General features: G+C 55.1%; 6 protein-coding genes across 18 annotated transcripts; 3 read left to right on the top strand and 3 right to left on the bottom strand.

The window, feature by feature from the left end:
- Positions 1-18,048: 18,048 nt before the first annotated feature.
- On the bottom strand, positions 18,049-23,013 carry HES4 (hes family bHLH transcription factor 4). Of its 3 annotated transcripts, none has more exons than XM_061160657.1 (4): positions 20,922-23,013; positions 20,308-20,403; positions 20,134-20,221; positions 18,049-20,051 (listed from the first exon to the last, which is right to left on the bottom strand). In XM_061160657.1, exons 1-4 carry the CDS (start codon positions 21,183-21,185, stop codon positions 19,675-19,677), a joined length of 825 nt encoding a protein of 274 aa, XP_061016640.1. In that variant the 5' UTR covers positions 21,186-23,013; the 3' UTR covers positions 18,049-19,674. The 3 variants fall into 3 exon arrangements, with proteins under 3 accessions (XP_061016640.1, XP_061016642.1, XP_061016641.1); XM_061160659.1 differs by lacking the exon at positions 20,922-23,013 and adding an exon at positions 20,503-20,858; XM_061160658.1 differs by lacking the exon at positions 20,922-23,013 and having other exon boundaries at positions 20,308-20,853.
- Positions 23,014-32,059: 9,046 nt separating this feature from the next.
- ISG15 (ISG15 ubiquitin like modifier) lies at positions 32,060-33,162 on the top strand. The gene is made up of 2 exons (XM_061160660.1): positions 32,060-32,187; positions 32,623-33,162. Exons 1-2 carry the CDS (start codon positions 32,179-32,181, stop codon positions 33,091-33,093), a joined length of 480 nt encoding a protein of 159 aa, XP_061016643.1. The 5' UTR covers positions 32,060-32,178; the 3' UTR covers positions 33,094-33,162.
- A 2,214-nt stretch (positions 33,163-35,376) lies between these two features.
- AGRN (agrin) lies at positions 35,377-71,633 on the top strand. The gene is made up of 36 exons (XM_061160656.1): positions 35,377-35,646; positions 37,824-38,085; positions 53,395-53,442; positions 56,943-57,158; positions 57,405-57,629; positions 57,718-57,942; positions 58,128-58,334; positions 59,398-59,616; positions 59,691-59,885; positions 59,976-60,176; positions 60,259-60,407; positions 60,494-60,599; positions 61,294-61,410; positions 61,493-61,657; positions 61,813-61,956; positions 62,063-62,187; positions 62,263-62,368; positions 62,461-62,793; positions 62,873-63,010; positions 63,467-63,594; positions 63,732-63,846; positions 63,925-64,044; positions 64,236-64,583; positions 64,701-64,893; positions 65,002-65,217; positions 65,680-65,909; positions 65,998-66,132; positions 66,230-66,326; positions 66,428-66,592; positions 66,718-66,829; positions 67,280-67,396; positions 67,559-67,751; positions 67,831-67,918; positions 69,080-69,304; positions 69,770-69,873; positions 70,218-71,633. The coding sequence occupies exons 1-36, from the start codon at positions 35,440-35,442 to the stop codon at positions 70,373-70,375; spliced, it is 6,132 nt and encodes a 2,043-aa protein (XP_061016639.1). The 5' UTR covers positions 35,377-35,439; the 3' UTR covers positions 70,376-71,633.
- Positions 71,634-73,276: 1,643 nt separating this feature from the next.
- On the top strand, positions 73,277-85,487 carry LOC133069642 (tyrosine-protein phosphatase non-receptor type 11-like). Its single transcript, XM_061161248.1, has 14 exons — positions 73,277-73,305; positions 79,130-79,252; positions 80,263-80,460; positions 81,144-81,330; positions 81,406-81,525; positions 81,727-81,840; positions 81,993-82,089; positions 82,303-82,382; positions 82,715-82,870; positions 83,080-83,211; positions 83,900-84,054; positions 84,153-84,220; positions 84,352-84,670; positions 84,838-85,487. The coding sequence occupies exons 1-14, from the start codon at positions 73,292-73,294 to the stop codon at positions 84,890-84,892; spliced, it is 1,818 nt and encodes a 605-aa protein (XP_061017231.1). The 5' UTR covers positions 73,277-73,291; the 3' UTR covers positions 84,893-85,487.
- Positions 85,488-86,515: 1,028 nt separating this feature from the next.
- RNF223 (ring finger protein 223) lies at positions 86,516-93,320 on the bottom strand. Of its 3 annotated transcripts, XM_061160654.1 has the most exons (3): positions 93,304-93,320; positions 89,258-89,612; positions 86,516-87,854 (listed from the first exon to the last, which is right to left on the bottom strand). In XM_061160654.1, the coding sequence occupies exon 3, from the start codon at positions 87,843-87,845 to the stop codon at positions 87,087-87,089; it is 759 nt and encodes a 252-aa protein (XP_061016637.1). In that variant the 5' UTR covers positions 87,846-87,854; positions 89,258-89,612; positions 93,304-93,320; the 3' UTR covers positions 86,516-87,086. The 3 variants fall into 3 exon arrangements, with proteins under 3 accessions (XP_061016637.1, XP_061016636.1, XP_061016638.1); XM_061160653.1 differs by lacking the exon at positions 93,304-93,320 and having other exon boundaries at positions 89,258-89,763; XM_061160655.1 differs by lacking the exons at positions 89,258-89,612; positions 93,304-93,320 and adding an exon at positions 88,148-88,691.
- Positions 93,321-93,459: 139 nt separating this feature from the next.
- Positions 93,460-118,731, bottom strand: C14H1orf159 (chromosome 14 C1orf159 homolog). Of its 9 annotated transcripts, none has more exons than XM_061160647.1 (12): positions 118,618-118,731; positions 104,020-104,657; positions 102,391-102,497; positions 102,210-102,298; positions 100,644-100,719; positions 98,431-98,517; positions 98,056-98,121; positions 96,468-96,602; positions 95,889-95,914; positions 95,744-95,774; positions 95,168-95,276; positions 93,460-94,651 (listed from the first exon to the last, which is right to left on the bottom strand). In XM_061160647.1, the coding sequence occupies exons 4-12, from the start codon at positions 102,279-102,281 to the stop codon at positions 94,624-94,626; spliced, it is 630 nt and encodes a 209-aa protein (XP_061016630.1). In that variant the 5' UTR covers positions 102,282-102,298; positions 102,391-102,497; positions 104,020-104,657; positions 118,618-118,731; the 3' UTR covers positions 93,460-94,623. The 9 variants fall into 9 exon arrangements, with proteins under 9 accessions (XP_061016630.1, XP_061016633.1, XP_061016631.1 ...); XM_061160650.1 differs by lacking the exon at positions 118,618-118,731 and adding an exon at positions 117,943-118,402; XM_061160648.1 differs by lacking the exon at positions 118,618-118,731 and adding an exon at positions 117,497-117,911.
- Positions 118,732-119,126: the final 395 nt, after the last annotated feature.

Below are 119,126 nucleotides of genomic sequence, written 5' to 3'. Positions count from 1 at the left end.
GCTGAGGCAGCCTCCAGCTTTCCTGCAGAGCTGCTAGTACCAAGGCCAACTCGACGCAGCAAAGCCCATTTCAAGGACCACCACTAGGGTTCAGTTCACCTGAGTGATAGTCCTGGACTGTCCCAACATGCCCCAGGTGGAAACTGGCCACGGGAGGAAGGGCCGTGGTGTCCAGCAGGTGACCAGTCTTTAGGGATGACCTTCTACCAGCCTTGGCTGGGACAGGCTGCCGGGCTTCTTCTGAGCCTACCAAGGTCACACCAGTGCTGCCAGACCCTACTCAGGGGTCATCAGGGAGAGCTGGCTCTGCCCCTGCCTGAGCAGGAGGTCCCAGACCAGAATGAGCCTCCTGGTTCCCACCAGCCCCCTAGGGCCACTGTCAGAGTCTGTGCCCCTGACCCAGACCTGCCCAGCTGTCAAAGCCCTCCTCCCTGAGTCTCACTGAACCAAGGCAACCCTTTTGGTTGGGAGCCCCTAACCTCTCAGCCCCCGATGAGGGGCTGCCCTTTGGCCCTTGGTCAGGTACCGCTGGACCCAGGGCATGGGAGGCCACTGGCCAGACCAGTCCTGCGATGGAGGTGCCTTGAGACCAGGGCACCGTGGCTTCCTGACCCGTTGCCCCTTGTCCTTTCTCTGGTCCTAGGGAAGCCCCCTGTAGGGGCTGTCCCCTTTGGGACCCCTTAGGGTGGGGATGAGGGGCTGACAGTACTGTACCTGGGACCCCACAGCCAGCCGGGGCAGCGGAGCTGGGCGTCCGAGCTGCCTGTCCCAGAGCGGCATGGTGCAGGGCTCGCTGCTCAGGCCCCACCCCCATTGCCAAAAATACCACAGCCCCATGGTCACATGTCTCCTGCCAGGCAGCAGGGTCCAGGCCACAAATAGATGGCATTTGAGGGGCTTCCAGCTACGTGAGGGATGCCTTCCTGGTCAGGTCAAATGCCGGTCAGAGAATGCTGACCAACAGTCTGGCCCGCCGGGGCCTCCCTTTCCTAAACTGAAGGCCACTCTGTAGTCCATCTTGGCTGAAGGCTGCTCTCTCCTCCTAAAGTGGCCCCACCCACTGTGAAGACTCAGACCCCTGCTCCTCCTGCCTCCTCACCTGCTGGCAGCCCCCCAAGACCAATCCGAAAGCTTCTGGGTCTTAGGGCTTTACCCTGACGCCTTTGGGGAACAGAGGGAGTGAGACAGTGATGAACCCAGAAGTGAGGGTCCCGGAATGTTCCTAGAGGTCATTTGGACGTGGCCACCGCTGACCTGGGTCAGGGCTGGCACCTCCCTGATCCGGCCCGTCCCCTGGCAGTGTCGTGAACCTGCCCGGGTGGGCTCTCAGTAGAATACCCACATGGAAGTGGTTGCGAACGGTCAGGGGGAGCCAGTCACTCCTGCCAGCATCTCTCTTGACCTAGGCTCCTGCAGGCAGAGCCCAGGATGGGGGTGGCAAGCAGGCTGTCTCTCCAAGAACGGGGGTCTAGTGCTGCCACCCACAGGTCACCAGGAGGAGCTGGGCAGGAGACATGGCTTCTGGGAACAACAGCCCCTTGCAGTCACCACCCTGCTCAGCCCTCTGAGCACTTTTCCAAAATGTGTCTGTCCTGAGAGGGGTGCCAGGAGGACCCTCTTTCACTGTTGAGCTTGGTAAGATACAGAGAGGGTGAGTGACTGGTCCGTAACCACACAGCTAGTTAAGTGGTGAACCTGGGGTCATGTATGGATGTTGGACTATAAAGTTGGACTATATAGAGTTGGACTATAAAGAGAGCTGAGAACCAAATAATTGATGCTTTTGAACTGTGGTGTTGGAGAAGACTCTTGGGAGTCCCTTGGACTGCAAGGAGATCCAACCAGTCCATCCTAAAGGAGATCAGTCCTGGGTGTTCACTGGTAGGACTGATGTTGAAGCTGAAACTCCAATACTTTGGCCACCTGATGCGAAGAGCTGATTCATTTGAAAAGACCAGTGCTGGGAAAGATTGAAGGCAGGAGAAGGGGACGACAGAGGATGAGATGGTTGGATGGCATCACTGACTCAATGGACGTGGGTTTGGGTGGACTCTGGGAGTTTGTGATGGACAGGGAGGCCTGGCGTGCTGCGGTTCATGGGGTTGCAGAGTCGGACACGACTGAGCGACTGAACTGAACAGATCCATCCTGCCCTCAAGGCTAGTGTTGCCTATCCCCAGGCAGGCACAGTGACACACACCCCTCCTGCTGGGGGACAGAGGAGGGAGTAAGGGGGTCGGAGAGTAAACATCTGGATGGGTAAATGGGGTCATTTCTGACAGTAACACATCATAAGAAGGATCTAGAGTGGAGAGGAGGGGGCCCTCTGAGGAGGGTCTGCAGGTTGGGGGTGGGGGGGAAGATGGGGTGTGGGGAACATGAGGACTGAGTCTTTGAGTGAAGGAGACCAAGACACCCAGGAAAAGCAAGGTCAGGTGGCATTCTTGGCTGCCCCGACCACCCCTGGTGGGCAAGCCTGGCCCGGGGCATTTCCTCATCACTGAGTGTGGAGAAAACCCAGGTTACCCTTCTGTGTCTCTCCTGCCAGACTGCTCACACAAAACACTGCTCTGTGCCGTGTCCCAAGGACGAAAGAACAGATAAAAAAAACCCAAGGAGGGTCTTGGAATGCGGGAGCGGACAGGCCCTTATCATCCTTCCCTCCCCCATGTAGTAACTATTAACAAATTCAGGTCCTCCTGAGGACCTAAGGACTCCATTTGCCTCATCCAATCAGCAAATGACCCACAAGACCCCTATCCCGCTCCTGAACCCTGGCTATAAAAATGGGCTAAGGAGCCCTGTTCAGCATCAGCTCTCCCTTGAGCCAGCCTGCTGATCTAACAGCATCTCCCACTCTAATAAACTTTATTCTCCTCTCATTCTGCCTCATGTCTGGAAATTCTTTTCCAATCCACACACAGACCACAACACTCTGGTCACCAAAATTGGTGGGGGAGGTTCCTATGCCAGGCAATTTGGTGACACCAGCTGGGTGTCCCACAGGTTAATTCTGATAGTATCTGGAGATTCTTGGGTAGGGGGCTCAGTCCCATAGACTGCCCTCAACTTCAGGTGCCAATGGCAAAGAGTGGTCCCCAAATCACCCACCACTTCTGTCTAACTTGGGTGCTCTAACATCAGAGGCTCCCATGACCCCCTGCCCCTTGCATTCAATTAATTTGCTAGAGGAGCTCACAGAATTCAGGGAAACCATCACTAACACTCACCAGTTCATTATAAAATTTGATGATTTGCTGAAGAATAATCCCATGGACAGAGGAGTCTGGCGGGCTACAGTCCATGGGGTCACAAAGAGTCGGACACAACTGAGGACACACACATCTGCACGATGAAGGATATGGATGAGGTCCAAATGGGGGATGGGCAGGGCTGGGTGGCAGGGGGCAAGGACGCCTCCATGCGTCAGTGTGGGATTTTGCCGAGGCTTCCTCATAAAGGCATAATCTCTTATTAGCCCCATTTTCAGCTCCTCTCCCTTCTCAAGAGAATGGGGGTGGGGCTGAAAAGTCGAAGCTTCTAATCAGGCTTGGTCTTTCTGGTGACCAGCCCTTACAGGAGCCTCATTAGAACAAAAGATGGCCCTGTGCTCTCAGAAGAAATTCTCAGGCTTTCAGGAGCTCTGTGCTGGAGCGGGGCAGACAGCGGGACCCCTGTTGTCTGTGTTCCTTCCATCCCACCATCCACTCCCTGCTCCTCACCAGGCCCTGCACTGGGGCCCTGTTGGTCACTTAGCTGCGGAGGGAGGTCCCACTGCATCACTTCCTGTGGAAGGACATGTGGGTCGTTTGCAGTTTGCAGCTGTTACAAAGAGTGATGCTATGAACATTCTGGAACCTTTCTCATGGCAGTCTTGGAGTGTTTGTCCAGCTCTAGAGGACACTGCCCAACAGTTTCATGGGGTGGCTGTGCCTTTGCTCCAACATGTCTGCGCCCACATGGCCTGGTGAAGCATTTTCCTTAATAATAAAGTTATTGGCCTTTGGCATCATCTTTAGTGAGGACGTGTATCTCTTCAGTGCTTCTGTCTTTTCCTATTGATCAGCAAATTTGGAAAACTCAGCAGTGGCCATGGGACTGGAAAAGGTCAGTTTTCATTCCGATCCCAAAGAAAGGCAATAACAAAGAATGTTCAAACTACCACACAAATTGCACTCATTTCATATGCAAGCAAAGTAATGCTCAAAATTCTCCAAATTAGGCTTCAACAATAGGTGAACTGAATTCCCAGACGTTCAAGCTGGATCTAGAAAAGGCAGAGAAACCAGAGATCAAATTGCCAACATCCATTGGATCAAAGAAAAAGCAAGAAAATTCCAGAAAAACATCTACTGTTTCATTGACTACTTTAAAGCCTTTGACTGTGTGGATCACAACAAACTGGAAAATTCTTAGAGATGGGAATACCAGACCACCTTATCTGCCTCCTGCAAAACTTGTGTGCAGGTAAAGACGCAACAATTAGAACTGGACATGGAACAACGGACTGGTTCCAAATTGGGAAAGTAGTACATTAAAGTTGTATATTGTCACCCTGCTTATTTTACTTAAATGCAGAGTACATAATGCAAAATGCCGGGCTGGATAAAGCACAAGCTGTAATCAAAATTCCTGGGAGAAATATCAATAACTTCCGATATGCAGATGACTTCACCCTTACAGCAAAAGGCAAAGAAGAACTAAAGAGCCTCTTGATGAAGGTGAAAGAAGAGAGTGAAAAAACTGGCTTAAAACTCAACATTCTAAAAACAAAGATCATGATATCCATTTCCATCACTTAATGGCAAATAGATGGGGAGACAATGGAAACAGTGAGAGACTTTATTTTCTTGGGCTCCAAAATCACTGGAGATGGTGACTGCAGCCATGAAATTAAAAGATGCTTGCTCCTTGGAACCAACCTAGACAGCATATGACAAAGCAGAGACATCACTTTGCTGACAAAGATCTGTCTAGTCAAAGCTATGGTTTTTCCAGTAGTCGCGTATGGATGTGAGAGTTGGACCATAAAGAAGCTGAGTGCCAAAGAATTGATGCTTTTGAACTGTGGTGTTGGAAAAGACTCTTGAGAGTCCCTTGGACCGCAAGGAGATCCAACCAGTCCATCCTAAAGGAAATCAGTCCTGAATATTCATTGGAAGGACTGATGCTGAAGCTGAAGCTCCAACACTTTGGCCACCTGATGAGAAGCGTCGACTCATTGGAAAAGACCCTGATACAGGGAAGGATTGAAGGCAGGAGAAGGGGACGACAGAGGATGAGATGGTTGGATGGCATCACTGATTGGATGAACATGAGTTTGAGCAAGATCCGGGAGATGGTGAAAGACAGGGAGGCCTGGTGTGCTTAGTCCATGGAATCGCAAACAGTCAGACACGACTGAGCAACTGAACAACAGTTTTAAATTTTAAAATAGTCCAAGTTAACAACAGTTTCCTTTATGCTTATCACTGTTTCTGTCTTTTTACAGAACTCTTTGCCTACCCCCCCCCAAATCATGAAGATTTCACAACGTCCTTGCACGTTTTTAAAGCTCCATCATTTCACCTCACTCACTGGGAATACAGCCCACGTGGTCTCATATCAGTGGGCAGTGGGAACTGATTTCAGTGGGCAGTGGGTGATGGAAGTTCTGTCACAATTTTGTTTCCAGATGGGCACCAGTTGGCCCAGCATCACATCAGGACTCCACGGCCCAGGTGTGTGTGTGTGTGTGTGTGTGTGTGTGTGTGTGTGTGTGCGCGCGTGTCTACAGAAGCACAGCAGTGGAGCGCCCCCCGCCCCCCCTCACCCATGGGATCCACACAGTAAGAAGGTTTGGAGGCTGGAGTTGGGCAGGAGTTTTTCAATGGTTGTCATGACTGCCCTGGGAGAAAGTAAGGTTCTGCAGGGAGGCAGAGGTGCCTGGTTCCTGCGGCTGGAATTACCCGAAGTGTTCCCTTCCACTCCCCCTCCTCAATCATGGGCCTCTTTGTGGGAAGGGCTCTGGAGAACTTGGGCAAGTACGCACTTCTGAAGCAGGGGGCCTTAGGTCTCCAGGGATACCAACAAGGAGTACGGAGAATGGGGCCATCTGGTACGCGGCCAGCGGTACCGCCAGGTGCCACCAGAGGGCGCGCGGGCTCCACCGGAAGTCGACCTAGTGCGCCGTTCCGGGCCGTGGTGGGTAAGGGAACATTTCGGGGGCGCTAGACTTCACCTTCCGGAGAAGGCAATGGCACCTCACCCCAGTACTTTTGCCTGGAAAATCCCATGGACGGAGGATCCTGGTAGGCTGCAGTCCATGGGGTCGCGAAGAGTCGGACACGACTGAGCGACTTCACTTTCACTTTTCACTTTCACGCATTGGAGAAGGAAATGGCAACCCACTCCAGAGTTTTTGCCTGGAGAATCCCAGAGACGGCGGAGCCTGGTGGGCCGCTGTCTATGGGGTCGCACAGAGTCGGACACGACTGAAGCGACTTAGCAGCAGCAGCAGCAGCAGACTTCCCATCACTTCATGAGATATAGACGGGGAAACAGTGGAAACAGTGTCAGACTTTATTTTTTGGGCTCCAAAATCACTGCAGATGGTGATTGCAGCCATGAAATTAAAAGACGCTTACTCCTTGTAAGGAAAGTTATGACCAACCTAGATAGCATATTAAAAAGCAGAGACATTACTTTGCCAACAAAGGTTCGTCTAGTCAAGGGTATGATTTTTCCAACGGTCATGTATGGATGGGAGAATGGGACTGTGAAGAAAGCTGAGCGCCGAAAAATTTATGCTTTTGACCTGTGGTGTTGGAGAAGACTCTTGAGAGTCCCTTGGACTGCAAGGAGATCCAACCAGTCCATCCTAAAGGAGATCAGTCCTGGGTGTTCATTGGAAGGACTGATGCTGAAGCTGAAACTCCAAAACTTTGGCCACCTCATGGGAAGAGTTGACTCATTGCAAAAGACCCTGATGCTGGGAGGGATTGGGGGCAGGAGGAGAAGGGGACGACAGAAGATGAGATGGCTGGATGGCATCACCGACTTGATGGACGTGAGTTTGAGTAAACTCCGGGAGTTGGTGATGGACAGGGAGGCCTGGTGTGCTGGGATTCATGGGGTCACAAAGAGTCGGAAACGACTGAGTGATTGAACTGAACTGAGACCTAATGGAAGCAGAAGATATTAAGAAGAGGTGGCAAGAATACACAGAAGAACTACACAAAAAGATGTTAATGACGCAAACAACCTCGATGATGTGATACTCACCTAGAGCCTGACATCCTAGAGTAGGAAGTCAAGTGGGCCTTAGGAAGCATTGCTACAAGGAAAGTGAGCGGAAGTGATGGAATTCCAGCTGAGCTATTTCAAATTCAAAAGATGATGCTGTTAAAGTGATGCACTCAATATGCCAGCAAATTTGGAAAACTCAGCAATGGCCACAGGAATGGAAAAGGTCAGTTTTCATTCCAACCCCAAAGAAAGGCAATAACAAAGAATGTTCAAACTACCACACAAATTGCACTCATTTCACATGCAAGCAAAGTAATGCTCAAAATTCTCCAAGCTAGGCTTCAACATGAATTGAGAACCCCCAGATGTTCAAGCTGGATCTAGAAAAGGCAGAGAAACCAGAGATCAAAATGCCAACATCCATTGGATCAAAGGAAAAGCAAGAGAGTTCCAGAAAAACATCTACTTCTGCTTCATTGACTACGCTAAAGCCTTTGACTGTGTGGATCACAACAAACTGGAGAATTCTTAAAGAGATGGGAATACCAGACCACCTGACCTGCCTCCTGAGAAAACTGTATGCAGGTAAAGAAACAACAGTTAGAATCAGACATGGAACAACGGACTGGTTCCACATTGGTAAAGTAGTACGTCAAAGTTGTATATTGTTACCTTGCTTATTTAATTAATTAATTTATTTTTTTGTCCTTCCCCACCCGCCCCCTCTGCTTATTTAATTTATATGCAGAGTATTTCATGTGAAATGCCAGGCTGGATGAAGCACAAGCTGGAATCAAATTGCTGGTAGAATTGCTGGAAGAATAACCTCAGATATGCAGATGACACCACCCTTACAGCAAAAAGCAAAGAGAAACTAAAGAACCTCTTGATGAAGGTGAAAGAAGAATGAAAAAACTGGCTTAAAACTCAACATTCAAAAAACAAAGATCATGATATCCATTTCCATCACTTAATGGCAAATAGATGGGGAGACAATGGAAACAGTGAGAGACTTTATTTTCTTGGGCTCCAAAATCACTGGAGATGGTGACTGCAGCCATGAAATTAAAAGATGCTTGCTCCTTGGAGGAAAAGCTATGACCAGCCTAGACAGCATATGAAGAAGCAGAGACATTACTTTGCTGACAAAGATTTGTCTAGTCAAAGCTATGGTTTTCTAGTAGTCATTTATGGATGTGAGAGTTGGACCATAAAGAAGCTGAGTGCCAAAGAATTGATGCTTTTGAACTGTGGTGTTGGAAAAGATTCTTGAGAGTCCCTTGGACCGCAAGGAGATCCAACCAGTCCATCCTAAAGGAAATCAGTCCTGAATATTCATTGGAAGGACTGATGCTGAAGCTGAAGCTCCAATACTTTGGCCACCTGATGCGAACAACTGACTCATCGGGAAAGACCCTGATGCTGGGAAAGATTGAAGGCGGGAGGAGAAGGGGACGACAGAGGATGAGATGTTTGGATAGCATCACCGACTCAATGGACATGAGTTTGAGTAAGCTCCAGGAGTTGGTGATGGACAGGGAAGCTTGGAGTGCTGCAGTCCATAGGGCTGCAAAGGGTCGGACACAACTGAGCGACTGAACTGAACTGAAAGTCAAAGAAACAGATCCAATATGGAGTCTAAATTTGCTCTTCCCTGTAGCAGTTGCGTCTTGTAGGGTTGGTTACCTGGTGGCATGTGGAATCTTCCTGGACCAGGCATTGAACCCATGTCCTCTGAATTGACAGGCAGATTGTTAACCACTGGACCACCAGAGAAGTCTCTGGATCTTTTTATAATTAATAAGTGTTCCATTGTTGGACATGCCAAGATTTGTTTATCCTTTCACATGTTTGGGACTATTATATGTAAAGCTGCTAGAATATTCGTGTTTAAGTCTTTTTGGGAACTTACAAAAATAATATATAAAGAACTCTTGGGCTTCCATGGTGGCTCAGCAGTAAAGAATCTGCCTGCAATGTAGGAGACCCAGGTTCAATCCAATACCCACGCCAGTATTCTTGCCTGGGAAATCCCATGGACAGAGGGTAGCAAAGAGTTGGAAATGATTTAGCGACTAAACAACAACAAAGAACTCTTAAGACTCACCAACAAGAAAACAAATAGTACTTCCCTGGTGGTCCAGTGGTGAAGAATCCACCTGCCAATGCAGGGGATACAAGTTTGATCCCTGGTCTAGGAAGATTCCATATGCCATGTGGCAACAAATCCCATACACCACAACTACTGGAGCCCACACTTTAGAGCCTGTGCTCCACAATAAGAGAAGCCACAGGAGTGAGAAGCCCATGCACCATAATGAAGAGTAGCCCTTGCTCTCTGCAACTAGAGAAAGCACACATGCAGCAATGAAGACCCATCACAGCCAAAATTTCTTTAAAAAGAAAGAAAACAAATTACCCAGTGAAGAAAATGGGCAAAAGATTTGACCAGTTATTTTGTGGAAGAAGATATATAGATGCATTTAAACATAAAAAGATGCTCGACATCGTTAGTCATTGAGGAAATGCAAATCAAAACCAAAATGAAACACTACTAACCATCTACTGGAACAGTAAAGTTTAAAAGTCTGACCAGACGTAGAGCTGGTGAGGATGTGGAGCACAACTGGAACTCTTATGCACTCCAGATGGAGATGAAAATTGATAACCACACTGGAAAACTACTGCTTCATTGACTATGCTAAAGCCTTTGACTGTGTGAATCACAACAAACTGTGGAAAATTCTTAGAGAGATGGAGTTATCAGACCACCTTACCTGTCTGCTGAGAAACTTGTAAGGGAGTCAAGCAACAGTTAGAACCAGACATGGAACACCTGAGTGGTTTGAAATTGGGAAAGGAGTAGGACAAGCTGTGTATTGTCACCCTGCTTATTTAACTTATATGCAGAATACATTATATGAAATACCAAGCTGGATGAATCACAAGCTGGAATCAAGATTGCCTGGAGAAATAGTAACAACCTCAGATATGCAGATGATACCACTCAAATGGCGAAAAGTGAAGAAAAATGAAAGCTTTTTGATGAGGGTGAAAGAGGAGAGTGAAAAAGCTGGCTTAAAACTCAGCATTAAAAACACTAAGATCATGGCATCTGGTCCCACCACTTCATGGCAAATAGGAGAAAAGTGGAAACAGTGACAGATTTTATTGGGCTCCAAAATCACTGTGGACATTGACAGCAGACATGAAATTAAAAGACACTTGCTCCTTGGAAGAAAAGCTATGATAAACCTAGATAGCATATTAAAAAGCAGAGACATCATTTTGCCAACAAAAAGGCCGTATCATCAATGCTAGGTGTTTTTTACAGTGGTCATGTATGCATGCAAGAGTTGAACCATAAAGAAGGCTGAGTGCTGAAGAATTGATGCTTTCAAATTGTGGTGATGGAGAAAACTCTTGAAAATCCCCAAGGAGATCCAACCAATCAATCCTAAAGGAAATCAATCCTGAATATTCATTGGAAGGACTGATGCTGAAGCTCCAGTACTTTGGCCACCTGATGCAAAGAGCCAACTCATTAGAAAAGACTCTGATGCTGGGACAGATGATGAGATGGTTGGATGGCATTATTGACTCAATGGACATGAGTTTGAGCAAGCTCAGGGAGATGGTGAAGGACAAGGAAGCCTTGAGTGCTGCAGTCCATGGGGTTGGAAAGAGTTAGGCATGACTAAGTGACTGAACAACAACAACAACAAATTCAGATACCCTAGCACAATTTGTTGAAAGACTATTCTTTCCTCTACTGGATTGTTTTGACATCCTTGTTGAAGAGCAAGTGACTAAAAGTGAAGGTTTGTTTCTGAACTGTCAATTCTTTTTATTTTTTTCTGGCCACTTTATTATTTTTTTAATTGAAGGATATTTGCTTTACAAAATTTTGTGGTTTTCTGTCATACATCAAGAATCAACCGTAGGTACACCCATGTCCCCTCCCTCCCAAACCTCCCTTCCATCTCCCTCCCCATTCCACCCTTACATTGTCACAGAACTCTCAATTCTATTCCATCAACTCAATATGTTCAACCTCGTGCTAGTACCAGATTGTCTTGGTTATCATAGCTGTGTAGTAACCTTTGAAATCAGCAAGTTTGAGCCCTACAACTTTGTTCTTTTTCAAGATTGTTCTGGATATTCTGGGTCCCTTGGATTTCCATATAAATTTTAGGAGCACCTTGTCAATTTCTATGTTAACTGGAACTTTGAAGAGGTTGTATTGAATCTATAGCTCAATTTAGGAAGTACTGTCACCTTAACAATGTTAAACATTCCAATCCATGAATGTGGAATATCTTTTTGTTTATTTAGGTCTTTTTAAATTTTTTTCTAAATGAATTTAGAATTTCTAAATAATTAATTTCTGTCAACAATGTTGTGTAGTTTTCAAAATATGTTTTGTTCTTCTTTTATTAAATTTATTCATAAGATTTCTATTCTTTTTGATGTTATAGATTGAATAGATTTCTTATTTCATTTTCAGATTGTTAATAGTGCATGGAAATATAATTGATTTTAAAATATTGATCTTGTACCCAGGAAACTTGCTTAACTCATTTATTAATTTTGATGGTTTTTCTTAGTGCATTCCATGGAATTTTCTACATATAAGATCATATCATTTGAAAATAAAGAGTTTTACTTCTGTTCTTCAATATAGATGCATTTTATTTCATTTTCTTGCCTAATTGGCCTGGCTAGAACTTCCCACACCTTTTGGAGTGTTTTGTCTGTTTCATTTTTGTTTTGGCAGTTCTCTAACTTTACTGGACAATCACCAGTTAGTGCTTATCCACATTAACTGTCTGTAGATTTTTTAAAGTGGTGACATGTACATAGGTAACCAATGTATAGAGCTTGTTTGGTGAATCTTCATCTTCACTATGCTTACATCTTTGACTAGAACTGGTGAGAGCAGAAATCAGTTTTATTGCTGGGTTTCAGCTATTTGATTATGATGTTTTTAAACGTAGTTTTCTTCAAACTTCTTGTGCTTGGATCTGTGGGCTTATCATTTATGTCAAGATTTTAACGCTTCCAGTCATTATTTCTTCAAATGTTTCTCACCTCCCCCCACCCCAGAAGCCAATGACACGTATGTCAGGCCCTTGATGTTGACCACAGCTCACTAATGTTCTTTTCTCCACTCAAGTTTAAAACTGTTTTATTTTCAATAGTTTTTATTATTATGTTTGCAGTTTAGACATAGAAGAGGAAATTATTAGTAATCTCTAATTTCAATTACTCCCACTCTATGTGAAACTTACCTCAGACATCATCATTTTCTTTTAATTTTTATTTATTTGGCTATGCTGAGTCAGTTGCAGCATGCTGGATCTTCAGCTACAGCATGTGAACTCTTAGTTACAGCATTTGGGATCCAGTTCCCTGACCAGGGATAAAATCCAGAACCCCTGCATTGGGAGTATGGAGTCTTAGCCACTGGACTACCAAGGATGTCCCCCATCAAAATTTTCTAAAAGCTCATTTGGGGTTTTTTATAGCTTCAGTGTCTCCAACACATTCAGTCTTTCCTCTAGCTTCTCAAACTTGGGAAGTGCCGCTGTAACTACTGTTCCAGTGTCCTTGTCTATCATCTGTGATATTTCTAGGGTGCTTTCAACTGACTGAACTTTCTCCTTATCATGGGTCAGATTTTCCTGATTCCCTGCGTGCCCAGTAATTTTTTATTACTGAATGCCAGACATTAATTTCAATGTGTTTGGTTCTAGATATTAATTTTTTTCTGCTATGAACAATCTTGAGCTGTTCTGTGTGCAGCGTTACTTGGAAACAGCTTGAGCCTTTCAGATCTTGATGGTAAACTTGGTTGGGTAGGCCTGAAACAGTGCTTCACCTGTGCTGAGTGTTCCTCATTGCTGGACAAGACCCTGTTGGTCACTCTGCCACCTGCCCTGTAGTTGCAGGGTTTCTGTTCTGGAAGGTGAAGACTAGAACTCTGTGAATTCAGGGGTTGCTGTCTAACCCTCTGGGGGTCCTTTCCCTGGCCTGGGAGAGTTTCCACACAAGGGTGTTCTAAACAGGTCTGAGGGTCCCCTGCAGCTTTCTGGAGTTCTGTCCTGGCACCTCTCTTCTCTTGGACCCCTGTGCTATGAACTCTGTCCCTCAGGACTATCAGCTCCATCTCCTCGACTCAGGGAGTCTGCCTGGCTTCGGGCCCTGCACCGGGGCCTGAAAACCGTCTCCAAGTCGTCAGCTGGGGCCGTGTAGGGCTCACTCCACTTCTTTTCCACTTCCCAAGGACCAGTCTTTCATTTTCAATCTATGATTTGGGAATTTCATGGTTGTTCAGTGGTTAGGACTGAGTGTGCACCGGCATCACACAGGAACCAGAGCTCCTCAGAAAGGTACCTGATCTGCAGAGAAGATCAATTTGTTTTCTTCAGATGTCAGCAATGAAACTTCTTAAAGAAGAGTTCTTCCCCAGCTCTGTAGGGGTCCTGGTGACTTGCTGCTCTTATGTGAGTGCTTATCTGGATGGACTATGTATCCTTGGTGACCGTTATGTAAAATATCAGTATGTCATCTTAATATAAGATGCTTTGTCTCAAAAACGTCTATGAAGAGAGTTCCCTGGTGGCCTAGTGGTTAGTATTCTGGGTGTTCACTGCTGTGGCCCAGGTTCAAGTCCTAATCAGGGAATTAATATTCCACGAGCTGTGCAGTGTGGCCAAAAAAAAAGTGTAAGACTGTATCTTTGATGTCATTGGAAAAGACCCCGATGCTGGGAAAGATTGAGGGCAGGAGGAGAAAGGGGCAACAGAGGATGAGATAGTTGGATAGCATCATCGACTCAACGGGCATGAGTTTGAGCAAACTCTGGGAAATGATAAAGGACACGGGAGCCAGGCATGCTGTAGTCCACGGTGCCGCAAAGACTCGGACACAACTGAGCAACTGAACACCACCAAAAGTGAAACAGTCCTCAGAACTCTCTGAGAATCTGCTTCTCAGGTTATAATCCTCAGTTTGGCTCAAATAAAATTCCCTTTTTTTTCTTTTTGCGAGTTAAATGAAATTTCATTGACACATTACAGGCTTTATTTCATTTGCTCCACACAACACTCCCCAGCTCCAGGCTGGGGCGGCTCCAACTTTCCCCAGGACCCTGGGGTTCAGGCTGGAACTCCTCCCGACCCAGAAAGACGTCGATTTCTGGGTTTGCACAGGAGTCAAATCTGTGTGGCAGGGAAGGACCTGGGCACAAGGAGCACCAACCCAAATACCCAGAATTCCTGTTCCTGTCCCGAGAGGGGCAATCAACAGCCACCTCCAAGCTCCTGTCTGTGTAGTAACATCAAGCCCGGGCATCCTGGTCAGCTGAGCTGCCCTAACAGCACAAATCAATAATAGGAACCCAGAGGCAAATGCCAGCATGAGTGTGTCTTCCATGAGGACCTCTTCCTGGCGAAAGCCTGCCTTCCAGTCATGTGCTCACAGGGCAGAGTGAGCATGAGCTCTCCCTTCTCGTCTCTCTGGAAAAGGAAGGGCACTAATCCCATCCATGACCGAATTCCCTTCCAAGGGCCCCGCTTTCTAAAGCCACCACCTTGGGGGTAGTATTCAACATATGAATTAGCAGGGCAAGGGGCAGTTTGCAGACAAATATTCAGTCCATGGGACCTGGGTTCAACTCTGGAAAAGTCTGACCAAAGAGTTCAGGCTCCAAGTGGGCAGACTGGTCAGCTCAGTCCTGGGACGTTACTCTCACCTCTTAATTCAACAAAACAAACTTCAGGGAACACAGAGAGAAGAAAATCCCATGTATACTCAGCCAGATGATGCCCTGTCTCACCTGGGGTTTGGTCCAGAACCAGCCTCCTGATCCAGGTAGAGGAAGCAGTTCGGCCAGGTCTTCCCTAACACTTTACTGACCCTGGACTGGCAGAGAAAGTCCAAGCCCAGGGCCCCAGAGGCCTGGGCTTTGAAAGGCCATGTGAAGGGAGGGTCAGGAGCAGAGGGGCCCTGACTGGAGCCCGGCCCCTGGATGTCATGTATGGCCCAGGTCATGGTCAGCTCATATGTCAGGGAATGGACATGGCGGCCAGGAGAAGACTGCAGTGCCTCCCCACACCTGGAGCTGCTGAGCCCTATCCCATGTGCTAGACAGAGTAAGGAGTGCTGCGGGATCCTAGCAAAGGGAAGTCCTTCTCTTCACCAGCCTCTGACCCACTTGTGGGTAAAGATGGGAAGGCAGGAATTGGCCCCTATGTCCCCACACAGACAGGCAGACTTTTTGTTTGAAGCAGGAGCCCAGGAGGTGAGCCCAAAGTCGCCGGGTGGGTGTCAGGGTCAGGCAGGACACCTCTGAAGCAGCAGCAGCCAGTTGCCTCTTGGTCACCACGGACACTAGGCTGCAAACTGGGTTGATGTGCCCACTGGGGACAGGTCAGTGTGGCCCTGGGGCAGGTTGCAGGGTTTGTGCTGGGGAACGGCAGGGCTGATGGGAACAGGCCTCCCTGGGCAGGCCAGTCAGCTCTGTGGTTCCCAGCATGGAGCATCACCCCCGCCTGTTTTTGTTTGAAATCTGGGGCCCCGGAACCCCCAACACCATGTTCCGATGCATGTTCTGTGCCCCCTCAGTTACTGAAACAGCAATGGCCCCTGCCCTGCCCACAAGCCACAGGGATGGGCCTGGGCTGTGGCTGGTCAGCCCAGGATGGGAGTGGAAGGGACAGGGGGCTGGCCTGTCCCTGCACCCCCAGCTGGCACTTAGAGGGGAACTGCTTCTCAATGGACATGAGTCCAGTCTGCTCTGCTCATCACCACCACTGCAAGGGCTGTTTCTGGGCCTCGCTCCACCCAACCTCTTCCACAACCCCATCATCAAGTGGGCACGTGGTGCTGGCGGCCCAGGGTGACCGTGGGCACATTAGTTGTATGTTGCTATTGTTACTTACAATTACTTTAATTTTACGTAAAACATTATTGTTAATTATAGCTGTACAACAAATTAACCTATAAGTTACCAGTTTAAAACAACAAACACTTATTATCTCACACAACTTCTGAGGGATAGGAGTCCAGGAACTGCTCAGCTGGGTGGTCCTGGCTCTCAGTCTCTTCGGATTGCTGTTGAGATGTCGGCAGCAGCTGGGGTCCCATCTGAAGGCTGGAGACCAGCTTATAAACCCCACACTCTGTTGGCCTCTCCATAGCAAAAGACCGTTGGCCTCCCCCACAGTGGAGGATGTTAGAGACAGAGAGAGACATGCCAGGATGCCCCTGCGACCTCATCTTCTACATGACCTTACTGCTGATGCAGTTCAACCTCAGTACATTCAGAGGTAGAGTACCAGGTCGGGGATCTTGGGGGGCCTCTTGGAAAGCTGTCAACCCCAGGGCCTGTTTCCTTGCCCAATGTTGCCTCCCAGGATAGGTATGGCCCCTAGAGCTTCAAGGGGCAGAGAGCAGCCAGGCACAGCTCCAGAACCCTCTGGGCTCAGCTTCTTTCTCGGGGGAACGGGGAGCAGGTCCTGGAGCCTAGAGGAGGCTGTTGGGGCCTGGAGATAATCAGGCGATCACAGGGCTCTGGCGGGGAAGCTGAGGCCTCACATTTCTAAAGTCAAGGCTCCCAGGAGCCCCAGGTCCTACCCCACTTCAAATTCCCAAGTGCCTGCAGTTTTATGGGCCTGGTAAGGCTGACTGCTGTCACCATTAGGACCAACTCTTTCTCCAGATTTCAAACACCTATGATTTGCTGTCATCGTCTGGTCCCCAAGCCCTGACCTCACAGGCAAAAAAGAGGGACCCAGAGCCACAGGGTTCCACAGGGCTTAGACACCCACAGAGGCAGGCAGAGCACCTGACTGCACACAGGAATTCAGCAAACATTCATTGACCCTTGGTCTCCGCCAGGAACTGGGCTGGACGGAGGCCACAGAGGAACGCAGCTCCACCTGCCAGTGGAGGGGGAAAGGGGGCCACACCCTCCCCCCAGAAGGAGGAAGTTCTGGTTCCTTCCCCACCCCCTCCGCACGCTTGCCCAGAGAAGGTGCTTCCTCTATTATTCATCAAGAAAGTCTGCAAGACAAAAGCCAAGACACAAATAGCTGGGGAGGGGGGCGGTGCAGAGGAATTCCCCAGAGCCCCTCTGAGGCAGGGGAGGGACAGGCAATGGGTGGAAGAGTGGGGAGGGTGGGAGGAAGAAGAGTCCACCCCAGCTCTCCAAAGACCAGGCAGGGGTCCAGGCTGAGTGTGCAAAGGGCCATGGCTCCGCCCCCAGCAGACGGCAGGATACTGCCCTCAGCTGCCCAGGGGTAGCCTGGGGAGGGGGCCCAGCTTCAGCTGTGCTTCCTCAGACTCCCCTAATCTAATCCAGGATGACGTTCCTTTCACCAGAGCTAATTAATGAGGTCTGTGTGGCCTGAGTGTCTTTCTGTTCCAAGCAGGTGCTGGGGATAGCAATGAGTGACACAGACAGGGCCCTGGCCTCCAGAGCCCTTGGCGCCTGGGGTGGCCGCCTCAGGTGGGAAAGTGGGGCGAGAACCTCGGAGGGCAGGGCTGAGTAGGGAAGGGACAGAGGCGGCAGGGAAGGGACAGACACATGAGGAACTTGCCTGTCTGAGAAACAGTGTGGTTCCCTCAGAGCCGGAGAGGTCCCTGGAGGGCTGACAGGGGCCTCAGCACAAACATCTCTTCGGCGACAGCGTCTTGAGGACAGATGACCAGGAATAGGAAGCAAACAAGTAAAGGGGAGCACAGCCCAGGAACAGGGGGATCTGGTTTGACACTGTGATTGCCCCCTCCCTGAGGAGTGATGACCCGAGCTCCAGGTTACCTTCCTGGGCAGCCCTCCTCCCTGTGGCCACCAGGTGGGGAGCTCCCTTTTATTCCTTCAGGCCATGTGGAACCCAGCTCTGAGGAAGCCCTGTCCACCCCTCTACCCACCCAACCACCTGGCTTCACATCTCAACGTCCCTTGCCTTCCCCTCCTGCACTAAGCCTCCGCCCCAAACAACTCCCCTTCCCCAAACAAGCTGAACTTCTGGCTCCTGAAATGGACCCTCTGCAACTCTTCTGCTGGGAGGGCCTCCCGGGTCAGCAGTAACTCCCTCATAGTCCTGCTGGTGACCCAGCTCTCTGAGCCTCCCCAGAGCCTGGACCAGTGTGTGTGTGCCGGTCCCAGGGTGCGGCTCCTGGCCCACATGGCTGCCACTGCCCCAAATCACTGGCCCAGACCCTGGACACCCAGGGAGATGGGCCAGGCAGCCAGAGGGCAGGAGGGGACTGGCTTGGTGGGACTTGGAGGGCCCTGCTTGGTGTGCATGGCTGAGTCCGGAGGGCAGATGAACCTTGCTCACGACCATGACATGGAACAGGAACTGTTGGAGCCATTGGAAGAGGAGATAAGCCTCTAGCAGTGACTCACCCTCCTCCTCCCTGATGCTCCCTGGCCAGGCAAGTGGCTGGCAACCATCTGATGAAATTGGCTGGGATGGGAAATCCATATTGCCTTGACCTCAGAGGGCTCAGGATGAGACACTGCAGTGTCAGCCACATGACTCAACCACCTCCTCACTGCCCCTGGAGCACAGCCCCCAGCAGCAGCCTGAGGAGACCTGGGACCACAGGACAGTGGCTCCCCGGCCGATGCCCCTCGCCGGCTAGGATCACTGTATTGTGGGGTCAGCACACAGCCAGTGCTCAAGACAGGTGCATAGGCCTACCAATGAACCTCCAATTCCTTCCTACTGTCAGGGGACTCCCCTCTCAGGGCAGGACTGGACTCTGGTGGGAGGTGAGCCCCAATACAAACTGCCCTTTGTCAGGCCGGTCGGGGGCCCTGCCTCTAGGACTCAGACGCCCTCTCCTGCTGGCCCCCATCTGCTAGGCAGACACTGGCTTGGGGCAGGCTTGACCCACAGGTATGCAAGAATAGTTTTGGGCTCCCCCGGGAGAAGGGAGGCGGTGCACCAGGCCAGAACCCAAGCTTCAGCCCAGCTCAGCCCCAGAGACAACAGTGTGCACACACATCTCTGCCTTCCAGGGGCCTCAGAAGGGGTTGTGGAGAGAGAACTGGGCCCCAGGATGATGCACGACCTCTTCTCAGCACTGGGAGACGCTCTAGCAAAGTGGTGACTGTTCAGTCCTGCCTGAGCCCCCCAGGGACATCTCACAAATACCCTGCCCACTCAAGGCGGGTAGCGGCTTCAGCGCAAAGGGACACAGCCAAACTCAAGGGCGGGCGAACCCCCACGCAGCGCCACACCAGCCCAGGTGGGAGCTGAATCCATCCCCACGGCCCGGCCCTGCCCACCCCGCCCGTTCATGAGAAGACATCAGTCGCTGGGCCTCGGACGAACTGGACCCTTCACCAAGACGACAAAACAAAACTCCCTACCCGGTCTCTGGAAATAACCATTTTCTGGCACAGTCTCAGTCGCTTCTAGGGCCGCGGCCTCACCGCAGCCATGGCCTCCAGGGCGCGCCCTGGCCCTGAGCCCCGGCCCAGGGGGCGGCGAGGGCCAACCCCGGCAGGAAGATGGGTGCCAAGGCCGCCCCGGGGCGCGGCAAGGGGCAAGGGCCGTCAAAGACTGGCGGCGGCGGGCGGCCAGCGTAGATCTCCGGCTCCAGGGCTTCGGTGGCTGGAGCCAGTGGAAGCGGGCGGCGCGCGGGCCCCAGCCGGGCCAGGCAGGCCGCCAGATGGCCGAGCAGACGAGACCGCACGTCCGCAGGGACGCCCTCGCAGCCAGCCAGGAAGCGATTCACTTCGGCCAGACACTCATGGAAGCCAGCGCGATACTTGCCCAGGATGGCGGGGTCCGAGCGGAGGGCGGCTGCGGGGGTGGCAGGGACAGGCGGTCGGCGCCTGCGGCCGCAGCCCCGGCCCCTGAGCCCTCGCCGCCGCCCTCGGCTCACCTGTCACTTGCACGCGCCGCAGGCTCTGCAGGTGCCTCACGGTCAGCTCCAGGATGTCCGCCTTCTCCAGCTTCGAGCGGCGGGAGCTCTGCGGGCGGGGCCGGTGAGGGCGGCGGACAGCCCAGGAAGGCCGGAATTCCAGGCTCCCTGATCTCGCCCCCACCCCCAACTCACCTCTTTCCTGAGGGCGTCCAGGAGGAGGCTCTGCAGCTGAGCCAGACTCTCGTTGATGCGCGCTCGGCGCCGCTTCTCCATGACCGGCTTGGATGACTGCGGAGCCGGCAGCCGCTGAGTCCTGCGGGCGTCAGCTCCCCTCTCCCCTTCGCGGCGCCCCCGCTCCTGCCAACCCACGCCCGGCCAGGTCCCCACCTTCCGGTGCTCGGCCACGCTCCGGGGCTGGTTTGGGGTCCGGCTGGCGCCTGCCGACGCTCCCGCCCGCGGCGAGGCCCTCGGCTTTCCCGGGGTGTCCGCAGGCATGATGCGCCCCCGCGCCAGCCCCAGCCGAGAGCAGGCTGGGCGCGCGGTTTCCCAGGCCCCTCTCCCGCGGGTCCCAGGTTCCGCTACCAAGCGCGTGTCTGCAGCAGCCCGGCTATTTAAGGCAGCGCGGCTGCGGGGCGTGGGAATCCCTCTCCGCGTTCTTTCCCACACTCGCGCCAGCCAATGAGCCGCTGGCGCCGGGCAGCCCGCCCCCGGCCGCAGCCCCCGCCCGCTGTCAGTCACGAGTCAGCTCCAGGCCCACAGACCCCGCTGGCCACAAAGGCGAGCCGGGGCACCCCTCCCGCGCCTACCTCGGACCACGCAGGCCAGGCGGGAAAATCGCCGCACCCCGGTCCCCGGTTCGAGCGGTGCGCCGGGAGGGGGCCTCTCCGGGAGGGCAGAGGCGCGAGGCTCACCTTCAGGCCGAGCGGGGACCGCGGGAAGTCTGAAAGGAAAATTTGCGAGGGGCACTCATGCGCTAACGAAGAACCGGCGAGCCTCCGCCTTCCGCGGATCCCGCCGGGGCCTTGGACCTCCGCGCGGCCTGCGAATCTGACCCTCGCCGCCTGCAGCATCTGCACGATGCCGGGGACACAGTGGACGTGGAACACCAGCCCCTGGACAGGAGAGAGGCTGGCTGGCCAAGGTCGTGAGGGAGGCAGGGTGGCATCACAGGGCCAATGAAAGATGCCTCAGAGCAGATAGTGACGTCATCACAGGCAGGATGATGTCATGGTACGGAATGTAAGGATGTAGCTGGTCAGGCTGGTGATGTCTCAGGGTTAAGGTAGATGATGACACAAGCCAGATGTAATGATGTATGGTCACTGGTGATGTCACTCTCTTCTGGATTACCCAACAGTGATGAACCAAGCAGCAGCCAAGAAAGTAGAACTCATGAAAAATGAAGGATAATTGTTACATTTCTGTTTGTTATTTCAAAGAAGCACGTGGAGGAAAGAGGGCTAAGCTTATTTTCGTGTTTGATGTTGTTTTCACTTTGAATTCCCTTGTGGGGCACAATCATCTTTTGAGTTCTGGGGATGCCAGCCCATGGTGGCCTGGGCAGCCTTGTTTGCGTCCCACAGACCTCTCTGGAGGCCCACTGTGGGCCTGACTGCCCTTGGGGCTGGGGAAGCATCTCCTGGACTCTGAACTGATGCGGGAGGAAAAGGCAAATGAGCAAAATCAATAATGACATGGTTTCCATAGACAGAAAGAAATGTGTAGTTTGTTGGGGGAGCAGGAAGCCTTCTTGCCACTGAGTGGTCTGGATAGTAGTTTTGCAGTGAGCTCTGCTGGAGAAGGCAATGGCAACCCACTCCAGTGTTCTCGCCTAGAGAATCCCAGGGACAGGAGAGCCTGGTGGGCTGCCGTCTATGGGGTCGCACAGAGTTGGACACGACTGAAGCGACTTAGCAGCAGCTGCTGCAAGTCCAGAGGAGGAAGTGGCATTCCCAGAATGGAAAGGAACCGAAGGGCCAAGGGAGGAGGGGCAGGGACAGGCAGGAGCAGGGCTCTAGGGGCTTCAGGGCCTCAGAGTGGTCTAGGAGAGTCACGCTTGGCTTTTCTGAGCAGCAGAGTAGGCCAACTGTTAGCTCGGAAGGGCCCGCCTCCCACACTACATTCTACGTAGTGGGTGGCGATGCTGGCTGGCCCCCACCTCAATACCTTTTCCCAGGGGTCCAGTCTGGGGCCCAGGGCAGATGCCTGTGATGCAGGTTTGATCACTGGGTGGGGGAAGACCCCCACCCCCACCCCCTGGAGGAGGAAATGGCAACCCACTGCAGTAGTATTCTTGCCTGGGAAATCTTATGGACAGCCTGGCAGGCCATGGCCAAAAGGGTCACAAAGAGTTGGACCCAACTGAGCAACTGAAGGAAGGACCCTCCTGTACCTGTTTCCTCATCTGTAAAATGGGCTACCTTTTCGTTTAGCCCTGGGCTATTGTCCATGGGGTCGCAAAGAGTCGAACATGACTGAGCAACTAACACTTTCATACTTTCACTGAGAAGACAAATGAGATCTGATTTTGAAAGCACCCAGCACATGCAAGCAGGATGGAGTCACCTGGATTCACCTCTGCCACATGCCCCACTGTACCCTCTACCCTCTGAGACACCCCCTCCCTACCTGGGGTCTTCAGAAGCCTGTTTCAGAAGCCCCTCCAAGCCCAACAAGCAGCCTTCTGTCGCCCAGAGCAGAGTGAGTTCCCAGGGGTGTCATCTACATCCCTGTGTCCTTCCCACTGGGCTGCACCCCCACTCTCTCTCTGGGCCCTCGTACCTCTGGCTGTCCCCTCCCTGCTTTTTACATCTGGATTTGGTAGGACCTGGGACTCCTGGGGGCTGTAGGGGCTCCCTTGCTCTGAGTAGGGAGGGCGAGTCCTGGGCTGCAGTGGGGAAACTGTGTTGAGAAATACTGATGTGGAACACTGCGTTTTCCAAAGATGGCTACAATACATCCACCCCAAATACTCTACCTGTGTGTCTTTGGTGAGATTTTGTGATGACATTAACCAGCAAAGACAGGGGCAGTGGTGAGCTATGAATTCTGAGGTTTGACTTTAGAAACGTTCACCTTGCTGTCCTGGGAAACTCACTCCTGGAAACCACTGACTCCTCTGTGAGGAAGCTCAAACTGGCCTCGTGGAAAGGCCCCATGGAGAGGCCTTGTATAAGTATTGAGCCAGGAGCCTAGAAATCTCAGCTGCCAGACAGGTGATCCCAACCTGCTGCTTCAGAGCCCCCACTCACACTTTCCCAGCTGCCCCTGTGTGCTCTGTTCCATTCTTGATTCACATGACTAGTGTTACTGTGACCCTCTGGGGTCATTTGTTATGAAACAATAGTAACTGGAATAGCTAAAATGGCCCAAGCCCTGGACACCACCCCCTTCCCAGCCCCCTCCCGCAATCCCTATTCCTTCCTTTCTCTGGCATTCACAGAGTTGCAGGAGCTTCCAGCACTGGCTGTCCATCTGATGAGGTGACTTTTGCAGCTATCCAAGGCCAACTATCTGTCCTCCTAGATCCAGACTTGAGTTGGCCAAATCCCAGTAGGCTGATGGTCCCAGGGGCATCTCTAGGGACCACTGATGGCCACCAGGCAGGAAAGTAGTGGGGGAGTCTGTGTGGGAAGATAAGTGTATTTTCTAGTCCAGACACTGGGCTGCAGCCTTGGGGGGGTTGGGGGTTCACCCCAAGGTGAATGTGGGGGGATGGTCTTTCTCACATCTGGTTCCCATGACAGCATTCCACAATATTCAGACAGTCCCTCGGGGGCCTGCCAGTGCTGTCTGTGCATAGACCCCTCCCAACCTCTGATGTAGGGGTGGCACCTGCACCCACAACCTGCCCCTCAGCATTCCACAGGCACATGGGTCCCAGGATATCAGAGACACCATAGACCATGACCGGCAACCCCATCCTCCTGTTCCCTCCTCTCCTGCCAAGGGGCAGCAGCCTGTGGACTCAGGCAGCCAGAACCAGATCTGCCATGTGACCAGGCTGGAGTCATTGCAGGGTCTCTCCTGGAGCATGGAAGTTGGGTGCTGGGATGATTAAGTAGCAGAGGCTAGGGCTGGAGGAACCCAGGACTCAGTATAAAGAAGAAGGAAGCAGATGACCAGGACCCTAATCCTAACCCTGAAGGGGCATCTTTCACTTTTACAGGCCAGGGGACCAAAACACCTTCCCTTGGCCCTTGATCCTGGGCAGTTGGAGCATCCCCCCAACACCTGATGCATGACAGCACCTCCCCCGAGGTCTGGGCATTGTCAACATCTTTCTCCATTATTGAATGTTAACACCTCTCCACACTGGGGAAGCCATGTCCCACCAGTTCTGTGTGGTGACAGAGCTTCCCACCCTGTCTGCCTGTGATGCCACCTCCCTGTGGGCTTCCATGGGTGCTTCTCTCTTCCGTCTCCTTAGACCACCACTCTCTGGAGAGGTAGGCTTCGCTCTCCTTCTGCTGGTCACATCCAGACTAGTTTCTTCTTCACCAAAAAAAGTCCCAGCTTTGAATCTCATCTTATTAACAGACCACACCTTGTGAAGTCCACTGCAACCCTGGGGGGCCTCCCCATACTTTCTGAAGGTTCACTCCTGATTCCCTATCACTTTCTCCAGCGGCTCCTGTCACAGTCCTTGTTAACTTCAAAATTCACACGGTTGATCTTCTGTACGTCCTGGCCTCCATGGGGCATACTGGTGTAGAGTTGGCAACTAAGCTCCCAAATCCTAGGTGCTGGGTGTTGACCGTAGCCCTCAGATTCCCACCCACCCTGGAGGACATGCCCACCAGGAAGCCCCACCCACAGGGCACAGGTCACAGTCTGTAGTAAGAGATCCCTGCTGCTTTTTCAGGGTGACCTGGGGTCCTGCCTCCTCCCTCCACGCTCTCAGCCTCTTGTCTCAGGTTCTGCCTCCCGCTTCTCCTTGTGCCTTTCAGTCCTCTGGTACTTGGGGAACAAGTCTTCACCCTAACCTTTCTATCCACACAGCTGGAGCACTCTCTGCCCAGTGGTGGAGCCTGACTGGGGCACCAACCTCCTTTGAACGTTCTCAGTTCTCAGACCAGCATTCTGCCATCATCCTTGACCCTCGGAATTCACTCCCAGTGCTGCTCAGGCAGGTCCTACAGTGGCTCTATCTCCCTGATGTATACAAACACCCACTTCTGACCTATTGCTTTTCCACCACTGGCTGCAAGCCACCACCACCTTTGGCCTGGAATTTTGTAGAAGTCCTTTGCTATGGTAAGGCAGCCAGTCTTGGAGCCAAGTGCTCAGTGGGGGCAGGTGGACAGGAAAGGAGATTTGAGGGCCAGCAGAGTGGTCAGAAGAACAAGCCTAAGCTCCTCTCTTCTCTCAGAAGATTATGGGAAGCCATGGGAGAGAAGGTTCTATGTAGATCACTCTGGCTCTTGGCTCCACCACAGATTATGGGGTCAGGATAGAAGCACAGCCACTTGGCTGTATCCACAGCAGCCTCAGTGGACAAGGGCGCATAGATATTAGTGAGGTCATGGATGTTCTTGGGAGAGTTTTTTGTTGTTGCTACTGCTGTTAGATGGTTGAAGGGCTTAAAAATAAAAGCAAGTGTATTAAACGATACACGATTAAACTGTTTTAAAGGTCTTAGGAAGTTTAAGTTAGTTTGTAGGATAGTTTTAACCAAAGACCCCTTTATAAGTGGCCACTGTAACTTCATAAATAGGATATTCACGTTTTTGTCTAGAACATATATATTTTGTGGTCATGTTGTTAGGTGAATACAAATTAAAAATAATTTCATTTTACCATTGAGCTCAACCTTTTATTGTTATGCAACCTTCTATATCTAATAATGCTTTGACTATAAGATTTCTTTGTTACTCTGTTAGTAAAATTGTTAATATGGTCACATCTGCTTTCTTTTAGTTAACATTTACAGGGTAGGTTTCTTTTCATCCTTTTACTTTCAGTTTCCTGTACCTTTATATTTCATATGATTTATGTCTTCTGTAAGCTGTGTAAAATCAGATTTTTTTCCCACTTATTTTTATTAGTTGCAGGCTAATTACTTTATAATATTGTAGTGGTTTTGCCATACATTGACATGAATCAGCCATGGATTTACATGTATTCCCCATCCTGATCCCCCCTCCCACCTCCCTCTCCACCGGATCCCTCTGGGTCTTCCCAGTGCACCAGCCCTGAGCACTTGTCTCATGCATCCAACCTGGGCTGGTGATCTGTTTCACCCTTGATAATATACATATTTCGATGCTGTTCTCTCTAAACATCCCACCCTCGCCTTCTCCCACAGAGTCCAAAAGTCTGTTCTGTATATCTGTGTCTTTTTTTCTGTTTTGCGTATAGGGTTATCGTTACCATCCTTCTAAATTCCATATATATGTGTTAGTATACTGTATTGGTCTTTATCTTTCTGGCTTACTTCACTCTGTATAATGGGCTCAAGTTTCATCCATCTCATTAGAACTGATTCAAATGAATTCTTTTTAATGGCTGAGTAATATTCCATGGTGTATATGTACCACAGCTTCCTTATCCATTCGTCTGCTGATGGACATCTAGGTTGCTTCCATGTCCTGGCTATTATAAACAGTGCTGCGATGAACATTGGGGTGCATGTGTCTCTTTCAGATCTGGTTTCCTCAGTGTGTATGCCCAGAAGTGGGATTGCTGGGTCATATGGCAGTTCTATTTCCAGTTTTTTAAGGAATCTCCACACTGTTCTCCATAGTGGCTGTACTAGTTTGCATTCCCACCAACAGTGTAAGAGGGTTCCCTTTTCTCCACACCCTCTCCAGCATTTATTGCGTGTAGACTTCTGGATAGCAGCCATCCTGACTGGCGTGTAATGGTATCTCATTGTGGTTTTGATTTGCATTTCTCTGATAATGAGTGATGTTGAGCATCTTTTCATGTGTTTGTTAGCCATCTGTATGTCTTCTTTGGAGAAATGTCTGTTTAGTTCTTTGGCCCATTTTTTGCTTGGGTCATTTATTTTTCTGGAATTGAGCTGCAGGAGTTGCTTGTATGTTTTTGAGATTAATCCTTTGTCTGTTGCTTCGTTTGCTATTATTTTCTCCCAATCTGAGGGCTGTCTTTTCACCTTGCTTATAGTTTCCTTTGTTGTGCAAAAACTTTTAAGTTTCACTAGGTCCCATTTGCTTATTTTTGCTTTTATTTCCAATATTCTGGGAGGTGGGTCATAGAGGATCCTGCTGTGATTTATGTCAGAGAGTGTTTTGCCTATGTTCTCCTCTAGGAGTTTTATAGTTTCTGGTCTTACATTTAGATCTTTAATCCATTTTGAGTTTATTTTTGTGTATGGTGTTAGAAAGTGTTCTAGTTTCATTCTTTTACAAGTGGTTGACCAGTTTTCCCAGCACCACTTGTTAAAGAGGTTGTCTTTTTCCATTGTATATTCTTGCCTCCTTTGTCGAAGATAAGGTGTCCATAGGTTCGTGGATTTATCTCTGGGCTTTTTATTCTGTTCCATTGATCAATATTTTTGTCTTTGTGCCAGTACCATACTGTCTTGATGACTGTGGCTTTGTAGTAGAGTCTGAAGTCAGGCAGGTTGACTCCTCCAGCTCCATTCTTCTTTCTCAAGATTACTTTGGCTATTCGAGGTTTTTTGTATTTCCATACAAAGTGTGAAATTATTTGTTCTAGTTCTGTGAAAAATACCACTGGTAACTTGATAGGGATTGCATTGAATCTATAGATTGCTTTGGGTAGTATAGTCATTTTGACAATATTGATTGTTCCAACCCATGAGCACAGTATATTTCTCCATCTGTTTGTGTCCTCTTTGATTTCTTTCATCAGTGTTTTATAGTTTTCTATGTATAGGTCTTTTGTTTCTTTAGGTAGATATACTCCTAAGTATTTTATTCTTTTTGTTGCAATGGTGAATGGTATTGTTTCCTTAATTTCTCTTTCTGCTTTCTCATTGTTGGTGTATAGGAATGCAAGGGATTTCTGTGTGTTAATTTTATATCCTGCAACTTTACTGTATTCGTTGATTAGCTCTAGTAATTTTCTGGTAGAGTCTTTAGGGTTTTCTATGTAGAGGATCATGTCATCTGCAAACAGAGAGAGTTTCACTTCTTCTTTTTCTATCTGGATTCCTTTTATTTCTTTTTCTGCTCTGATTGCTGTGGCCAAAACTTCCAAAACTATGTTGAATAGTAGTGGTGAGAGTGGGAACCCTTGTCTTGTTCCTGAAAAAATCAGATTATTTTTAATCAAGCTGACAATCCTGATCATTTAGTCCCCCTGGATTTCAGACCTCTGCTCTTTAGAACTGTGAGGAAATATATTTCTGTTGTTTTAAGCCACCCAGTTTGTGGTGGCTTAAAAGCCTCCAAGACACGGAGACATGCTTCCAGGGCTATCATTTTGGCTGCCTAAAGCCTTTGCATTTAGTTCCTCTTGTCCAAAGCAGGTAACATTCAATGAAGTAACTAAAAGAAAATAAAGTTTCTAATACTGTATATGCCATATTTTTGTTATCTTTTTAAATTTTTTTATTACTTAAAATTTTTTTGAATTGTTGTTGCATTCCTTTATCTTTGTGCCATATTTAATAATGGTCATCTGGGGACTTTCCTGGTGGTCCAGTGGTTAAGACTTAGTGCTCCCAATCCAAGGGGCATGGGTTCGATCCCTAATCAGGGAACTAAGATCCTGCTGGCTGCATGCCATGGCCAGAAAAAAAAAAAACGAAAAACACAGAAAACAGAATCAAAATAATGGTTTTTTGAAGGAAACAGGGATTTTCAGATTCTGTAATCTTTGTCATGTTTGTTGCTTTCTTTTTATAATACTAATATTATTTATGCAAGGAATGAGTCAAGTTAGAAATTTAGAATAATATAAAAAACATTTAAACTGTTTTATGCATGTTAACAACTTTGGCGCCCTGTAAGATTATTTTGGGGGAACTAATGGAATGATTAATTCATATGAAAACAATTTGGTTTTCCCCATTCCTTTTATTTATTTACTTTAAAATTTATTTTTAAAATATTTAATTATTTTTAGGTATTTATTTTTATTTTATTTATTTATTTTGGCTGCAGCTTGTGGGATCTTAGTTTCCCAACCAGGGATGGAACCTATGCTCCTGAAGTGAAATTATGAAGTCCTAACCACTGGACTGCCAGGGAATTCCCTAAGTATTTATTTTTGTTTTTAGCTAATGTATGTCTGTGGAGAAGGCGATGTCAACCCACTCCAGTACTCTTGCCTGGAAAATCCCATGGACAGAGGATCCTGATAGGCTGCAGTCCATGGGGTCGCTATGAGTCAGACAGAACAGAGTGACTTCACTTTCACTTTTCACTTTCACGCATTGGAGAAGGAAATGGCAACCCACTCCAGTGTTCTTGCCTGGAGAATCCCAGGGATGGGGGAGCCTGGTAGGCTGCCGTCTATGGGGTCGCACAGAGTTGGACATGACTGAAGTGACTTAGCAGCAGCAGCAGCAACGTATGCCTGAGATGTGCTGTTTGTAATAATAAAAATGTGGAAACAACCAATATTTATTCAACAATATGAGACTGGTTAACTAAATTACACTTTATTCTATAATGGACTTATTATGCTATGGGCAACAAATGCACATATGCAGCCATTAAAACAACTTGCCTAAAAGTCTGAGGCCTTACAAATAGCTGAGAAAAGAAGAGAAGCTAAAGGCAAAGGAGAAAAGGAAAGATATACCTATCTAGATGCAGAGTTCCAAAGAATATCATGGAGAGATAAGAAAGCCTTCCTCAGGGATCAATGCAAAGAAGTAGAGGAAAACAATAGAATGTGCAAGACTAGAGATCTCTTCAAGAAAATTAGAGATATCAAGGGGACATGTCATGCAAAGATGGGCACAATAAAGGGCAGAAATGGTATGAATCTAACAGAAGCAGCAAAAGAGGTGGCAAGAATACACAGAACTATACAAAAAAGTTCTTCATGACCCAGATAACCATGATGATGTGATCATTCACTTAGAGCCAGAGATCCTGGAATGCAAAGTCAAGTGGGCCTTAGGAAGCATCACTATGAACAAAGCTAGTGGAGGTGATAGAATTCCAGTTGAGCTATTTCAAATCCTAAGAGATGATGCCGTGAAAGTTCTACACTCAATATGCCAGCAAATTTGGAAAACTCAGTAGTGGCCACAGGACTGGAAAAGGTCAGTTTTCATTCCAATCCCAGAGAAAGGCAATGACAAAGAATGTTCAAACTACCACACATTTGCACTCATTTTCTCACACAGTAGCAAAGGAATGTTCAAAATTCTCCAAGCCTGGCATCAACAGTACAGGAACCGAGAACTTCGAGATGTTTCAGGAGTTGGTGATGGACAGGGAGGCCTGGCGTGCTGCAGTCTTTGAGTCATGGGGTCTCAAAGAGTCAAACATGACTGAGCAACTGAACTGAACTGTGAATGAAGCAGGTTACAAAATGTTGAGAGTAGCAGGAGGACTTTTTTTTCAATTTTCTTTTTTATTGAAGTGAAGCTCATGTAATATAAACTTAGCCATTTTATAGTATATAATTTAGTGGCATTTAGTATATTTAGGACAAACATCACCTCTGTCTAGTTCAGAAACATTTTTATCATTCCCAAAGGAGGCCTTATCTCCATGAAGTGGTCTTTCCTCATGCCTCCTCCCCGCAGTTCTTGGCAATTACTAATCTATTTTCAGTCTCTATGGACTTGCCTATTGTGGACATTTCATATCAGTCAAATCACACAGTTTGTGACCTGTGTCTGTTATTTTTCACTGAGCACCATTCACACTGTAGCCTGTGTCAGTGCTCCATCCTTTGTTATGGCTGAGGAATATTCTACTATAAGGAGGCACCACACACTTTGTGCTTCCACCTGCTGATGGGTTTGGTTCCTCCCGCCCATTTCAACCATTCTATGACTAGAGCTGCTGTTAATATTTGTGTGCAAGCATTTGTTTGAACACCTGTTTTCAGTTCTCTGGGCATACCCTAGGAGTGGAATTGCTGGGTCATATGAAAATTCTATTTAACCTTTTGAGGAATGACTAGACTGTTTTCCCGCAGTGGCTACATCATTTCACAATCCCATCAGCAATGTATGAAGATTCCATTTGTTCGACATCTTCACCAACACTTATTATTCTCTTTTAAATTATTATTATATTCATGCTAGTGGGTGTGACATAGTACATCTGGTTTTGATTTGCATTTCCCTGGTTCCCATCATTTCCAATGATGCTGAACATCTTTTCATGTTCAAGTGGCTATTGGCCATTTATGTATTTTCTATTTAAAAATGTCTATTTAAGTCATTTGCCCAACTTTTAATTGAGTTGCTTATCTTTTAGTTGTTGAGTTGTAAAAGTTCCTTATATGTTGCAGATACTAGACTCTTATCTGACACATGGATTGCAAATATTTTCTTCCATTTTGTGTAGTTTCTTCACTTTCTCAAGAGAGTCCATGAGTTCATTTTTATAGAAGAGATACATTCTCTTTCATTAAAACAATCTGAACATATATTGTCATAAACACACAGTGATTATCTCTGAGTAGTTTAGATTGTCAATATTTTGTTATTTTGGAATTAACCCTGGCAATATTTCTCAAGGTTACTAATTTGCAAATTGGTAAATGGAAAGTGAAAGTGTCTGATTGTTAGCTCATGTTATTATGATGTGTGTGCATCTTGGAAAGGAACCGAGGTGTGGAACATGCAGGGATTTCTGAACACACAACCCTAGTGGTGGGGATGCTATCACAGTCCCAGACCCAACTGGTCAGGTGGAAAGCTCCCCCCAGCCCAGCCCACCTCAGTTCCTGTGTGTCTACGGCCTTCTGTTTTGTTTCTGTTTCTCCCTCTGGGGCTGTCCTGGGAAAAGGAAACTGAAACTGAAGCTTAATCAGCCTGTGTAACTCTGACGTAGTTTGCTCAGGCTTTTAAAAGGCTGAGCTGCCAGGGCTGGAGAGAGCTGAGAGCAGAGAGGCAGCTGCAGCCAACCAGTGTCTGCAGAGAACCTGGCACCAGAACCCATGGCCATGGTGAGTGGTGAGGCGGGTTTGACAGGTGGGGCAGGTGGGCTCTGTACTCCTCTGCCTGGTGGCATCTGCCAGGGGAAGAATGCCTACATATGCACAGGCAGGTAGAGCTGCTCAAAGCATCCAGTTCCCTAAGTGTGAGGGGAGAGACAGGGCTCTTTCTGAAATCAGGGTCTGGGTCCTGAGAGGTGGCTTCTGCCCAGCGGCCAACCCTGAGATCCTTTGGGATCAGTGCAGGGCAGGGGGGTATTTTATCGGGGAGATGACCATGATGGTTGTGGATGGTGGCTCTTCTGCTCCCTTGCACTCTCCAGTATCTGGGGTCCCCCTCCCGGTGGGTGGGAAGGGAGCTGCATCCCTGGGGTCTGACACTCTCCCCACTGCCAGTGCTACCCGTGCAGTAGTCCCAGGACTTCTGAATCTGTGTGATGCCCACAGGGCGGGAACCTGAAGGTGAAGATGCTAGGAGGCGAGGAGATCCTGGTGCCTCTGAGGGACTCCATGACGGTATCCGAGCTGAAGCAGTTCATCACCCAGAAGATCAATGTGCCTGCTTTCCAGCAGCGCCTGGCCCACCTTGAAAGCAGGGAGATACTGCAGGACAGGGTGTCCCTTGCCGACCAGGGCCTGAGAGCTGGCAGCACCGTACTGCTGGTGGTGGAGAACTGCAGTGCCCCCTTGAACATAGTGGTGAGGAACGACAAGGGTCGCAGCAGCTCCTATGAGGTCCTGCTGACGCAGACTGTGGCCAAGCTCAAGCAGCAGGTGTGCCAAAGGGAGCATGTGCAAGCGGACCAGTTCTGGCTGTCTTTTGAAGGGAAGCCCATGGATGATGAGCAACCGCTGGGGGAGTATGGCCTCACGACTGGGTGCACCGTGTTCATGAATCTACGTCTGCGGGGTGGGTAGGAAGGGCCAGGAGGGCCTTAGGGAGGGCGCCCCATGCAGCGCGGTGAATAAAGTTGTAGCAAAGCCGAATGTATCGAAGTGTTCATTCCACCCTGGCCAGCACCCCCCACCCCCGCCACGTCCTGGTCATCAGCCCTCCATTCTGCACCCTTCTAGTGAGATTGGGGGAAGGGTGGAGGAGGGAGTGGGTGAGGGGACCCAGGGTCACTGGGTAGTCACCAGGCTAGGGTGGCCAAGTTAAAGGACAAACCTTGTGGCATCAAAATGGTGACACACCCCTCCCAGCCTCTGGAGAAACTGAAGCTGTGTCCCCCCCTCTTTGGGAAATTAACTTCTAGAGAAATAAAAAGAGGCAGGTCTGTTGAAGCCCATCCCTGTCTTCTGGTTGAGCCTCAGTCAGCCCTGCACAACTGGTCCCCACCCTCACAGCTGGATCAGCAGATAGCGCAGGGAGGGGAAAGGCCTGGCTGGGTCGGGAAGGCCACATGGTGAGTGTCCCTGGAAGTGGTGAGGGGGTGAGTCCCTAGGGCCTGCCTTGGCCAGTTCTAAGGGAGGCTTTCCCACACCAGCGGGGGGCTGAGGGCCTCCAGGACCCATCAGAATACACTGTCCAGCCTGCATTGGTCTGGAGGGAATCGGGGACTGGGCCTTGGGCACACCCATCCCCATTAGGGTGAGCTGCTCCTTCAGAGTTCACTTCATGCAAGGGCCACAGTCAGCAGGTGAGGGGGCACCCAGGATGGGGTTCCTGTTGTTCACATGGATGGCAGGGGAACAAACTACACCTGCTTCCACACTAGATGCTTCTTTCTGTGCCAGTTTCCCAAATGAGTCAGCCTTGGACAGAATTCGGGGGGCAGGGAAGGGGTACACAGAACCTATACCTTTTGGGCAAAAGTCCATGACTCTGGGGACACTCAGACCTCAGCTTTCGGACTCTTTAGGGGCATTTGGCTGGAGACCCAGATCCCTTTCTGATCTGTGGGAGTCTGCATCTGAGCTGGGGGACCCCCAGTTCTGGCTTGCCTGTGACAGTTATGTGTAGACACAATGGTGTGTGTGTGTGTGTGTGTGTGTGTGTGTGTAGGGGGACTCCTGGCTCTAGCCTCATTTCCTGGGTCCCCACCCTCACCTCTTTGACATACTGTAACTTAACAAGCATGAGCACACCCTCTCGGTGACACCCTCCTTTCTTGAATCCCCTCACCAGGGTCTGGGCGAGGTAGGGTCTTTCTCCAAGGTGCCTCTGTGCTGCTCTCCCTTCATGGCCTCTGGCTCAGAGATCTGTGGTTGGCTTGGGTGAGGGGGTGTGCAGCAGACTCAGCCCTGGAGGAACAGAAGGGATCTCCTCTCCTTCTCCCACCCCCACCATCTTCAGCTAGGTCGGGTACTAATTTGCACCCTCTGGATCTCAGTTTATCCCCCTGGACCCAGCGGGAATGGTTGGGAAGTGCCTTGGGGGAGCTGGAAAGGGGGCGTGGCTGGCCGTCCATCGCTGCTGCTATTCCCACCTCAGACGACAGGGGGAGCCCGCCGCCCTGCAGAGGGCCGGGAGCAGACCCGGGATCGCGAGGTGGGCGGGTCTGCGCTTCGCAGCGACCAATCGCCGCAGCTCGCAGCCTGCATTGGTCCCCTCTGGCCGGTGGTCCCGGGCGGCCGAGCTTCCGTCCCCAGTTCCTGTGAGGGGCTAGGGTCCCCCGTCAGGTTCCTCTCGCCGGGGGAGGGGCGCAGCCCTTTAGGGCGCGAGGGGCGGCAGGGCCTCGGATCTGGAAGCCCCTCCCTGCGGCCCGGGAGCCCCCGCCGTCCCAGCCCTGGCGCAGCCTGGAGCCCCTTGGAAGTCCCGTCACGTCGTCTCCAGATTATGCATTAACCCGATTTCAGCCGCATTTCCTGGCGGGGGGGCGGGGGGGGCGGAACGTCCGCGCAGACGGGGGAGGGGCGTCCGTGGGAGTGCGCTGCAGCTGGGAGAGCACCCTCGAGCCCGGCCCAACCCCGCCCTCGGCCTGGCCAGGCCCACCACCCACCTTGGCCAAACCTAGACCGGCCCCCTCCCTCCCCCAGCCAGGCCTCCGCCCGGCGCCGCTATCCCGGCGCTTTGTTCGCGGCTGCCGCGGGTCGCGGGGCGCCGGGAGAGCCGGGGTGGGGGCGGGCGGGCGGCCCGCGGGGGGTGGGGTGGGGGCGGGAAGGGGGTGGTGCTGTCCCAGGTCCCGCCCCCGGCCCGCCCCCGCGCCGCCCGCGCTCCCGCCGCCTCCCCCGAGCTGCGTCCCGTCCTGTCCAGTCCCGTCCCCGGCGCGGCCCGGCCCGTGCGCTTGCTCCGGCCGCCTTCCGCCGTCCTCTGCCCGCGCCATGGCCAGCCTGAGGCCGTTCAGCCGGGCCCTGCTGCAGCCTTTGCTGCTGCTCCTGGTGGTGGCCGTGCGCGCCCTGCCCAGCGCCGACGGGACGTGCCCTGAACGCGCGCTGGAGCGGCGCGAGGAGGAGGCGAACGTGGTGCTCACCGGCACCGTGGAGGAGATCCTCAACGTGGACCCGGTGCAGCACACATACTCGTGCAAGGTGGGCCCCCTGGGGATCCCCGGGACCCTGAGCCCCTTCGGACCCTTCTAGAAGCCCGGGCTGGGGGCCTTTCCCCGGCGATCCCGGACCCCTAGCCCGGAGGTCTTCCCGTCGCGATGCCGGCCGCCTGCTGAGACCCCCGCCCCGGGCCGTGGGAACGAGCCCCAGACGTTCCGCAGCGCCAGCTCCTGCTCCCGCTCCCTTGGCGACCGCCGACCCCCGAAGGTGGGGGCGGGTGCGGGTCTGAGAAAACTCGCGAGCGCCGGAGGGAAAGTTCCTGCGGTGCCGCTGCAGTCCCACTCGCGGTGCCCAGGCCCTGGAGACCCGAAGGTGTCTGCTCCTTCACCCCAAACCCACTCCCTTACAGAAAACAAGTGCGCCCCGCCCCCCCGGAGAATGTTCGGCTACTGCGCCCCCTCCCCACCGGCCAAAGGAAAGGGGACGAGGGGAGGTGACGCTTTCTGCTTGGGGTGGAGGTGGGGATTTGGCCTGTGGTCAGTACTGTCGCCCCCTCCGCAGAGGTGAGAAGGAGTGGTCCGGAGAGAGAGGAGGGGTGCACACCTAATCTCCCAACCGCGGGGGTCCTGGTGGGGTTTGCTGCAGTGATGGGTGTGGGGCCAGAGCAAAGAAGTGGGCGGGGCCGTCGCTGAGCCTCAAGTGCGGGGGGTGCAGGGCAGGTGCCCCATCCTGCTCCTGGGAGAGCTGTATCTCCCCTGGCCTTAGGGAGAGGGGCCTTGCCTAGCCTCTCCTTCAGTTGGATCTGGGAGCTCCCGGGGTAGGTCTGTTGGTTTTTTTCCCCACAATCTGTTCCTAGGGAGGGCTGAAGGGACCCAGGCCCCTGCCCCACTCTGGCCCCTAAAAGCACCTCCCCGACCAGAAATCGGATCATTCCTCTTCCTTGGAGATGGGGAGGAGTGGCAGCTCCTTTCAGACTGGGCTGTGCGGACTACAGCTGGGATCCCCCGCCAGGCCCCCTCCCCTCCACCACCGCCAGGGCACTTTGCCAAGTCCCTGCAGGATTTTCCCGACTTCCTCCCCGCTGCTCCTGGGTGTGGCTGGGGTGGGGGGAGGCGATGAAAGCCGCCCAGCCCTCCCCTGCGGGTTATTGGCCTTCCAGAGCCTACTCTGTATGAAGGCACGGGGGCGGGGTGGAGTTGGCACCCCCGCCATCTCTGGGCCACTGGAGGGTGGAGGGAGTCCCTGTAGATTTTGCAGACCCAAGGCTCCCAGCAGGGGCGGCCAGGTGGACAGGCCACTGTTGTCTTTCACTCCCCTTTCCAGAAGTCTTGGCCCCCAGAGATCCTGAAGAAAGGGGTGTCTTTCTCAGGGACAGCATTCACGGGCAGTCCCCATGGGCCTGTTCCTTTAGGGCAGCTCATTCTGCCTGCAGTGCCTGCGGCCCTCGCGCCCCTACTGCTAGTAGTCTGTGGGTACCCCAGGACTTGATTTGTCTGAGCGGGTGCCCTCAGGGCCCTAAGAGCCGAGTGTGGAGGGTGGGGCTGCCCTGTGCTGCCCAAACTTGATTTTGTGGTTCACAGGCTGCCTTGGCTGCACTCACTGTAGGAGCCTTGCAGGAGGAGGGGTCTTTCACCTCCTGGCTGGACCGTGTCTTAGCCAGCCACAGGGCTGCACGGAGCCAAGCTGGACAGGAGCCTTGAGCTCAGAGCCCATCACCTTGAAACTTCATCATCCATGTTAGTTGCTCCTGGCTCTTCCCAGCGGTGGGCCCAAGTACTGGGTGGGTTGACAGGGAGAGTAGGGTGTGGAAGGCAGGCACCCCAAGCTGGATGGGTCGCCTTCCCATACCTGAAGTGAGGTGGACATTCAGAATTGGGGTGGCTGGGGTCACCTAAACCTGAGGGTTGGGGAGCTGCTTCTTGAGGGAAGGGTTGTGTTCTCAGGCCAGGTATCCTGGAGTATGACAAGGGCAGTGGCATCTGTCATGTGTGTGTGCTTCCCTGCGGCTTCCTCCTGGGGGGGGGGTGCGCTGACTCCACATATCTGCCCAGGGTTTGGGTGTACTCTGGACGTCTGGCCTGAGCAAGTGAGGTGGGAAAAGAAGGAAAAGTCCAGGCACCAGTCTGGTGTTTGCCTCCGGCCTCTGTGGCCACCTCCCCCTCTCCACCCAGTGAGAAGAGAACCACTGACACCTGAACACCCCCTCATGTCCACCCTAGGTTCGGGTCTGGCGGTACCTGAAGGGCAAAGATGTGGTGGCCCAGGAAAGCCTGCTGGACGGAGGCAACAAAGTGGTGATTGGCGGCTTTGGAGACCCCCTCATCTGTGACAACCAGGTGTCCACCGGAGACACCAGGATCTTCTTTGTGAACCCTGCCCCGCCATACCTGTGGCCAGCCCACAAGAATGAGCTGATGCTAAACTCCAGCCTCATGCGCATCACCCTGCGGAACCTGGAGGAGGTTGAGCACTGTGTGGAAGGTGTGTGTGGGGCCGAGCGGAGCAGGTGCCTTGGGGGCAGAAGAGAGCTTGTCCTAGGCTAGGGCACATGGCATCTTGTGGTCTGACCTCCTTTTCTGGGTCCTGACTCCCTGGTTTCCTGGCCACCTCAGCTCCAGACTCTTAACATAAGCAGCACTCTCCACCCTGTCCCTAGCGATGCCACTGCCTTTCATCTTAGAGTCTCAGCCCTGCAAAGAGATAGGCCTCCCATTCTCCCCCCTGCCTCCCCAGCTTTGCACGCCCCTTCCTGGAGTTCGCTGTTCTAGGAGAGAGGCTGGGACCAGGTGAACCAACACCAGTTGTTTGTGTTCTGCAGAAGCCCGAACACATGTCTAGACGGGGCCCAGATGTTGAGCCATTGGGGTGGGGCTTAAAGATTGTGCTGGAGGGGAGGCTACCCTGTTATGTGTTCCCAGAGGCCTGCCATTTCCGGGAAGGGACAGTTATGTGGAGTGAGCTGCTTCTAGGAGTTTGAGGGGGTGTGGGACCCCCTAACAGAGGTGAAGTATCTTTCCTTGTCTGCTGTCCCCATGTGTCTACTCTGAATGGCTCAGGAGCAACCCTCCCTCATCCTAACCTCTGAGAGATGAGCAGGAATCACATGACCAGAGCTCACCCATCCCCTTCACCCCAGGAGAATCCCAGTTGGAGGCTGAGATCCTTGGCTGAGGAATGTAGCAGGGAGAAGTAGGAACTGCCTGTCCCCCTCACATCCTGTCTGTCCCCTCATGGCTGCCTGGGGAGCGATGTATGGGAGGAGGTGGAGAGATCGCTTCCTCCCAGGGCAGCAGGAAGGGTCCCTGACTTCCTGTCTTGGGAAGGCGACCCTGTCCCTGTGACTTGCTCTGTTAGCCAGTAGGGAAGTTCCATCTTCTACCCAACTTACTGCTGTGGTGCTAGCTTGCTTTTGTGGGATCCTGGATGGTGGACTCATCTGGCCTGGTACGGACTGTGTGTGTGGGCGGGGGTGGGGGGGTGGGGAGTGGAACCTGAAGTGGAAAGCCCTGTAGCATCCTGCTCTGTCTGCAGTCATTTGCTCCTGGGGTTGCATCTATGGTCCTGATGCAACATCAGAGACACCAGCAGGGCTGTGTCCCTGGCCCCTTCCCAGCACTAGCTTAGCTGAGGGGTCCCAGCGTGGCCCTCCCACCAGGTGAGGACTGGAGACCCTGACTGTGCTTTGGAAGCTTATACTCTAGGGGAAAGATGGGAGAGTGGCATGAAGAGGAGGCAGGTTGTGGGGTGTGATCCCCAGTTTTGGAGGATGAGTTGGAGGCTAAGGAGAGGTGGGAAGAGGGATCAGGCTGCAGAAAGTCTGTTTCTGCAAGATCAAGAAGACAAGTCATTAACTCCATAGCTGGAAGGATCTAGTTCGAGGGTCTGTGGGATCAGAGGGCATATGGCAGGGGGACCACCCCAGGCAGAAGAGGGTCTGCCATCTTGCCAGGTCCTACTCTACCCAGGCCTGGCCCTGGCTCTGGATATGTCAGGCTGGGCACAGGATCCCTGGAAAGGAGGGTCCGCAGGGAGAGCCCCCAGCGAGACTTCATCTGCTATCTGCTGGCTACCCAGGATAGGGACCAGTCTAGGCCTCCAGCTCCAGTTGGGCCAATGCAGGAACCCCCAGGGAGGGAGAAGCTTGGGGTCCACTGTAAGGCTCTCGGGAGCCCTGGAAGTTTTGAGCCGGTGACACAGATCCCTTCTTTGGAAAGAAAGCAGTGCCATGAGGGGCAGGGGGCCAAGGAGAGGGTAGATTAGATGGGGGTGCCTCCCTCTAAGGATCCCCAAGGCCTGAGGGCCAAGGCCCCCCGGAGCTGGGGCCAGGCTTAAAGAAGGCACAGCCCTCTTCCCACCTCCCACAGCAGGGAGCAGGCAGGAGAAGGGCCTGCCTCCCATTCTGTAGGAGATACCTCCCATTCTGCAAGAGATAAAGAGCTCTGACCCCACCCCAGGCTCTCCAGGGAGCCAAGCCTCACCCTAGCATGGGGGTTAGGGTTAGGGATGAACAGAGCTTGAGCTACGATGACCTCTCATCTGACCCTGACCCTTTGCTGCTCCTTGGGGCCCCATAGCTGCCCCCATCCCTCGGGGCCCAGAGTGAAGGCTGGGAAGCTACTGATTGTGGAGGTCACCCCAAGACCTGTGTCTCTATCACGCCTGTCCCCTGCCCCTAAAAGGCCCACAGGAGCCAAGGTCAGGGGACACATCCTGCCAGGCCCCCCTCCCTGGATGCCCCCACCTCATCCCCACCTGGACCCTGCTCCCTGCAGGGGCACCTGCTGCTGGGAGGCATACCTGGTCCCCAGCTCCACTGGGATCACTTTCCTCAGTTTCTCCCTTAGGGCCTGCAGGGTCTTCCTGACTCTGGGCCCCTTCCCCAGCCTCCAGCCCCCAGGAAGCTCCTCCTCCCCAATCCTCTGCCTGGGGAGCCACATTCCAAGCATAACTGAGACAGGTATGTGTCCCTCCCTCTGCACCACTTGTGGGTGAAGGAGACTGTGGGTTTGCTCCAGGAAGGAGGAAGGAGACCCTCACGCCCTGCTTTGTCAGGGAAGTGGCCTGGCCTCTTCCAGTGCCAGCTGCCCACGCACCGTGAGCTGCCCAGGCTGGCAGCTGAGCAGGCATCTCCTCCAGCCTTCGGCCACTATACCCTGGTCTGGACACCACCCGTTCACTCCCACCACCCTCCTCTCCCCCACCTAATGAAGACTGGTCCTTGGGCCCTCCTGAATCCCCTAGGAGGGATGCAGGCTTGGGGCCCTTCCCCAGGCCTTTCCCTCCCCAACTCTGAGCCAGGAGCAGAGAAAGGAAGTGTTGTCTGCCCTCTCCGGGCCTGGCACAGGAACAGGGTCGGAGAGTCTGGCCTTAGCCCAGCCCAGCCCTGCCCAGTCCTGAAGCCGGGGGTCCTGGCGGCCACAGCCTAGCCTGGCCTGCCTGATTCCAGCGAGCACCCTCCCTTCCTCCCTGCCATGCCAGCCTTTGTGCCTTTGGGCCAGTCTTGGGCCTTTGGGGAAGATAGTCCTATGCTATAGCTCAGGCCAGAGAGATGCTGGGTCCTGGGCCGCCAGCCTTGGCCTTGGTGGAGGCCCTGCGGCCTGGGAGCTGGACGTGGATGCAGACACCCCCAGACAGGGACTGGCTCCGCAGAGCAAAGCGGGGCAGGTAGGAGCCCAGGGCAGGTTCCAGGGCTGGCTCCCTCTGCTGTCTGGCATTTAGCTTCTGTACCCCCAAGTCCTGAGCCCGCCCTACTCCCCCAACATTCCTCCCTGCCGAGGTGGGAGGTGGCTTCTTCCTGTCCCTGTTTCCCTTTTCCAGACGTAAGTTCTCACCCCACCCCCTCCAGACCCGCCCCAGTGCCGTCCGCGGCCCCTCCCCCAGGCAGGTCCTTGGAGCAGGGGCAGGCCCAGGCTGGAGGCTGCGCGCCCGGGATTTCTCCTTCCTTCCAGCCACTGGGGGTGGGGCCTCTGCTCAGGTGGAGCGTGACCTCCTCCTGCTCTCTCTCACCTAGGGTCCCCAGTAGGAAGTCTGCGAGAGCATGGGCTTGTGGGACCAGGGCGGGCTGGCTGATACCCTCACTGGGGCGGCCCCAGGGACTTGGGGCGCGGTGGGGGGTGGGGAGGGGGTTGCTGCTGAAACCAAAGAGCTTTGGATCCATCATTTCAAGGCAGTGCGCTTCTTTCCCGCAGGCCTGAGCTGGTGGAAACAGCTCTTGACTTTTTCCAGACCCCGCCCCATCACCCTGCTCCCCACCCAGAGAAGAGCCCCAGCATCCATACTCCCCAGCAGATGGAAATGGAAAAAAAAAGTTGTTTTGAAACTGTCCTCCCCTCCCTTGCTGTCTATACCTGCCTTCCCCAGGGCTCTGGACAGAGTGGATTCTAGTGGGGCCTGCCTATGGAAGGAGGGCAGAGCCATGGGGTGCTCACAGCCTCTCTGGGGTTCTGGGAGGAACTGGATCACCTGGTAAGGGCTAGGTGATCTGGGTCTGGGGCTCCAGCCCCCTGCCCCGCCAATCCTTTCAGACTGAGGTAGGGAGAGTGCAGAGGGTGGGAATGGGGCTGCCCTAGGTAAGGTTAGCAGGGGAGTGAGCCCAGAATTCAGGGTTGTAGATCTAGCCAACCATTGCTTGCCCTGCACAGCCTCCTCCAGCCTGTTTTGCTTCCTTCCTAAAGGGTTAATCCCCCAATCCCCTGAGAATCAAAGCCTGCCCCCACTCCATCACCACATGGGGGTGGAAAACAGCTGCTGAAACTGACCTCTCTCCTGCCCCCCAAATCCTTTGCCTTCACCTGAAGGCCTAGGCCAGCTGCCCTCCCTCCTGACCCAGAGGCCTGAACTGCTCTGCTGGCCCCAGCAACACCCTCACCATTGGGATAGGGGAACTGTGGCTCCCCACACAGGCCCAGCCCAGCAAGCTGGGGGCTGCGGGCACAATCCCTGAAGTAGCCCTGTTGTAGCCATGCGTTCTGGGAAACAAACTCACTCAGAAGGACAATGCAGATAGTGGAGTGCAGTTTATTACACCAGCGGGCCCAAGGCAGAGTCTTCTCTTAGCCAAGGATCCTGACCAGTTTTTCTGAAAACCTTATATACCCTAAGTGTACCTGCCCAAACCCACCTCCCCAAATTCCCTGAAACTAGTCTGAACAAAGGAAAAGAAAGATAGAATCAAAGTTAACCCTTGATTCATATGCCTTAAGCCTAGGTAGTCAGCAGTGGACAATTATCAATAGGCCTGTGATCATACCCCAATAAGCATGATAGAATGTATGATTCTATTCGGTTACACAGATAATTAGGGTATTCTTTTAGGCAACAGAGAGTCTAGGTAGGAGCCCTGGGGCTCTTCCTTCCGGGGGCCTGGTTTTCCAGTTGGTATGTCATTTCCATAGATACTGGGCATATAGCTCAAAGCCCACAGTCTGGCCCAAGATGGAGTCCTGCTTTCAAGATGGAGCCTGTTCTGTCTGTTTCCTCCTTCATTCCCCCAACTTGATGCTCTTAACTCATAGTATGAGCATCATTCATAGGGATATATTGCACTGACTCTCCTACCTCCAATTTGGGAGAATGACATCAACCTTTGGGTTACAAAGTTCATAATACATTGTAAAATAAAGGGTCCACAAAGCAGATCAAGGCAACTATAACAATGGTAAATATAGTTTTCTACCAATCACCCTTCACTCAAAATAGGACCGAAGTCCAAAAAGGAAGATTATCATCAGACATAACTTTTATCTGACCTTTCATGTCATCTAGGGTGGCTGATATATAGCCAGATAAATCAGGAATATATACACAACATTCAACTTTAATTATAGCACAGGTCCCTGTTTATACTGAAACTATGGTTAGTCTCAAGATGATACCAGCAAGCCCTTTAGCAGCAGTTGATTGTAGAGCTTCATCTCTTTTTCTTCTTTGAGATGATCTTGGTTTCACGGGGATCAGTGGGGTCCTTTTGTGTAGTCCACTCGGTGTCCTCGGGGTCTGCGTGGTATGCTCTCTTCACCCTCCTGTGGTGGATCCAGGGGGTGATACCTGCAGCTTTAACTGCAGTTGGGCTGGTTAGAACAACAGTATATGGACCCTTCCAGTGTGGGGCCGAGGAGTTGTGTTTCCAGTCCTTGACCATACCTGATCCCCGGGCACAAATTCATGAATCTGTTCCCCAAGGGGAAATGGCACCCTTTCTTGTACAAACTTAGTTACCTGATTTATTACCTCACCCGGTTGTTCCATCTGCTGTGAAATCTCATCTCCCCTTACCTGAGGCAAATTTGTTGACACCTGTTTTATTATGGGAGGGGTCCTCCCATACACAATTTTGTATGGAGAAGAGCCATGGGACCGTGGGGTCATCCTGAGTCATCCTGACTCATCCTGAGTCGGAAACACGTCCACCCAGGAGCAGTCAGTCTCTAAGATCCACTTGGAAAGTCACTTTAAGTGTCCAGTTGGTTCCTTCCACCATCCCAGAACTCTGGGGCCTATATGCTGTATGTAATTTCCACTTGATGTTTAAAGTTTTGCTTACTTGTTATACTAAATCAGCTACGAAAGCCGGGCCATTGTCAGATCCAATGCTGGTAGGAAATCCAAATCTGGGAACTATCTCCCTAAGCAGGCACCAGGCTACTTCTGATGCTCTTTCAGCCTGAGTAGGAAAAGCTTCTACCCATCCCGAGAACGTACATACTATGACCAGCAGGTAATGGTAGTGTCGGCGAGGTTTCATTTCAGTGAAGTCCACTTCCAGATGTTCAAAGGGCAGCGTGCCTTTTACCTGAATCCCTGGAAGTTTCTGTCTGTGCCGAGAGGCAGCATTGACCTGTGAGCAGGCAGTGCAGTTCTGAGATTCTGTCCTGCATAGGGAAGAGAGGCGGGGAACCAAGAAATATTTTCAAATTAGCTCTTCCAGTTTATCATGGCCTAGATGGGTCGCTTGGTGTGTTTGGCTTACCAGAGTGGGTGCCAGCTCCTCTGGTACCAATAATTTGCCTCTTGGCAATTCCCACCATCCCTTTTCAGTTTTGATGGCTCCTTCTGCTTTGGCTAGTTGGTTTTGGGCTTCAGTGTATTTTGGAGAGTCTAGCGTTAGCTCAGGTAGCTCCACCAATATTAGAGCTTTAATAGGGGCTTCACTTGTCACCCCCAAGCCCTCAGCTGCTTGTTTAGTGGTCTTATCTGCCAGTCTGTTCCCTGAGCCCAGGGGGTATCCTCTTTTTGACGTCCTCAGCAGTGTATGACTGCAACCCTTTCTGGTTCCCAGGCAGCATCTAATAGGGTCTTAATTTCTTCCTTATTTTTAATATCTTTTTCACTAGCTGTCAAAGGCCTCTCTCCTGATACAGAGCCCTGTAGTGTGGCAAAAGCATACCTGGAGTCTGTGTAAATGTTTGTCTTCTTACCTTTTGAGAGCTGGAGGGCCTGGATTAGAACATATAGTTCGACCTGTTGAGCGGACCAGTGTGAGGGCAGAGAGCTAGCCTCAATGATGGTTTCTTCCATGACCACTGCGTATCCTGACAGTCGTTGTCCTTGTTTCACCCAGCTTGTGCCATTGGTATACAGGACCCAGTTTGGGTCCGGGATTGGCTGGTCTCTCAAGTCAGTCTGCTGGCATATTTCCTTGCAATCATGTGAGGGCCCACCTTCTCCCACAAGAAAGAGAGTGGCCAGATTCAGGGCCTGACAAGGCTCAGTAGTAACGTGGGGGTTCTCAGTACCCTATGTACTTCTGATATTTCCACTCAATGACACTTAAATTGCCATTCTGCATCCTTCCTCATTGGGGTGAGAAGAGCCTTACCTGCCAGATCCCAGAGGGAGAAGGGGGATTGGCATGTCTTCACCTGCCGGTCAGCACAGTTGAACCAGAACACCACATGATCCAAGACTGTTTCTCCTTTAACTTAAAGTCCATCCTGACTTGGTGGGCTTGAAAAGGTGCGAATGAAAATACAGATGGGTTAAATATCCTACGCCCCAGGCCGTCTCCGGAAAAGCCAATTCGTACTCACTTATGTATCCCCCTCCTTCTAGCCTGACAATTCCGAGGGGGTCAAGAATTTCATAGCAGATGGGACACCTCCTTGGGGAGGGCAGAATACGAGCACACAAAAACCATGCTTCTTCTAAAAATCTCCTGGCAATTGCTTGGTAATAATTTTCCCCAAGACGGCGTGGACACCACCTCCTAAATGACCTTTACAAATTTCCTTCCTAAGCCCTAACACGCTCGCCAACCTGTGTACCAAGCAATCGTTGCCACCTGCCTATTCCAGGCTCCTGTGGTCTGTGCCCCTTCTAATCCCTCCCAGGGGGGTGATCAGGCCCCCTCTTCCACCCTTCCCGGTGGGTTCCTCCTCACCTGAGCGCTCATTTCCCCTGCTGCCGTCCACTACCTGCTAACATGAAAGGTCCGGACATTGAGAAGCAAAATCCTTCCAGAAGAGCAAGGCGCCTTCCCCCCTCTAAAAGATTCGAGCCACAAGTCCTCGGAGTAGTCCCAAATGGGACTTGTCTCCTCAAAGTGAGGAGTTTCCCGGCCCATGCACCAAATGTTGTAGCCACGCGTTCCGGGAAACAAACTCACTCAGAAGGACAATGCAGATAGTGGAGTACAGTTTATTACACTGGCGGGCCCAAGGCAGAGTCTCCTCTTAGCCAAGGACCCTGACCAGTTTTTCTGAAAACCTTATATACCCTAAGTGTACCTGCCCAAACCCACCTCCCCAAATTCCCTGAAACTAGTCTGAACGAAGGAAAAGAAAGATACAATCAAAATTAACCCGTGATTCATATGCCTTAAGCCCAGGTAGTTAACAGTGGACAATTATCAATAGGCCTGTGATCATACCCCAATAAGCATAATAGAATGTATGATTCTATTCAGTTACACAGATAATTAGGGTATTCTTTTAGGCAACAGAGAGTCTAGGTAGGAGCCCTGGGGCTCTTCCTTCCGGGGGGCCTGGTTTTCCAGTTGGTATGTCGTTTCCATAGATACTGGGCATAGAGCTCAGAGTCCACAGTCCGGCCCAAGATGGAGTCCTGCTTTCAAGATGGATCCTGTTCTGTCTGAAACAGGACTGGGGGCTGCTCCTTCAGCCCCAATAGCACTTGACACCCCAGAGTCCCAGGAAGTGCCCACCTCTCAAGAAAAAGGGATCTCAGAAATGAGACAGTTGGTGACAGCTACCCTGATGAGAGTGACCCAGCTCATCAGTTCTGTGTCCCCATGGGCTACACGGGGACTCAGGAGGGATCTGGGCCCTGTCCTAGGCTGTGACTGGGAGCTGGGGAGGTGACCTAGGCCTCTGGTGGAGCTTCCAGTGGGGAGGGAAGCTCCCCTCAAAGGGGCCTCTCCCCCCAGAGCAGATCCTGAGAACTTCCTCTGAGGAAGGCCCCCTGCTAGGGGCTGCTTACAGCTGGACCTGGGAAGGGGAAGATGGTCCCTCCCACCACCCCTCCCACCGAGGCATGGGAGGAGCAAGCTCTCTGTCCTCACAGGCAGCCAGCTGTTTCCAGCTGTGTGGCCTGCACATATGTGTGTGTGTGTGTGTACATTTGTATGCACGTGTGCCTGCAACCTCAGGTGTACCAACCAGCACACAACAATTCTGGTCGAAACTCCAGCTGGTGGCCTGTGGTTCCTGCCACCCTTGTATCCCAGGACTCAGCCTGGGGAGGGGACCCTGCAGATGCTCTGCCAATGGGATGATAACCGGCAACCTTGGCTTGTGTCCCAGAATTCTGGAAACAGGGCTGTAGACCTCTGCTTTTGTGTGGGTCCCACCTCCTGCCTGCTGCCCCAGTGTCCAGCTATGCTCCCCTCCTACCACCCCATCCCCAGCAGAGAGCTGGGCCCCTCCTCCTGTGGGCTCTGCCTCTAGGTCTCTCAATGCCAGAGATAGAAGGGCTGCATTGGACAGGAAGAGTCCCTGGGGTCACTTGGGTTCCCTGTCCCCTCACACACCTGCGGGACCCTGTGTCTGGCTCAGTTAGGGAGCAGGGCAGGTCAGGAGAGGTGGGTCTGCCTTTGGTGTGAGGTGGGCCTGAAGCTCCATGCCTCTGCCCTTAGCAGCTGCCTCTGCGCTGCCCCCTCTGTGCACCAGGCCCAGAAGCAGGCAGCCTGCTGTGGCTCCCTGAGGCACCTTTCCTTCTGGCAACAGGTACATGATTTCTATGTACATTGGGGAGAAATAAAAGCACATCTGGTCCAGATTATGGACTGTCCTGACCCACAAGTGGGGTAAGGATGTGTGTCCACCTCTGTTCCTGGAGAGGGGGCAGTGAGGCTTGCTAGAGTCCACATGTGAATCCATCCATCAGTTCCTTCCTCACCCACCTGTCCGCTCAGGGCCTAGCAGCAGACCCTCACAGGACCACTGGAAAGGGCTTCTGCAGCTCCCCATGGAGCTCTCTTCTGTCTAGTCAGTCTTTCTGCCCCTTTGTTCCCAGCTTCTCTTAGTTCCAATAGGTGTCTGTCTGCCACTCCTCTTCATCTTGACATCCTCAATACCTCCAAGAAGCACCACCCCCCAACTCAGACCTTTGTGCTGGACTGTGCATCTCTCTTGGCCTGCCCGTGGCCCTCAGCAGGAACACAGGGTCTCCTGACTCACCAGCACTGACCACACCTGGGTGCCACCCTGGCTCCTCCAGCTTTCTGTTTCCTCCTAGACATGGGCAGGACCTGGCTGAAAGAGGTGGATTTGGGGCTGTCCTAGAGGGGAGGGACAGAAGGCATGGATCAGCTAGCTCCACCCCATCCCCTACCTCAGGGATCCCCAACCCCGGGGCCATGGACCGCTACTGGTCGGTAGTCTGTTAGGATCCAGACCACACAGCAGGAGGTGAGGGGCTGGAGGGCTGGTGAACAAGTAAAACTTCATCTATGTTTATAGCTGCTCCCCACTTTGGCATTACCAGCTGATTTCTGCCTCCTGTGAGATCAGTGGTGGCATAATAAATGTAATGCGTTTGATTCATCCCCAAACCTCTCCCCAGCCAACTCCCAGTTCGTGGAAAAACTGTCTTCCACGAAACTGGTCCCTGGTACCAAAAAGGTCGGGGACAGCTGCCCACCTTTTCTCCAGGTGTCTGCTGCCCCCTCCTCTGTTCGGCTGGCGCCCCCTGGTGGCTGAAGCCTGTCTTGGCAGGCGTCCCGGCCCTGGGCTCCTCAGGCCCGCTGGTCTGGCCTTGGCCCTTGTTTCCCTGAGGCCTCACCAGGCTGGCTTCTCCTGGTCTCGTGCAGTCTCCTGAGCTTGTTTTTTTTACTGGGCCTCTGTAGTTGGCTGTGTCTGGATGTGCAGACCCCTCGACCCCATCCTTCGGGTCTCTGTACAGATATCCCCCACGTAGATGCTGCGATCTAGGGCAATCTCTGCTACACGGTAACCTCCCAGGGGCAGAGAGCTGACCCGACTCGGCACCTGCCTCCTGCACTGAGCCCCACTCCCGGAGCTTGGCCGGGCCCGGGCAGGATGAATGCTGAGTGATGAAGGAGGAGGGGTGCCTGGGTCAGCGGCCACTGCCCTGCGAGCCAGCCCCACCTCTTCCATAAGCTCTCACTTAATACCACCTCCCGACCGGCAGTGTGGGCCCTGCCTGGGGGCTCGTGGGTGGGCACACAGCCCGCGGAATCAAACGTGGGCGCCTCCCTGCCCTAGCCTCACCTGAGGGGGCGATCGGGGCCCGGGCTGGACGGCTGGACGCCGCCTCCTTCCCAGCGGCTGGCCCCAGTCCAGCAGCGACGTCCCGCTGTGAAACGCCCATTGTCTGCTGAGGCCGAGGGGGAGGGGATGGCCCTGAGACCCGATACTAGGAGCCTGGGGAAGGGGGCCGCCCTGCCCCGTCCTCTTCCCCTCCCCCGCCAGGGCGGCCAGACACCTGAGGCTGGAGGCCGCCTGGCACTCGACTGTTCGATACACTTTAAACACTAGCGGGGTACCCTCAAGGGTTACCCCCCCCACACACACACACCAGCAAAGGTGTGTGCGCATGCGTGGAGTGTGCCTGCCGCCGGGAAGGTGGTGTCGCCCCACCCCCACCCCATCCTTTTGGAGCGCGCCGGCCCCTCCCCTACGGAGTGAAAGGGATCAGAGGGAGGCCAGTAGGTAGGACTTTCTATTCTCTCTGGACTTCGTTCCCCATCTTCCTCCCAGGGCCAGGGAAGCGTCTGGAGGGGCCCAACTACACGCGTGTATGTGGGGGCACACCCGAGGTGTGCTGTGTGGATGAGGGGCAATTTTTGCATTGCATGAAGGTGTGCAGTGTGTATGCACGCAGGTGTGTGTGTGTGACTGCACAGTGCCTGTGCAGACTTGAGTGAGTGGTTGTACATATGTCCGCAAAGGGGAGACTTGGAACATGGAGTGTGTGTGTACACGTGTGAGCAGTAGCATGTTGCTGTGTTTAAGCCTAGAGGGGATCTGTTTCTTGGCTTGGTTCATCCTCTCTTCCTGGGACCTGAGCCTGCGTGGGCTGGTCAAGGCTGAATGACTTTTGAGTCTGGAGATCCCAAAATAGCCGGAGTAGCCTGAGCCCTCCTCCCCCTCAACTGGATCTGAGGCCTCAATGGCCCTTTGTCTCTCTGAAGGCATCCAACCCCTGTGGGGGCTCAGACTGGAGCTGAAAGGGACCAGGCTGCATGTGGTTGCCTTTACCCCAGGCCAGGCCGAACAAGGCACCCAGCACCACCACCATGGGAGCATCTAAGGCCAGCCTGTTTGCAGGCAGATTCCAGGATCTCTGCCTGGGGGAGGCCTCCCCCTGATCCCAGGCCTTACCCCTCCCACACTCTGGTTCCCTCCCATGGCCCACCCATGATGCTCCACAGCTGCAGTGGCAGCAGCAAACAGGGCTCGTGTGTCCAGTGGGCAAGTCCGTGGTTTAACTCCTAGCACTGCCTGTAGACCCCTCCCCAAACCAAGGGATCAGATGCAGTCCTAGAGGGGCTGCAGTGAAAAGTAAACGGGAAATGTGTCACTGCCTGGACTCACCACACCATGTTCTGGGCTCTGGGCCAAGCCCTGCCTGGAGAAGATAAAAAGTCAGACCCTGCCCTGGGTGCTCCCAGTCTGGGGCACCGCCAGTATCAGTGTGGTGTGGGCAGTGCCAGGGTGAGGTGAGAGGGTGGGAGGCTCCCCTGAGGAGAGAGTGAGGACAGCCAGGGGCAGGGTCTCCAAGTAGCCTGACTGATTGCTGCTCTGGGTCCATTGTCGCACTTTGTGTATTGGCTTTTCCTGCAAGTTTCAGTAGAACCCTAGGTTCCAGGGCTTCTCTGCCGTGGGTAATGGGGGACCCGGACAGGGTGGGCTGATTCTGCTGGGATTTGGCAGCAGTGTGCCGGGCCGTGGGACGGAAAGGAGTCCAAGGAGATAAACCTGACAACTGAGAGCTGGCTGGCCTGTGGTTGTCCCAGCCGAGGAAGGTTGGGAGGTGTGAAGAGCCCACCTGACGAGGAGGGAGTGAGCGGAGTGTGTGTGGAAGAACTCCCGGGACGTGTTCGTGAGGCAGCTGGACACGTGGTGGGGAGGACGCGAGTGCCAGGGAGCTGCGCGCCCTGGCCCGCTGTGACGTCACTGTCCCGACTTTCCCGGACGGCCTCTGGGGGGCGCTCCGGGCCCGCGGACCCGGCTTGGAGCCCCGAGAGTATTTGCATAACGCTTATTTACATGGGGCTCATTTGCATAATCCTCTCCCGGTGCGGACCCGAGTTGGGAGTGCGGAGATAATTTGAGGTGCTGATGTCAGTTCCTAGGGAGGGGTGGCCCACCCTCTGAATTGAACCCAGCCCACTTCCCACCTGTGTATATGTACTTGGAGATGTTACCCCCACAGTACCAGGGTGGGGGTCAGCAAGAGCAAAGACATTGATAAGCACACGCCGTGACACGCACCCTGCAGCCCAGAACCGGGTCCTTGGTGCAGGCCCAGCCCCGCTAGGGACTCAGACAGACACTCCGCCGCGCCGTCGCTCACACGCACAAGACAGCCCAACCGGTTGGGAGCGGGAGGGAACCCGTCCCTGTCCCGCCCCGCTCTCGCCCACCTACTCTCCCTCTCTCTGCAGCCCCCCACCCCACCCCCACACCTGCGTCTCCAGCTCCAGCCTCCGCTCCCCTTCATCTCCCACCCCGACCCCGGCCCCCCGGCCCGACCCTGCACCTTCCCCAGCCTCAGCGCCCCACCTCTGCGCCCTCCCCGGACCCTGCTCCCTTCCAGCCCTGGTCCCCACAGCCGCCCCCCAGCACCCCCAGCCCATGCGTTCCCTTTTGTGCCGCCGCCTTCCAGTCCTCATCCGCCCCATCCTTCTTGCGGCGCAAGCCGTGACTCCCCGCGGACGCTGGGGTCCCCGGAGGCGTCTTCCTTTGTCTCTGCTCCCCGCCCTCGCTCAGCGGCGCCCCTCGCCCCTCACTCACCACCTCAGCCCCGGCCTGGGCGCGGGGAGCGGGCGCGGCCCTCGGCAGCCGGCTCTTTCTTCTCTCCGGACGCGCGCTCGCTCCTCCCGCTCGCTGCCGTCGCCGCTCCCGCCTCTGCCGGGGACTGAGCAGCTGGGACCCGCCGCCCCGCGCCCAGCTGAGTCCTGGGCGAAGGGCCGCTCGCCGCCAGTCCCCCTCGGACCAGCCTCTCCCAGGCTGCCGGGCGGGCAGGATCCGGGGCTGTGGGACTACCAACGCTGGCTCCGGGAAGGCTGAGCACAGCTGGAGCCCAGCCGAGAGCTGCCGGAGCCTCTGGCCCAGGCCCTGACCGGTGTGGACAGCAGGGGTGGCTCTGGCCCTTGGTTGTTCCTCCGTCTCCCGCCGAGTCCAATTTTGGGATTTCTGCTCCAGGAGAATTCTGCACACCCATTATGAGCCTCAAGGGCTGTGGAGGGGGCCTGGTGCTTCCCACTGCCTGGCTGTGACAGGAGCTGAGCTTTGAGAATAGAGCGGCTGTCAACTGCCCCAGGGGTCCAAGAATGGAGAGTGTGGCACGGAAGAGGCCCAAGGGCGCCCCGTGAGAACCCCCACACCACAAGAGTGGGGGCTGAGGAGCCTGGGTCATGCCTCCACTGCTGCTGGAGCGGGACCGCCGGCAGCGGCGCGGGGTCTCCGTCCTGGTGCGGTATTTCATGATCCCCTGTAACGTCTGCTTGATCCTCCTGGCCACGGCCACGCTTGGCTTCGCGGTGCTACTCTTCCTCAACAACTGTATGTGTCTGCGGGTGTCACTGCCTCTTGGACCCAAGTGACCCTGCCTCTGGTGGCAGAGGTCCCCTGCCTCAGCCAAAAAATTAGGGGACAGGCAGGGTTACAGAGAGGCCATCAGCTGCATCTTCTTGGAACACCACGGGTTGTTCTCTGAATGCCTGAGTCCCCAAAAGCCTGTCCATGGGCTGGGGGGACGGGTGGGAGGATGGTGGCCAGCTCTCATCCTGAGCTGCATTGACAACTTTCTTGGGGATCTGGGGAGTTGGGGCAGCTGGTTGCATTGGGAATAGGGGCTTTGGAAGGGCTTGGGGCTCATCTAAGGAATAGGTGGTGCCTACACCCCTGCCACTGGGCCTTCCTGACAGGTGTCAGGTCAGGATGGTATACAGCTGGAGGGGCAGAGAAGAGCCAAGGCCTCTGTCTTTGTCTACTGCTAGGCCTTGGCCAGTCTTCATGGCTCTGAGTAGAGCCAGCAGAGGGATGTGTGCAGGCAAAGGTGACAGCCTCCAGGTTGGACAATGGAACAGGCTATGGAAGGACCGGCTCAGGGGGAGCTAACTTGAGATTTGTTTTTTTTTTCCAGACAAACCTGGGACCCACTTCACACCAGTGCCCCCAACACCTCCAGATGGTGAGTAAGGGTTCATCTAGTGACAGACTGAGCTTGGAACTCTGTGTCTGGATGGGCAGTAGCACTCTTGGGGGGGAGGAGGTCAGGAGCCATTCTTGGGGTGTGCACATCAGATGTGTTAGGAGTATCTGGAGCAGGAGGAGCCTGGAGGAGAAACCTGAGGAGTCCATAGTAGTGGACAACAAAAGGAACATGGAGTCTGGAATCCCTGGGCCTGGCTGCATCTTGGCCTCAAAGTTGGGACTGGAGCCCCCAGGTTGTGAGACAAGATATGTGCAGAGGGGTTGGGGGCTGCGGACTCAGGGGCTCAGGGGGAGGGTCTCAGTAGGACCAGTGACAGCTGTCCGAGGAGAGTTTGGGGGGGGGGGGGGGGGCGGAGTCTGTCCCTGGACTGAGCAGGCTGGGTCTAGCCTTTGTGCCCTGCTTTGTGGGCTGGGTCCCAGCCCCCTGGGTGCCTCCTGCTGTGCAGGCTGCTGTAATTAAGCTAATGTGAGAGCAGGGGAGGGGACCCTGTCAGTGCTGCAGGAGGGCAGGAGTGGATGGGGTCCTCTTGGGAGACAGGGGCGTTCCCAAGTTTGCTTTCAGTGCCTGGGAACCCTGCTGGACAGGCACCTGCCCCGGTCCACCGAAGTACACACACAGAGGGCCATCCATAATGGGATGAGCCATGGGAGGGGGCAGGGCTGTACTGGACAGGGAGTTTGGGCCCAGGACTGTCTCCCATAGTCTGTGGGCAAGAGGCCTGGAGCTGGTTGGATTTAAATACCCTCTGTCCCAGTATCCTCAGTCTCCTCTCCTCAAGCCCCAAGACCTGCCATGTCTCACCTGCCATGTCTCTTTGCTTTCACACATGCACTGCCCCTCCCCACAGCCTTCTACGTGGGCCCCACACCTACATTCTGAACTCATTCTGAACTCATCACACATTTGGGGACAGCTACCCTCCCCCCACCCCCATGACCATCGTCATTCCTCCTAGGCACACACACGGCACATTCTTGGCCACAGGCAGGGCTCAGGGCATCAGCTCCATCCTCCAACCTACCCAAGTGTGGGGAGAGAGTTAAATATACCCGATCTAACCAGAGGCTATAAAAAGCCACTGCCGCCTCCAGCATTGCATGTTGTGAGGGGGGCCTTGGGCAAGCAAGGAGTGAGGCTCCTGCAGGAGGCCAAGCCCCAGAGGTGACCCTTAAGGGCCACGCTGCCTGCAGGTCTCTGAGCACTCCACCTGCCCTAAGAAGGGGCAGTTTACATGTTGAGGATGAAAGTGTTGGAGGATAAGGAACCTAGTGGTCATACAGAAGCAAATGTCCTTGACCCAGAGGTTGGGACCTTGAGTGATGTCTGGCTGAACCAGGGTGACCAGAGGGAGAGTGAGGCTTGAGCCCAAGGGCACAGACAGAGCAGTTGAGAAGGGAGCCTGTGGTACAGTGAGGTGACCAGGTCCTCAGCCATGGGGGCAGGACCCTGGGAAGGTCTAGTTGAAGCCAAATAAAGCAGCCAGCCAGCCAGAGGAAGTGCCCATGGATTTGGCCTGGGGATCCCCAGGGCCTTGGGCAAGAGAGGGCTGAAGGTAAAAGGAAGTGCTAAGGGGAGAGGAGATGGTTGAGATGGAAAGTGAAAAGAGGGGTCAGAGTGGACACAGTATTGAGCCTGGACAGAGGAGTGGCCGACGTGCTGGCAGCTCTTACAGCTGTGGTCCTCGATGGGTTGACCCCTACACAGTGGCATCCTGGGCCTCTGCAAGCCTTTGCAGGTATTGGCCTATTTAGCCTCACAACAACCTGGGGAGGGGGTAGGTTCTATTGTCTCCAACCCTGGGAGGAGATCCTGAGGTTTGGCCAGGTGATAACTTACTCGCAGTCACATGGCTGGTGAATCTTGGTTCCAGGATCCAATGAAGGATCTGGGTGGTTGCCCATAAGAGGTAGGATTAGGACAGGGGTGTTGCAGGGACTTCAGGCTGGGATATCCACGCTGACCCCACCCTTGCCTCCAGCCCCTGTTCACTCAGCCTGTGTAGGGTGGGGGCAGGGACTCCCAGACAGATACACAGGAGCCCAGGTGGGCTGTTGCTGTGGTGACAGCTCCAGTTCCCTATGTGGCTCCACCCTCCTCGGAATTGAGGGTACTTCCTCTTGCCCCACTTCCTGAGCCCCCTGGGAGGTGACGAGGGGATGCACCCCTGCTCTCCATAACTTATTAATGATAACTGGACCCAATTAAACATTTATTAGATCCAGACAGCTGCAACCGGTAATGGGCCTACCCTGCCCGCAGGGTGTCATCCTCGGCAGGGGTCCTGAGGATTTCACCTGCCCCTGCCCTGACACTATGCTCTGGAGGGATTGTCCTGACAGCTTTGCAGCTCAGTGAGAGGATGTACATTGGCAACACTACAAAGTCAGGAATTAAAATGTTTAAAGAGGGGTTTCCAGGTGGTCCAGTAGTTAAGACTCTGAACTCCCAAAGCAGGTGGCATGGGTTTGATACCTGGTTAGGGAACTAAGATCCTGCATTCTGCACAGCCAAAAAAAAAGTGATAAAATGTTTACAGGAGAGAACAGGTCTGCAAAGCCCTGTGTAGGCTTGGGTCCCTGAGGAGGTCATGCTGAGTGTGATACGGGGTGGCAGGACCTGAGGTGGGGGCTCAGGAGGACAGGTGGGGAAGGATGAGGTGGGTGGGTATGAGGGGCCCCAGGGAAAGATTGCAGCTAGGAGGCCTAGGAGAGTGGGCGGGCCAGGAGCCACAGCAGAGCATGCCCCTGGGGAATGCTGGCTGGGGGGCATGGAAGATGGGGAAGTGGGCAGAGAAGGGCTCAAGTGGGGACAGGCCTGAGGAGAGGGGGAGGCCTCCCAAGAAGCAGGAGGAGGAAGGAGTGAGAAGAGTTGAGGAGCCCTGGAGCAGGCAGGGCACTGGGTCCTGGGCCAGGGTGGAGCATGCCACTGACCTCATATACCCCCACCGCCTGTCCTACAGCTGTGTGACCTCAGGCCTGACTCTGAAAGGCAGGGAAGGTAGTCCCTGGGGGAAGTGACAGGGGCCAGGTGTGGGGGTGGTCACTGGAGTAGCTCCTAGGGATGGGGTGGGGAGAGCTAGGCTCTGAGGAGTAGGTCAGTCAGATGAGGGGCTTCAATTCTGATGAGAAGGTGCTGATTCCCTGTAACAGAGTTGGCCTGGGGGCTGTCTGCTCTCTGTGTGGGGACTGGGTCAGGAGCAGATGTGATGCCCTTCCACAGCTGAGCAGAGAAGGCTCTGGTGGGGGAGCTCTGCGGGGCGGGGGAGGGGCGATTGTTGAGAAGGGGAGGCTTGAGGCCCTGGCCACCATGGGCACACCGGGGTTCCTGTGAGCACCAGCACGAACATGGGTGGGCACGCATATGCAAGGTCTGGGCAGGTATGCAGACATTGGTCCGTGTGCGTGATGACCAGAGGCCTGGAGGTGGCAAAGGCTGGGCCCTGACCCACCCCATTGCATCTTCCACCCCACACGCAGCGTGCCGAGGAATGCTGTGTGGCTTCGGCGCCGTCTGCGAACCCAGCGCAGACGAGCCGGGCCGAGCCTCCTGCGTGTGCAAGAAGAGCGCCTGCCCCAGCGTGGTGGCACCCGTGTGCGGCTCGGATGCCTCCACCTACAGCAACGAGTGCGAGCTGCAGCGGGCGCAGTGCAGCCAGCAGAGGCGCATCCGCCTGCTGCGCCGCGGGCCCTGCGGTGAGTGGGCGGGGCCCTGCAGTGAGGGAATGTGGGGGCGGGTCCCGCGGTGAGGGGCATGCGGGGGGCGGGGCCTGTGGGGATGGGGTTGCGAAGGGCTGGGCGGGGGCGGGGCCTGTGGGGTGGGGGTGGGGCCTACGGTGAAGGGGGTTGGGAAGGGCTGGGCGGGGCCTGTGATGAGCGGGTATGCGGAGGGCCGCTGGCCAATGTAAGGAGTGCCACTCGTCCACCTTGTTCTGCCCACAGGGACCCGGGACCCCTGCTCCAATATCACCTGCAGCTTTGGCAGCACCTGTGTGCCCTCTGCGGATGGACTGACAGCCACGTGCCTGTGCCCTGCCACGTGCCTGGGGGCCCCGAAAGGCCCTGTGTGCGGCAGTGACGGCAGTGACTACCCCAGCGAGTGCCAGCTCTTGCGCCAAGCCTGTGCCCACCAAGAGAACGTCTTCAAGAAGTTCGACGGTCCTTGCGGTGAGCACTGCCCTGCGCGTGTAGCCCGACCTCCCTCAGGGTATACACACAACCGGCAGTGCCCTGACCTCCGTCTTCCTGCCCCCAGACCCCTGCCAGGGCTCCCTCAGTGACCTGAGCCGTACCTGCCGTGTGAACCCGCGCACGCGGCAGCCGGAGATGCTCCTGCGACCAGAGAGCTGCCCTCCGCGTAGGACACCTGTGTGTGGGGACGATGGGGTTACCTACGATAATGACTGCGTCATGGGCCGAACAGGGGCTGCTCGAGGCCTCCTCCTCCAGAAAGTGCGCTCTGGCCAGTGCCAACCTCGAGGTGGGCGGCTCCTGGGGGAGGGCCCCTTCCTGGGACTCTGCATGACCCAGGGCCCTGCTCGTCCCCACCTTCCCCTCAGGTCCCCTGGGTCCCCAGTCTTCACCCCGTGTGCCCATGGAGCCCCTACCCATCCCAGGGAGGTCTGGTATGGTTCTCTTACTCTTCTGATCTCCCTGCTCCCCCAGACCAGTGCCTGGAGCCGTGCAGATTCAATGCTGTCTGCCTATCCCGCCGAGGCCGCCCCCGCTGTTCCTGCGACCGCGTCGTCTGTGACGGAGCCTACAGACCCGTATGTGCCCATGATGGGCACACGTATGACAATGACTGCTGGCGCCAGCAGGCCGAGTGTCAGCAGCAGCGTAGCATCCCTGCGAAGCACCAGGGCCTGTGTGGTGAGCATGAGGGCAGGCTCCATGCCGGGAGCAGGCTGGTCCGTTGGTCCACGCTGCCTGTCATCACATGCCATGTCCATGCTGAATCATGCTCCTCCTGGGCTTGTGGGAGAGGGCTGGTCACTCTGAGGAGGGCTGGCAGGGTTTTTGTCTGTTGGCGGACTCTGGGGGGTGGGATTTGTCAGGAAGTTGGCTGCAGCACCTGGGGGGATGTTGGGTCCAAGGCTGGTGTCTGTGGGCGGGCTCCTTGGCACCTGCCTGGCAGCTCTCAGGTCTTCTGGGTCCCACGCTCTTGGGACACACAGCCACCTTAGAGGCAGAGTCTCAGCGGAGCTTCAGTGGGCCAGGAATGGGCAGAGGCAGCGTGTCCTGCGTGCACTGGGGCTCTGCCCACCTCTCACTCCGTCCCCGTCAGTTGGTCTGTCCATCTTTCTGGTCTCTCTCTCTGCGTCTGTATCCTCTCCTCTGCACTCCCTTCCCTCTTGGCTCCACCTCTTGTGTCTTCCAGCCTGACCTGCTGGCAGGATGAGGTACCGCGCCTGCCGCCAGGAGCCCACAGCCCGAGGTCTGCCCCCCGCGCGGCAGGGGGGGGGTGGCTCGCTGCTGCCTGGCCTTGTGGTCCTCAGAGCAAGTGGACAGACACCTCCTCCCCCGTGTGGCCCTGGGTGTGGCTCTGGGTTGCAGACTCCTCCACCCACAGAGAGACTCCCCCCTGCACATGCATGAGTCCCAGGGCTGTGTCAAGGGTCAGTGGCCTAAGCAGGCTGGTAAACCTGACCCTCCAATACCCCACTGAGGTCAGTCAAGAAATTCCTGTGCTAGAGGGCAGCCCCATCCCACACTCATACAGGGGCCCAGGGCCGTTTTGGTCTGTGTCCCTGTCCATGTCTCTCCTGTGTCTGTCCCTTTCTCTGCTGTGTCCTGTGCATCTGGTCCTTCTCCTGGTCCACTCTTCCTCCACCATCCCCACCCTGGGTGGGGGTCTGCTGCGTGGGGCTAGGGGCTTTGTGCATTGCCTAGGAGAGCAGGTGGAGACCTTGCTGAATGTCCATGTTCTCCCCAGACCAGCCCCCATCCCCATGCCGCGGGGTGCAGTGTCCATTTGGGGCGACATGTGCTGTGAAGAATGGGGAAGCTGAGTGTGCGTGTCGGCAGGCGTGTTCAGGCATCTATGACCCTGTGTGTGGCAGTGATGGCATCACATATGGCAGTGCGTGTGAACTGGAAGCTACAGCCTGTGCCCTTGGGCGGGAGATCCGAGTGGCTCGCCGAGGACCCTGTGGTCAGTGGTGGATAAGTGGGCCTGGTTGTGGGGAGGCCGTCCCTGTCACCATTGTGATGAAGTCTTCTCCCCAGACCGCTGTGGGCAGTGCCGCTTTGGAGCCCTGTGTGAAGCTGAGACCGGGCGCTGTGTGTGCCCCTCTGAATGCGTGGCCTCGGCCCAGCCTGTGTGTGGCTCTGATGGGCACACGTATGCCAGTGAATGTGAACTACACGTCCATGCCTGCACACACCAGATCAGTCTGCATGTGGCCTCGGCTGGTCCCTGCCGTGAGTGGAGCTGGGTACACCTGGTGGGTATGGTCCCGTGCCTCTTTCACCCGGTATCCACTGACCCCCTTCTGGCTCCACCCTCTCTAGAGACCTGTGGAGACACAGTGTGCGCCTTTGGGGCTGTGTGCTCGGCGGGGCAGTGTGTATGTCCCCGGTGTGAGCGCCCTCCGCCTGGCCCCGTGTGTGGCAGCGATGGCGTGACCTACGGCAGTTCATGCGAGCTCCGGGAGGCTGCCTGTCAGCAGCAGACACAGATCGAGGAGGCCCGGGCTGGGCCGTGTGAGCAGGGTATGCTGGTGGGCAGCTGGGGTGGGCTACTAGGCACCAGCCTCGGCTGGGACCCCAAGGTGATGTGACCTCCTCCCTGTAGCCGAGTGCGGCTCCGGAGGCTCAGGCTCAGGAGAGGACGGTGAGTGTGAGCCTGAGCTGTGCCGGCAGCGAGGTGGCATCTGGGATGAGGACTCGGAGGATGGGCCGTGCGTCTGTGGCTTCAGCTGCCAGGGCATGCTGAGGAGCCCGGTGAGCATCCCCCCCAACCTGGCTCTGATTGGGCAGCGAGGCAGGGGCTGTGGCCGCCCACACCTGCCCTGATGCCATTCCCCCAGGTGTGCGGCTCGGATGGAGTCACCTATCACACGGAGTGTGAGCTGAGGAAGGCCAGGTGTGAATCGCGGCCAGAGCTGCATGTCGTGGCCCAGGGAGCCTGCCGTGGTGAGTGAGCGTGTGGGCGTGTTCGGCTGCATGCGGGCGCACATGCGCATGCTTAAAGGTACATGTGCCCATGGGTGTGAGGAAAGTGGGAGTCTTTGTCTTGTTCGAAGCTGTGTGTGTGCTATGGTGGGTGTGTGTGAACATGTGTGTTGTGTTTGAAGTGTGCAGTTTTGGTGCATATCTGTATTCATGCAGCTGTAGTGTGTGGACTGCTGGTCAGCAAGTGTTCACTGAGCACCTACTGTGTGTGAGGGCAGCAGTGAACCAGTGAAGCGCATCCATTAGGCACTTTCTCTTGTGGGAGGAGACCGATGGTGACCAGCGGTCGTATTTGTGTGCATACACAAGTGCTCCTGTGTGTGTCTGCATGCGGGGGATGTGCTGAGTGTGTGTCCTGCCACCTTGCAGAGGCTCACTAATCTGAGTGTGGCTCTGGTTGTACATGTGTACACAGGGCTTCACATCCAGGATCTGTGGTATCTCATGTATTGTAGGTCCTTTGCATATAGACATTCTCCTTCTTGTATGTTGTATGAGGTTCTTACCTGTGACCCGAGCTGCAGTCCAGAGGCCTCAGTGGGAAGTGGCATCAGGAGGGCTGAGTGGTGATGGCTGGGGAGCTTGAGGCGGAGTGGTCACACCCAGGTTGGGCATCTAGTCCTGCCTGGCACCTAAACCCCTTCCCTCCCTGCAGGCCTCATTTTGGCCCCGTTGCCACCTGCGATTCCCCTGCACTGTGCTCAGACCCCCTACGGTTGCTGCCAGGACAACATCACTGTTGCCCGGGGTGTGGGCCTGGCTGGCTGCCCCAGTGAGTACCTGAGCTCAGCCCTGACCTGCAGTCGCGCAGAGCCATGTGACTACAGTGACCCTGTTTTGCGCTGGCCTTGCAGGCTCATGCCAGTGTAACCCCCACGGCTCCTACGGCGGCACCTGTGACCCAGTCACAGGCCAGTGTTCCTGCCGCCCGGGCGTGGGGGGCCTCAAGTGTGACCGCTGTGAACCTGGCTTCTGGAACTTCCGTGGTATCGTCACTGATGGCCGGAGCGGCTGTACCCGTGAGTGCCAGGGCCCATGGGCAGTCCCTAGCTGAATGCTCCTGCCTGTCCACCCTGTCCCTGTGTCCCTTGTCCCACCTGGCAGGGGCTAGGTCAGGCTCCAGAGCCCATGGAGAAGCCAGCACAGACCTCAGCCTCCTCCCCTTGCCTTCCAGCCTGCAGCTGTGACCCCCAGGGCGCTGTGCGGGATGACTGTGAGCAGATGACTGGGCTCTGTTCCTGTAAGCCTGGGGTGGCCGGGCCTAAATGTGGGCAGTGTCCAGATGGCCGTGCCCTGGGCCCTGCTGGCTGTGAAACAGGTGAGGACCAGATCTGGCACTGCCCCAGGCCCCTCTGCTGGGGGGTAGATCTGTCATAGGGATGGGGCCTCCTGAGCCAGCGGACTCTCCCGTGTCTGTGCTTCAGACTCATCGCCACCCACGACGTGTGCTGAGATGCTTTGTGAGTTTGGGGCATCCTGTGTGGAGGAGGCTGGCTCTGCCCACTGCGTGTGCCCAACACCCACCTGTCCAGGGGCTGATGCTACCAAGGTGAGGGATGGGGAATGTGGAGGGTAGCAGGAGTGGGGTGGGCCCTACGCTCTGCATCTTTGCCCTGTGCCTCAGGTCTGTGGGTCAGATGGAGTCACTTATGGTAATGAGTGCCAGCTGAGGACCATCGCCTGCCGCCAGGGCTTGGAGATCTCTATCCAGAGCTTTGGCCCCTGCCAGGGTGAGGCCTTACCCACTGCCCCAGACTCACCTGGAAGGCTTGACTGTGCTCTGACCCTGGGCCCTGACACCTGGGTTCTCCTCTCCTCGCAGAAGGCATCACTTCTGGTCCCCGTCTGACATCCGCATCTGTGGCCCCCTCAGCACTTGACCTGAACAAGGCACCATTGCCGCCCCCCAGCGCCTTGCCCCTGGCTCCTAGCAGTACCCGCCACAGCCAGCCCCCTTCTCGAGCCTCATCACAACCTTGGACCATGGCCAGCATCCCCAGGACCACTGCAAGGCCAGTGCTGACCATGCCTCCCATGGCCCCCTCCCCGGCAGCCAGCCTCGTCACCTCTGCCTTTGGCGAATCTGGCAGCGCTGATGGGAGCGGTGACGAGGAGCTGAGCGGTGACTTGGAGGCCAGTGGGGCTGGCTCAGGAGGTGAGCATGGGCTCAGGGACCTGAGGGCAGGGCCCAGGAGGGCTGCACCTGCAGCTGGGCTCAGACAGTACTTCCCCAGGACTTGAGTCCCCGGAAAGAGACAGTGCTGGGACCCCTGGGCCACCCATGGAAAGGGCTTCCTGCTACAACTCGCCTATGGGCTGCTGCTCAGATGGCAAGACACCCTCCCTGGATGCAGAGGGCTCTAACTGTCCTGGTAAGTAGGGGGCCGGGGGCCAGGGTGGAGTGTGAGGCGTGGCCTAGCCACGGCTAGAGACGCCACCTCTCCTCCCAGGCCACAGGCCTGCCCAGCAGGTGGGCACCTAGGGTTTGTGGTCTTCTGGTTTTATTAATAGCACACATGTGCCAGTGGTCCTGGGGATCCAGCACAAGCACGTATATGTGTGTTCTCGGGCCCTGCACACTCGTGGGTGCCTAGGACCCCATGGCTAACGTGTTTTTCCTATTGCAAGCCAGCCTGGGGCACTGCTCCAAGGAGTCTGCCTGGTAACTGAAGCCAGCCCTGCCCTGGGGTCCCCACTAACCTCATGACCATCCGACTAACCGCCACCTGCCCTGCACCCTGTGTGGCTTGCTGCTGGGGCCTATGCCCATGGCTGGTTCAGAAGCCAGGCAGGTGCCAGGCAGGACCTCACTGGCCCCTCCTCTGCAGCCACCAAGGCGTTCCAGGGTGTGCTGGAGCTTGAGGGGGTCGAGGGGCAAGAACTGTTCTACACGCCGGAGATGGCGGACCCCAAGTCTGAGCTGTTTGGGGAGACTGCCAGGAGTATTGAGAGCGCAGTAAGTGTGGGGCTGGGGCCCCAGTCCTGCCAAGCCACCAGCCTTTCTCCAGGACAGACCAAGAGAAGCGCTGGGGGGTGGGCCCCCAGCTCCAGCCCAGGCAGCCTCCCAGAGCCTAACTCACTCCCCACCAATAGCTGGATGACCTCTTCCGGAACTCGGACGTTAAGAAGGACTTCCGAAGTGTCCGCCTACGGGACTTGGGGCCAGGCAGCTCGGTCCGGGCCATTGTGGAAGTACACTTTGACCCCAGTGAGCCCCCGCCCTGGTCCCCCTTGGGGGTGGAGGGGCACCCTCGGCTCCACCATGCTCAGGGTTGCTCCTCCCCAGCCACAGCCTTCAGGGCGTCCGACGTGGGCCGGGCCCTGCTCCGGCAGCTCCAGGTGTCCAGGCGCAGGTCCCTGGGCGTGAGGCGGCCTCTGCAGGAACACGTGCGGTTCATGGACTTCGGTGAGTGCCTGGTCCAGCACTGCCATGGCTTGTTCCCACCCCCTGCCCCCCCTGCCCTTGGGGCCCCTGCTCCTTGTGGGTCTTAATGGTGTCCTCACCCCTCAGATTGTCCCCACCTTCCTGTCCCCCCCACCCCTGCACTGCCCTGGGGACCTTTCTCTTTCTGCGTCCTGATGACATCCCCTTCCCAGACTGGTTTCCTGCATTCTTCACGGGAGCCACCCCGGCTGCAGCCACAGCCAGAGCCACCACGGTGGCCCGCCTGCCACCTTCAGCTGCAACCCCTCGGGCCCACTATCCCAGTCACACAAGTCGGCCCGTCAGCAGGACCACACCTCCCCCGACCACGCGCCAGCCCCCCCCCACTGCCCCTAGTCGTGTGCCTGGACGCCGTCCCCTGCCCCCAGGCACCCAGCAGCCCCGAAGGCCCTGTGACTCCCAGCCCTGCCTCCATGGGGGGACCTGCCAGGACCAGGGCTCGGGTGCAGACTTCACTTGCAGCTGCCCAGCAGGCACGGGGGGTGCCGTCTGTGAGAAGGGTAAGGTCTTCCATGCCAGAGAGGGGCAGGGAGGCAGAGGGGGCCAGGGTGGGGTGAGGGGCGGGTTGGACTTTGTGGCCCCCATGCCCTCCACTGGCTCCTCCCTGTCTCCTGCAGCCCTGCACCCCTCCGTGCCAGCCTTTGGGGGCCACTCCTTCCTGGCCTTCCCCACCCTCCGTGCCTACCACACCCTGCGCCTGGCACTCGAGTTCCGGGCACTGGAGCCCCAGGGGCTGCTGCTCTACAACGGCAATGCCCGGGGCAAGGACTTCCTGGGACTGGCGCTGCTGGGAGGCCGTGTGCAGTTCAGGTGGGTGGTGGGTGGTGGGGGTCAGGGATGGGTGTGAGGGGCAGGGAACAAGGCCAGGCAGTGGTCCTGGCTCTGTTTGGCTGTCCTGAATGCCTGCTCCTGCCCCAGGTTCGACACAGGCTCAGGGCCCGCGGTGCTGACCAGCTCCGTGCCCGTGCAGCCCGGCCGGTGGCATCGCCTGGAGCTGTCTCGGCACTGGCGCCAAGGCACTCTCTCTGTGGACGGTGAGACTCCTGTTCTGGGCCAGAGCCCCAGTGGCACTGACGGTCTCAACCTGGACACTGACCTTTTCGTGGGTGGCGTCCCTGAGGATCAGGCTTCCACGTGAGCATGGAGGAGGGTGGGGTGGCCCCAACCACAGACCCCCCCAACCTTGGCTCTGATACCCAACTCTTGAGGGTGGCATCCAGTAGGTCCAAGCTCCCTGTGGGATAACACAGGGGTGGAAGGATGGGCGTGGACAATCGCTGTGACCTGGCCTCAGCCCCAACCCTTGACAGTGACCCTGATTCTGTCCTGATCCTGAGGACCCAGCTGCAGTGTGACCACCAAGGAGGGGCTGGGCTGGCCTTGACCTTCAGTCCCATCACTTGACTCTCAGCTCAGCCCCCTCCTGATTCTATCCTGTTTGTGGGACTACCCATCTTGTGAGCACCAGGGTAGGGGGTGAGGATGGGGAGCAGCCCAGACTCGCGGTCCCGACTGCGTGAGGAACGCCAGTGTCACAGTTGGCCGTGAGAGAGGATGCCTCTGGTCTCTGACCCCTGCCCCTCATCTTGGTGGCAGGGTGCTAGAGCGGACCTCTGTCAGCGTCGGTCTTAGGGGCTGTATCCGCTTGCTGGACGTCAACAATCAGCGGCTGGAGCTGAGCAGCTGGCCGGAGTCTGCGACTCGAAGCTCCAGAGTGGGCGAGTGCGGAGACCACCCCTGTCTGCCTAACCCCTGCTTCGGAGGGGCCCCGTGCCAGGCCCTGGAGGCGGGCAGGTTCCACTGTCAGTGCCCACCTGGCCACTTTGGTGAGGGCAAGATGGGGCTGGGTGCTGGGGGACTGTGTGTCTGTGGGCAGGGCTCGGGCCTCCTGGAACCCATCCTGCCTCCATTCAGGCCCGACCTGTGCCGACGAGAAGGACCCTTGTCAGCCGAACCCCTGCCATGGAGCAGCCCCCTGCCACGTGTTGCCCCAGGGAGAGGCCAAGTGCGAGTGCCCCCATGGCCGGGAGGGCAGCCTCTGCCAGACAGGTGGGGGCAGTGGTGCTCAGGGCGGGGAGGGTGGGACGTGAGGGGGCTCCAGGAGTCACAGCCTAGAAACCTGTGTGACCCTCTCCTGTCCTCACAGTCTCAGAGCCGGAGGACAACCAGCCCTTCCTGGCTGACTTCAGCAGCTTCTCCTACCTGGAACTGAAAGGCCTGCACACCTTTGAGCGGGACCTGGGGTCAGTGAGCAGAGGGGTAGGAGAGGGCAAGCAGCGCCCAATCCCCATCCAGCTGTGAAGTGAGGGCATCAGGTCACCCGCCTGCCCTCCCGTGGCCCCAGGGAGAAGATGGCGCTGGAGGTGGTATTCCTGGCTCGGAGTCCCAGCGGCCTGCTCCTCTATAATGGACAGAAGACAGATGGCAAGGGCGACTTTGTGTCCCTGGCACTGCACAATGGCCTCCTGGAGTTCCGCTACGACCTGGGCAAGGGGGCAGCAGTCATCAGGTGGGCGGGGGGGGGGGGGGTGTTGCTGCAGGGGGCTGGACTGGGCCGGTGCTCAGTGTTCCTGGGGCCCCTGGTGGGTAGACCATCAGAGCCCACAGTCTGTTCATGCACCTATTCTTCTCCAGGAGCAAGGAGCCGGTGGCCCTGGGTGCCTGGACCAGGGTCTCCCTGGAGCGAAATGGACGCAAAGGAGCCATGCGGGTTGGCGATGGGCCCCGCGTGCTGGGGGAGTCCCCGGTGAGTCAGCGTCTCCTGGGCCGCCCCACTGCTCCCCGCCTGCCCCCTCCTCCCGGGAGGCGTGCAGCCCCCGCCCCACGGCTGGCGCTCACCGGACTGTTTTTTCTCCCCTCTGTCCTGGGCCTCTGTCTGTGTCTCCTCTCTGTTCCCACTGCTCTCTGGCCCTTGCTCTGCAACCCCCACCCCGCTCGCTCTCCGGATGTCAGAAATCCCGCAAGGTACCGTCTCTTCTCATCCTGCTCACCCATCTTCTGCCACCTCCACCCCTAGAGTAGCTCCTTCCCCACTAAGCCCCCCACATCGCGGCTACATCTGTGTGGTTAACTGCCTCCACCATGCTGGAGGGCGCGGGGTGGGTCACCACCGGCGGGCAGGCCCTGCTCTGGGGCTCGCATCCTGTTCCTGCTGGTGGATAGGCTTCACCGCCCCTTACCCTGCACCTCCCCACAGGTGCCACACACCGTCCTCAACCTAAAGGAGCCGCTCTTTGTGGGAGGGGCCCCTGACTTCAGCAAGCTGGCCCGAGCAGCCGCCCTGTCCTCTGGCTTTGATGGAGCCATCCAGCTGGTATGTACAGCAAGGGTGGGGCCCTGGGGAGCCCAGGGTAGGGAGCCGGTGGGCGGCAATGCCCTGGTACAGTCTCAAGGAAGGGCCCATCCCAGAGGGGGCCTCTGTCCTCTGGGCCGGAGGACGCAGGCAGGACAGAAGCTGTCACTCCCCACCCCCCAGGTCTCCCTGAACGGCCGCCAACTGCTGAGCCGTGAGCACGTGGTGCGGGCCGTGGACGTCTCGTCCTTTGTAGACCACCCTTGTACCCAGGCCGAGGGTCAGCCTTGCCTCCATGGGGCTTCCTGTCTCCCCCGCGAGGCCTCCTATGAGTGCCTGTGTCCTGTGGGCTTCTCGGGACTGCACTGTGAGAAGGGTGAGTGCTACCCACGTGGGCCGAGGCTGGACATGGGAGGGAGCCTGCCGGAGGCTGCACTCACCTCTCTGTCTCTCAGGCTTGATTGAGAAGTCAGCTGGGGACCTGGACGCATTGGCCTTTGATGGACGGACCTACATTGAGTACCTCAACGCTGTGACCGAGAGGTAGTATGTCTCCTGGAGCTGGGCACCCCTCAACCCTCCGTCCCATCTGCCCAGCTGCATAGGACCATATGCGTGACACTCCACACCTGCCCCTGCTCTGAGCCCACCTCTGCTCCTCTTCCACCCTCCTTCCTTCTCACTGTCTCTGTCTCTTTGTTTCCAAGCGAACTGACCAATGAGATTCCAGCGTAAGTAGCCCCATCTCCACTCACCAGTAGTCCACTTCCTGGTCCTCTGCTCCTCTCCCTCCTGGCAGCACATCCCAAGGGCGAGGGCAGAGCTTCCCATCCCCAGTGGAGGAGGATGGGGGTTTGTGGGGTGCTGCATGGGGCTCAGTTTCCTAGCTTGGAAGTAGGGAATCACCCTTTCTGAGATGTGTTTTGGATGCCAGTCTACCCCTCCACCCCTGCAGCCAGGCCCCTCACCACAGGGCACCAGCACGGTGTGCAAGCATGTGCACACCCACATCTGGGTGCACACATATGCAAGTGTGTCACAGTGTGCATGTGAGTCCATGCGCTCCCGTGTGTGCACACATGCACGTGTGTGGGGGCCCATCCAGGGCTCTCTCCCAGCCAGGGGCCCTCGGTCACTATTCTTGCCACCCATGTCAGAGCTCTTCCCTCTGCACCTGGCCTGGGCCGTGCCCACCAGCTCTGTGTTTGCCCATGTATGTGCACGTGTGTCACTGCCAGGGCTCTGGGGTGGGTGGGGCCAATGTTTCTCCCCCATCTTCCGTTGGTGAAGAGCGGGTGTGGGGAGGGCTGCCGCTGGGTCCCGCCCCACCCTGCTCTATAGCCTGTCTGCTCCGCTGCTCACCTGCCTCCCTCTCTTCCTGCTTCTAAGCCCTGAAACTCTGGATTCCGGGGCCCGTCCCAGGTGAGCAGTGGCCCCTGGCCCCTGCTGTCTGCCCACTGCCTTCCCATCTCTCCGAGCATCTCTGTCGATCTCTCCCTCTGTCTGTCCACCTCACTTCTCTGATCGCTGACCTGGCCCCACCATCTGTCTCTCGTCCCACTGGCCATGTCCACCACCTGCCCACCAAGCAGCTCCGGTGGCATCACTGCCCTTATGGCCTCTGGAGTCATACCCCTCACCTTCCCTCCCCTGCCCCATCCCCACCACCTTCCCAGAGGTCCTGACCAGCCCTCTGCCCACTAGTGAGAAGGCACTCCAGAGCAACCACTTTGAGCTGAGCCTGCGCACTGAGGCCACACAGGGGCTGGTGCTGTGGAGTGGCAAGGCCACAGAGCGGGCTGACTACATCGCACTGGCCATCGTGGACGGGCGCCTGCAGCTAGCTTACGACCTGGGCTCCCAGCCCGTGGTGCTGCGCTCCACCGTACCAGTCAACACCAACCGCTGGTTGCGGGTCAGGGCACACAGGTCAGCAGGGAGCCTGGGGCCACCAAGAATAGCAGCGGGTGGTGTCTGGACTTGCCCGGCCAGGGCATGCTTGGCCACTCGTGGCCAGGGTAGGAGTTTGGTGTGTGTGTTGGGGGGAGGGGTGGTGGGTAGGGCTGGTGGTGGCCTAACCTGAGGTCACTGCCAATGAGGAGGGAGGAACAAGAGGGTACAAGAGAAGCAGCGATGGCCAAGAAACCCCTGATTTGAAAGGGGAGTCCCTGCTCTGCCCAGATGCTGGTCTGAGTCTGGCTGCCCCTCCGGCAATGCTTTTCTCACAGGAGGTCCCCTGGCCCTTGGCTACCAGATGTTCTCCTGGGGTTGGTGCCGTTCCATCCTGGCCCCCAGGGTGACACTGGGTGACGGTCCCCAGGGTATGGTGTTGGGACGAAAGGGATGTGGGTCAGGATCTGGAGCCCTGACGGCCTCCCTCCACCCATGCCCCAGGAAACAGAGGGAAGGTTCCCTTCAGGTGGGCAACGAGGCCCCTGTGACTGGCTCCTCCCCGCTGGGCGCCACGCAGCTGGACACAGATGGAGCCCTGTGGCTGGGTGAGTGATTGTGGGGGAGGCCAGGGAAGGGGCAGCCAAGGGTCTCTGAGGGACAGGTTCTGCCCCCTGGGGCTGGCAATGAAGAGGGGCACTGTATCCAGGACAGTGGGCAGGCTGGCTGGGCTGGGGTTGGGGTGGGGTCCTCCCCTCCTGTCTTAGCCCCTGCTGTAGCCAGGATGGGGTGGGGCCAGAAAGCTGGAGCACACCTGCTCATCACTTGGTCCTCTCAGGGCACTGACAGCCCTCTGGTAATTCACCTAGTCATTTAGCCTTTCTGCCCACCAGCGCCCAACGTGCCCATCACTGAGTCACAACCTGGTGACCTTTCCTCTGTCTTCCTGCAGGTGGCCTGGAGAAGCTGCCCACGGGTCAGGCCCTGCCCAAAGCCTATGGCACAGGCTTCGTGGGCTGCCTGCGGGACGTGGTGGTGGGCCAGCGCCCACTGCACCTGCTGGAGGACGCCATCACCAAGCCAGAGCTTCGGCCCTGCCCTGCCCTGTGAACCACGCTGCAGCCGCTGCCCACCCTGTTGTAATTATTTTCTATTTTTGTAAACTTGTTGCTTTTTTGATATGATTTTCTTGCCTATGTGACGGCCGGAGGAACTGCTGGCACGGCCTCCCTCCTAACCAGGCAGGCGAGCTGCAGAGACGGACTTGATGCCGAGGGACTCTCAGGGTCAGGAGGGTAACTCGGCACATGGAGGACTTGGCTCACTCAGCAGCCTTGGGATGCGACCCTCTGCCTCAGGACACTGTGTCCTGGCCTCTCAGGCAGTGCCTGCACAGTGTCCACTTGTGCTGGCCCCTGTGTTCTCCAGCCTGTTGGCAGACCTTGCATATACACGTTGCCCACATTCCCTCTGGTGAGGCCTGTCCCTCGCCAGCAAGGCGCTGTGGGGTTTGGAGGGGCCCTTCCTCTGTGTAGGCCTGGGGCCTTTCTGGATTCCAGCTGAGCCGCCCCTCCTCCCTGCCTGTGCTGGGTAGGGCCAGCCTCCCCAGGGCCTGCTGAACCTGGGCCTCATGTGCCAATCCTGTGAAATAATGTCATTGTTGGGGCCATGCTAGCCCCTCCCTCCAGCTGTGCCCACCCATCCCAGGGCACTGGAGAGCAGAGGCCAAGCCCAGGCCTGTTCAGGGCACCCTGGCCCATGGCTGGCCCTGCCCAGCCACCCTGGACGTGGCTGTGACCCCTTCCCACTGCCCAAGTCCCTGTGAGGAACCCTGAGAAGGAGCAGGGCCGCTTGTGACATGGTGGACTGCTTGATTTTGGCCAGCATCCCCTCTCAAGGATGCATGTCCAGGCATGGCCACCAACCACAGAGTCTTTATGTATGGATTTTATTTGACACCTGGGGTGGCGGGGCTGTTGTCTTTCCTGTCCTGGCCCGAGGACAGCTGAGGACACCACATAGAAAACCTTCTGTCTGATTCTGGGGTGAGGAGTAGTTGTCCTTATCCAAAAGTGACCAGGAGTAGACTGGGTGTCTTACCAAGGCCAAGGGGCAGGTGCAGGGGTGGCAGAGACGGCTGTGAAGCCAGAAATGCCTTAAACTGCAATGTTAGGTCTCATCTGGTCCCGTCCCCCCAGCCGCCCACGCCTCTGGTGGTGGGGGTGGCAACCCCAACCCTCCCACAGCCTCTCTCACAGCCAGGCCTGGGCTGTCAGGCTCAGAGGCTGGAGGAGCCTTATATGTTCTGTTACTAACTCCAACCTGTGTCTGTGTCAATCACCGTGAAATAAAGTCTGAACACTTTCAACAGGTGCTTGTGTGTTTCCACACCAATGCCACCCCCGTCAGCCCCAACTGGCCCTACGCTCTCCCACCTGGCTGGTTTCTGTCCTGAGAGCGCTATGATGCTCAGCTTCATGGTGGTGTGCAGGCTTCAACCTCCTTTAGGTGGCTCTGGATGGAGGAAGGGTGCTGGGGTGGGGGCTGCTTTTGGCAAGGAGACCCTTTGCAGTGAGTGCGCACACTGTTGTACATGGGGCTGGCCAGGTAGGTCCATGAGGCTACCCCAGGTAGCCTCCTTAGGGATGGCAGGTCCTGCCATGTGTGCATGTGTGTGCATGTTTGCCTACATCTGTGTGTCTGTGAGCACAGGGTGGGAAGAGGGGCTGTGAGGACAGCAGGTTGGCTATACTAAGGGTAAAACGGGCCTGTGGCGGAGTTGGGATGGGTTGGGGGGAACCCTGGTGGGTGGGGATGGGGTGGGCCTGTGCTGGGCTGGACATGGGATGGAGAAGACACTGACTGAGGTGCTGAAGCACCTGGGGGGCCTTCCTGTAGCATCTGGAATGGCTAGGTTTGAGGAGCTGAGGCCACCTGAATGGAATCCACAAGGCCATGGGTTACCAGGCAAAGGGGAGTCTGGGCTGAGGCCAGGCACACTGGGGAGTAGGTGGCTCTACTTGGTGCTGAATGAGGGGAGAGGAGACCTTTATGCTGGGAGGACCAGGAATGGGTGCTCTGGGAGCTGATGCTTCCAGGAGGGGCTCTCAGGGTAACCAGTGCTGAGGGTGCAGGGCTTTCAAAGTTGTGGGAGCATGAAGAGGAAGAGCTCAGCTGGGGATTTGGGGTCGGGGTTGCAAGCAGCAGAAAGTTCCAAGCCATGGTGTGGTGTACCACTCTTGAGAAGGGGAGGGGGTAGGGTGCTGGGCAGGCGCTGAGGCTCCTAATGGGGATCCCAAAGTTAGGAGCACAGGCAAGGAAGGGTGGAGCCCCCACGCGATTGGCCAGTGGGCCCCGGGGACCTGGCAGGGGCATCTGTAGCAGGAGTAACGGCCCTGCAGTCAGAGAGGTGTCAGCATAGCCTAGGAAGAGTGGCAGAAGTGGGGAGAAGGGAACTTAGGGAACTTAGAACGGAACTTAGCAGCCCAACTTAGGACTGGGTAAGAGGAAAGGACCCAGTTATCAGGTGGGCTCCCACCTCCGCCTCTCTGGGGTCCTCTCCGGGACACAGGGCGGGTGAGGCCTGTTCCGCCCGCTTCTCTAGCTCCCAGCCCCTCCCTCCAGTGTGTGGGGAGTGCAGCCCCTCCTCCCTCAGGACAGAGGAGGAGCCAGAAAGGTTCTTGGAAGGAAAGCACCCAAACGAGCAGAACCGATAATTAATCACTTTCCGGGCCGCTCCGGCCGGGGCCGCCTGGCGCCTGCGCCCTCTGAGCCCGTAATATGGTGTGAATTCCTTGTCCTGAAGCTCGGAGCGACCTCAGGAACTGGGGCTATTAACCCAACCTGCCAGCAAGGCAGCGAGACCTGAGGGCTCGGCTCCTTTAAGGGAGATATGGAGGGGCGGGACCTCTCAGTGGGCGGGGCTCCTTGGACGGGGCGGGTCCAGGTGGGCGGGGCTCTGATGGGCGGATCCTCTGGGTAGGCGGGGCCCCCTCAGAGCTGCAAGAGAGCTGGAGCCCAGCAGACATGACCTCGCGCAGGTGAGCCTGGCCACCCAGTGGCCTGACGCTGGACCCCACCACATGCGCTTTGGGCCGACGGGTGCGGACAGGGGGTGCGGGAGAGATGCGACCTGGGACGTCTCCTGCTTCTGACCGGTGGCCCCCAGGCCTGACCTTCTGACATGTCATCTCCACGTGTGACCTGTGACATCTCCACAGCCAGGGGCAGATGCCTGGGTCCCGGGACAGTGAGGCCTAGTCTCACTCTGGCCGGTGGAAAGGACTCTTTCAATCTGGGGCTGGGCCTGGGCGGAGGTCAGAGGTTCCCTGACCCTAGGGAATGGATGGTGCTCTTGCATGGCAGCCGCTGGAGCCTAGAGTGGACAGCAGGTGTCCAGTCACTGACAGATCCTCTCTCTCTCACTCTCCTGGACTCCTTGCCTTCCTTTTGGCCACCAGAGATGTTTTCCACCTGGGGGTACGCCCTTCCCCAGTTTCAGGACTGGGAGCATCCTGGAAGCCCCTTGACCTGCAAGGTAGGCTCATCCCTTCCCAGGCTCTCCTAAGGGCCAGGTTTAGGGGCGAGATCCCTGGCAATGGTGTGTGTGCAACCCGGGATAGGACGCAGCTCTGCCCCCATGAAGAGGAAAGGTGGGGCATGTGCAGGAAGGGGCACTTCCTGCCCTTTCTACCAGATCCCCACTCCCTGGTTGTGCACACACTCATGTGAGCTCAGACTCTAGCTGGATGTGGATGTCAGTGGGGAGCCACACCGGTGTGAGACGCCTGTCACTAGTTTCTAGCACTTGGTGCATCCAGAACACCTTTCTCTGGGGCTGGGTGAGGCTGGAGGTCACAGGAGGGGTTGCCCTAAGGCCCCGAGTAACTCCCTAGATCAGTGAGGGGCTGGACAAGATCTGATCTGTGGGTCCAGGGCAGTGCCTCAGTGGTGAGGGCCCCAGAACCCCTACAGGAGGTGTGGTGGGCCTGGCAAGGTGGCCTCTGGCAGGGCCAATGGCCCTCTAAGGCTCAGGAACAGTGTGAGTGAGTTGATCTCCAAGAGCCTGTCAGCCTAGAGTCCTGTGGTTCCAAGATGTTAACATCCAGCTGGAGCTCAGGGAGGAGGGCATTTGGGAGCTGTTTGGAATGACCCTCAGGCTCCCCTGAGCCTCATTTCTTGGTCCCCCAGGCAAGTTCTGGTGCTCAGAAAAGGTCATGTCTGTGTCATGTTCATGTGACCCTGGGCCAGCCGGGGAAAGCCCCGGGTGGGGCTCTGCCTGCCCTTGCCAACCCTCCCGCCCCACCCTGTGATGACCATCTGGACTGTCACTCCTCTGACCCTTGGGTCACTGCCCACAGCCCTATCAGGCCTGGGCAGGCCCAACCAAATCCCAAGCGAAACACATCCCCTCCCCCCTGCTTGCTCCCACTCAGCGGCCCCTTCCCGTTGCCCTGTGGTTTGTGGGTCAACCGGCATCACCATCGGCACCACTTGCTCTGGGACTCCGACTGTGGGCAGGGCTGGGCTCAGGTCTTGCCTAGCACTGAGGTTTGATGTGTTGACATTGGTGCTTGGGAGGGGGGCTGGGTCCTATGGGAGGCTACTGAGCCCCCTCGAGTTCCCCCTGTGTTCCAGGTTGGAGAGGAAAGCATGTCTCTGGTTAATTCAGTTCTGCATAGACAGGACAGGCCTGCATAAACAGGGACCAGGAGGGGCTAGGGGTAGGGAGATGGAGACAGACACTAACTGTGTTCTGTGGTCCTCAGCCCTGGAGTTCCAGCCTGGGGTCCTCCCCTCTGTTCTGTGTATCTCCTGTCATCCTAACAGTGTCTTTCCTGTAGGTACCGTGTATATAACATGTCCACAGGCCATTCATGGAACTCCCAGGGTCCCAGGGTGTCCCATCTGATGAAACACCAAGGCCACACAGAGAGCTGGACCAGACATTGGCCAGTGGGTTCAGGCTGGGCTGTTCTTGGGCTCCTGAGCACCGACCGGGCTCAGTTGGACCTTGAAGGGCCCAAGATGTTTGACTCGGTGGGGAGCCCAGTGTATCCTGCCAACCCCACCTGCCCCTCTCCCGGACCTGCCTGACCATGTGACAAGGGCAGAACTGAGTCACTGACCTGCCACAGAGCAGGGAGCCCTTCGGCACAGAAGTGACCCTAGTGTGGAGATTGGAAATGGGACTTGCAGCTTCCCACCTCCTCCCACCCTGCAGCCAGGGCCGTGACTGCACTAACCTGCCGGACACCTGACTCCACCTCTCAGCCTGGTGGGGGGTGTGAAGCCTGCCTCAGCCTGGGGTTGCAGGCAGGCAGCGGTGTGAGCTGCTGTGACTGCTCAGGATGCCCCCCCTCTGGGGATTTCCACCTGACAGACGGCAGGCAGCTTGTGGGGAGGACAGAGGGACAGAAAGTATGAGCAAGAGTCCCCGAAAAGACAGTGCGTCCTTCACCCTGCTCTGTAGCTCGGGTGCCTCTTCTACCCTTACCCTCACACTCTGGGTATTGCCCATCTCGTACTGGAGTCAGAGGCTGCTGGGGCCTGGGGGTGGGCATCTGGGACAGGAGGTGGTTCAGCAGAGTTGGTGGCCCCAGGATGGGGGTCAGAAACCTTCCTCTGGGTTCCAGTCCCCCCACCACCACCACACTGCAGTGTCTCTGGCAGCAGGAGGCCTTCACCCTTTTCCTGGTGGCTTGGCCTGCTCTTTTATGACTGGCCCTAGAACTCATGCTGGGGCAGCTCCTACCACAGGAAACCTTCCCTGGCAGCCTCACCTGCTGGACTACTCATCCAAAACTGCCCCTCTAGAGCCAGCATGGGAGGGAGCTCGAGACCCCAGGCCCAAAACATGCCCAGGAAGTGACTGGCTGGCAGGATACCTCCCTCCCCCAGGGAGAGCTAAATGGGAGTGCTGGGTGGCCCCGGGCAGGTCACCTGAGCTTCTGGGCCTCTCAGAACCAATATGTGGACCCTGGGGAGCCATGGAGGTAATAAGAGAGCCTGCCCTCCCCGTGGTTCACATCTGACAGTGAAGACATGGCGGGGCTGGGGGACAGGTAAACTCAGAACCTGTACACACCTGCCTGCTTGCTGTTGCAGCTGTCACACGTGGAAGGAGGGGCAGAGATGGAACTGCAGTGCTGCAGGGTAGGGTCTGGGGTGTGTCTCTCAGGAAATGAACAGAGAGGGAGTGTGAGCCATGGCCTGCAGGACCAGCCAGAGGTGGCCAGATGAGGGGTGAGGTCGGTGAACAGAGGGATGAACAACGGGATGGGAGGGTGCTTTCCAATGGGGGGTGGGGGGCAGTCCTTGAGGTGAGCACGCATCTTGAAAGCCACCCAGGGCCACTAACAAGGCTTACACGGCTCTGATGTGTGTTTTCTGAGAACCCGTCTGTTTTCCATGGCTCAGCCAGGGGTCGGATGGGGCCTGAAATCAATACTGCAGTTCAGGCAAGAGCCAGTGGGCACTGGTCCCAGAGGAGTGGGAAAAGTAGTTGGGTCTTGGGCGTTTGAAAGTCAGGACAAGAGGGTGCAGCATTGGGAGAGTACTGGGGATTTGAGGGCAGGGACCTGGGCAATGTCAGGCAGTGACTCTTCACTAAGCGAGAACTGTGTGGAACAGGGCCTCAGGGGCCTTGTCAGGACTTTTGAATCTTGCAAATATCAAGAGAGAGATGCTGTTACCTTTTCAGACAGAGATGCTGGAAAGGCTTGTGTCTGTGAGCTTGAAGCTCAGATCCCAGGTGGGGCTGGATCCCTAGTGTGTGGATGTGGAGACACATGGAGTGCACAGTGGGGAGGTTCCAACACCACGGGGTCAGAGGAGGAGGGGGACCCAGGCCAGGTGAGGTGGGGAACCAGGAGAGCGTGGAGAACTCCCAAGTGGAGGTCGTGTTTCTGGAAGAAGACCTGACCACCAGCCCCAGGAGGCCGGAGGAGACCCTGAGAGCCCAGGGAAATTGGTCTGTGGGGACTCAGCAGTGTGGACCAGTGCAGGACCATCCTTTCTGTGATGGTGGAAATGATTCTTTCCCACATGCAGTCGACAGCCTCCACTGGCCACACAAGGGTTTCAGCAGTGAAATGTGGCCACTGTGACCCAGGAACTGGGATTATGATCGTGCTGAATTTCAATCCATTCACTTGCACACCCCACACCTGCCCTGGGCTGAGCATCAGACAGTGAGGTATAGACTGAGCACAGATGGCTTGTTGGAGGAGTAAGGAAGCAGCTGAAAGCAGGAGCAAACGGAACACAGGGTGGGGCAGAGGGAGGGGCAGGAGGACCTGGAAGAGCCTTGAACTGACTCCCATTCCAGAAAGATCTCAACGGAGCAGGATGGTCTGGGGTCATCTGCAAGGACAGGACAGGATAGGGTCTGTCCAGGGCACATCAACCCCTGCCTCACCTGTGCCCAGGTTATGACTGCGAACAGCTGGATGGGGCCTGGAGGTGGCAAGTGGCAGAATTGGAGTCAGGGCCCCTGGTGACCCACTGGAGGGAGGGCAGGGAGCAGGACTACCCTGAACACCGTGTGTCATCTGTGCAGTGAACCAGGGACACATACCTCTGAACCAGAGGGCGCAAGACCCTCCTGCAGTGACCTTTGGCACCCTTGTGGGAGACACACTGTTGCCAGAGAAGTCCAGTTACTGTTACAGTGGCCCACTGGGGATCGGCCCCTGCCCCGAGACGCTCTGGGGCCACCACACGAGTAGATTTAACCCCCAGCCCAGAAATTCTTGCCCTAACTGGACGAAAGGTAAAGAAAATAGCAGTTATGATCTCAGCCCTGGGCACCTGTGGAGCCCTGATGAAGGCCCCCTGACCTGTCCCCCCATCTCATGGGGGTGACTGTGAGGGTGGTCTCAGGGCAGCAGTGGGAGAGGGCAGGGTTGAGCCCCTCTCAACCTGGACACCCAGCAGAATAAATGACGACTCTCTGGCCTTCCTGACCTGCCCCTGCCAGCCACCCAGCCCAGCTCACCCACCACTCACCACCCACCTTAGGTTCATTAATCATTCACTTTTGAATTCACGTATGTTTATTAATATCCAGGCTCTGTTTTCCACCCTGGTGTACACACTGCACGGAATGTTTTCAGCCCTTGTGGAACTTAAATCCTCCCGTAGGAGATAGACAGGCCAATAAATAAGTAACATATGTCAGGACGGTTTTCAGTACCATGAAAAACAACGAAACAGAATAAACATCAAAGAGAGCGGAGAGGGTCTCAGTCATGCAGTGTGGGCCTGGAGTAGAGAACAGCTGGTACAGGGGGCCCTGCGGTGCATGGCCTTGTGTGGTGAGGGGCGGAGGCTGGTGGGCAGCAGCAGGTGGAGGGTGGACCTGGGCCTGTGGGCTGTGCTCTTCTCCCAGGGGCGCTGCTCAAATGACTGACAAGCCCTGCCAGGGTGCCTCGGGAGAGGGTGGTGGCAGGACAGAGAGGGGTGGAGAAGGTGGGAGGGGCGGGGCCACCGCTGCCAGGCTGTGAGGGGAGGAAGGGAGCTCTGGGTGGCCATGGGGGATCCCAAGTGCCTTTGGCTGAGCTGGGACACCAGGTGGGCAGTGAGTAGGGGAGAGACGGCAGAGGGCTTGAGCTGAGGTTTCTGTTGGTGTCTTTCTGCGGGGGTGGGTCTGCCCTGCCCACCTGCCACTGTGGGAAAGGTTCTGCCCATCTATGTCCCTGGCCGCTCCCAGCCTCACCTCCTTCCCCACAGACCCCAGACCCTGTGGACACAGCTCAAGGATGGGGGTGGGCACAGGGCGGCCCCAGCAGGCATCGTGGGTGTGGTCAGGACGGCCCAGTATCTCCCAGCTCTCTCATCAGCAGCTCTCCCTCTTCATTTCAGGTGGTTTCACCCCAACATCAGTGGAGTTGAAGCTGAGCAGCTTCTCATGTCCAGTGGCCAGCACGGAAGCTTCCTGGCAAGACCCAGCAAGAGCTGCCCTGGGGGCTTCACACTGTCTGTCAGGTGGGTGGGTGGTGCAGGGTGGACAGGCCTGAGGCCCTGGGGGACCTCAAAGGGTGGGAACAACCTCAGCTGGGGGCACAGCAAGGGGTCAGGCTCCCTAGTCCTCCCAGAGGGATGGTGGACAGCATTCTGAGCAGCAGGGACCTCTGCTGGGAGCTAGACATGCAAGATCTGGGGGGGCCTGGTGTTCCTGGCCAGGTGGCCCCTGGGCAGGAGGGGCCGCTTAGACCTTCAGGGATGGCTCAATGAGGTGGGCCCTGGTCAGTGAGACCCCCTCATCCCTCTGAGGGGCCTCAGTGGCTGTGATTGTACCCCCATCTGTTGGGGGTGCCACTCACTGGAAATCTGGCCAGAGCCCTGAAAGGGCCAATGTGTAGGGAGGATGGGCAGGAGGGGCCATGACCAGCAGAGTGGACAGCTGGACGCTTGTCCACCCTACGTGAGGCAGGTCAGTCTAGGGTCTGGGGAGGGGGGTCTTCCAAAAGCACTCCAGGTTTTTCTGGGTTTTCTGCTAAACCTGAGGCAGCAGGTGGGATGAGTCCTCAGGGTAGAATTCCTTCACCCGAGCGACAGGCATTCTGTTCTTACCTGGGGCTTCCCTAGCCACATGGGGCCCCTGGGAGAAGCAGTCCAGCCCCCTGTTCTTCAGAGCCCCTGGGGAGGTGGTCTGGGGTGAGGCAGAGTCTGTCCTGACAGGCTGCCCCAGCCTCGGCCACCAGGCCACCATGCTACCAGGCCTGTGGCCACCAAACCCAGTCCTGGCTGCCCTGGGGGCACTGGGGGCCGCGTGCCCGCCACCCTGGATGAGACCTGGACACTGACTGGGCAGGAACCTGCAGAAGGGAGGGACCTGACCTTGGCTGTGGCTGTTCCCGGCAGAGGGATGGCAGAAGCGAAGATGTCAGGGCAGGAACACTGCTGGGGCTGTTCGGGAAGCTGAGTGCTCCTGGGAAGGAGGGTGGTTGGCAGGAGCAGTGGCCCTGATGGTGGCGGTGCACTGGCCCTTCCAGGCGCCACAATGAGGTGACCCACATCAAGATCCAGAACACAGGTGACTACTACGATCTGTATGGAGGGGAGAAGTTCGCGACGCTGGCCGAGCTGGTGCAGCACTACACAGGCCAGTGTGGGGGGCTGCTCCGAGAGCGTGGTGGGGCCCCTGTGGAGCTCCGGCACCCGCTGGGCTGCCAGGACCCCACGTCGGAACGGTGAGCGGCTGCGTCTGCATCTGGCCAACATCTGTGTCCGCAGTTGTGTGTGTGCGAGGGTCCGAGGGGCAGGGGTCGATAGCATGGCCTCTGGATTTCTTCTGCCCCCAGGACTCAAGGTCAGGCTTGGGCACAACTGTGGCAGAGCTGAGGGAGCATAAAGCACTGCCTCCTCAGGGGTTTTGGCCTCGGTTCTCCAGGTCCCAGGCACCAGCCACAGAGGGTTGCCTGTGGAAGAGCTGCAGCCAGCCTCCCCTCTGCCCGCCTGGCTGGTGACCTGGGGAGAGCAGGTCTCCCAGCCTCGGTTTCCCCGGCTGCATGGCGGAGGCCTGAGCCAGCTGCACCTGCTGAGGAAGCCGGGTGGGACTGGCCTGGGGAGACGGCCTGGCCCCCTCCTTGCTGAGGACTAGGCTGCCACCTGGTGGCCACCCTGGGGCCCTGCAGGGCTCCCGCCTTCCTGCTGCTTTCTCGGTTAGAGGTTTGGAGGAGGCTTGCAGAAGGGTCCAAGAGGTGGGCACGGCTGACCCAGGTTGGCCTGGGTGCGGGTATTGCCCGGGCCTGTGAGGTCTGGGTGGGTGTGTGTCTCGGTGTCTGTGCCTCAGAGACTTCAGCTACTCGTGGGTCTGTGCCCCTCACCTGGCCAGTTCAGGGCCTCCTGTCTTACATGCGCTGCCCTGGGCCAGGTGGTATCATGGGCATCTGTCTGGAAAGGAGGCTGAGAAGCTGCTGATGGAGAAAGGGCGTCCGGGCAGCTTCCTGGTTCGGGAGAGTCAGAGCAAACCTGGGGACTTTGTGCTGTCAGTGCTCACGCAGCAGCTGGACAGGGTGGACCGCCAGCCGCGTGTCACCCACATCATGATCCACTTCCAGGTAAGAGGCGGGAGTGGGGGTGGGGGTCTGGCTTGGGGAGGGGGCAGCCACCAGGCCCTCACTGCCACCCCACAGCCAGATGGGAAGTACGACGTGGGAGGTGGTGAGCAGTTCGACACCCTTGGAGATCTGGTGGAGCGCTACAGGAAGAACCCCATGGTGGAGAGGTCAGGGGTTGTGGTGCATCTCCGGCAGGTATGTCCCCAGGCACCTGAACCTTAGGGTCTGAGTGAGCTTCTCCCTCTGGGGGACAAGGGACTCTGGCATAGCCCCACCAGGGAAAAAGGGCACCAAGCAATGCTGGGGCAGGGTGGCTGAAGGCAAGGGTATGGGGGCCAGGGCGCTCTGGGGTCCACTGGCCCTTGCTAAGCTTGGACTCAAGCCTCTACCTGCCAGCCCCTCAAGGCCACGAGAATCAGCGCTGCAAGCATTGAGAGCCGTGTGCAGGAGCTCAGCGAGGCCACGGATGCCAGCGAGAAGGCCAAGCAGGGCTTCTGGGAGGAGTTCGAGGTGTCAGCCTGCTGCCCACTGCCCTCCCTCAGACTCCCATCCTCTGGGCTGCGGCAAGGGCCAGCAGAGGGGTGTGGGTCAGGGCGTGTATGGCGGGTGTTGAGGGCCCTGGGGAAAAGTCAGGGCCACAGGCTAAAGCCCCACTCCTCCAGATGCTGCAGCAGCAGGAATGCCGGCTCCTGTACCCCCGGAAGGAAGGCCAGCGGCCGGAGAACAAGCCCAAGAATCGATACAAGAACATCCTTCCCTGTGAGGCTGGGGCTGGGGTCACATGGGGACCAGGTCCTCACCCACCAAGTGCAGGGCCCATCTGGCACAGGGGTCCTGGGGGGTGGAGGCAGGGGTCATTCCCCACCACTGGTGCGATGCCCTCTCTTGCCCCTTCGTCCTCTGCCTCTGCTCACCACAGGTCAGTGGGGATCCCTCTTCCCTGGAGACCTGAGCCACATCTTCCCTTCTCAGTTGATACCACTCGTGTCATCCTTCGTGATGTGGATGACAGAGTGCCTGGAGCCGACTACATCAACGCCAACTACATCAGGGTGGGTACTTGGCCTGCTGCACCTGTGGCCTACATGAATCAAACCCTGGTCACTCCATTCCCCATAATAATGAGCCTGGAGCTCCTGGAGTGGTCTGTGGACTTTGGAAAGACAACAGATACTCAGGGAGGGTGCAGCAGTCTGCACTGGGTCCTCAGAGGGGCCAATCCAGAAACTGCTGGATTAAATATTGGTCCTAAGCCCCTCCCACCCTCCATGGACCATGTGTGAGCCACTTGGGCTACTTTGCATATCATTTGCATCAACTTGAATTGGTTCTCTGGCACTTGAATTCCTGGAAACAGCAGGCAGCTGACCCCACCTTCTTTCAGAGTGACCCAGAGGAGAAGCCAGGCCATGGACTGGGCAAGGTGTACATTGCCACCCAGGGCTGTCTGCCGACTACAGTGGCTGCTTTCTGGGCCATGGTGCACCAGGAGAACACGCGTGTCATCGTCATGACCACCAGGGAGGTGGAGCGAGGCCGGGTAGGAGCTCCAGCTCATGTTCCTCCCCTCCTCCTGCTGTGTGCCCCACCGGACCTGTGTTGGTGCTGGCCCAGCTTTGCTTCTTCAGTCTTAGAGATGCTGGGGCACAGCGAGGGCCCTGGAGAGACCCTGTGTGTGCCCCGCAGGGAGGTGGGGCATGGGTGCTGGTGGTCTTCCAGCATGGCTAATTCCATGCCCCCACCCCCCAGAACAAGTGTTTCCGATACTGGCCAGAGCTGCACGGCAGCCAAGAGTATGGCCACCTGCATGTGTGCAACATGGCTGAGCACTGGGCCCAGGGCTATTGTGTGCGGGAGCTGCAGGTTTGGAGGCCAGACCAGGTGAGCCTGAAGAGCCTCAGGAGCTGTGGGACCAGGGTGACGTGCTCGTGAAGTCCCCAGGTCTGCACTGGGCTGGCCCAGCCTCCACCCAGCCCCAGTGGCTTTGGTGGTTTCCACATCGCTCAACCCAGTGGGCAAAGTCCTGGCCTGGGCCCTGCTGGGCAGTGATCCCAGTCGGGCAAGTTTTCAACCCAGCTGTCTGGCTCCAGGGTGGCTTCATACCCATATAGGCCTCTCCTTCCAGTTCCTCCCTGGCCGTCTCAGTACCTTCGGCCTTCTTTGTATGCCATTGGTGCCTGTGCCTCTCCCAGGCACATTTCCCTCCTGGCCAGTTCCCTTTGATAACCACCGGGGTGCCTGCAAGCCTCTGCGTTTGGCCCTTCTTAAATAGAATTCACTTCCTGGAAGCTGCTCCTCCCCAGGACCATCCTTCTTCCTTTCCCCAGGCACCTGAGCTGCCTGGGGCCATCTGCGGGTCCTCCAAGCCCTGAATCCCATCTTTTCCTCCCACTCCCTCCTGCTCTGTCTGGGCTCTGCTGGTCACTCCTTCTGGCAAACCCCGCTGGGCCACGCCCTGTCTCTCCTCGGTTCAGTCCCTGTGCCCCTCCCAACCAAGGGTCACAGCAGCCCGAGGCGCTTGGGACAGCCCAGACCTCCCAGCTGGCACTCACCAGCCCACCCTGCCCAGGAGGAGTCGCCGCACACAGTGAAGCACTACCAGTACTTCAGTTGGCCGGACCACGGCGTTCCGGCCGAGCCCACCGGCGTCCTTAGCTTCCTGGACGAGGTGAACCGGGCCCAGAGCAGCATGCCGGGGGCCGGACCCATGGTAGTCCATTGCAGGTGCGACCGGGGATGGGGCGGGGCCAGGTGCGACCGGGGAAGCGGCCACGGCTCTGTCCTGTCAACTGGCCACAGGCCTCCTTGGTCCGCCCCAACAGCGCTGGCATCGGACGCACTGGCACCATCATTGTGATTGACATCCTGGTGGACGTCATTCGCAGGCAGGGTGAGCCGCCCCAGGAAGGCCCTGCCCCCACGTAACCCCGCCCCCTGCTCTTGCCGGCCCCGCCCATTGCATCTAGCCATCCCGCCTTCTCCCTGCCGGCCCCGCTCTGCTCTGAGCACGCTCCTCTCCAGGGTTAGACTGCGACATCGACGTCCCCAAGACGATTCAACTGGTGCGGCGGCAGCGCTCAGGGATGGTGCAGACCGAGGCGCAGTACAAGTTCGTGTACCTGGCGCTGCAGCGGTACATCCAGGGCGAACAGCTGCGCCTCCGCGAGCCTGTGGGGGCGGGGCCGGGCCGGGGCGAAGCCTGCGCTGGCATCACCATGGTGACCAGGGGCCCCTCCCCTCAGTGCGAGCGGCCCGAAGAGCGCGGCTCGCTGAACCTGGGCGTCTCGCCCGCCGACCCCGGCTGTAGCCCCGGACCCGCGCCGTCCCGGGCGCCGGCGGCGTGAGTGGAGCATCAGGGACTGTGGGGGGAAGAGTCCCGGCCAGGGGCGGCGGCGGCGGGGGCGGGGACAGGAAGGCCTCGGGGCGTGGCCCGGGCTTGGGGGCGTGACCGGGGCTAGGGGGCGGGATCGCAGGTGGGCCCCAGTCGAACTCTGTCTCCACCCGCAGGATCCCAGAGGCCTCCCGCCACGAGTATGAGAACCTGCAGGGTCTAGAGCCGTGAGAGCCCCTCGTGCGCGTGCCCCGAGTGGGGCTGGAGCCGTGCAAGAAGGCGGGAGCCCAGCAAGGCCGGCCTCCGCGTTCCTCCGATGGACTGTTTAGGATTGTGCAGACAGGCGCCCAGCCCTGAGCGCCGCGGAGTTGGGGTGGGGAAGGGGGGTGGGGTCCCGGGTCTGCCCCCTCAGACCCTGCCTGACCAGCTCTGCACGCCCAGAAATGGTGAGGGGCGGGCAGATCCAGTGGCCCTGGCCCTCCTCGAGGAGGGGAGGCAGAGCTCCAGGGTTGCCCGTTCGACTCCGTTTGGGAGGCCACCAGTGACCACCTGCACGTTGTGGTGAAGACATATGTGTGCTACATGTCTAAGGATCAATCTGTATGTGGGACATGAGACCAGCAAGTGAGTGCCAGTTTGTTCACCAGCATTTGTGACCTTCTCCCTGCTTTCTGAGTGACCTGCCCCTTCAGAGTTGCTTCCCAGCCCTGCCTACAGCTGTGGTCTAGGCTGTGGCCTGGCAGTGGCTCAGTCCTGCCACATCCAGACCTAACCCAGACTGTCACATTGCAGTCATTCGTCGATAAATGCTTGTTAAATGAGGGAATACGTGACGTGCTCATCTGACCACAGCGAGGAGGGCGAGGCTCCATGAGAGCATGACTCGTCCATGACGGTGCAATGTCACTGGCTTATGGTCCACACTGGCACCCTCCCATTATGGATGGCCCTGTGGCTTTCTGGTCTCCTCAGTTAAAATGCCTTCTCAGTTCTGCAGCTTTGCTGGGGCTTGGAGAAAGGGTACCTATGGGTCCCCATGACTGGACCCCATTCCCCAGGGTCTTTCTGAGCCAAAGGCACAGCTGGTTGGAGCAGGAAGTTATGGGCTTTGGGGTGAGGAATGAGGAGGCTGAGACCTATGCAAGCCAGAACCAGCTTGACCTCTCTTCGTCATGCCAGCCTGGTGGTGCAGGATTCCTGGACCGATAGCAGTACCGGGTGGGGGAGAGGTGGGGTGGCAGGACTCCTGTCCGTCCCCCAGGATGCTCACTTCACCAGCCAGGTCTGGCCCTCTGCTGGAGGAACCCGAGGCCTGTAGATCATCAGGACACGCTGGTTGTCGCCACCTCCGCTTCTGTGCACCCTTGAGCCTCGGTCCCCAGGGGTTGTGAGGTCCTGTAGCCCTCCACTCAGGGCTCTGGGCAGGACTGTGGGACCATAACTTCTGGTGGTTGCAGCCTGTTGTGACCACAGTGGGGGTGGGAAGGAGGACCACCCACTCTGGACCAGGCCAAGGCCCCATCCCGGTACCCCGTGCCCCAGGTGCTCCCTGCCCTCCCTATCTCCCTCAGGCAGCCTCACAGCCCCAGGAGGCAGCCAAGCCCAGAACTGCTCCAGCCCATCCACAGCCTAGGCAGGACCAGAGTTGGACCCCCTAGAACTTGGGCCACACACCCTAGGGGCTGCTGGGAGTCCAGTCCAGGAGGTGTCCTTTGTTTTTTTGTTTTTTTTTTTTACACTTAAAAATGGTATATTTTTTTCACCTAGTATAATTTTATTTTTTAATATTTTTTATTTTTTTTAATTTTTATTTTTTCCATTTATTTTTATTAGTTGGAGGAGGTGTCCTTTGGATTCAGAGTCTTTGTGGAAGGGACAGACTGGACTTTTCTGGAAAGAGGGGCTTAATGGTACAGGAAAGAACACAGAGGGTGAGGACCCCTTATCAATGTGGGTACAAAATAGTTTATTTAAAAATGTACAATTCAGGAGGGCAGGATGGGCACTGGGGAGCTGGGCTCCCTGCCACTGCCCTCTGTCCCCGTGGCCACCCAAGGGAAGGGGCCAGCCCTGCCTGGGGAAGTGAGAAACCATGGTGAAATGTGAAAATAAGATGAGGGTGGCAAGCCCCTTCCCTTTTCAGCAAGGGGTAGGTCCTGCAGATTCACAGTGTGGACAGGGAGGGGCCTTGCCAAGCTGTCTCTTCTGGGCCTCAGTTTCCCCATCTGCAAGATGGGGGTTAGGGAGGTGGTCTCTGGAGCCCATAGGAATCTGATTCTTGGAAGCTCTGGGGACCATTTTGTCCACCCCATAGGACCCAGCCCCAGAGAGCGGGGGTTGTGTGTGCTGAATGGGGTGGGGTTCCTCAGAGATGTGGTGGCTCCTCTGGGATCCGGGAGGGGTGGGCTGGGTGGGAGTGCTGACACTAATTGTCCACCAGGGACCCGAGTGAGAAGGTGGTGGCAGCAGTGGCGGCGGTGGAGGGAGGCCGGGGGAGGCAGTGCAGACTCCCAGTCCTGAGCGCGCACTGCACAGGCCAGAGGACCACACAGAAGAGCACGAGCAGCAGGGCTGTGATGAGCACCACGCGCCTCCAGTCCCTGCAGCGTGCCCAGCAGCGGGCCAAGAGCCCCCGATGCTGGGCAGGGCCTGGGATGGGCGCAGGTGCAGCAGGCTCAGCGGGCTTGCTTGGGCCTATGTCCACGCACATGAAGCCGGGCTCCACCGGGCCAGGCACAGAGGGCGGTGGGTAATAGCACAGCTTGGTGCCCTCTACCCACACGGGCTCCTCCTGCCGCAGGTGCGCTGGCATCCGGGCCTGCAGCTGGCGGCTGGTGCGCAGCGCAGGGGCTCCAGCAGCGGGTACAGCTGTGGGTTGCCGGCAGAATGGGCAGGGCACAGCCTCGCTACCTGGCTGACCTGTGGGCTGGGCGGCCGCCAGCCGTGCCAGGCACTCCAGGCAGAAGACATGGGTGCAGGAGAGCTCCTTGGGTGTCTTGAAGATGTTGTCATAGCCCGAGAAGCAGATGGAGCACTCCAGAGGGGAGGCCACTTTCTCTGAGCCTGGGGTGCCCGGAGACCTGGGGCTGCTGGCTGAGCTGGGGGACCTGGGCACTGTGGCTGTGGGGCTGCTCCTGCTGATAGGCGGCATGGTCATGTGCCACACCTGTGGGCTTGACGACATGGTTCTGGGCTGTGGAACAATGGAGACCGCTATGAGTGATCTTGACTGCTCCTTTCCTGCAAGGTCAGTCAGTCATTCTCTCCCCATGCCTCTTCATCGCACCATCTCAGAGATGCCTGTGGGCACCTCTGTGAAGTCCCCCCACCCCTGTTCCCACTTCAAGGTCTTTCTGCTCAAGTTGTACCCCAGCCCTCCCCAGCTCCTCACATGCTTTATCAGGGGTCAGCACCCTGGGGTGCCCCAGCCTGGCTGGGCCCTGTGGACCACTGCTCAGTGAACCCCTCCCACCAGCCCTGGCCTACCTGACTGTGCCATTGGGCAGAAACATCAGGGCTCTGCCAGGCTGGACCCTGGTCATTGTGATACCAAGAGTCACGGTGCAGAAGAGGCAGCTCAGAGGAGCCCCGGGCTGTCACAGGAAGAGTGTGGCTCTGGGCCAGGTGAAGTTGGTTTGAACACAGATTCCAGTGTGGGTGGCCTATTTGGTAGGCACACAATAACTGATAGGCAGTTGTGTGAGGGTGGGCACCAGGCCCGGCTGGATGGGCTGCGGGAGACCAGGGGGCCTAAGCAAGGGTGGTGGCCATGGCCTGAGGAAGGGCTTTGTCTCCCCACCATAGCTTCAACCTGCAGGGCCAGCTCGTCTGGCTGGTGACAAGAGCCTGGTGCTGGCCCTCAGGGTCTGGAAATGCTCCTCACCCTTTGGCCAGTGGAGCGGGGAGGGTGGATGAGCCAGGCATTCTCTTTGGGCTGGCCTGCCACCCAGGAAGTTCACACCAGCCACAGCCGCTGTCCAGAAGGCAGTGGGATGTTCCACTCCTCACCTACTGCCCTCTCCATGGGAGGCCCAGCCTGTCTCCCTGATGAGGCTCAGGTGACCTGCCTGCTGCCCCTTCTTGGGCCTAGGTCTCTATCCCAGGCAGCCACATGGGTCCTTCTTGGAGGAGGGCAGGTAAGGGGGTGACTTGCCCATCACCTTCATGACGGACAGAGGTGGCCAGGGCCTTGGGAAGACCTGACCATGTGACCCCATGGAGCCCATGAGGCCCCCCAGAGGTGACCCGAGCCTGACTGGATGTCAGTACAGGAGGGCTGGTGGAATGACTTTGCAGTGACGTGCCATAAAGGCTCAGGTATTGCTGCCACCTGACACTGACCACTGTGAGTCACGGTGGTATCACTGTGATGTCACGAGTGCTCTGGCATCGTGGTGTGAGATGTCAATGTATTTTGGTGACAGCAGCTGCCGCAGGCCAGATGCAGCCTCAGCAGGGTCTGGGGTACTGCAGCCGTCCTCCCCCAGCCGCTCCCCACATGACCGGTTCCTTAGCACTGGGCCCCACCCTTCGGAGGAGGTGCCCCACCCTGAACCTGTACTGGTGAGAGGGGAGTGCCAGCTGAGCCGGCCTTACCTGGTAGCCAGGGTCAGAGGGGCCCGGGCATGACCCTCTTGGCTGATTCAGCCAGGCTGAGGCTCCGAGCTCACTCGTCCTGGAAGCGCTGGCTTCGTCTTCTCTGGTCCAGACTGGCCTGTGTTCCCCCTGACTAGTGTTCCTCTCTAGAGCTGTCCGTCCGCATCTGTGCCGGGCAAGTGGGGCGTGGGGCGTGTGCGCTCCTCCAGGTGTGGAGCGCTGTCTGAGGCAGGTGTGAGTTCTCTGGGTATGGGCTCCTGGCAGGTGTATTTATATGCTCGCTTGGGATCATGCTGGCCAGGGCGCGGCCCAGGGCCTCCAGGATTGGCTGGCCTCCCATCCTCTCCCTGGCAGGCTGGGCAGTAGAGGGCGGGGAGTCAGAAGTGAGAGGTTAGAACCTGGGGTGGGGCTGGGGGTCAGTAGGCCTCTGCAGCCTGGGCAGGTCTCGGCAGGTGACTGGATGCCTGGTAAAACCTCTTCCTACTCTGCAGCTCCTGAGATACTGGAGCAGCCACTCCAGAAACAGACCTACCTGCTCACTGGCCTTGTTCAAGGTGGGGGCATCTGAGCTCCTTGGGTGGGCCCCCAGAGGGTCCTTGCAAGGACGCCCCCTACTCAGTCAGTTCACTGACACCCTCCCCCAGCAGCCCCTGTTCCTGCCCCTCCCCCCAATACCCACCTCATCTGTGTGGCTGCCACTCAAAAGCACAGCTCCCCCCAAATGGCCTTCTGCTGTCCCCACCCATCCCTCCCCACCTGCAGCCTTTGGGGGCTGGGAGGGAACTCCTTGCTCTGGGTCTGGGGAGTGGGGTGAGAGGTCAGGCTGGGAGTGCCCGTGGGGTGAGTCAAGGGTGAAGGCGTGTCTGGCAGCAAGCTGGCCACAGGACTTGTTTCAGGGGAGCATCTGCTGGGGGGACCTTAGTTTCGTAGGTAGGGAAAGGACTCAAGGAAGTGCCCACCCAGGCAGGGGATCCGGAAGTCTCCCTGGGAGACAGGGAGCAGTTTCAGCCAGTCAATATGAGTCCCAACACACCACAGGGCCAGCCTGCGTACAGGCCTGTCTGGGGACAGGATGGAGGGTGTGAGGGCTGTGCTGGAGGGGCCTGGAGCCTAGCCAGCGGCATGAGCTGTGACCACTCACAGTCCTGTTCCTGAGGTGTCATAGCCACTCCATCTGATACCTGATCCTCCTGGCCTCAGGGTCACAGCAGGCTCTCCCCTCCACCCCATGGCTTCCCTGCCCACCCCTCACCCCAGCTTCACAAACCACACCTCAGTGTGCACCTGATCTGAACTTGGGGCCCAGGACTTGAGATGGAACCCCAATCATGAGCCTGTTGGGATGGAGTGTTGGGCTCAGTGAGGCTGGGAGAGGGGTCCACCCTGGTGGGGGACAGCCCTGACCCTTCAGCGGATGGTTCAGGACCCCCAGAGGCTGCCCAGCCCCAAGAGCACTAGGAGAAGCACTGACAGCCAACAGAGGTCAGAGGTCATCAAGAGGCATTAGGAGATGGGTGCACGGAGCAGGCTGCCTGGGCTGAGACCGCAGGAGGAACCAGAGTGAGATGAAAGGGACAGCCAGGACTGCAGCCACAGGAGGTTGAGGTGTGGGGTGACTGCGAGAGAGGAAGCGAGGATCGGGGCTTCCTGTGTGCTCCGGGAGCAGGAAGAGCTTCGGTGAGGGGCTTGGCAAGGGCTCAGGGCCAGTGAGGTTGGCGAGGGCCCGGAGAATGGGGAGTCTCTGTGAGGGCGGGGCCCACCCGAGCAGGACGGGGCGCTGCTTCTCACGGGTATCGTGACTCAGGGTCTCATGCTCCTCCAGGAAGTGTCCTGGTCCTCTGAGCACACCTCCCCAAGGGCTCCTGGGAATATCCGAGCTCTGAGATCACTCCGAGCTCCTCAGTGGACAGTCAGTGCCCGAGGCAAGGGGACAGGAATGCCCGAGGGATGTGCCATCGGGGTGGGGCTGGTTCTCACCACACAGGACCATGGTGCTCAGGGCTCCCCTGGCCTCACACACCTGCTCACTCTTATCCTGACGAGGGAAGAGTACCTGCATCTTGTGAGCATGTGGGCTTCGTGTGAGCAGGTTAGCTGCTTACCAGCTTACTCCGGCTGGCTGTGCGAGTGCACCTGTGTGTGTGTGCACGTGCATGCACGTGTGAGGGGAGCCTGGCTGCCGGCAGGTGACCATGAAACTGGGACTTACTTGCCAGACTGGGCAGAAAGCAAGGTCTGCAGTGACCACCCCTGTCCAATCATGGCTCTCAGGTGGTAGGGGTCCCCAAGACCTCCAGACACCTGGGAGTCCTAGGCTGGAGGCAGAAGCTACTTTTGGCCAAATGAGCAAGGGAGAGGCCTGCCCCACAAGGCCCACCCTGGCAATGGCTCCCCATCCCCAGTTTTTGTGTGGTCTGGCTTCAAGACTCTGAGGGCTGCAGGGGGCACACAGAACAGCCAGTTTGGGGAAGGGTCTCAACATGGGTATAAACTCTGGTATCCCCAACAGGCCAGAGCCTGGGAGGCAGAGGCTCGGCTGCAGCAGGGGCTCTAGAGGGTGCACTTGAGCTTGGCCTCCACCCTACCCTCTGCACTCTGGCTCCTGACAAGCTCAGAGTTGCCCTCTGGCCACAGGGTGACTCCTCCGGTCTTGTCCCTCCCACCCCAGCAGTGAGCCAAGTTCCCAGTCCGCCTGGCCTTGGGGGCCAGCTCCTTCTGGGGCCTGGTGCCCAGGCCCCACCAGGGCCTCTGTTTTCATGACCCATCCTCAGGCTCTGCTCTGTGCTCCCACCTCCCAACTCTACAGCTGGTACTGCCTCTTGCTGACCTCTGACGGCTCTGGGTCCTTCTTTGGCACTGAGTGAACAGATGAGATGAATGAATGGACGAGCTGCAGCTGTGACCCCAGGGCCATGCTGACTGCCCAGCCCCACACCAAGCTCACCTCCTAGGACGTGGGGCTCCTTGTGGTGGTTGACATGGTGGAGCACTAGGAGGGGACAGGTGCCCTACCTGCCTGCTTTGACCAGAAAAGAACCCAAAATTAGCCTTATCTTGCCTTTTTACACGAAGACATGGAGTCCAGGTGAGGAATAGGTGACAAACTGAGGAGGGGACTGTGCAGGGTCCCCAGCACAGACACCCTGTCCCTGCCAGCTGCCCCACCCCCACCTGCTTTCTGACCTGGATACCCATCAGAGTCATGTGCCCAAGAGTCCAGGGATGCCCCCCCCAACTATCTGGGGGGCCTGAGACAGTCACACCCAGGCCCAGGGTGTCCAGCGGCAGAAGGGAAGCCAGCATGGCTGAGGGCCCAAGAGGCCAGGCTACAAGAGGCCTGGAAGGTCAGGGGCAGCATCTCAAGTGTGGGGCCGGAGGGCTGCAGGGTCAAATTCAGAGATGAGTGTTGCTGCCAGGGGTGGAGCAAAGCTGAGGCTGGGGGCTGCAGGGCCGGGAAAATTAGAGAAGAGGCGGCGCTGAGGTTCTCAGGGGAAGCCAAGGGTCATCTTGCATCCACAGGAACTCCATAGGAACCCCACAGCCCTTCAAGGCTGTCAGCTGCAGAGGCAGGTGGTTCCGGGCCACTGTCCCCAGAAGAGAGGGTGGAGCCTCCCCCAAGCCCTAGTAGGCTGACTCACTCCCACGTGCCCAGGTCCAGGGCCACAGACACCCCCGCGGGGGCGCCCAATGGCTGCAAACCTCAGACCAGGTGGTCCAGGCTCTCTGCCCTGCCCCTGCTCTGTTCTGATTGGCTGGGATGCCTGGGATGAAACCACCAGTCGGCAAACATCCCCGTGCTTGCCAGCCCCTCCAAGGGTCACCCACCCATTCTCACCTCCCAAAGGTGACAGGTGATGCCGGCCTGCACCCTGTACCCATGTGTAACTAACTTCCTCCTGGGGCTGTGAGCCAGGCACCACGGTTACCCCATGGTTGTCGTGTCTGCACAGGCACAGTCTCTTTACAGAAAAATCTCCCTAAGAGGCACCCACACGCTTTCCTATCTCAGTCCTGACAACTGGGGGCCACTGGGATGTCCTACTTACACGAGGCCACTTGGGACAAGCCCCCTTCTCCCATGGCTAACATCCTCAGGGCTGGGGGCTGCCTGCAGGGTGGGGGTCTGGGTCCTTGTCGGGGGCTGCCCATCTCCCGTGAGAGGCTTCCTCCTTGCTGAGGAACAGGGAACCTTGGGGCAGTAAGAAAGGCCTGAGTGGTTTATTGACGCTAATTTCAGGTGGCTGCCCCTCATGGCCACCAGCCAGTCATCCATTCACATCCTGGTGACCGAGCTCATGTCCAGAAACTGCAAAGGCTCCAGTGGGAATCATGGTGCAGAAGGTGGGAGGCTGGCCACACAGACCCTGCCTCGGGCGGCACAGACTCGGACCAGATCCCGAAGGAGGAGACAGCAGTCCCAACAGAGATTCTGGGGAGACCAGGCCACACTCCACCCTCATGCAGTGGGTGCCCCAACACTCCCGTCTCCACGGGAACCTTGGCTGGTGCCTCAGGGTGGGGGCAGCCAGACAGGACTGCCGGTCAGCGAGGTCCTTGGGAGACTGGCGTGATGAGCCAGTCCAGGCTTCCAGGCAACAGTCACAGGTAAATGTGGCCCTGGGTGGACATGTCCCTGGGGGGCCTTGACCTCCAGCAGTTTCAGGCCAGTGTCCATCCCCAGGTGGATGAGGACCTGTAGCGCCTGGGGCCCAGGCAGGGCTCAGATGAGGGCAGCATGCCTCTTAGACTTCTGTACAAAATGCGTTTCTGCTTAAACACACACAGGAGTCAGCAGAGAGCCAAGCAACTCGGTCCTGCAGCTCCTGGGACTGGGCAGCAACGCAGCACAGCCTGTGGTGCCTGAGTCTGCGGCGGGCGGGTGGTCCCCAGGCCCATCCCACCTCCATGTGGACACAACTGGAACCTCAAAGGCCTGGGCCTCACTGCTCTTAGACAGGATGCAGGGAATCTGCTCACCATGGGCTCCAGGGTGGAGGAGCACCCAGGGTCCTGCAGGCTGTCTCTCCCATGGGGCCCAGACCCCATGTGCCTGGCTCCCCACCTGGGCTCAGGGACAGAGGCTGCAGTGATGCCCCGGGTTGGTCACACTGAGTGCCAATTGTGGTGAGGAAGGCCTGCAGGTGGGCGGCTCCCCCTCTGCATATGTGGCTGGAATCAGACGAACCAAGCCAGGGCCGTGTCTGGGCCCATCCCGAGGCCTTGCTGGGCAGCACCCAGCCTTTGTGCATGGGGGCCCCTCCTCTGCGGTGCGTGGAGCTGTGGGTGGACCTTGGGGTCAGACGTTGCTCACCCGGGCCTCCACAGAGGAGACAGTGGTGGGGCCCACATCCCTGTCCAAGGGCCGCTCACGCCGGACGTAGCGCGGCTTCCGCACTGAAATAGAGTCAGAGACAGACGGGGTCAGAGCAGGGCCTGACATGGCAGGAGGGCAGCAGGCTTCCCTGGGGCTCACAGGAGTAGGGGTGGGCAGCCCCAGGGGAATGGGGGAGGAAGCCCACTGAGCTCCAACTCCTGGAAACCTGGAGCCCCTGGGCCAGGGCAAGGGTCTGGTTCTCCTGAAACACAAAGACACAAGTCGTGATGTGCTATAGGGTGGGTGGTGGCCCCCTGCAGTGTACGTGTCCTAAGGCCCAGAAGCTGGGGATGTGACCTCACTTGGAGAAATGGTCTTGGCAGATGTGATTATCTGATGGGCCCTAAATCCAGCGACCAATGTCCTCATGAGGAGGAGGCAGAGAGCAGGAGACCCAGAGGGGAGAAGCCAGCAGAAGGTGGGGCAGTGGTCAGAGGGATGTGGCCACAAGCCCAGGGACACCTGCAACCCCAGAGGTCAGAAGAGGCAGGAGGGACCCACCCCAGAGCCTCTGGAAGGAGCAGCCCTGCCCACACCTGGAATTCTGACTTCCAGCCTCCGGGATCGTGAGAGAAGACACTTCTATCCTCTTGAGCCCCGAATTGCAGACTTTGTTATGGCCATCATGGGAGACAATGCAGGCGCCTGTGCTTGGACATAGCGCCGGTTGGGAGAAATAAGATGTGTGTTTTGCTGGACAGAGCAGATCTAGCCTTGATGGAGTAACTTCTCTGTCCCCCAAAGGAGGACGCCCCCACCTGTCCCCACTCCAGATCTCTGCACGGTGGCAGGAACAGTCTGGGGAGGAGGAGGGTGACACCTGCTCTGTGGCCTCTGGCTGTGACCTCTCTGCTCACGGCATCAACCGTGACACAGCTGACACGGTCAAACCAAAGTGCCCGTCACCCTGGAGGGGCCACAGGAGGGCCTGTGCCAGCCACCAGCTCCTGGCTCGGGCAGAGCTGGGTCCTGGAAGAGGGCAGAGGGTGGCAGAGGTGACTCTGGACCCATGTTGGGAACCCTTGACACTTTAAGCATCTGAGAAATAAAAGGGAAATTCTCACCAGAGACAAGGCACCCGATAGGACGCAGGGTAGGAGGACCTGACGTACCTGAGGACTGAGGTGGGGGAATCATCACGGCCTTGAAAAGAGGAAAAGGCACAGTGAGAACTGTGGGCAAGACGACCACCAGCCCAGATGGACAAACACCCAGATGTACAGACACAGGGCCTCCGCCTGCCCATTGGGTACTTACGGCTTCACCAGGCTGCAGGGCGGGAGCTGTAGGGAGAGCAGAGGTGTCACCTGGAGGCCACAGAGCTGCCTCAACCTGGGAGGGGGGCGTGGCCCAAGGGAGCCTCAGCTTAGGAAGGGTCCCCTCAGCCTAAACAGGTATTGAGGGGCCATCAGCCTAGGCAGGTGTCCGTGCATCCCTCAGCCTGGGGGTCCACAAGCCTGCAGCGGGTCCCTGGATCCAGGCTCACTCTAGTCCCCACTCCTGTGCCTGTGGGTGCCCTCAGCCTGCCCCTTCACCTGGATGGTGTCCCCTCATCGCCCTGAATCAAGCCACCCCTTCCCCAGCATCCTGCCATCTCCATGGAGCAGACAAACCAGTCTGCAGAGTGTCTGCCACCATCACCCTTCACACTGAGATCCCATGACATCCACACAGAGCATTCCTAGGACATGACACCCCCCACCCCCTATCCTGACACGAGAGCCATGTGACAACCCAGTCCCCTCCAGGCTGCCCAAGATGAGGCTTTGCCCCCAGACACCGGCATCTCGGCCCTGTCCCATGCTGTTCCCCGGAACCCCTGGCAGGAAGGGGTACCTCTGTTTCTTCCATAGAAGACCTTGGGCAGCTTGCTGGCTCGCTTGAGGTAGAAGAATGCAGCCACGGAGAGGATGAGGCCCGAGCTGATGAGAAACGTCCCCAGGAAGAGGGAGGCAGCCACCTGAGGGCCCCCTGCGAGCAAGGTGAGGGCTGGCAGTGTGCACACCTGGGCCCCCGCAGGGCCAAGGGTCCTGCATGCAGAGGGGTAGGCCTCCCCTGCTCTCAGCTGACTACCCAGGCATCAGCTGGGGAGTTCTCAGGGGGGTGGGCTGTCGAGAGGTCCAGTGTCCCCAGCCCAAGCTCCCCATCCCCTCGTCATCACCTGGCACCCACTCAGGGCCCCACAACTCTGGCACAAGGATGTACCCTGGCTTGCCTCACTGCAGCCTGTCGACTGTCACCCAGGTGGCCTTCCCAGCACCAGGACACCAGCCATCTCCACCTCCACAGGATCAGGACAGCCGGCAGACTGATGCCAAGCAGGGGGACTGCGTTCAGAAGCCTGTGGCAAATGCCCTTCTGACCCTGACATGTAGACGGGAGGCCAGCTATGGCCACACTGGAGCCTCATGAGGGACGACTTCCAGCTAAACTGTCCTAGATTTGCCACAAAGGAAATGGGCTCAACACTAGACTACATGGGCCTTACCTACCACCCTCCGCTGCAGGGCCCAGCCCCATATCACAAGAGGTGGGGGCTCTCTGTGCCCACCTGCCCGAACACTGCTGTTCAGCCCACAAGAGCACAAGGCTACTTGCTTCCGGCTCTGAGACTCGTAGGGAAGGCCTGAATCCTTGGTGCAGGTCAACATGTCTTCTGCTGAAGGACCAGGGTCTGGAGGATCATAACCCCCATCACGACCCCAACACCTCAGAAGAGGAGTTGGCCTCAGTCATCCTCCTGAATCAACTGCAGGCCCAGGGCAAGTCCTGCTCCCTGACTGCAGTGGCCTCGGGTGGCCTGAGTACCATACCCCCATGGCCTGGCCACTCTGTGGCTCCGTGGGTGTCTCAGGTATGATGCGATGCCTGGCAGCAGGAGCAGGCTGGGGCCCAGAGTGCCCAGGAGGTGGCTCCTGTGTCTGCCCTGAGGACCAGGTGGCGTAGTGGGCCCTTCCCTCTGCCTACAGTGTCTGTAGTCTCCTCAGAGACCTACGTCCTAGAGGAGCCCCCAGGGACAGGGCTGCGGTTCCTCAGGATGCCCTCCCATCGTGGAATACCATACATCTTGGACTCCCAGGGACTAGGGGGCTTGGAGGGGGGTGGATATGAGCAAGGCAAAAGGTTAAGACGTGCAGCCTGTTCAGAGGCATGTGGTCGCCCATGCCAAGTGACCCCAGCCATGCCCACCATTTTGAATCAACCCCAGACCCTGACTTCAAAGTTGATAAAGCCTCCAGACCACAGGCTCTGCTCTGTGAGCAGGGCGGGGTCCTGTGCAGAGCTCTTGGCTGGGGTGGAGTCTGCCCTTGACTGTGGACATGGCCCTGCTGTGGCCAGCACGGGTGACTGGGTCTGCGCTGGAAACAGCTCTGATGGTGCCCTGCATCTCCCCAGAGCTGGTGTGGTGAGCTGAGAAACTTACCGACACTCTGCCGCCCAGGCATCCCTGTGCTCTTGTTCACAGGGAACTGTGCACCTCGGCCGGCGACTGTGGGGGAGCACAGTGGTCAGTGCTGGAGGACCCCCAGGGAGCCAGAGATGCAGCCCAAATGCAATTGTGGGCCGGAAATGAGAAAGGGAGGTGGCCATGGAGGCAGAGCAGCCCCTGCCCCACAGCCGCTCTGAGGGACATGAGGACTCAGGTAGGGGGCTCTGTGGGTGCCCACGGAGGGACAGTGGCCCAGGTGGGGGGACAACAACCTGGATCCCCGCGCTTTCCTCCAGAACTTGGAGGTGTGGCCCCCTGGTGAGAAGCAGGCAGGAGGATGGGGTGGGGAGGAGGGGTGGGAGGACATACGGCCTCTGCACTCGGAGCTGTTGTGGGTTCCGTTCCTGCACTGGATGCAGCTGACGCTCCCATCCTCAGCTGGGCGCCCATAGCAGCCTGTGCCGGGGGGACAGGGGATGCAGCTTGAAGCACAGCCATGCCAGCTGGCTGCCTTCAGGAAGCGCTATGCTTTGCGTTTGTAAAACTATGTTCATTCCAGAACACTAGTTCACCCATTCTGGAAGTTTGGATGGACTTCAGAAAAAGAAGCCCTTCCATAGGAAACACAGCCTGCCTTTTCTTGCCTGGGGATCCCCATGGGCCCCTTGCTGGACATCTCGGAAACGGCTTCTACAAGAATGGAATCTACAAGTATTAGGAATAGGCCATCATTTCTTGTAAGAACCGGGCTTCTCTTCTGAAGCAGGTGGACTCTTTTTCCTTCACTTGGCATTTCTTGGGAGGGGATGACTTCAGGGAGGCGTCTCAAGGAGGCCCAAGAATGTGGGGTCCTGGGCACAGACCTGTTGCCAAGGCAGCAATACTCTCGAGGGCTCCCTTGGCCAGCCCTAAGGTAACTGGGCTCCTTGGCAAAACTGCCAGGGTGGCTGAGCACGCGGAAGCCCTGGGCTGTGTGTGCAGGGCAGGACTAGTGACCAGACTTAAGGAGCAAAGGTTGACTTTATGGAGCCTTACAGTGCCCTGGAAAATAGCCTGGGCCTGGTTCACTGGCTCAACACCTTTCCCAGAGAGTGAGGAAGGTCACCGCCCAGAAGGGCCAGGAACCTGGGCACATGGGGACTCGGGAAGAGAGGAATTCACCCCAACCTAAAGATACTGAAGGTGAGGTCTGGAGGTGGGTCCTCGGCTTGGCTTCTTGGATTCGAGAGGCCTTCAGAAGTCCCATCTGAGAGTCCTTGTGAAAAGGCCAGCAAAGCAGACTTCAAAAAAGCCTACGTGGTCAATCACCGCTTTGGCTAAACTTCTTAAACAATCAGGCCCAATTTAAAGAGGACAGACTTATTTTTAAGACAATTTGTGTCACTGCGATTTTCTCTGGTAGAAAGGGGTAGCTGTAGAGAGAAGTGATCTTTCAGTAGCAGACTGGTCTGGCTGGTGGACAGCAGACTCCAGTCCTGCTCTTCGACCTTGAGGTCCAGCCCCCATGAACTAGACTGGATCCTAAAATCCCCATCTCCCCCAGAGTCTGGCTCTGACTCTCCAAACTAACGTTTCTGCCTTTCGCCCACCTCCTGACTTGGAATCACCAAGAACCAAAATTGCCTTTTCCCAAAGCACTGCAAACAGATGTGACCTTCAGGGCAGTCAACTCAACAGGTCATGGCAACCTTCTGCCATGCCAGCCTCCTGGAAAGTTCTGGAGAGACTCGGGCTGTGTCAAGGGTTTCCATGCTGCCCCCACCTGCTGCCCACATGCAGAGGCCTCACTGTGGATGGAGCCCACCCGCAACCCTCTTTCTGACATGGTCTACGGGATAGCCTGTCCCAGGGCTAAGGGTCACTGCAACACAGGAGCCGGTGCTTGCCTGGTTCCATCTGCTTTCTTTCCCCTTTGCTGACTTCCTGTCCCACAACTTCTAACCCACATCTCTCCATGGCTACCAACTTGGCTTTCAGTATGTGACACTATCTGAAGGTAAAGTTTCAAGTGGGGACTGAAGGAAACTAGAATATGTCACCACATGGGCACAGCGATTGTTTTGAGGTGAGGCAATGAGAAAAGAGCAGGTGCCAGAAGGCTGCTCTGACCTCCCTTTTCCTTCCTTCTGGGAAGGAAGCAGGAAACAAACCCCATGAGAGCTGCCCCTTTCCCCCAACCAGCAGATGGGGCTCGGGGGCCTTGTCACCATCCCCCTCGATCCCCTTCAGCTGCCCCAGTGTCTCAGTCACTTGCCCACAATCACCTCTTCCTCAATCTAATGTGTTAGCAATGAGGTTCTGCCACTTGTTTGGGGCTTCATTTCCTCCTGAGTCACGTAAAACGTCACACATTTGTGTACTTTGCTGCTCGTATCTTAGGTCAGCTTGTCTCAAGCCAGCTGAAACTCGCTGTGGGGTACAGGCAGTCTTGCCTGCCCCTACCACCTAGGACGAGGCCACCGTGTCCTCCTGGGGTTCTGCCCCCAACTCCCAGAATGAGGCCCCATCAACCCTGCTGCCTCTGCCCACACCCCAGCCCCTCCTTCCCCAGGCCGCCTAGGCTGGTTCACACCAAAGCTCACCTGGGCCACACAGGCTAGTGCCTGGGCAGGTGGCGTTGATGTCCCCCGCATCCACACAGCACTCAGGCTGCTGACCCTAGAAGGGAGACAGCGGTGAGTTTCCAGGCCCTGTGGCCAGGTGGCGTGTGTGGGCCAGGCCCAGGGTGGTATCCACAGAGGGGCTCCCAGAGAGCTCACCCCTACACCCAGGGCCCAGCCTCTTGTAGTCAGCATCTGGGGACTGCACCTGCTGACCTACAGCGAGGTCAGGACACACGACCACACCGCACAGACCCTCCCTGGGACAGCACTTGCTGTCTGGCAAGCATTTGGAGACTGAATCAACAACTGAGATGTCTGACTGGGACCTGCTGGGGCACTCTCCCCAGCACCCAGACTCCCAAGAGCAGGAAGGAGACTCCCCCGGGCTGACCCAGAGAGCCCGTCAGGGGTGCACTGGAGCAGCCTAGTGGGCAGGGATGGACCTCTCCTGCACTGCCCACTACCCTCCCTGCCACCCTTTCTCAGGGGTCTCTTGGATCAGGGGCATAGTTGCCACCTCTCGCCTTGCGAGCTACAGGCAGGCACAGGGCAGGCATTTCAACCATGAAGTTATTAGTCGCCACTTGCAGCTGGTGGCTTTGAAAATCAAAAGATGAGGCTGCTAAGAAAGAAAGCGCATGTGTTTCTGGACTGTGGTGACTCACGAAGATAAACCCAGGCTCCTGTGGCCTCCCTGGTGAGAGGCCTGGGTGGCTCTTATGATGTGTCTGCCCCTCACTCCCGACCAAACAGCTCACAGTCCTGGACGCCTCAGTGATACTCCTGCAATTCTACAGACACCCCCTGGGGGGATTCCAGCTTGGCCCCCACAGAGGAGAAGTTTGCCCCAGGCAGCACTTCAGGGGCAAACACGCAGGCCAGGCCCACATGCAGGAGTGGGTGCTTCATTCACAGACCAGATGGTTAGAGGTGCCTCGAGAGGGTGTTCCGGGCAGCTCTGCTCCGTGTTTACCCAGGTTTCCCAAGACCCAGCCAGTGACTGGCAAGAAGTGCCTAAGGGTGGCCAAGAAATGGAGGGCGCCATGGGGGCCAGGAAAGCCTGAGAAGGGAGGCTCAGCTGTCCTGTCCCACCCAACCCAGCTGAGGCAGAGCTGATGGTGGGAAGGTCCACCATCCTGGAGACGGGCAGCCAGATGTGTACAGACGTGGCCAGGCACCTCCAGGAACCACTGCTCAGCACACCTGTCACTGACTTGGTAGTCATGACCTGGCCGAGTTGAGCCTGGAGCGGGCATCTCTGTCCATCCCACTAGCTCTGGCCAGTGCCAGTGGGCAGCTCTGTGGAGACTCCATTTCAGCTCCAAGAAGAGGTCCAGCTGGGCAGAGGGAAAGGAGGGTCTAGCAGGCAGAGAGGAGCAGGGGCTCAGGGTAGGGCCATGCGTCAGCTGCCCACCCAGAGGCATAGGCCCCAACCCGACGGGGTGTACAGTCAGTGTCTCTGGGGCTGGGACAAGGGTGGCGCCCACAGGTGGAAGGGCGAGACCCCCTGGTGAACAGCCCGTGTGCCACATGACAGGTGCTTACCGCAGTTCCTGAGGATCTGCTAGCAACTTCCACCAGGAGGCCAGCCAGGAGGACGGCACGCTGAAGCGCCATGTCCCGGAGTGCAGGGTCTGTGAGAGAGAGGGGTGCTGTGTGGCCGCAGGTGCCACCTGCCAGAGCAGGGCATGGTTGAGGGAGGCGGGCTGGGGCAGAGGACACTTACCTGGCCCTCTTGGACGTGGGCCGCAGACATTCAGGCCCTCGCCACACTCAATCAGCAGTTGGGGGGTTGGTCGCTGGCTCCAGAGTGTCACGACCCTGGAGCCCAGCCTGCAAATCCAGGTGGACAGGTGAGGCCCTGCTGCTGGTCAAGCACAGCCAGACACATCTAGGCCTTGGCCTTGGGGCTTAGGGTCCGGCCAGACTTCCCTTCAGGAGCCCCCAGGGCTCAGCCCACCCGGATCAGGATCCAACAGACTCACTCCCTCCCGCTGGCTTTCCGCAGCCCGTGCACTGCGGCTTCCCAGGAGGGAGGCTGAACCTGAGCGGAGGGGTCAGGGTAGCTGGCCATTCTACCCGCCACTCCATCCTGTCCTTGTAAGACCCGCATTCAATTTCCAGCATTTCCACCCAGAGACAGAACTGTCCGGCGGTGGGTGTGCCTCTGAAGGGCCAGGCCTGTCAGAGGAACACAAGCTGCCCACCTGCTGTCATCACAGAAGGGCAGGTAAACGACCTCCAGCTGGGGCGACAGCACAGGGAGCCCTGGGCAAGACCTTCTGGCGGGCGGTGGGTCCAGAGAGCAGACAGACGAAATAGGACCACCGGCCTCAAGTAAACTTCCTAACACGGAAACCACTTGAGACGAGACAGCACAGGTGATTTACTGCTCACGCTGCCACACCTCTAGAGTAACCAGGGAAACACACTAGCCTGCATGACCCTGGAAGTAAACGTTAGCTGGATTTTTAACCAATTTCTTCAAGGTGGGAACCACAATTATAATCTGCCCCAAACACACAAAAGTCACTTCTAAAAAGACTTTTCTCTTAATAAAAACAGCTGTCGGAGGAAGCTGAGCATGAGGGAGACGAGCTCAGGTTCAAGGGAGGGTGTATCCCAAAGAGCGCACTTGGGCCTGGGGGATGACAAGTGGCTCCGTCCACTGGCCCAGGGCCCAGGGGTCCCAGGTTGGGGTCTGTCCTGTTGCTCATTCTGTGCTGGGTTCAGTCCAGGCTGATGGACCAGATGGTGCTCCCCCAGTCTGGAGTCAAGTACCTCCGTTAAAAACACCAGCTCTTCCCTGGGACACTGGCCCCTTGCTAGGATGTGAAGTCCCCTCAGTTGCAACTACTGGTGTCACACACACACTGCCACCTTTGATTCAGGAATCAGCTCAGCTGACACCTCCATCTGCTTCTTAACAGACACCACTGACAGTGTGCACACCATGCTGCCCCTCCTCAGACCCCACCACTACATGTCGACTGTGTCTCCTGCAATTTCAGGGGAAAGGACCACACCATCCACGCACCTCGGTTTGGGCTCCTGCCCATCAGCACGGCCATAGGGATCTTTGAATTCCTCTGTACTTTGCCCTCTCATGACTCAGTGGCATCCACCATGAGGACACTTCCCCTGCCCACTGCCTGCCAATGGCCACATGGCTATTTCCGCATTTTGGCTAACGCTGCCGGGGACATTCTTGGGCCTGTTCCTGCATGGTCACTTGCCTTCCTTCTTCTTGGGTCAACATCTGGAAGCACTGGGTCAAGGTAACTCTGGGAAGCTAATGCCCAGCTGTTCTCCGCCATGGCCCCACATGCAGCCCCCGCAGCTCCGAGCACCTCACCTGTTCCGGCCACACCAGGTCGTGATCACACACTGGCAGGTGGGCGGCGGTTCTCCTCTGTTCCCATCTGTGTTTCTGCAACTAGATACGGTCAGCACCTCTGTCCTGCTTGTGGGCCACTCACACACCTTACATCTCTTGTGATGAGTCTATTCATATCTCTGGGCCACAGTGTTCGGCTGAGTTGTCTTTCTATTATTACGTGCTAGCTCTTCACATGTCCTTTGCCAGGTATGTGTACTGCAGACATTTCTCCCATTCTGTGACTTGTCTTTTCATTTTCTTATGGGTCTCTTTAGAAGAACAAATGTTTCATTTTCATAAAATTAACTGCATCCATTTTTTCTCTAATGGTTCTTGCTTTTTTCCATCCTAAGCAGTTTTTCAGATTTCTTAGCATCTTCTACATAAATAATCATGTCCTATGCAAATAAATGCAGCTTTACTTCTTTACCTTTCCTGGAGGCTTGTTTCAGGGCACAGCATTTGGTCTATGTGAGAGAACATGCACTTGAAGGAATCTGTGTTTTGCTTCTGATGGGTGTGGCTCCATAAACAACACTCAGGTCAAGATTCCAGGAACACTGTTCAGACCCTCTGTGTCTTCACTGATTTCTTTAGGTCTTTTGTTCTAACAACTGGTGAGAGAAAGATGTTAAAATTGCCTATGATTGTGGAATTGCTTATTACTTCCTTTATTGGGTGCATTTGTAACTGATATGTTTTTCTGACGAAACCACCTCTTTATCACTAGAATTTTCTGGTTCTCTTTGCTAATACTCATCTTGAACTGACTTTACTGATATCAGTACAGCCACTCCAGCCATCTTGTACTATTTGTATACTTACACATTTTGCATCCACTTATTTTCAGCTTGTGATTTTTATATTTAAAGTGAATCTCCCATAGACAGCATGTCATAGGGTCTTGCTTACTACTCATTCTTATCATTTCTTTTAACTGGAGAGTTTAGTCCACTAATAATTAATGTAAATATCACTGTGGTTAGACTTAGGTCTACCATTTTATTATTTGTTTTCTACTTGTTCCTTTGTCTTAATACATAAAAGATTATTTTTTTTTAGAACAGTTTTGGGTTCACCGCCCAACTAAGCAGGAAGGAAGAGAGTTTCATACACCTGCTGCCCCCACACAAGCAGAGCCTCTCCCACTATTAACATCCTGCCCCAGAGAAGTACTCTGATGAACCTACACGGGCACACCACTCTTGCCTCAAGTCCACGTTTACAACAGGATCACTTTTGATGTTGGGCTTTGGCAAGTGTATAATGACACTGTGGTTGGGTTTAAGGCTACTGTTTTATTTGTTTTCTGCCTGTCTTTGCAGTGTTTTACTTCTCTTTCCTGCTTTCTTTTATATTATTTGAATATTTTTTTAAGTTCCCTTTCAATTTATCTTCTAGTTCTTTAGTTATGGTTCTCTGCATTATTTCATGGTTGTTGCTCTGACCCTGTTTCACAGCCTGCTTAGAACACTGCAGCACGACATGTCAAGGCAGAACCTGCAGGTCTGTGAAGTTTCATGTGATGGCCATCATGCACATTTCACCTGCATGCATTACAAACTCAAGACACATTCTGATTTTTTTCTTTAAATACATATTCCACGTTTTTTTGGGGGGCGGGGGGATGTCATGTGGCATGCAGGATCTTAGTTATCCGATCTGCCATTGAGTCAGTGCTCCCTACATAGGCAGTGTGGAATTGTAAATCACTGGACCACCAGGGAAGTCCCTAAATACATACTTTAAAGAAGACGTTTCCCCAGCTATTTACTCTTTTTGATGCTCGTCACTCGCTCACGAAGATCTGAGTTTCACTCTCATAGCATTTACCTTCAGCCAGGAAAAACTTCCTTTAGCATTTCTGACAGTACACAGATGATGGCAACAAATTCTATCTGCTTTCCTTTTTCTGAAAATATCTGTATTTAGCACATGCTGCTGGGAGGTTGACTATCTTTCTTCCAGCACTCCACTGGCCTTCTGATGATAAGTTCCTAGTGTTTGCAGCACTGTGTGTATGTAATCTGTTGTTTTTCTCTGGCTGCTTTCAAGATTTTTAAAGTGAATCTTAAAGTGTTCAGTAACTTAAAAATGATGTGCCCAGGTGTGGTTTTAGTCATATTCACCCAGTTTGAGACTCCCTGAGCTTCTTTAATCTGTAAATCTACGTTTTTCACCATATTGGGAGAGTCTGTTCTTCAAGCACTTCTCCTACCCCACCGTGCCTCTTGCCTCCCCTCTGGGCTCCACAGTCACCGTGCATTTCACACACTTCTCACTGCCCTGTGAGTCTCTAAGGCTCCTCTTGCTTTCCCCCATCACTTCCCCAGGTTGTCTCCAGACCAGATGATTTCTACTCATCTGTCTTTGAAGTCTATGACTACATCTTGTCCTTTCCAGTCTATTATGCCCATTCACTGAATGTTTTATTTCAAGTGTCATATTTTTCAATTCTAAAATTTCCATTTGGCTGGTTTTAAAAAACATTTTCTACCCCTCTGCTGAGATTTCCTATGTTTTTGTTCACTAGGAGTGTATTTTCCTTTGCGTCACTGAACACAGTTACCCCTTTGGCTTTGAAGTGCTTGTCTAATCACCCAACACCTGAGTCATCACATGATGACAGTCTGTTGATTGTATTTTCCTTTGAGGATGGTTCACAGCACCCCGGCTCTTTGTATGTGGAGTAACTTTGGATTGCAAAGACTCTGCAATCTGTTATGTTGCAGAGACTCTGAATTCAATTATATTTCTCTGAAGAGAGGAATGGTTCTGATTTGGTGGTAGTGGTTTAGTCGCTAAGTCGTGTCTGACTCTTGCAACCCCATGGACTGTAGCCTGCCAGGCTCCTCTGTTTGTGGGATTCTCCAGGCAAGAATACTGGAGTGGGTTGCCATTTCCTTCTCCAGGGAATCTTCCCAACCTAGGAATCAAGCCCGGGTCTCCTGCAGTGCAGGCTGATTCTTTACAGAGCTACAAGGGAAGCAAGGGAAGAGAGTTTATGGTTATGATTTAGCAGGGAATTAATTACATTAGATTCAAAAAGGAAACCGTCACCATCAATGTTGTGATAAGCGGTGGCCTCACTCTTGGTTGAGGTGGCTTCCCACCTGCCCTGTGTGTGCCTGGTTCAGGGCTTGGCCAGAAATCGGAGCAGAATTTATTTGCAGAATTCCTTTTTTGGGAATTCTCTTACTCTGCAGCAGCTGCATCTGCCCAGCTCCTCCCCCTGTCCAACAAGGAAGAGCACGGTCTTTCCACCAGAGTTCTAACCACCCCACACCACTACTGCAACTGCACTGCCCTCAAAGTTAAGACGTACAAACAGGAAACATACTCTGGGCCAGCCACTTCCTCTAAGTTTATGCTGCCCTCAGAACCTGCCTGCAGTGTCCCTTCTCAGGTGTCCTCAGGCAGCTGCTTCCCATAGCTTGTTCTTGGTTGATAACTGCCACCTGAGGGAGAGTCGCTTTGTTGGAGATAATTCTTCTACCCTGGGAACACCTACCTGCACTGCATGGTTTTTTTATTCAAAAACCCAATGGTAGGCACAGCGGCTGTTTCTGATGTGCTGCCTCTGGTCAGCAGCAGGGCACATGGAGAGAACTGCCAGGCCATGACGGTCTTGTCTCCACTGGGCAAGAGTCAGCCCCAGGAAAACAAACAGGGGATGGACACCCAAACACTATTCTTGTTTAAGAGTGTGAATCCAGTTGCAAAAGATTAATTTAAAATAGGAACATTACTTTAGTAGCCCCTTTCATCTCTAAAACATTCCCGAAAGGATGATCAAATTAATCACCTAAAGTTTATTCTCCTATGATATGTATTTTCACACCTTAGAGGTTTGTCACAGTTTCTTTTTGCTGCAGATTCTGGATCTCCAAGGGATGTGAACTGGCTCTCTGTGTAACCACAGCAAGAACAGCAATCATATAGCACCTGCTGTGTGCCAAGCACCACTCTGAGTTCTTCACTCATATTAACCCATTCAACCCTCCCAACAATGCCTACAATAGACTCCTTTTAAAGAGGGGAAAACAGGTTTGCACAAGACCACATGGCAAGTACATGGCAGGGTGAGGACCAGCCAGGCCTGGTACCAGAACGTCTATCTACCCACCACACTAAACTGGGGCCCAAAGGTTTCTCCTGAGGCCAGGGGGCACTGCTTGTTTTACAATGTTCAACTAATACATTTAGCATGTCTGGCCAAGTATGGTGCAGTTCTACAGAAATCCTCTCTTTTTTATTTTGGCTGCACAGAGAGACATGTAGAATTTTAATTCCCTGACCAGGGATCCATCCCAGGCCCTTGGCAACAGGAGCACAGAGTCTTAGCCACTGGACTCAGAAATTCTCAATGTAGTAAACAAGGGCATCTAAGACTTTAAAAATTAAATATAATACACGCCTATTTTTAAAGAATATTAGCTAAAGATTAAAATCGTGTTGTAGAATTTTCTAGCACAAGAAGTTATACATGCCTCCAAGAGTACAAGAAGTAGAAGGTGGTCACTGGGACCCTCTGTATACAGATCTCACATTGTTTGTGAAGTATAGGATTAATTTTTAAGGTAGACCATAACAAATTAAACCTCTATAGGAATCCCTAAAAAAGTAACATAAAAGGGTAGAACTAAAAAGTCAGTAAAGATCAAACAAAATTTTTTAAAACTTGGATTCACCAAATAAAAGGCAGGAAAGGAGGAATAGAGAAACATGGAAAAACAGAAATCAAACATGAAGGTGGTAAACTTAAACCCAAACACTCTAATAATCGTACTAAATGTAAATGGACTAAATACTCCATCAAAAAGTAGAGATTAACACTACTAACCATTAGGGAAATGCAGCAAATATACTACTCCACAACCATGAGGATGGCTGCTATCAAAAAAACCCAGAAAAAAATGAATGTGGAGAAATTTCCACCACCTTTTCTGTTGCTGGGGAAAATGCTAAGTGGTGCAACTGCTGTATAAAAGGGCAGGGCAGTTTCTCAAATAAAACACAGAATTACCATATGATCCAGCAATTACACTTGTGATTATACACTCCAAAGAATAAAAAACAGGGTCTTTAAGAGACATTTGTACATTGGTGTCCACAGCAGCATTATTCACAATAGCCACACACACACACACAAAGGGTGGAAACAACCCAGATATCCATCAATGAATGAAGGAACAAAATGTGGCCTATCCATACAATGGAATATTATTCAGCCTCATACAGGAGGAAATTCTGACACGTGCTATAACACGGGTGACATAATAAAAAGTGAAATCAGCCAGTCACTAGAGGACAAATAATGTATGATTCCACTTATATGAGGTCAACAGGGTCATCAAATCCATAGAGACAAAAAGTAGGAGGGTGGGTGCCAGGGGCTGGGCAAGAGGGATGGGAGTTAGTGTTTAATGGGGATAGAGTTTCAGTTTGGGAAGATGGAAAGTTCTAGAGGCAGATGGTGGTAAGTGTTGTACAATATCATAAAAATTCTTAACGTTATAGGCTACAGACTTTAAAATGGTTAAAATGGTAAATTTCATATTATGTATATTTTACTGCAATAAAATATCTAGAAAAAATGAAAATATATAATACATATAAGGTGCCTCATAAATGATAGTTATTAAAGTTATTTTTTTAAATAGAGACTGTCAGATTGAATAAAAAAGCAAGACCAAAGGATATGTGCTTTGTAAGAAACAAGTTTGACTCTTGTATAGATATACATAAATAATATGCATAACATACATATTTAGAAAACATGAATTTTTGCCTAACTGAAAAAATTATGACAATTTGATTCCACTTGTTTAAATTAGTATGAATAGATTGCTAGGTTTCTAATTTTAAAAATAGATATGTGACAAGTAACAAAGGTTTGCTGTACAGCGTGGGGAACTATTGTCAATATCTTGTAATAACCTACAATGGAAAATATAAAAAATAATATATGTGTTTATGTATAACTCAATCACACAAAAAAAGAATTCTACATTTTGAAATTTTGTAATGTTTATCTTTTTGCCAGTTTTTCTAAATGTCCTATGGACATCTAATAACGTATGAGATACAAAATTTTAAATATTTTATGTAAGATATAAGGTTAATATAAATTAATATAAGTAGAAATCCATTATATTTAAATTACTAATGACATCATTCAAGATGCTATTTTTATTTTTTCTGCACTTGATAAAATATTCTCAGAGAAATATTAATATGTCTCACCATGATTATATATTTTTTCTTTTCCCTTATATTTCTTCTGATTTTTACTTTATGTATCTTTGTTTCTTTGTTGTTATGTGTCAAATGGTTTTATGATGTCTATCTTCTTTGTGAACTGTACTTTTTATCATTAAAAGTATTCATCTTTGTTTCATTTAAAAATAAATAAAATTTAAAAAGAAGCAAATATTTAAAAAAAAGAAACAAGTTTGAAACATAAAGACACAATATTGAAAGCACAAGATGGAAAAGATAGCCTATACAATTACTGAGCATAAAATACTCATGCCAATATACTGATACCAGACAAAGCAGACTTCAAGAAGATAACTGCCTTAGAGAAGAGAGGGACCTTTCACAACAATAACACCATAAATTCATCAAGAAGATAAATCAATCTTCTTGTATTGATTTGTATGTTCTCAATAAAACCTTCCAAATACATGAAATTGACAGAACTAAAAGGAAAAAGACAGATCCACAAAAGTGATCGGAAACTTTAATATCCTTCTTTTAATAACTGATTGAATGAGTAGACAGAGAAAAAAAGGATATATCAACTGACTCAACTTAACTCACAAGTATAGCATATGACACTCAACAAAAGTGTATTACACATTCTTAAGTGCAAACAAAATATTCACTAACAGACCATATGCTAGACCATAAGACAAGTGTCAACAAATTCAAAGGGTAAAAATCATACAGAATATATTCTCTGACTAAATGTAATATTAGAAATCAATAACAAAAGATACTCAGAAAATCTCCAAATATTCGTAAATGAAACAACAGACTTCTAAATTACTCATGGATCAAACACAAGAAAATGTCAAGTATTTTTAACAAAAAGTGCAACCTATCAGATTTTGTGTAAGAAACTAGAGCAGTGCTTAGAAACAAATTTGTGGTTTTTAATGCATGTATAAGAAAAGTGACTGAACTGAACTGAACTGATAAGAAAAGACAAGTATAAAATCATTGATCTATGCTTTCATCTAAGAAGACAGAATAAGAAGAGTGGATTAAACCATATTAGGCAGATGAAGGGAAATAACAAGAGTGGAAATGAATGAAACAAAAAATGAACAAAAATTAGAGAAAGTAAGCCAAGTCAAAAGTTCGTTCTTTGAAAAGATTAATAAAATTCATAAACCTCTAGCAAGAATAATAAAAAAAAAAATCAATGTGAATTATCTACACAGAAATTAAAAAGCAGGCAGGCATCACTACAAATACTACAAACCTGGTGGGACCATCAGTCAATATTATAAACTTTACACCAATATATTCAACAACCTAGAGGAAACGACCAAATTTATTTAAATATACGAATTAACAAAAATGACACAAGATGAAGAAGAAAATCTGAACAATCTTATATACATTAAAGAAATTGGGAGCTTTTCTGGTAGTCCAGTGGTTAAGAACTTACCTTGCAATGCAAGGGACACTGGTTTGATCCTTGGTCTGGGAAGAGCCCACATGCTGCGGAGCAATTGAGCCCATGCACCGCAACTCCTGGGCCTGTACGCCTAGAGCCCATGCTCTGCAACAAGAGAAGCCACCGCACTGAGAAGCCCTTGCTCTACAATGACACAGTAGCCACCGCTTGCCACAACTAGAGAAAGCCCATGAGCAGCAACAAAGGCTGAGCACAGCCAAAAATAAATAAATTTTCTTTTAAAGAAACTGAATTAATAACATTAAAACTTCCCACAAAACAAAGCAATGAACCCAGATGGCTTTAATGGTGAAGTCTATCAAAAAATTAAGGAAGAATTAATGCCTATACTATACAAAGCCCTTCAGAAAGCAGAGGGGAAGGCATCTGTTCCAACCTGGTTATAAGCCCAGCAAGCAGGACTCGGAACCAGACCAGCAAAACCAGACAGAAATCCAGACAAGAACATCACAAGGGGAAAAAAGCAGACTAACATCCTTCATGAACACAGACCCCCAAACTCTTAACAAAACATTAGCCAACTGCATGCCTGCATTCAGCAAATACTGAAAGGTGACAAAACACGAACAAGTTTTTTTCAGGAACATAAGACTGACTTTACGTCAAAACCAGTAATCAACCACTTTAACAGAATAAAGGGGTTCTACTAAATGAACCATTTTAGCAGATGCAAAACAAGCATTTGACAAAATTTCAGGCCCATTCATAACAACACTCAATAAACTGAAAACAGAAGGAGATATCCTCAGCATGAAGAAAGACATCCCCAAACAACCCACAGCTAATGACAGGCTGACCGAGACGAGGCTGAGAAAACTCAGCCTCTGCAGGGCTAGTCAACACTGCCCTGGGGCTCAAGCCAGAGCGGTAATGACAGAAAACAAAGCAGAAGCCACAAGGATTAGAAACAGGAGAGATCCTGCCTCTGTGCTTGCAGCATGATTGTTCATATGGGAAATACTAGGAAATTTTAAAAACCTACTATGATTTGTAGGTGAATTCAGCTATGTTCCAAGAATATAAAGTGAAAATGCAAAATCAACTGTTATTTCTATACACTGGCAACAAGTGATTGGAAAATGAAACTTAAATAAATATTAATATCATTCACAACAGCATCCAAAAACAATCTATTGGTGGGAATAAATGTAAAAAAAAATGTGTAAACAAACAAACAAACAAAAATGTGTAAGAGCTGTACACAGAAAACTACAAAATACTGCTGAGAGAAGTTCAAGATCCAAATAATGGAAAGATATACTATAATGGTATATATATATATATCAGCACAAACACACACACACATATATGTGTGATATCTCCATTAATCCATGTGAAAGAACTAGAAGACTCAATATTGTTAAGATTAACTTCTCCCCAAATTGATCCAATATTTTATACAATCCCAAACAAAATTAAAGCAGGCTCTTTTTGAGGAAATGTCACAAAACAGTGTGAACTGATGAACAGACATTAGTGTAACAGATACTGACCCTCACAAAACGTCAAATGATTTGTGACAAGGTGCCAAAGTAATTCAATGGGGAAAGGAAAATTTTTTCAACAAATGGTGCTGGACGGCTGGTTACTCACATGGAATAAAAAGTGAACCTAGGACTTCCTTGGTGGTCCTGTGGTTAAAAATCCACCTGCCAATGCAGGAGACACAGGTTCAATCTCTGGTCCCAGCATCACACTACGGAGCCTGCACTCTAGAGCCCACAAGCCACAACTACTGAAGCTTGCAGCCCCTAGAGCCTGTGCTCCAGCACTGCAATAAGAAACTCGCGCACCCCACTTGCCACAACTAGAGAAAGCCTGTGCAAAAACGAAAACCTACTGCAGCCAAAAAAAGTGAAACCAGACTCACAGCATATGAAAAATTAATTAGAGATGGCTCACAGACCACCTGATGTGAAGAGCCAACTCACTGGAAAAGACCCTGATGCTGGGAAAGATTGAAGGCAGGAGGAGAAAGGGACCACAGAGGACAAGATGGTTGGATGGCATCACTGACTCAATGAAGCTAAGTTTGAGCAAGCTCTGGGAGATGGTAAAGGACAGGAAGGCCTGGTTTGCTGCAGTCTGACTGGGTTTTGCAGTCGCAAAGAGTCGGACACAACTGAGCAACTGAACAACACAGACCTAAACACAAAACTGAACCTATTAACTTTCTACAAGAAATTACAGGAGATTATCTTTGTGACTTTTGGTTGTGTGCATGCATGCTCAGTCGCTTCAGTTGTGTCCGACTCTGTGTGACCCTATGGACTACAGCCTGCCAGGTTCCTCTGTCCATGGGATTCTCCAGGCAAGAATACTGGAGTGGATTGCCATGCTCTCCTCCAGGGGATCTTCCCGACCTAAGGATCGCACCCATGTCTCTTCTGCCTACTTGCATCGGCAGGCAGGTTCTTTACCATGAGCACCACCTAGTAAGCCCATGATTTTTGGTTAGGCAAGTATTTTTAAATAGAACACAGAAAGCATGAACCAAAAAAGAAAAACAACTGATAAAATGAACTTCAACAATATTAAACACTTTTGCTCATTAAAATACACCATTATGGTGGATATAGTCTATGCATTTGCCAAAACCCACAGAAAGTTATAACATAGCATATACTTTAATATACGCAAAAAAATCTACAACACCCACCAGGGATGTCAGGACGGAAAGCAGACTGTGACCACCGAATCTAACTGTATCATAACGTATGACACTAACACACAGGAGGGGAGATGAGAGAGTGTTTAGAAAACACTCTTTAGAAACTGTTGAGACCAATGATAAGAAGAAACAGAATATAAAACATGGTACTCAAGTTGATAATTTTGTTCCTCAAGGTGGGGAGGTATATTGGTGAACAATTCTGAAACTGCTTTCTAAATGCACTGGGGTGGGACAAATAAGAAAATGATGGCAATGGTGGTGAGAAGGTTACACATAAGCACTTTTGTTACAGATCACAGGTTACAGACACACAGGTGAACAGCTATATACTTACCTATCTGCTAAGAGGCCTACAAGCAATGACACCCCAGCAGCAATGCCCACAAACCACTGCCTGGTTCCTGGTCTCTAAATCCCACTCTCCAATGAAATGAACTAGCACTCCTTGGAGAACTGTGGCAGGAACACTACAAGAGGAAGAGAAGCTGGAGTGGTTGGCAGTGTGAGAAAGGGAAGAAGTTCTTAAAAGTAGGATCTGGGGGTTGATGATGTCCTGGTGGTTAAGGCTGGAACAGGTGAGCAGCCAAACAGCACGGAGCTGGGTCCCCTCCAGAGTGCAGACACACACCCACAAGTCCGTCCTCCTCATGGAATTCCAGACCACATGGTGGGTTTTCCCTGAGCTTAGCTCCCACCCCCAGGAGGGTGGGCTGCCTCCCTGAGTGGCTGCCAAAGAGACCGGAGAACAGGACAAGAAGCAACCCTCCTTGGCAGACACCACCTGAGCCAGGTGACCAGGCTGACAGCTCCCGTGATGTCGTACAAATGTCAGCTGCCCTGATGTGATGTGACAAGAGGGTCACCTCTCTTCTGGGGTCCTCTTTCCAAAAACCCACAACCCCTGTCCAACCAGGAGAAAACACAGCAAACCCCAAACCAGGGACATGCTACAAACACCAGAGGAGTCCTCCTCATAGCTGTCAAGGCCACGAAAAGGTAGGATCCTGGATGGGATCCAGGGCAGAAAGAGGATCCTGGGGCAGCATGTGACCTGAAGCCTAGAGTGCCGGGAACAGTAACAGAGCACTGTCCTGTTTTAGCTTCCACAAATGTGCCTCAGTTTGCAACTTTTCTGTAAATCTAAAACTACTCCAAAAGATTTTAAGTTAATTTTTAAAAGACACCATTAATAATGTGAATAGGCAAGTTCAAACAATGGAAGGTAATATCTATCTATCTGTATTAAACCCCAGTGTCCTGTATTATAGGCAGATTCTTTACCAACTGAGCCAGGGCTTCCCAGGTAGCAGTAGTGGTAAATAATCCGCCTGCCAATGCAGGAAACATAAGAACTGTGGGTTCAATTCCTGGGGTGGGAAGATCCCCCGGAGTAGGAAATGGCAAGCTGATCCAGTATTCTTGCCTGGGAAATCCCATGGATGGAGGAACCTGGCAGGCTACAGTCTGTGAGATCGTAAAGAGTTGGACATGACTGAGCATACACACACACACACACACACACACACACACACGTCTCGGCTTGTACCCATGGATGGAGGAACCTGGCAGGCTACAGTCTGTGAGATCGTAAAGAGTTGGACATGACTGAGCATACACACACACACACACACACACACACACACGTCTCGGCTTGTACCCATGGATGGAGGAACCTGGCAGGCTACAGTCTGTGAGATCGTAAAGAGTTGGACATGACTGAGCATACACACACACACACACACACACACACACACACGTCTCAGCTTGTATCCAGAGACCTAAAGGACCTGCTCAGATGCCTTGAGTGGGCGCCACAGGCCCAGCATCAATGTTCAAGCACATGCAAATGGAAGACAAAAGCAAACACCTCTCTGTCCACCAGGCCCACACGGCAGTCTCATGCCCACAGAACACACATGGAAGAATGTGCACAACTCTGTCACCCAAGGCAATGTCAGGAACCCACCCAAGTGCCCTACAGGGACAGGCATCATGCTGAGGACAACCAAGGCCACTCCACAGACCACAAGGTCTAACACGGCACCACTAAGGAAAGTGGCAGAAGTCAGAAATGTGCCTGCTTCTGGGAGGCGGGTCTGGGAAGTCTCAGTTAGTCCAGGGCAGCATAGACAAGATGCTGCTCCTCACAGAACTGGGTCTGGGAGGCCAAAGATCCAGGTGCTGGCAGATCTGGGTTTGGTGAGGCCCTTTCTGGACTGCAGAAGATTTCCTTCTCAAGATCCTCCAGGCCCTTCCTTGGTGTGCGAGCAATTGTGTTCCTCCTGTTGCTAGGGTATTGATCCCCTCATGGGCCCCACCTCACCCTGAGCACGCCCAAGGGCCCAGCTGTAGACACCATCACATAGAGGTCAGGGCTTCCACCTGACAATCCAGAGGACACAACACGAGGGAGCTTTAGGGATGACAGAAGCGTCCTCTATCACCATAATGTGCCGGCTACACAGCTGTATACACTTGTCAAAATTGGTCAAAGTGTATCTATGCACCTCACTTATGAATTATACTTAATCATGAACTGAATAATTGCAATTCATTTTCAATTTTGAAAATCTTAGCCAAAAACCTAAGGAATTGGGTACAAAAACTTCTTCAAGGTAATTAAAAATTGGGTGAGAATTTAAATTGTACCATGTTTTCTTTCACAATTCATTTTTCCTTAGAGGAACTGGTTTCAAGGAAGAAGTCACTGTGATTTCTGAACAAATAACACTTAAGGTATCCAGGGGGAATTATTCTGGTCCATCAACTTCCTGATGCAGGGAAAAGCTGAGGTCAAGAGGAGAAGGGGGCAACAGAGGATGAGATGGTTGGATAGCATCACTGACTTAATGGACATGTGTTTGAGCAAACTCAGGGAGAAAGTGATGGACAGAGAAGCCTGGTGTGCTGCAGTTCATGGCGTTACAAACAGTCGGATGCGACTGAGCTACTGAACAACAACAACAACAACCAACTGGGGTTGGGTGCTGGCCAGAAAACCACACGAACGCCTTTCCAACAGGAGGCCCTGCCCGGGGGTTCACGATGGGAACGCACGCTTCGCCAACCTTCCCGGCGGCTGTGGCTGGAGAGCGGAGAGGGGCAGGGGGCCAACCGTTTGAAAGTTCACGTTGCTGATTTTTCTTTTGCTTCTCCCGCTGGATCTCCAGATCCTCAGTGAGGCCACCGCTCGTCAGCTTCTCAGCAAGCAAAGGGCGCCGAGGCGGAACGTGGACAGAATGAGAACATAGACTCCTCATTCACATGCTGCGCGTTCCGAAAATCCCCCCACGCTCATGGAGGATATCAGCGCAGTTATCGATCTGACCGCTATACAGAAAACACTCCAGGCTGCTGACACGCTCTGTGGCCTCAGCAGCGCCGAGACGGTGCTGCCGGAGGACCCCTGGAGACTTGCTGGAGGAGGTTCTTGGTCTTGGGGACGCAGGATTCTCAGTGATGCGGTGACCAGAGGGCGTTCTTCAAGTGACTTACCGGACAAATCCCTGCTTACCTCGCGGAACTGGGCAATGCAGGAGAGGCGGCAGCGCCCTCGGGGTGCCGGTGACCCCTCGAGGCGCGGCCGCTCCGCCTTTGGGAGGAGCGCCCGGGGCGGGGTGGGGCGCGCATGTGCCAGGAGAAACTTTCCGGAAAACCCGGGTTTTATTTCCTCCGAGGAGCTGGTGAGATCACTGTGGCGGTTCAGATTCCGGCTAACACAGACCTGTGGGGGTGCTGGGAGGAGCGCAGGACGGGACCCAGCGCTACCCCCGGCGCCGCAGGGGCCCCGGAACAGGACAAAAGGGTGGCCACCTGGGCGCTCGGGCACCTCCGAAGAGCGCGTTACCGCGAACGCGGCGCCTTGAAACGCTGTGAGACGCGCGTCCGAACCCCGGTATCAAATAAACGGAAAATAAGCGTCAATTAAATCGTCCTGATGACGACGCACACAGACCCCGCTGAGCCACAGTGGACACTCTAGGGGCGATAAACCCACCCTCTGGCCCTCCCGCGCGGCGGAGGCGTCCGGAGCCGGTGACGGGGGCGGGGGCCGCGGAGAAGCAGAGTGGCCGTACCCCGCGCCCCCGCCCCACCCCGCCACTGAAGCCTTGCCGGGGGGCCGCACCCTGAGGGCCGCCCCAGCCCCTGGCCCGCCCCCGCGCGCCCGCCCCCCCGGCCCCTCACTCACCCCCGCGCCCTTCGAGTTCCTCTTTCGTAACCCCCGCCCTCCAGGCGGTCGCCTTGTGCCCCCTGGGACTTGTAGTCTCTCCGCCACCCGAGCCAGAGCGCCAGGGAGCGTGGCTCCCAGCCCAAAACTACACCTCCCGGCGGTCCACGCTATAACCTGCCCGGTCACGTGGGTGACAGCCCAGAGTTCTCGCGAGATCTAAAGGTGCGCGCAGAGCGACCTGGGAAATGTAGTCTAGGGCCCTGATCAATTCAGTTCAGTTCGGTTCAGTTGCTCAGTCGTGTCGACTCTTTGCGACCCCCATGGACTGCAGCACACCAGGCTTCCCTGTCCATCACCAACTCCCGGAGCTTACTCAAACTCATGTCCATCAAGTCGGTGATGCCATCCAACCATCTCATCCTCTGTCGTCCCCTTCTCCTGCCTTCAGTCTTTCCCAGCATCAGGGTTTTTTCCAATGAGTCAGTTCTTCACATCAGGTGGCCAAAGGATTGGAGTTTCAGCTTCAG

Source organism: Dama dama, chromosome 14 (genome assembly GCF_033118175.1).
Source record: "Dama dama isolate Ldn47 chromosome 14, ASM3311817v1, whole genome shotgun sequence".
NCBI lineage: Eukaryota > Metazoa > Chordata > Mammalia > Artiodactyla > Cervidae > Dama > Dama dama.
The sequence above is the reverse complement of the archived record's forward strand: the minus strand, read 5'-3'. Positions and strand labels throughout refer to the sequence as shown.

What these genes read in the sequence shown, in the direction of transcription:
- AGRN (XM_061160656.1), top strand. Translation starts at nt 35,440, where the DNA reads ATGGCCAGCCTGAGGCCGTTCAGCCGGGCCCTGCTGCAGCCTTTGCTG. An exon ending in GAAGTTCGACGGTCCTTGCG is followed by an intron (nt 57,630 to 57,717) that starts GTGAGCACTGCC and finishes TCCTGCCCCCAG; the next exon opens with ACCCCTGCCAGGGCTCCCTC. An exon ending in TTGATGGAGCCATCCAGCTG is followed by an intron (nt 67,397 to 67,558) that starts GTATGTACAGCA and finishes CCCACCCCCCAG; the next exon opens with GTCTCCCTGAACGGCCGCCA.
- HES4 (XM_061160657.1), bottom strand. Translation starts at nt 21,185, where the DNA reads ATGCTGCAGGCGGCGAGGGTCAGATTCGCAGGCCGCGCGGAGGTCCAA. An exon ending in CCTGGCCTGCGTGGTCCGAG is followed by an intron (nt 20,404 to 20,921) that starts GTAGGCGCGGGA and finishes CCGGCTCCGCAG; the next exon opens with TCATCCAAGCCGGTCATGGA. An exon ending in GCGGCGCGTGCAAGTGACAG is followed by an intron (nt 20,052 to 20,133) that starts GTGAGCCGAGGG and finishes CCACCCCCGCAG; the next exon opens with CCGCCCTCCGCTCGGACCCC.
- RNF223 (XM_061160654.1), bottom strand. Translation starts at nt 87,845, where the DNA reads ATGTCGTCAAGCCCACAGGTGTGGCACATGACCATGCCGCCTATCAGC.
- C14H1orf159 (XM_061160643.1), bottom strand. Translation starts at nt 103,772, where the DNA reads ATGAGAGGGCAAAGTACAGAGGAATTCAAAGATCCCTATGGCCGTGCT. An exon ending in GGGCAGGAGCCCAAACCGAG is followed by an intron (nt 102,498 to 103,701) that starts GTGCGTGGATGG and finishes CTGGATTTGCAG; the next exon opens with GCTGGGCTCCAGGGTCGTGA. An exon ending in GCAGATCCTCAGGAACTGCG is followed by an intron (nt 100,720 to 102,209) that starts GTAAGCACCTGT and finishes TCTCCCTTCTAG; the next exon opens with GGTCAGCAGCCTGAGTGCTG.
- LOC133069642 (XM_061161248.1), top strand. An exon ending in GCTTCTGGGAGGAGTTCGAG is followed by an intron (nt 81,841 to 81,992) that starts GTGTCAGCCTGC and finishes CCACTCCTCCAG; the next exon opens with ATGCTGCAGCAGCAGGAATG. An exon ending in TCAACGCCAACTACATCAGG is followed by an intron (nt 82,383 to 82,714) that starts GTGGGTACTTGG and finishes ACCTTCTTTCAG; the next exon opens with AGTGACCCAGAGGAGAAGCC.